Source organism: Aquarana catesbeiana, linkage group LG09 (genome assembly GCF_042186555.1).
Source record: "Aquarana catesbeiana isolate 2022-GZ linkage group LG09, ASM4218655v1, whole genome shotgun sequence".
Taxonomy (NCBI): Eukaryota; Metazoa; Chordata; class Amphibia; order Anura; family Ranidae; genus Aquarana; species Aquarana catesbeiana.
The window spans coordinates 46,777,538-46,899,433 of record NC_133332.1 but is presented as its reverse complement, the minus strand read 5'-3'; the positions used below and the strand labels follow the sequence as shown (position 1 = coordinate 46,899,433).

The 121,896-nt window shown below is 43.9% G+C and overlaps 1 protein-coding gene across 1 annotated transcript; it reads right to left on the bottom strand.

Annotated features, from left to right (window-relative positions):
• Window positions 1-11,408: 11,408 nt before the first annotated feature.
• LOC141107588 (complement factor B-like) lies at window positions 11,409-86,642 on the bottom strand. The gene is made up of 18 exons (XM_073598432.1): window positions 86,485-86,642; window positions 74,624-74,818; window positions 70,690-70,875; window positions 59,211-59,384; window positions 57,608-57,703; window positions 55,717-55,850; window positions 50,918-51,059; window positions 50,447-50,575; window positions 46,867-46,959; window positions 40,895-41,032; window positions 36,638-36,744; window positions 33,246-33,360; window positions 30,200-30,362; window positions 27,732-27,811; window positions 19,833-19,936; window positions 15,923-16,055; window positions 14,962-15,011; window positions 11,409-13,500 (listed from the first exon to the last, which is right to left on the bottom strand). The coding sequence occupies exons 1-18, from the start codon at window positions 86,567-86,569 to the stop codon at window positions 13,348-13,350; spliced, it is 2,277 nt and encodes a 758-aa protein (XP_073454533.1). The 5' UTR covers window positions 86,570-86,642; the 3' UTR covers window positions 11,409-13,347.
• Window positions 86,643-121,896: the final 35,254 nt, after the last annotated feature.

Here is a 121,896-nt window from a genome sequence, read left to right as displayed (position 1 = left end):
CGCTGCAGCGGTTCGCTCTCCCTCCTCACACGCTGTCTCTGTGTGAGGAGGGAGAGCTGGCGATGAGAGATAATCTCATATGTTTACATATGAGATCATCTCTCATTGGCACCGCCGATCGCACTGTAAACGGCCGCTGTCACTGGCCGTTTACGGCGATCTGTGACTGGCTGTGTCCAAGGGACATGGCCAGCACAGAACTTCCCCGATGCGCGCCCGCGGGAGCGCGTATTGCGGAAGTAAACAGCTGGACATCCAGGGACGGCCACCCGGCAGGTAGCGTCCGTGCTGCAGCCGTCTTTCAGGTATAGCGCGGGCGCAGAGTGGTTAAGGATAATCAGTGGAAACAAGATGCACCTGAGCTCAATTTTGAATGTCATGGCAAAGGCTGTTTATACTTATGTACATGGGATTTTTTTCATTTTTTATTTTTAATAAATTTGCAAAGATTTCAAACAAACTGCTTTCATGTTGTCATTATGGGGTATTGTTTGTAGAATTTTGAGGACAAAAATGAATTCAATCCATTTTGAAATAAGGCTGTAACATAACAAAATGTGGAAAAAGTGAAGCGCTGTGAATACCGGATGCACTGTATATGTTTTGGGAGGTGATGAGTGCGGGCTATGTGGATGTAAGCATGCCTTGTGTCTTTTCTCAAAACTGTCACTGTTTGATTGTCATTTGTAAAACAATAAGGCTACCTGTGTTTGCCCATACAGTTTTGGAGTGATTAAAACTAATTTATCATCACCCTTCTCAATGACAATAAACCTGACTAAGGTTTTCACCCTTCCCCAGTTTTGGTTATTTAAAGCGTATCTAAACCCAAGAAGAGAAATTAATAGTATTGCAGAGCGTAACTTCAGCTCCCCACCCCCTGCTTTCTGAAAGCTCAGACAAGCTTTATATATTCTGCACTTTGAACAACTGTAAAGAAGACAGCAGACAAACAAGTACAATGTATTTAGAAGGATTTGTTTAATCTCTGTGTACAGTGTTGCCAACCTACCAGATTAAAATTTACTGACACAACACCCAAAATTTACTGGCAGAGCCAAGTTTTTACTGGCATTTCCAAAAGTTACAAAATTACAATTTTAAGTGCAAATTACAGTATTTAGGCTACAAACAAATACAATATGCAATTAGCATCTGGTTTAAGGTAGATAATAAGGCAAAAAACATATTTCTTATTTTATTTTCGGTTTAGTAAGTAAGTAGCTCAGGCACATCACTCAGGAGGGCAAGAAATTAGAATGGGCGGCACACACATAAAATTGACTCTCACAGTAACACTGATAGCAGTGTACAGCAGCACAGGCGAAAATGATGATGAGACCTCACTGACACAACACGTCACCTCCTGATTCACAGTGAGAGTCTCTCTCCAAGCCAAGTGGTCCCTCCAGTCCACTCCAGTCTAAACAGCAATGACAGTCCCGGTCCCAGCCTGCCTTGCTCCCATACCGCAGACCCACACACGAGGCTCTGGCCGCTCTGCTTGGCTCCATTGCACCATAACATCACACGACATGCTCAGGCATCGCCCCCGCCAGAGCCACCAGATTGCACTGTAGCAGGCACTCAGATGGTCTCAGCCAACTTCGGACCAAGCCGAGCATCACAGCCATATTTTTTACTGGCAACCTTTTACTTTTACTGGCATTTACTGGCAAGAGAAAATTGCCTGTTTTTTACTGGCTGCCAGTAATAATACTGCCGGTTGGCAACACTGTCTGTGTATCGCCTGAGGCCAGTCACTTCACTGGGTATATGTAAGGGTTAGCAAGCACTTTAGCAATACAAAATACCACCATTTTGCAGTGCATACATGGGTTGGCTTCCAGAGGCTTGCGTTTATAAGTGGGATTCCTTGTGGCCATGCAACAGGACCCAGGAAAGGTACAGTTGTGCTCAAAATTTGCATACCCTGGCAGAAATTGTGAAATTTTGGCATTAATATTGAAAAAGATGACTGATAATGCCAAAAAAAATGGCTTTTATTTAAGGATAGTGATCATATGAAGTCATTTATTATCACATAGTTGTTTGGCTCCAATTTAAATCATAATGATAACAGAAATCACCCAAAGGACCCTGATCAAAAGTTTACATACCCTGGAATGTTTGGCCTTGGTACAGACATGCAAGGTGACACACACAGGTTAAAATGGCAATTAAAGGTTAATTCCCACATCTTAGGCTTTTTAACTTGCAATTAGTGTCTGTGTATAGTCAATGAGTTTGTTAGCTCTCACATGGATGAACTGAGCAGGCTAGATACTGAGCCATGGGGAGAAGAAAAGAACTGTCAAAACACCTGCGTAACAAGGTAATGAAACTTTATAAAGATGGAAAAGGATATAAAACGATATTCAAAGCCTTGATTTAGGTAGACCAAGAAAGATTACATAGTTACATAGTAGGTGAGGTGGAAAAAAGACACAAGTCCATCAAGTCCAACCTATGTGTGTGATTATGTGTCAGTATTACATTGTATATCCCTGTATGTTGCGGTCATTCAGGTGATTATCTAATAGTTTCTTGAAGCTATCAATGCTCCCCGCTGAGACCACTGCCTGTGGAAGGGAATTCCACATCCTTGCCGCTCTTACAGTAAAGAACCCTCTACGTAGTTTAAGGTTAAACCTCTTTTCTTCTAATTGTAATGAGTGGCCACGAGTCTTATTAAACTCTCTTCTGCGAAAAAGTTTTATCCCTATTGTGGGGTCACCAGTACAGTATTTGTAAATTGAAATCATATCCCCTCTCAAGCGTCTCTTCTCCAGAGAGAATAAGTTCAGTGCTTGCAACCTTTCCTCATAACTAAGATCCTCCAGACCCTTTATTAGCTTTGTTGCCCTTCTTTGTACTCGCTCCATTTCCAGTACATCCTTCCTGAGGACTGGTGCCCAGAACTGGACAGCATACTCCAATTGCGGCCGGACCAGAGCCTTGTAGAGCGGGAGAATTATCGTTTTATCTCTTGTGTTGATCCCCCTTTTAATGCATGCCAATATTCTGTTTGCTTTTTTAGCAGCAGCTTGGCATTGCATGCCATTGCTGAGCCTATCATCTACTAGGACCCCCAGGTCCTTTTCCATCCTAGATTCCCCCAGAGGTTCTCCCCCCAGTGTATAGATTGCATTCATATTTTTGCCACCCAAATGCATTATTTTACATTTTTCTACATTGAACCTCATTTGCCATGTGGTCGCCCACCCCATTCATTTGTTCAGGTCTTTTTGCAAGGTTTCCACATCCTGCGGAGAAGTTATTGCCCTGCTTAGCTTAGTATCGTCTGCAAATACAGAGATTGAACTGTTTATCAAATCCTCCAGGTCATTTAAAAACAAATTAAATAGGATTGGTCCCAGCACAGAACCCTGGGGAACCCCACTACCCACCCCTGACCATTCTGAGTATTCCCCATTTATCACCACTATCTGAACTCGCCCTTGTAGCCAGTTTTCAATCCATGTACTCACCCTATGGTCCATGCCAACGGACCTTATTTTGTACAGTAAACGTTTATGGGGAACTGTGTCAAATGCTTTTGCAAAATCCAGATACACCACGTCTACGGGCCTTCCTTTATCTAGATGGCAACTCACCTCCTCATAGAAGGTTAATAGATTGATTTGGCAAGAACGATTCTTCATGAATCCATGCTGATTACTGCTAATGATATCGTTCTTATTACTAAAATCTTGTATATAGTCCCTTATCATCCCCTCCAAGAGTTTACATACTATTGATGTTAGGCTAACTGGTCTGTAATTCCCAGGGATGTATTTTGGGCCCTTTTTAAATATTGGTGCTACATTGGCTTTTCTCCAATCAGCTGGTACCATTCAGGTCAATAGACTGTCTGTAAAAATTAGGAACAACGGTCTGGCAATCACTTGACTGAGTTCCCTAAGTACCCGCGGATGCAAGCCATCTGGTCCCGGTGATTTATTAATGTTACGTTTCTCAAGTCTAATTTTAATTCTGTCCTCTGTTAACCATGGAGGTGCTTCCTGTGTTGTGTCATGAGGATAAACACTGCAGTTTTGGTTACTGAAGCCCCCCGATTCACTCGTGAAGACTGAGGAGAAGAATAAATTCAATATCTCCCCATCCTTTGTAACCAGATGTCCTTCCTCATTCTTTATGGGGCCAATATGGTCTGTCCTCCCTTTTTTACTGTTTACATACTTAAAGAATTTCTTGGGATTTTTTTTGCTCTCCTCCGCTATGTGTCTTTCATGTTCTATCTTAGCCGTCCTAATTGCACCCTTACATTTCTTGTTGCATTCTTTATAAAGTCTGAATGCTGAGGATGATCCCTCAACCTAGTATTTTTTTAAGGCCTTCTCCTTTGCTTTTATATGCATTTTTACATTGGAGTTAAGCCATCCAGGATTTTTGTTCGCTCTTTTAAATTTATTACCCAATGGGATACATTGGCTAATGCCCTTATTTAATATGCTCTTAAAGCAAACCCATCTCTCCTCCGTATTCTTTGTTCCTAATATTTTATCCCAATTTATGCCTTTTAGCAAGGTTTGTAGTTTAGGGAAGTTGGCTCTTTTGAAATTCAGTGTCTTTGTGTTCCCTTTATGTTTCCTATTTGTGCGATTTATACTGAAACCAATTGACCTGTGATCGCTGTTACCTAAATTGCCCCGTATTTCCACATCCGTGATCAGGTCTGTATTGTTGGTAATCAGTAGATCCAGTAATGTTTTATTTCTAGTTGGTGCGTCTACCATCTGACCCATAAAATTGTCCTGCAAGACATTAAGGAACTGGCGAGCCTTAAATTAATGCGCGGTTCCCTCCGCCCAGTCTATGCCTGGATAATTAAAATCCCCCATTATGATAACACTTCCCATCCTTGCTGCTAATCCAGTTTGTGATAGGAGATCCGTCTGCACTTCCTCCCTCAGGTTAGGGGGCCTATAGCATACTCTCAGTATTATTTTCCCCTTAGCTTCATCCCTTTGGAGCTCTACCCATAAGGATTCCACCTCCTCTCTAGCTCCCTCAGTGATGTCATCTCTCACATTCGCTTGTACATTATTCTTGATATATAGGCATACCCCGCCCCCTTTTTTACCCTCTCTATCCTTGCGGTATAGGGTATACCCTTGAATGTTTGCCAGCCAATCATGAGAGCTGTTGAACCAGGTCTCTGAAATCCCCACAAAATCCAAATCCTCCTTGTACAACAGTATCTCTAGTTCACCCATCTTGTCCGCCATGCTCCTGGCATTAGTGAACATGCCACATAGTTTAGACTGGTCGCATATTGTCCTCGTATTGGGTGTTTCGAGATTGCAACTAGGACTTGCTACTATACTCACCTTGTGTTTTTGTGCTTTGGTTAACCTACCACTAATGCCCCCAATACTACCCTCTGGAATATCTTCCGCGCTGGCTATCTCTGTCTCTGGACCCTCCCCCCATCGCCTAGTTTAAAATCCCCTCTAACTTTTTGGCCATCTTCCTTCCCAGCAGATCTGCACCCTCCTCATTTAGGTGCAGTCTGTCCCTTCTATAGTACCGGTTACCGACTGAGAAGTCGGCCCAGTCCTCCAGGAACCCAAACCTTTCCTTACTACACCAGCTCTTCAGCCACTTGTTTACTTCCCTAATCTCCCTCTTCCTTTCTGGTGTGGCTTGATGTACTGGTAGTATCCCTGAGAATACTACCTTGGAGGTCCTTTTCCTCAATTTAGCTCCTAAGTCCCTAAAATCGTTCTTTAGGACACTCCATCTGCCTCTGACTTTGTCATTGGTGCCAACGTGCACCATGACAGCCGGGTCTTCCCCAGCCTCTCCCAGTAATCTGTCCACAAGATCCATGATGTGCCGAACCCGAGCGCCCGGTAGACTGTTCGGCGCTTCAGGTCTTGGTTACAGATTGCCCTCTCTGTCCTTCTAAAAAATGAGTCCCCTACCACCAGAATCTGTCTTTCCTTTCCCTTTGCTGCCCCCCCACTCGCACTGGAGGAGTTCTTCCCCTGGCAGCTAGGAGAGTCCCTCAGCTCCAGCAGTGCTGGTCCCTGACTGGTTTCACCAATATCACTCAATGGAGCGTACTTATTGGGATGCTCCAGTCCTGGATCGGCCTCTCTGGCACTTCCCCCTCTACCCCTCCTGACTGTCACCTATCTACTCTTTGCTAGTGCCTGCACCTCTTTGTCTCCACCCGCCTCTGTGCTGGCCCCTGCCGGCACCTGCTGTGTACGTTCCTGGCTCTCCTTTAGTATGGAGGGACTTCTCAGTGCTGACAGTTGCTTCCCCAGATTCAGAACCTGGGCTTCCAGGGAAACAATGTGCTTACATTTTGCACAGCAGTATTCGCCCTCGATCGGATGATCAAGGAACGCACACATGCGGCAAGATGTACAAAGAGTCGCCTCTCCACACCCGCCGGGCATTGTACCTATTAAATTTAGTGAGGATTGGGGATTTTACCCTGTCCAAATTACCTAACAGTTGGCTTCCTGGCACTAATACTCAAGACAATACCCAGGTACTCACAGTCCTACGTGCAATCGCAGAACAGTCGCAGACCTACGTGCACTCGCAATACTCAAGTATACAGTACACAATACACAAGTACTAATGATCCACACACACTACTCAGAAAACACTCAGGTACTCAGACTACACAGGTACTATGACCCCTGTTATAACCTCCTGTTTTAAACTCTGGTTTTTAACTCACCACTTATACCAGTTCCACTTACACAGAGTTCCACAGCCTCAGACTGAGCACGCTCAGAATGAGTTCTATACACAGTTATATAGGCACCTGTGAGCAATTAACCACCCCCCTTAACTGATAGCCTGAAGGAACCAGAGGAAAAAAAAAAAAAGCTATTTAAAAAGTGACAGAAAAAGGTGATTGAAAAACTAAAAGGAAAAGCTCCAAAAATCCAAACCAATAAACAAAAAGCTTGCAGCCACAACTGCCAGAAGAATTGTTCTGGACACCTACCTGACCTTGGCTTGATATCAAGAGATCCCCAAATTGTCCACTTCTTAATAAGTGATTGAACAGTACTGACTAGCATATTCAAGGCTTTGGATATTTTTTTATAGCCTTTCCCATCTTTATACAGTTCCATTACCTTGTTATGCAGGTCTTTTGACGGTTCTTTTCTGCTCTCCATGGATCAGCATCTAGCCTGCTCTGTGAATCCGGTTTAAAAAGGAGCCAAAACAACTATGTGATAATAAATGGCTTAATATAATCACTATCCTTAAACGCTTGCTGACCGTATACTGTACATATATGGCGGCAAAGTGGCTCCCCTGTGCAGGATCACATACCTGAATGTGATCCTGCACTTCAGGGTCTGGGGCATGCACGCGCGTCACCAGTGACCCACTCCCACTGTGATTGGACACAGCAGGAGCCAATCGGCGGGTCCGGCGGACGTGATGTCCACCGAGAACCGCTGATCGTTTGGGAGACAGGCAGAACGGCTGTTTACCAAAAATATATAGCAGAATACATATTGCCCTAAATTTATGAAGAAATTTGATTTTTTACCTTTTTTTATTGGATGTGTTTTATAGCAGAAAGTAAGAAATATTGTTTTTTTTTTTCAAAATTGTTGGTCTTTTTTTGTTTATAGCACAAAAAATAAACACTGCAGAGGTGATCAAATACCACCAAATCAAAACTCTATTTGTGGGCAACAAAGGAAATAATTGGGTACAGCGTCACACGACCGCGCAATTGTCAGTTAAAGTAATGCTGTGTCGTATAAATGGCCCTGTCATGAAGGGGGTAAATCTTCCGGAGGGCAAGTGGTTAAATAAAAGACAGTTTTTTGGCATACTTTCAATATTAATGCCAACATTTCACGATTTCTGCCAGGGGATGCAAACTTTGGAGCACAACTGTATACTAGCTTTTCATTTACTTCACTATAGTGACCTGTACCTGAACAGTGGAGCTGGGGGGATTTTCACCCAACAAGAAACATTCTGGGATCCAGAAAGTTAATTAAACTATCTCTATACAGCAGTAGCCCTTTCCTGTACTAAGCCTAACTGGCCCTGACAAGACAGATTCCTCTCCCTACCCACAGTACTTCCACACTGTGGGTTCACAGACTGGCCCAATAATGGCTTTATATAGCATTCCTGTGTCTAAGATGGTCACTCAAATCTCAGTAAAATGTTAACACTTCCTTGCTGTGTGCAAAATTAAAATAAAGTTTGGCTGGAGTTGTGCTTTAGGGCCAGAACTGACAGCCGTATGTTGACATACATTACAAGCCATATCATTTTATTTTTTGCTAGTTAAAGTAATCTGATAAACTGCTGCAAGCGACCCCCTATGGTCAGTTTGCAGAGGGGTAGTCTCTCAGCACAGGAACCAGAAGATTGCAGTGACTGCTGTAGTAGCACTACAATGATTATCAGATGAAACACCACTACCTAAATTCTGAAATTAGCATATGTACATTGGTCCCAGCTAGACCAATGTAAATATGCAATTAAGATCATACCTGGAGCTCAGCTTTAATCCTTCCCCATTGCTCTTCCATGCCTCTTAATAATTTAGTGCCGCAACAAAAAAGTAAAGCCGTCATGTAAAAAATCTCTTTTGTCGTTTTATGTTTTGTCAAATTGTTAATGACCCATTATTTATGTTTCGTCAGATTGTTATTGACTCATTATTTTTGTTTCGTCAGATTGTTATTGACCCATTATTTATGTTTCGTCAGATTGTTACTGACCCATTATTTATGTTTCGTCAGATTGTTATTGATCCAATATTTACGTTTCAGCGGATTGTTATTGACCCATTTAGGATTAGAAGAGATGTTCCAACATCAATAAGTAAATACCTGAGTTGGGTTCATGGATCATTTTACTCTTCCCAACAAAACTGAACTTCATAACCCAGAATACAAGTAAAGGATTTGTGTAGGCACTACCAACTAGAATTTACTTCCAACTCCCCCCTAGATGGTGTCCCAGCATTAAAATACAGTATACTTCTACCTTGTTTCTTTATTGAAAAATAAATCACTTGCCTACTGGGCACTTAAACCCCCTTCCTGCTTAGGCCAATTTTCAGCTTTCAGCGCTGTCACACTTTGAATGACAATTGCGCGGTCATACAACACTGTACCCAAATGACATTTTTATAATTTGTTTTTCACACAAATAGAGCTTTCTTTTGGTGGTATTTAATCACTGCTGGATTTTTTATTTTTGCTAAAAAAAACGAAAAAAGACCGAAAATTTTAAAAAAAAGTTTCATAGTTTGTTATAAAATTTTGAAAACAGGTAATTATTCTCCTTCATTGATGTGCGCTGATGAGGCTGCACTCGTGGACACTGATAGGCAGCACTGATGGGCACTGATGAGGCGGTACTGATGGGCACTGATGAGGCGGTACTGATGGGCGCTGATGGGTGGCACTGATAGGCGGCACTGATCGATGGCACTAATGATGAGGCACTTATGGGCATTGATTGGCAGTACTGGTGGGCATTGATAGGTGGCACTGGTGGGCAAAGGTAGGTGGCACTGTGGGCACTGGTAGGTGGCACTGATGGGTACTGATAGGTAGCACTGGTGGGCACTGGCAGGTGGCACTGGTGGGCAGAGATAAGGCAGCGGTGGCTCTCTGTGTGAGGGACCGATGTCCCTCTGACAGAAGTAAGTAATCTGCTTTTTTTTTCCTCACGCTATCAGCGTGAGGGGGAAAAAACAACGATTACCGATCTTCTGATTACATCATGTGATCAGCTGTGATTAGCTAATAGCTGATCACGTGGTTAGGGTCGGAGTCTCATAGACTCGGTGATCACAGAGTGCACCGTGTGTGCCCCCGCAGGGACGCGCATGCTCAGGAGGACATCTATTGATGGCCTCCTGGCAATTGAGGCCCGCGCTGTAGCTGTCATTCGGCTATAGCGCAGGCGGGAGGTTGTTAAAGTAGAATCATGAAACATACCTAACTAATCTTAAAAATGCTACTTCCCCCCTCCTAACACCTAAGATCTTTATACTTTCCTATTTTCAGCTAGCTCAGCTCCAATCACAGGCTCCAGCTCCCCTGTGTCAACCAGTGGTGGCTGCAGGGGAGCACAGACAACGGATGGGCCATTGTTAGTCTATGGTTGATGTCACAATCACAGGCATTGCCAGCCATTGTTGAGGAGCGCTCTCTCCTCTCCCCTGTAGTTGGTGCTGACTGACACAGTGGAGACCATGTGACCAGATTGGCCTGAAAATAGGTAAAGTTTAAGCATCTTTCTTACACAGGTTAGGCCGCTATACACGGAGCAAATTTCTTTGCTGCAAACACGGGGATAAGACAGTAATTATTGCTAGTGGCTACACCAGCCGCTAGCAATAATCCCATGTAAAATCCAGCAGGCTGGTTGTACCCAAGTTGATCGATCGACTTGGTACATTCAGCCCGCCCATACATAGTTTGAATCAAACTGTCTATGGCCGGCCTTAGTCAGAATAGGTGTTAGAAGGGGGTATTTATAAGATGAGTAAGGTATATCTCAGAATTAAACTTTAATATTACCCAGTGACATCTTCATCAGCTATGTAAAATTCCTGTAGGGGCAGCTTCTTGGAGGAAGAAATATCAGGGGGCCTTAGGTCAGTTTTTATTGTCCCCCAGCAACACATCTTCCAAGAACCCTTTCCCAAGAGGCAAGACAGCAGCATTGTATTGCTGGGAATAAATCAATGTATGCATGTGGAGGAGGATAGAAGAAGGCTGGGATAGGGGAGAGTCTGTAGTCCAGAAGAGGAGAACTCCGGTAGGGCTGACAACACTGTTTTGGGATTGGGAGCAGAGACACCATGTTTTCAGCTCATTAAAGGAAGTTAGGAGCTCACTGGATTTCTAGCAGATCAAGTCTGTTTTCGTATGCTTGCAAAATTTTTTAAATAAAAATAAAAGATTGGGCATGAATTTGATTAATGTACTGCATTTTTTTATTTTACCCAGACATACAATTTAATAAGTGTTCGATAATAGTCTCCCAAACAGCAAAAGCTCTTTACTCTGCATGTACAGCAAAGTATTGCACCTGTCGCAAATAGTAGTTATGTATTAGTAGTATGTTAATGTTTAATAATTATTGTGTCACTTACTGCTGCCAAAAATCATTTTATTATTGTGGCCTTTTTATATTGTTATGGTGACGTGTTCTAAAAATATTTTTGGGTAGAGTAGTAAGCCTGACCCGCAGGTTGGTATTAAAGTATTCTATTCTATTTATAACCATTGACTAGAACCCTTGTTTCGAATTCTATTTTAGAGCAATAAGACTTACCTATATATTGCATATGTTACAGGTAGGTTAGAATGAACAATAAGACTGCATTTAACAAGAGTAAACTTAAAGGCCATATATAACATAATTCATATTTTTTTATTGACTGGAGATATTTACAAAAGCTGATGCACTGACATTTTTCAGTGTTTTGCACTAATAAGCAAAGTGAATATTTGACTGTAATGATAAAAAGCTAGTATGCATTTTGACAAAATGTCGACAGGTTTTAAGAAGGAAACGTAGTTCCATTTTGAATGGAGTGTGATGAGGGCAGGCTGTATGCAGGCTATACTTCGTAGAGTGTTAGATACCTCTAGCTTACCCCTTCTTCACCTTTCCACAGAGTTCCCACATTTCTGGTACTGAGAGGATGCAGGTACTCACTGAAATAGTTGGAGCAGACACGTTATTTAAGTGTAAAATAGCATTGGACCCATGAGATTATCTTGTAGGCATTGCTATCCTATCTTAGGGCCCTTTCACACTAATCAGCCTTACCAAAAGCAGAAGAAAAATGCACGACCATTAAATCCTCGGGAACTCTTCACATCAGTCAGTTGTGGGTCAGTTGCACAAATGCATGCTGCATTTTTGATGCATGTTTGGTGCAGTAAAAAAAATGCACCAAAAATGCACCTCCCCATTGAAATGGAAAACGCTGCAATAACGTATCACAAGTGCACCCTTGGTTGCATTTTTGATGCATTTTGAGTCAAGTGTCCTTTTTCACAGGAGGAAAAAAACAGCAAAAAAGCATATGCATTTTTACCATGTTTTTTTTGCAACAGAGTAGTGTGAAAGCAGCTTTAATGTAACAATGTTGATGTAGGTGATATGGTTCCCTGGCCGGAAGCTTCTACACCCAATAGGATCTCCACATTCTCCTTGGCTTGTAGTGTAGTTTAGCAAAAATGTGAATTGAAGCACCACACCACTGCTAAAAGGTCCAGATACGACTTTATTCCAGTAAGGGTCAGAGGGACAATCAAAATCGTATCCAACACATTTCAGGGGTCCAAAAACACCATCTTCGTCATAGCTTGAGATGGAAAACAATGCATTTGGGAAAGACGTTAACTGTACCTTTTAACAGTAAATTTTCCAGCGTGATTATGTGCACAGATCATGTCTGCTGCTAGTTTGACATGTTATTTAAAGAAGTGGGGATGACTGGACCAGTAAAGGAGAGAAGATCTGAGAAGGAACCTTGGTGTTCTGGATCTCATTGGTGAGGCTGTTACACTCAGCCTACCCCTATCGCTCTATACTGAAAACTCTATGATGTTTTTGGTAGCCTTAACTCTTGAATGGAACCTATTGTAAGATATAAACCTATGTTATTGTTTATGTCTTGTTTAGATGGATAAATAATGAGTAATATAAGGGCTGAATTACTTACCACTCCAGTCTCAATTCAGTGCATGCCACATAACTGGTCACTTAGTTTTGTAATCTTCTGTTGACGAAATGGTAGCCACTGCCTGCCTTGCTCTAGATGAACTTTTAGATAGATCAACCTTAAGCAGAAACCGGGTGACCATGACCAGTGCCGCAGCATTGATCATGTGACCAGCTGGCTGCCAAAGTACAAGAACTTTAGGGAAAGATAAGTATTTCAGAGCTTGCTATACCTTTTTTAACCATCACTCAGAAAGATGTATTCAGGAATGTATAGGTATATTTTAGGGAAAGCCCATCCAAAACATTTATATCAATTATGACTGGATGCTAGTAATTTTACTAATTGGCTTCTTATTTTCTCCTCCCTCTAATGCTATTTTTGGGTTCTAGTTCCTCCTGATGCGCTGGATAATGTAGAGTGCTGCAAAGATGCAACAAAGAGAGTGAGAGCTCCTCATGAAAGAAGCTTAAGTACAGAGTAAATGCCAGAGTCCCCAAGAGCATTAAGAAGATGGTGGCCAATATCCAAAGTTGAAATATCAGTCTTTGCAGAAATATCAGTAAGTTGTCACACAATCGACATTCATTCTTCTATGCCCACAAAGTGTGGAACATTCACTTCAGGTATATAAGTTCATCTTTTATAATTTCTTCTATCCACGCTATCCCAGGGATAACGCCAGCATGGAAGTCCCGGGAAGCTGCAGGGACTTGTTCCCTTGTATACCCTTTACAGCTGTTCACTGTTCCCCAACTTATTACTCCGACCTGTAGAAGCAGAAAAGAGGAAAAGATTTCAAAAAGTTATTGCAAAATACCTTGAACTAGACATCCTTCTGCTCTGCCCTCTTGTATTATGTGATTATTTTATTAAAAATCAGTGCTCGGATGGTCTTGGAGGCAAAATGCTGTCTGCTTTGTATTCACAATTGTACAAACAAACAAAAATTAGTGATCATTTTGGGTTTCCTGAACTGCAGTGTTGTAAGTTATTTGACTCACATACCCCTATACCCAACTCTTTGTGGTGAATTTAGCCATAGGGTGGCCAGGAGAGTGAACAACATAAGGAAAATATATGCAAATATTGATTGCTTGGAGCTACCCTCCTAGGCACTGAACCACTAGTGCAATTCCGATAAATACAACTCCTCCCATTGTGAAATGTTTTGATGAATATGTCAAGTTTTAAAAGTAGTTCTTAGTTTCCAGGCACTGGCTTCAAAATTGTAAGTAAAAATTGTAGTTTGCAAAGTGCCAATGGCCAATACTGTCCACCTGCTTGGCCATGAGCGCCTTTATATACTGGTGAGTGGGTTGTCTCCTTGACAGCTTGTTATTACCAGGGATTATGCGGGAGGATATAAATGGCTCCTGCTGCTACAGAGGCAGCAATTCGTTCCTTGTCTGCACACAGATATTTTATTTTAAGTAACCTTTGCTGGCTAGAACAAGGGTTAGAGTTGTGATAGCTATTAGGAAACTACAACTGGCTTCCACTAATTTTTTTTTAGATCTCCAATAAACTAAGAAGGAAAAGTATTTCTGATAATTCTTTAAAAAAAAGGAAAAGGGAGAAGAGGGAAAAGGAAAGGGAAAGGAAAAGGAAGCAGTGGGAAAAGGAAGCAGAGGGAAAAGGAAAGGGGAAAGCACAGGGGAGCAGAGAGAAAAGGAAAAGAAAAGGGAGGAGAGGAAAAGGGAGCAGAGGGAAGGAGAAAGGGGAAAAGGAAAAGGGAAAGGAAAAGGAAAGAAAGGAAAAGATCTCATCTCTGACAGTGCTCCTCCAAAGCAAAGGGGAGGGCAAGAAAAAGGGAAATGGAAGAAAAAAGAAAAGGAGAACAGTAAAGTATAGAAAGGGAAAGAAAAAGGCAACAGAGGGAAAAGGAAAGGGGAAAGTAAAGGAAAAGGAAAAGAACGAGAAGGAAACGGAAAGGAAAGATCTCATCTCTGACAGTGCTCCCCCAAAGCAAAAGGAAGGGCAAGAAAAAGGGAAATGAAAGAGAAAAGAAAAGGAGAATGGTAAAGTATGAAGCTTGCACTACTTTGTAATGTGAACAAGTAAGGGAAAATCACGAGGGAAGAAAAGTTCTTTTGCAGGCATAAAAAATAAAAATACCAAAACATATAGGCATATCATAATGATTGCTGGAAAGTGAGGCAAGGTAAAGCAAAACATGTTACAAAACTATGCTGGAAATCCACCCATCATAATTAAAAGGTTTACTGTACCTGGATGTAACGCTTTTTATGTTGTATAATAAGAGGACCACCAGAATCTCCTGCAAGAGATAAAAATAAGCATTATTAAACCGATGAACTGTTGCTATTATATCGCCTGAAATGGGTACATTGCCTATTGTCTGCCATGTCAAAAATTGAATGCAAGAGTCAATGTGCTTTTGTATTGATACATTTTGGATGGGCTGAAAGCAATGAATCTGAATGAATCGTTATGATACAAGATGAATTGGAATGAGTTGCTGTACTTGGCACACTTTATCGAATAAGGCCAGTTGTGTATGACAGACAAGAAAAGCTAAACCAATAGAAGTCAAATGACTTTGAGGAATAGGGAACTGTGAAAGAGCAAGACGCATAAGCTCCCGATTTCTGGAAAGACCTGCACAGGCCATGTCCTAGCATGATGAAAGTTTCCCTTTTAACACTATTAAACCTCAGGTCCATCCAAAACTGACATTTTAGTATTGTAAGGTTGCTGGGAATTTGTAACTTTCTATCCCTTTTTTTTTCCCCTCCTGATGTCTCCAATGAAAAGGGGTGGTTAAAACCAGCCATGTCTTCCCAAAAATAAAACATTAGTTTTGGTTGGCGTTAGCAGTTAAAGGTAATCAGTCAGGATTGAAATAAGGAAACTTCCACTTTTTTACTTGTTTTTTTTTTAAAGGTGCAAGGTCCATGACTGTTATGCTAATGAATGCTTCACTGCTTTGTGGGTCCATTCCCTGGAACAGGCATGTGTATATGAGTTATCCCGACATCCTTGTTTTAGATCTATGACTTAACACATAGAGGGGTAAGGACTAAGGATTAGGATAAAAGCTCTGACCATTGCACCTTTAAAAACAAGTCAGCAATGGCAGCTCCCTTGTACTGTCTTGACAGATTCTTGGCTAGATATGCGAGCATGAAAAAAAATGAAATTAATTGGCTTAGCAAAGTTACAGATTACCTTTGCAGGTCTGGGGATCCACTTCAGGGTCTACTCCTCCGGTACACAGGAAATTGTCAGTTACAACGTCGTTGATATCTACCACATCTTTAAAGTCTTCCACTTTCTTTGCATCTTTGAGGCAACCTTGTCTCTGTAAATAAGAAATTAGTAGATTAGGACAGAATGAGAAAAAAAAATCAGACAGAGGAGAGGCTGACTGACTTTGTGAGTACTAGGAAAGAGCTGCCAGTTCAGACTGAATTTTGGCTGTTCAGAAGTTCAGCAATCGGACAAACTAAATGGTCAGTTGGCAGACTTAAACTTCAGTTGCACAGGGAATTAAGACTACTTTCACAATGGGGCGGGCGGGCAGGCGTCGGCGATAAAGCGGCACTATTTTTAGCAACGCTTTACCGTCGTTTTAGCGGCATTATTCGGCCGCTAGCAGGGCGGTTTTAGCCCCCGCTATCCGCCGAAGAAGGGTTAAAACCGCCCGCAGAGCGCCGTTGCAGCGGCGGTTTGGCAGCGCTGTCCCCATTGTTTGTAATGGGCAGGGGCGCTTTAGGAGCGGTGTATACACCGCTCCTACAGCGCTGCAAATATGTGGCTTGCAGGACTTTTTTACTGTCCTGCAAGCGCACCGCTCCAGTGTGAATGCACTTGGGCTTTCACACTGGAGAGACAGGAGAGGCCCTTTACAGGCGGCATGCAGGTGCTATTTTTAGCGCTGTACTTCCTGTAAAGCGCCTCAGTGTGAAAGTAGCCTAAGGGTCTGCAGACAGGGGGATTTATCCGAGTCTAGAAGCCTCCTTTAACCTTTTCACGCAGGCTGAACGCATATGTGCGGTCTGTCAGTGGGTGGGCCTTAACGTTGAGCAGCCGCATTATATGCGGCCCTGTGTAAACAACTTATCATGCTTTAGTGTTATAGTGTTAAACTAGGCCAGAAAGCATTTTTTTCCATTTTGGATAGAGGGGAGGGTTTTATCCAATGACAGTTTTTTTTCTTTGTCATCTAAGTGGAAAATTTTCCTTCACTTCCTGCCACATAGCCACAACAGGGAGTGAGAGGGAGTGGTCACAGGGTCACCAGAACTAGTGTCTCCATTGCAAGATTTACCCTCTATTCCTATTCTGGTTGAGAACCCAAAATTTGGGATTTTCTTTCATTGTGAATTTTGGGGATAGCAGTCACCAGGACAAACAGAGAGGATCAATCTAACAGGGACACCGACAGCAATAAAAATTTGACAGGTGTTCTAATCCCTCCCCATTCTATCTAAAACTAAAAAAAAAAGTTTTGCCTTCAGTTATACTTTAAGAAGTGTTGGGAAGTCTGGCATGAGTTTTGGGCTTCCATACTCCAGACTGTCAGATACTTTAAATGGAATGGTAAGAACCATTTTTTGTATTGCTCTGTTTCCTCCTTTCCGGGCGGCCACTCTTCCCTCATTTCTTGTCCCAATGCTGCAGAAGTGAAAATTAAAACCCTAATGCCCTGTACACATGATAGGATGTGTGATAGGACCTTGTTGTCAGAAATTCCGACCATGTGTGGGCTCCATCACACATTTTCCATAGGAAATGTGTACACAAATCTGACGCACAAAGTGCCACGCATGCTCAGAATAAATTAAGAGACGAAAGCTATTGGCTACTGCCCCGTTTATAGTCCCGACGTACGTGTTTTACGTCACCACGTTCAGAACGATCGGATTTTCGACAACTTTGTCCGACCGTGTGTATGCAAGACAAGTTTGAGCCAACATCAGTCAGAAAAAATCCATGCATTTTGTTGTCGGAATGTCCGATCAATGTCCGACCGTGTGTACAGGGCATTAGAGTATCTATCCTTTCCCCATCCCAAACTGCCAAAAACACTTTCGGATGGAGTTGGGATGTTCATTTCGTCCAAAACTGCTGATACTACAAGAAGAGTTTAAAGGGAAAATATCAGATTACATCTCTTTTCCTCTCTTTTGCCAACAGATCAAATGACCCGATACATGAGTGTTTGGTAAAGAGAATTGGATATTTGCGCTTTTGAATAGCTACACCATCTGCAAAATCTGCTGCATTTCACAAATTTCCCATGGCGCCCTGGACCTTGCTGTGTGCTGTGCTTTCATCCACTGGCTATAGTAGAGCTGGCCATAGATTAGTAGGATTTTATTTTAGATAAAAAATGTGCACATACTCCTCTATTACTATACAATTACAAAATATGATATCTCACCACCTATTTATATATGTGGAAACATATTGTTTGACAAGAAACCACCTTGAAAATAAATAAACTACACAGTGTGACCAAAAATTCATAAACAATAATACATAAAATAAAAGTGAAAGGTAAAAAATAAACAAACAAACATAAAAAGTCCACTCCCAGTGTCCAATTACAGTCCAAAAAGTGCTGAAATGCTTATAATATGAATGCTGTGGGCTCTGACCTATGCATGCAGTGCTCCCAGATCACTAAATAACCAGAAGTGCCACCTCCTTGCCAGATTACCAAGATCTCTAAGAAAAAGAGATCAAAAGCACTTGAACACATATGTAAGATCATTCCCAGGGTCCACCGACACTTTCCAAACATGTCCAATCAATCCAAAATTCGCAAGAATGCCTAGCTTGTCCATTTTGCAAATTTTTTAATTGTGTCATTTTTCACCTTCATTCATGTGCACTGATGAGTCTGCACTGATAGGCGGCACTGAAGGGCACCGAGAGGTGGCGCTGATAGGCACTGGTAGTTGACACTGATAGGCAGCACTGATGGGTACTGATAGGGGGCACTGGTGGGCACTGGTAGACACTGCTTAGCAGCAGTGGGTGTCAGTGTGCGGGACCGATGTCCCGTTTACACATGCTGGCAATCAACTTTCAGCATGAGGAAAAAAAAGTCGATTACCGGCTTCTGTTTACATCAGGTGATCAGTTGTCATTGGCTGTCAGCTGATCACTTGGTAAAGGGCAGGGATCGACCGTGTAGTCCGATCTGTAATCAGCCGAGTCTAATGGACTTGGTGATCAAAGAGCGCGCCACCCGCTCCTTGCAGAGGGGAGCGCAGGCAGCTCGAGCACGGGAGGACAAACATGGATGCCCTCGCAGCCATTTAAGCCCGTGCTGTAGCCATCTTTCGGCGATAGCGCAGGCGTGAAGAGGTTAAGAAAAATTTTAAATACATCTATAACTAGGAAAAATTTACTCAGCTAGGATTGCTAGATGGAAGGTACCTAAGGGCCTGTGTCAATGGGCTTTTTGTTCAATTAGGCCAGTTTCACACTTGTGCGGGTGGTTTCTGCTGTAGGTCCACACCTGTTTCCGCAACCATCCACACAGAAAAACACATTACCACTCAGGAAATGCAGGGGGGTAACATTAATCCTAATGGCATCCCCATGCGCTGAAATACGCTGTGTGGCTCCCCTGCACTGGGAACCACATTGCACTTGCAGGTTTCGTGCGGGACCTTTTCCCTGCATTTTCTGGAGGCACAACAGCCCATTTAATTGACTGGGCTGCTGAGCTTGTGCAAAACATGGCTCAAGTGTGAACCTAGCCTCAAACAGACTTTGCATTCCCATCCCAAGTATATGAAAACGCAAAATGCACCTGAAACACATCAGAAGGAGGTCAAATGCACCTGTTACTAAATCCTGGTTGATCTCAGATGCGTCTTAAACTGATATCAAACTGATACCAATGACAAAAGTCCATAGGCACTGACACAGGCCCAAACTTTGTTAGTCCTGAAAGTTAGTGTTTGCATGCGCTCAGACAATAATGCTCAAGTATGGTGATAGGTCATTGCATTGTGTGAAGGAGAAGGGTAGAGAAGAGAACACTGGCAAAAGCCTAAAATGCGAGCATATCAAAAACACTGATCTGGACAGCAGGATTACAGATTGCAGTCCTCCTTACCCAGTTTCCTTGCTTTATCTGGACATTCATCTGCTCCAAAGTATTTCTACTTTCCTCTGTAATAAATAACGCTTTCACCAGATCTCCAGACAGTAGAAAGTTTTCTGTGGGAGGAAAAAAAAAAAGACAGAATTTGTCCATATAACTGTATGTTTTTTAACAGGATAACACTTTAGTGCATCTAAATCCAAAACTTTGAGGTACAAATGTAATTCATAAATACAATTAACAAGTAGCCGTCTGCCTGACTTCCAAGGGCCTGATGGTGACTCCCAGAGCCAGGGAGAACTGACATTCCTCCTTAAGGTGCAGGTTATTAGGCACACCGATGCAAGGTGGAAAGATTGGGCGCCAGTCACTTTTTGTAAAAATGAACAAAAAGATGTTATTTCTCTTAACAGGAATGGTGGGAGAGAGGGTCAGGGCACAGGACACCCTTAGGCAAATGCAATAGCATTTAGACTAAACTCTGCAGACCAAAAGTAGAACTAGGCAGACAGCAATACAGATAAATGACCTTTAAGCTGAATGCAGCAATCTGTATCTTGTAGCAACTGCTGTCTAGATACGCTCCTGTGCAGGATCACGTATCTAGTACGTGATCCGCGCAACGGGCTAGGGAGCGTGCCAGTGCCGCTCCTGCTGTACAGCAATTGGCTGCAGCATGATCCAATCAGCGGGTGCTGGCCACTGATTGGTTTCCGGCACCCAAAGATCAGCTCTGGACATTACTGAAGAGAGCCCTGTGTAGGTAAACAAACACAGAGCTCTCTTCTGACAGCAGCAATGTGCTGTTTTTTTCTTCCTGCAAAGTACATTCCTTAGTAAAAACAGCACACACAGTAAAAGATGAGGCTCAAATTGGCTTCATAAAAGGGTTGGCTGTGGGCGAAAAGCACTGCGCTCTGAGCCCACCCAGTTGTGTGACAATAGTGAATTAATATAATAAGCTGCCCGCAATATAGATGGGGTAAGTGCTGGGCTGGTGGGCGGATGAGCGAGCGACGGGGGGGTGGGGGAATCGACCGACCGAGCGACGGGGGTATTGATTGACCGACCGAACAGTGTGTGTGTGGGGGGGGGGTGTTTTGCTTGCTGCCCATCTCCCCCAAAAAGTAGAGTCACCAGCACTGTCCTACACTCTGCACGCATATCCTGGAATAGTAAATATCACAGAAAGAATTGCTTAGACATGAAAGGAACTAAAGGAGTTAATCTTCCTGTGCAGTCAAATACAGAGTCAATATGACAGGGAGAAAATCCCAACACTAAAAAACCTACATCATCTATCCTTCATTGATTGGACTAGTTACATCCCACCACTTCAAAAAGATGCCAAATCATGCTTTTACTGGGTCCACAAGGTAGAAGAATAGCCTATAAGTGATCTTCAAAATGGTCCTTTTGCTTAAAGGATTAATTTAGCTCATTATGGGCACTCCTTGTTCTAGTAATAAGCAAAGTAAAAGCAATAGACGCAGTTGTAAAACTATTGTTGAGAGATGTGTGGACCAGAACGCACATTGTAGTTACGCTCCCAACTCTCAAAATGTTGGGAGCGTAACTACAATGTGCGTTCTGGTCCACACATCTCTCTGGATTCCTGCATTGCCTAGAGTGACAGAGTAACGCGTGGGTCCATCTACCAACATCGCCTTCAGGTGCCATTCCAAGCCACCCATCACCTAAGTGCATCCGACCCAGTCCGGCATATGCCCCATTGGGTCCACTCCATCCGGTAAGCCTCCTTACAATTGGTGGTGGTGTGTCTGTTTTATTTCAAGATTATATACAGCTTTGGTTGGAACATTTTTCTAAAGACTTTTTCCCTTCATACATATATTGATGGTCCCTCTGCAGTATTTATACTTGGAACTGTGATTCTGACGTTTTTCATATTGGACGTTTACTAATTTTTTACTAGCGCTACACTTATTGTGTGTTTTTTCCCTGTCGAAAAATTAGACGGACTTTAGAAAAAGAACATGTTTCAAATCTTTCCGACGGACTCGAGTCCAGTCGAAAAATCCGTTCGTCGGTATGCTAGTCTGACGGACAAACAACTACGCAAGGGCAGCTATTGGCTACTGGCTATGAACTAGTTCTAGTCCGGTCGTACATCATCACGTTCGAATCAGTTGGACTTTGGTGTGATCGTGTGTAGGCAAGTCCGTTGCGTCGGAACTCCATCGAAAGTCCGTCAAAAAGTCCTTCGGAGTTCAGTCCATCGAAAGTCCGCTTGTGTGTACACGGCATTAGAGAATCATCTTACAGCAGCATCAGTACGGTAACGTCTTAAACTACTACTGACAGCTGGGAGACTGGATTTTTGACAGATGACCAGGAAAATCCCAGCCAGAGTTTTAAATTTCTACATTCCCGAACAGAGTCTTGACCTAACCTGCATATCAGGCTACAGACACGATCATTAAGATCCAAACTGGTAAAGCTGACAGCTCAAACATCACGTCAGGAAAAATGCTAAAAGTGAAAGGCCTAAGAAATCCATCAGTCATTAATACCAGCCGTCATGCAAGAAAGTAGGTGGAAGCAGAGCCTCCTAAACATGGACTTGTCAAGAATCCATTCAACCACCTAGAGAGACTATCCTACATCCACCTTTAAAGGACCTTGCCAGCTTTGCCACCTATGGAGAAGTGACCTAATGTCTTCAAGCACTGTTCCAGGATATCATGTTCAGGACATCAAAGACTCATCAGAGACTTCATCTTTCTCTTTAGCACATGTACATACAGTATGTTACCGGTGATTATTCAACTGGTCTACTTTGATCTGTTCTGTTTAACCTTTGGGTTATAAATTAGACGAGGCTAGACTCATCAGAGAATAAATCTTTTATCTTGTTACCCGTGTTTACTCAACTGGTCTTTGTGGGCCTGTTCTTTTTATCCTTTTAATTATAACTGGAGTCCATTGAGATTTGACATACTATAGCCTATCTGACTTGGGTTGTTGTGTTACAAGAAGCCAGAAGAGTGGAACTGTTGAGGTCTACCTCTTCTGAAGATCATCATCTTCATCGGGACTGTTCACATGTTCTTCAAAACATTAAACAAGTATTCATGCTTTTTTTTTTTTTTTTTTTTACAGACTTATCAATATATTTAGCATGTTTGTCTTTCTTTCATATGTCTTTCAGGTTCAGAGGACAAGCCAACATTTATTGACTTGGACTGATGTTATGTTATAGTGATATCTATAGATAATGTTCTGGTGTATACTGACATTCTATGGTAGTATAGTGCTACTACAGCTTGCTTAGGGTAGTTCAGTCCTAAATAGACCCTCCCTGCTTCCTCTATGTTGCCTCAGACAGTTAGTTGTCAAAGGGACCAGATATAGAAAGTCATCGTCTTCTTACACTTCAGAAGTGCACTTACTGTATTTTAAGTAAAATTATGTTGGATTCAACTTCTGTGTCCTATTGAAGAAATAAGCTACCTGTGGATTTTGCCAAAATGGCCATACTGTCCATACATTGCTTAATTAACTAACTTTTGAAGCCCATATAAATCACCTATGCAAGACCTCTTTTTATCATCTTCGTAACATTTCTAAACTTTGTCCTATTCTTTCCCTCTCAGATGCCGGAAAGCTGGTTCATGCCTTTGTCTCCTCCAGACTGGGCTACTGTAATGCACTCCTTTTTGGGATTCCTAGAAAGAGTCTACAGAGGCTTCAGTACATCCAAAACTCTGCAGCAAGGATCCTGATGAGAGTGCGGAAACATGAGCACATTACCCCTATTCTCCACTCACTCCACTGGCTTCCGGTCTCCGCCAGGATTGAGTATAAGGTTTCCCTCCTCACACACCAATGTATCCATGGACATGCCCCTCCCTACCTTAAAGAGCTTCTAAAGCCACAAAACCCAACACGATCTCTGCGTTCCATTAATTCCAACTTTCTTCATATACGCAGAACTAGACTCAGAACAATGGGAGACAGGGCCTTTTCTGCAGCTGCTCCACGCCTGTGGAATGCCCTACCTGACACCTTGAGGGCTCCTCAATCCACTGACTGTTTTAAAAAAGGTCTTAAGACATTTCTTTTTAGTAAAGCCTTTTGTCATTTTTAGATGTTTCGTTTAATTGTATAAACTGCTAATTTTTCTGTTTTTTTTTAACTTGTAGCACTTTGAGATCTTTATGATGAAAAGGGCATTATAAATAAAATGTATTATTATTATTATTATTATTATTATTAATTTTTTTTTTTTTTGAATGGTCATGGGGGGAGGGGTGGAGATCCAGTGACGGCAAAATATTTGCAGATAATTAACCCATTCATATCAACCCCAAACTGCACTGATTCTTTAATGTTTTTGTAGCGAGGTGCTGGCAGGTTTGTTTCCACTAAATGTTTGGAGCCATTCAGCATCAGAGAGCTGCGGGTCTCAGTCACGCTTGCCCATTCTCTCCCTACACTTTCACTCCTCCCCTCTCCTATCTGGTTGTTGCTAAACTCAAAAGGGCAGACAAAGGAAAGGCACTGCTACACACGGCATTCTGTGTTATGTAGTCCTGAGGACGGGTGGCTGTGTTGTGCAGAGCAGGAGGAAAACTACATTTCCCAAGGAGCCATAGGACTCTGGTGGAGGGGAGGAGGAATTGATACCAGACTGCCTGGGAAAGTTCAGGGCAGTTGGCGCCGGTGTCTTGCCGAGGAAGTTCCCCCGGTGAATAAGGACCCCCCTGTACTGCGCATGCGCTGTGCTTGCGCAGTACAAACCACTACGGAGCCTGCCGAAAATTTCAGAAGAAGAACAGCTGATCATCAGCTTTATACGGCGCCTGCGCACTACATTCTAACCTAAGTCCACATTAAAGCTCCACCATCACAGTGGATATAGAGTTAGAATTTTAAAATGCAGAGCGCAGCGAGGCCGTGCCCGAAGCGTGGAGAGCGTAGCGAGCCCGCGAGGGGCCTGTTACAAAGTGTTTTTTTTTTTACTATACTTTTGGCACGCAGGCGCCATGTACAACTGACTCAGGTGTTCAGCTTTGGCTCTTTTCTACGGCTCCCTTGTTGTTCCTACTGCGCAAGCGCTGCGCCTGCGCACTACAGGGGGGTCATTATCCGCCGAGGGGAACTTTCTCGGCAGAACACCGGGACAAGGGGGAGTGTGAACCTCTTGGGCAGTGCATGCAGCCGTTCAGGGACCCCAGCTAAGGGGAGAGCCTGTATGCTGTGCCATCTCTACTGAAGAGCAGAGTACCACCGCAACATCTGTTTTGCTGCTGCAGAACAGTTCTTGAGAGAGAGATAAAGAGGTCGCTTATCACCAACCACAGTGCTGTTCACAGGACTGGTGAGAGGGTTGTCAACCCGCTATCAACACTGTTTGGCAGGAACAGAGTTATCCAGTGACCAGCTAATCGCTGCACCTTCCACAAATACACTTAGCCCAGGTGCGCACAGCAGGCAGTAGGCCTTCATACTGAACCCTTGTTCAACTATTTTCAATCATTCAACTATTTTCAATCATTGTTTGTCTTGCCTGTCTTACAACTAAGCTAACAACCAGTTCTCTGGAAGACCCTAACTGGATGCAGGAGTTCTGCCAATATGTGCCCGCTGTCAAAATGCACATGCGCATGCGCAGAACGAAAGAGCGCTCCAGCTGAGTTGCCCAACAGCTGGAGTGACGTCCCATAGTGCATGCACATATCGTAGGAGCCTTTTTTCGATGGGAGATACCATTTCTTCGGCACAATTTAATGCTATGCAAACAGCGGAGGGACATCGTATTTGTCATATTGTGCCTTGCTGTTGCGCCGTGGGTTTGCAGCGAGGCACAATTTGACATCTACGGTGTACCTCTGCTCTTTTCATAGCTTTCAATTGTGCCCGTGAAATGGTATCGCCCATCGAAAAAACCCTCCTAGGATGTGAGCATGCGCTATGGTGACATAACTCCAGCTGATCAGCAAATCAGCTGGAGTGCCCTTCCATTCTGCGCATGCGAGGGCACCTTTCGACAGGGGGCACAAATCAATAAAACCACAGGCTCGTTGCAAACTCTTAAAATGCACCAACACTTCAAAGGGTCATGACGTTAGCCGGCAGAAGAAACAACTTAAGGACTTCCCCTGTATTACTTCAGGCAATACCTTCAGGCTGCCTTAGACCTAGTATAGCCACCCTTGTGCCATTGAGCAGTGTAGCTCTGGGGGTTTAGACATACCTGATTTTTATTACTGCTCATTGTACACTCAGGGCGACAGTGTTACTGTTTAAGCTAACCTGTGTGGCTGGTAGAATTTTAGGCTACGTGGTATTGTTAACTGTTCTGTATGTTAAATGCACTACCATCTCTGTCATTTAATGCCTTTTTTTCTTATTACTCTCCTTTTTTATAGTTTAACCATTAATAGGCATCAATATACAAAGCTTGCTTTTATTGTTCTACTGTCTGTTATTTCCAAATAGCAGTATTGCTGATGTAGCACCCTTGAGTTTAGTCAGGGAGCTCCTCACAAATTTATTTGCCAGGAGTAGTCATCTTGGTAGATTGATAGGGATCTATTGATTTCTCCCTAAGTTTGGCCTTGTTGCACCTTTCTCTTCTACTACTAGGTGGCCCGGGTAGTTGGTGGTACTAGATATGAGAAGGACAACTCAAGGTCAGGTTATGAGTATATGGGGTATCTCAGCCAATGGGCAGGGGTTTTCTTGAATCCCTTGGCCTGCTGGGAGAGCCTATATATTTGGGTGGAGTCAAGTGATCTATGTTCTGTGCCACCTGGACAGCTGTCTGGGTGGATGTGTGTCGTATGCCCTGGGCTGCTAGGCTGTGTGAGGGCCTATCCAGAAGTCAGAGAGCAGCGCAGGGTTGGGATTGCGGATTGCAGTCCAACCAGAAGTGACGGTTCTGCCGGCCGGAGAACCTGTCAGTGGTCAGAGGTAGAATGGAAGCTGTCGCCACAAAGGGACCAATCGCCTTTACCAGGGACCACAGTGAGTAACTGAAGCAAGTGCCGTAACCATATTCTCACCGAAAGGGCACGGTGGAGAATCGGGAAACTTCAGGTGGTGATCAAGTCAGGGACCCAACCAGCGGAGGAGACGTTTGCACAGCAGCCTTGTGTGTCAAGCCAGGGACCCAGAGCCAGTTAGCAGGGGTGAAGCTTGAGAAGTATATGGAGTGCCAAGGTAGGGACCCAGAAGACAAGCGGGGGGGTGACGCTTGAGGGAGATACCACCGCAAACCTTGGAGGAGCTCAAGGGATTCAGTGTCAGTGAATCAGAGGGTATAGTAAGAGACCAGGAGCTCAGTGCTGAAGAACTGTTACGTTTGAGGTAGAAACTGGTAAAGGACTGTTACCATAGCATAGCACAGCATTCCTGCAAGTGCAGATGTGGCTTCTTGCTGGGGCCTTTGCCTGCACGGCTGTCTTCCTATTGAAGTCTCGGAGTCTGCCAATTGAGTTTGCAACTATCTAAGGGTGTCCTGGCCCTAACCCTCTTTCCCTTCAAAATATAAAAGGACTGTTAAAAGAAATAAAACCTTTTTTACATCCAAAAAGTGTCTGGCGCTCAATGACTTTCACCATCTTTCACCATCTTTGCACCCACTATGCCTCACAACCCACCACATATTGAAGGATGTCAGCTATCTTTTGCCTTGGAGGTTCTCATTAGACCAAAAGAGGTAAAAGACTTTTAGTACACTGAGTACTAGGTTTGGTGTTTGTGATTCCTATGTGAGACCTAGTGCTCGTGTACTCAGCTGGGTATGTCCAAGAGGTTGGGGGTTTTGAGAAGGTTGAGGCCAGCATCAGAAGACCTATCTCAATCAGTGGCACTCTCGGGGGTTGTGCTACATATTTTTTACGTCATACTTTGTTACATTTCCTGGAATATTTGCACACTTACCATGATCCTTGCAAGACACAGCCTTGTCTCGTTGTTTTAATGCCCAGGATGTTCCACTTGTACATGGAAGACAAATAGGCCTGTAAAAAGAAAATCATTTTGAAATGCTTTCATTGCTTATATTCTTTGGCAAAATATGCATATTTCCATAATTTTTTTACAGCGCATTGTAAAAAAATATTTTTCCTTGCTTTTTATTTTGCACTTTCAGTGAGTTCAAATTTTTAGTTACTATAAACGTTTTCCACTTGAAGACCAAGCTTTTTCTGGCACTTTTTTGTTTACAAGTTTAAATCAGTATTTTTTGCTAGAAAAATACTTATAACCCCCAACATTTTTTGCAGAGACCCTAGGAAATAAAATGGAGATCTTTGCGATTTTTTATGTCACACAGTATTTGCCGTTTTTCAAATGCAATTTTTTTTGGGAAAAAATTCACTTTAATTAATTTAAAAAAAAAACACAATATATACCCAAATATTTTTGTAAAATGTGAAAGATGATGTTACGCTTTAAAATGTTACGCTTTAAAACACTCATGGAATTACAACAAGCTACAATACTTAAAAATCTCCATGGGCGAAGCTTTAAAATCTTTTACATTTTACAGGTCACATGTTTAGTATTAGAGAGGGGGTCTAGAGCTAGAATTATTGCTCTCGCTTTAACGTTCACAGCGATATCTCACATTGTGCGAACATAATTTACATATGTGTGTACAACCTATGTATGCGTTCACTTCTGTGCGTGAGCACGGAGTGATGGGGGTGCTTTTACATTTTTGACACTGTCCCTTTCATTTCTTTTTTAAATCACTTTTATTCCTATTACAAGGAATATAAACCTTGTAATAGAAATAAGGATGACAGGTCCTCTTTATGGAGAGATCTGGGATCAAAAAGACCCCAAATCTCTCCTTTACCTTTAAAAGCAAAAGATTAAAAAAAAAAAGTTTGATTTTTCGCTCCAGTCCTTCGAGTCCATAAAGGTGATCAGAGAATATCTGTTCACCTTTGTGACCAGCTGGCCACACCTTCTTATTGTTTCTCAGGTGCGCCGGTAAAAACAGTAAGCCTGAGATACACCGGAGAGTGGCGGGAGGGGGGTTGTCCCCTCCTGCCACTTCTGAAAGCGATCCAGTGCCTAATTAGCCGGAAAGCCGACCGCTGGCTGAAAAAAAAAATACCAGGGTTATGAGTGATAGCTTTAGCTATAACCATACTACTTGCAAACCGCAATGTATATATACGTATTGCAGTCAGCAAGTAGTTAAAATAACTTTAATATGACACTCAGTCATAAATTTTAGTGTAAATACAAACAAGAGTAACTAAAAATTACCCTCAGGCTGGGTTCACACTTAGTGCAGATGCGGCTCACAGCAGGGGTCCGGTGCATCCCTGTTCTCCATTTCATGGACAAATCAGGCCCAAATTTTTGCCTGAATTCGGACCTGAAACTGAGCCAAAGATGCACAGGAATCCCGTGGAATCCGCTCCGCGGCCGCCAGGGAGATGTGTTAATTGGCTCCATTGAGAATTGGGCACGCTCTCCTGTCATGCAAATTGGATGTGGGGAAACCCACATCCAATTTGCAGTAGTGTGAACCCAGCCTTAGATGAAGTCAGAAGTGGCGAAACACGTTGGAATTTACGGCACCCTGATGTGACGTCAGACCAGATGTGACATGGGGAGACACATTCTTCATATCATATTCTGGGCTCTTCTGACAGTGATATCTTTTGATAAATATATTTTAAAGAAATTATTTTTTTAAGTGCATTTAGCATTTACTTTAATAAAATTATTTTAAATGGGATTATGCTATGTGGGCCACTTTTTCTTCTGAGTCTTAGAAATATATGGAAGAATACGACAAACTGATGGGATTAACTTAAAGGAACAGGGACCATAAAGGGGATAGTTTTAATGTTTTAGTTGCGGATCAGTAAAATGAGAGGCAATAACCTCTGGTGAGTGTGGTGTCTTATGGGGGAGTGGTGAGCACTTTTCACACAGTGGATTGGAAGATTTACCCAACGATTGTGGTGAATTTGAAGGAAGAATATTGACTGTTTAAATTTATGAATTTATGAAGATATCACTGATGAATATATAGAATAATTTATGAACATTTTAATATCAGACATTGGCACTTTATATTGGTTTGTTAGGAGCACCTATAAGATATTTAAGTGCATTATTGCGCTACCAGAGAGTGTATTTATAGTTAGTCTTGTTTGTATTTAAAAGTCTTTGGTTTTTTATGGTGGCAGAACATGTATTGTTAACAACACATTGATGTAAATATTCTCCAAGGTACAGCGTATTAAGAGTTTTTTTTATATATACATTTTAGTATGACAAGCATTTTCACACTTGCTATCCCATATTGTTGTTATTGTATCAGATTTAAAGACTTGCATGTTACACACTAGAGGGAATTCTCTACAAACAAAAAATGATACCTGACTGTTGAAGAGAACTCAATCTTTTGGCTCAATTCAACAAGAGCCAAATCATATTCAAAGGATTTTGGAATATTCTTATCTTTTTTGCCGTTGGGGTCATATTTTGGATGGCGGTGGATGTTTATGACTTTCCGTGTAACTTTTGCTCTGTCAGATGGACCTGAAACATCCAATAAGAATATGACTATTTTAAGCGGAATTAACAACCTCAGTATAGAAATGTAGGAGCTACCACTGCTGACTTGTTTGTAAATGTTCTGGTTTTGAAGGCCAATATGTTTTGCCTATAATCACTGCTTATTGAACATGCATGCAGCCAGTGAAGCTGAAAACCTGACATACAGATGGTTACTCTCTTTGCTTGTATTTTACTGAGTGTTGTAGCCTTGGAGCTTGTAACCTCAAAAATAAGTCAGCAATGGCAGTTCCTACATTATTGTGCTGACTGGTTTGTTTAAAGCCAAGTACATCATAAACACGGTAACATTCAAAAGTGCAGAAATAAATGGTTTCTTCCAGAACTCTAAGCAGAAAAGTACGGCCACTAACCACCAATGATAGGGCTATATTCCTCTCACTGACCACTAATGATTGGGCTACATTCCTCAACTGACCACAAATGATGGGACTACATTCCTACCACTGTCCAGCAATGATGGGGAAACATTTTTCCCACCGACCACCAATGAAAGGGCTTCATTCCTCTGGCCAACCTCCAATGATGTGGCAACATTCTTCACACTGACCACCAATGATGGGCCATTATATTCTGACCACTGTCCACCAATGATGGGGCTTTCTCCCACTAACCACCAATGAGGGTGCACCATTTCTCACACTAACTACTGATTCTGGAGCATTTATTAACCTTGCTGGGGCATTTATTACTCCTACTGACACCGAGGCATTTAGTACTCCAACTGACCACTGACACAAGAACATTTATTACTTCTACTGATGACTGACACTGAGGCATTTATTACTTCCACTGACCACTAATGCCAGGGCATTTACAGTTGTGCTCATACGTTTACATACCCTGGCAGAATTTATGATTTCTTGGCCATTATACTGAGAATATAAATGATAACACAAAAACTTTTCTTTCACTCATGGTTAGTGCTTGGCTGAAGCCATTTATTATCAATCAACTGTGTTTACTCTTCCTAAATCATAATGGCAACAGAAACTACCCAAATGACCCTGATCAAAAGTTTACATACCCCAGTTCTCAATACCGTGTATTGCCCCCTTTAACATCAATGACAGCTTGAAGTCTTTTGTGGTATTTGTGGATGAGGCTCTTTATCTTCTCAGATGTTAAAGCTGCCCATTCCTCTTGGCACAAAGCCTCCAGTTCCTGTAAATTCTTTCGCTGTCTTGTATGAACAGCACGTTAGAGATCTCCCCAGAGTGGCTCAATGATATTGAGGTCTGGAGACTGTAATGGCCACTCCAGAACCTTCACTTCATTCTGCTGTAGCCAATGACAGTTTGGCTTGGCCTTGTGTTTTGGATCATTGTCATGTTCGAATGTCCAAGTACGTCCCATGCGCAGCTTCCTGGCTGATGAAAGCAAATGTTTCTCCAGTATTTTTTGATAACATACTGCATGCATCTTGCCAAAAATTGACCAAATTGCCTGTGCCTTTGTAGCTCTCACATCCCCAAAACATCAGTGATCCACCTCCGTACCTTTCATCATAAATCTTGTTAACTCCTCTCCAAATGTAGAGTTTATGGTTGTGGCCAAAAAGCTCAATTTTGGTCTCATCACTCCAAATGACTTTGTGCCAGAAGGTTTGAGGCTTGTCTCTGTGCTGTTTGGCATATTGTAAGCGGGATACTTTGTGGCATTTGCTCAGTAATGGCTTTCTTCTGGCGACTCGACCATGCAGCCCATCTTTCTTCAAGTGCCTCCTTATTGTGCTTCTTGAAACAGCCACACCACATCTTTTTAGAGAGTCCTGTATTTCACCTGAAGTTATTTGTGGGTTTTTCTTTGCATCCCGAACAATTTTCCTGACAGTTGTGACTGACATTTTAGTTGGTCTACCTTACCATGGTTTGGTTTCAACAGAACCCCTCATTTTCCACTTCTTGATTAGAGTTTGAACACTGCTGATTGGAATTCTCAATTCCTTGGATATCTTTTTATATCCCTTTCCTGTTTTATACAGTTCAACTACCTTTTCCTGCAGATCCTTTGACAATTCTTTTGCTTTCCCCAGGACTCAGAATCCAGAAATGTCAGTGCAGCACTGGATGAAAGATGCAAGGGTATGTCAGGAGTCCAGAAACTCATTGACCTTTTAACAACACACACACTAATTACAAGCAAAAAGATCACAGGTGAGGATGGTTACCTTTAATAGCCATTCAAACCCCTTTGTGTCAACTTGTGTGCATGTTATCAGGCCAAAATCACCAGGGTATATAAACTTTTGATTAGGGTCATTTGGGTAGTTTCTGTTGTGATTATGATTTAAAAAGAGTAAACACAGTTGATTGATAATAAATGGCTTCAGCCAAAAACTAACCATGAATGAAATGTTTTTGTGTTATCATTCGTATTCTCTGAAAAATGAAATCATAAATTCTGCCAGGGTATGTAAACTTATGAGCACAACTGTATTACTTACACTGAATACTGATGACGGGGCATTTATTGCCTCTAGTGACTACTGATGACCAGGCATTTAATACTTCTTCTGTACTGAAGAATTCCCTCCAGCATGACTGTGCCATTGTGCAAAAATCTAGGTCCATAAAGACATGGTTTGGTGAGTTTGGTGTGGAGGACCTGGAGTGGTCTAAGCAGAGCCATGACCTCAATTTATTTTTTGGCCAATTTTATAGGAGCTAGTACATTCAGACTGTAAATGTGTGGCCAATCTTCATTTCCTTTTATAGGGCCCACATGTCATTGAAGATTATTCCTTTTGATCAAATGGAGCTTCCAAAAAGGTTGTTAACTGAAGTTCTCCTTTATTTACTTTGTACATAAAGTTACCACAATGGCAGCTTCTACAGCATCACTTACCTAATTCCACACTGACATAGTGTACTTGATCATCTAGGTGGAAGCAGTGAGCAGCAGTCAGAATGAAGTTTTTGGTAACGATGGATCCTTTACAGTTCTCCACTCCTCCCGGCCTCTGGAAGGATAAAATGGTCAGAGTGAGCAACCTCCTAAAATACCTGCTTATTGCTCTGTGTCTCATGTTTTTTTTTTTTTACAAATTATCAGGGTTTGTCCAACTATGCTTCTTTATTGCTCTATATTTGAATTTTCAGTGTCGAACAAGTAGGCACAATTGTTTTTGGCATGGGAGCTTTATCCGATGCAATTCAAAGTAGTATTAAACTTGCAGGTCTTTTTAGTTTAAAACACTGAGAACAATAAAATAAACATTCCCCAGTAGACGATTTGTTAAAAATTTTACCCCAGCACTTGCAGTTTACAGCTTTCAATGCTGTTGGCTCCTTCTTTCTCAGTGCTACTTCCCTGAACTTTTGGTTTGCACAGGAAAGAGTTAATAGTTGACAGTGCAGTCTCCAGACAGTCTGCTCGCTTTGAGAAGGAAGGGGCGAAGAGCATGGGAGGATAAGTCACTATCTCCACCTTGTCCGATCAGAAAATGCCTTGTATTCAATAATAAAAAATGTATGACATTCATATACATACTTACATTGTGACAAGCTGGACCAATGTAACTATACAATAAAGGCAGGGCAGACTGTGTTGGGGGGCAGGTAGGCAATTGCCCCCTGGGCCGTTCTGATGCCCTGTAAAAAAGCTGCACTGCTTCTACCAGAAAATGAAAACAAAACACTGCACAAGGATCACAGGGAGGAATTGGGAGGAGAGCCGGCCAGATCACGCAGAAAGGATCTCCCACTGACACTGCTTGGAGCTGAAACGCCAGCTGCTGTCAAGCAAAGCCCCCCTCCTGCACCGGCTCCTATGATAGACAGCACACTGGTAGAATGCTGGGAAATTGACCTAGTGTGAGGTCTATCATAGGAGCTGGTCCATGAGGCAGGACTTTGTTTGACAGCAGCCGATGATTCAGCTCCAAGTGGTGTCTCTATGTGTGATCCGGCTGGCTCTTCTCCCAATTCCTCCCTTTGATCCCGTGCAGTGTTTTCATCTTCCCTCATCTTCATTTCTGCGTATACAATTACAAGTAATCATTTTTTTTCTTCATTGATGGGCACTGATGAGGCTGCACTGATGGGACAACACTGATGAGGTTGCACTGATTGGACAGCACTGATGAGGCTGCACTGATGGACATTGATGAGGCTGCACTAATGGGACAGCACTGATGAGGCTGCACTGAAGGACACTAATGAGGCTGCACTAATGGGACAGCACAGATGAGGCTGCACTGATGGACACTGATGAGGCTGCCCTGATGGATACTGATGAGGCTGCACTGATGGGACAGTACTGATGGACACTGATGAGGCTGCCCTGATAGATACTGATGAGGCTGCACTGATGGGACAGTACTGATGGACACTGATGAGGCTGCACTGATGGGCACTGATAAGCTGCACTAATGGGTACTGATGAGGCTGCACTGATAAAGGTGGCACTGATATGCTGCACTGATGGGCACTGATGAGGCTGCACTGATAATCAGTGCCCTGATTATCAGTGTAAATGTCCCGTCACAGGAAAGGCTTTCCTTTTTTCAGACAGTGACAACACTGAGGAAAGGAAATAATAACTGATAACTCGCATTTGTTTACATGTAATCAGCTGTTATTGGATAAAGATGATCACACGGTAAAGAACCAATGTCATTGGCTCTTTACCCTGATCAGTGGTGCTCTGACTGACCACCAATCACCATGCTGCGCACCAAGATGGGAAGGACGTCATATAGGACGTCCACCTGGAGTGACAAAAAGCCAACACGGCCGTCAATCTGCTATAGGCTGGGTGGGAACTGGTTAATGGCTGATCGCTTGTCTATTTGTGAAAAATTCTTTGTTTTATGCTACAACTGGAGGCTCTTTTTGCACTGGGTTCTTTGTATATTTCTTTTATAAATTAAGGGCCCATTCACACTATGAATCACACAGAAATGTGCTATATGTTCCTGTGCGATTCACATGTGATCTGGGTGCAGTGCAGTGCAATTTCAGCCCATTTATTTCAAATGGGATGAAATCACACCGCACCACACCGAAAGTAGTGCATGCACTACTTTTAGAAATACACTGCAACTGGATTGCATGGTCCTTCTGTACCATGGGATCTGATGCAGGCAAATGCACTGCAATTGCGTCCTGCATTTGGGGTGTCCTGAGCTTTGCATTGACACCCGCTGCATATCAGAAGGGCAGTGCGGGAAACACTCAGGGAACGCTAGGTTTCCTGCACCATGTTCCAATGTGAACGGCCCTGAGACATTTCCCTGCTCCACCTTCCCGGGCTGCATAGGACGGCTTCCTAGTTTTAGAATCATTCACACTAGAATGTGGTTCGGGAATTCCAGCAGCATTCCAGTTGCACTGCCCTTGTAATCTGCTGTAAGGGTCAGTGCATAGTTAACGACACCCCAAATGCAGTTTGCAAATGCAATGGCGTTTGCCCGCAATGAATCTCATGGTAAAAAAGTTTTATTTGATTCGGTTGCCGTGCATTTCAAAAAGTAGTGCATGCGGTGAAATTGCACTGCACAGAACTGCATGTGTGAAAGGGCCCTTACTGTGGTTCTCTGCTGGGGCTACCTGTGTCCTAATCAATTGATTGATACTGTGATTTGCTGCTTTGGAAGATTGGTAATCTTTGGGCTTGTATATGTTATAGAGATTTAATTTATTCTGGTTTTATCCCTGTGGATCTGAGCACATGGAAATTTTTTGTGTATTTTTTGTGGTGCTGAAATTCAAATCCCCCAGCCACTTGCTGGGAATCCGAATTTTTAAAATACCTGTCTTCCATTTCCTAAAGCCAGGTACACATGGGCCAAACATTGCCTGAATATGGTCGGTTCAGCGGGAACCATCCAACTTTTGGCCCATGTGTACAGCTCCCCAGAAGCCAGTCTCAGGAGCATGCTGGAAAATCAGCATCCAATCAGTGCTCACAGCCAATGTGTGTCCTGGTGGTGGAGGTCCCCTGTCAGAACACAATAGCTCAGCAGGGAGATTGCCGTACAAACATCAGATGTGTTAGTACGGTGATCTGTAAGGTTTTTTTCATTCAGCCCACAACATATGCTTATTTTCTGCATAGAAAGCAGGTTCTCTCTGGCAGATCGACCAAAAAATCCTGCAAGTAAGTAAGTGCCTAAATTATTCACGTTTAGACATGTACAATTCTTCAATGACCTTACACATGTATGTATGCAAAACTGTTTTACATGGTTACCCCACATTGCTAGTCTGGGCATGAAATTAGTGTTCCCTACTTACAGTGACTGTAAGTTTGGCAATCCATGGATATTTTTCATTATTATCTTTTGTTTCTTCTTCTGAATGATCCTTTGAGAGCCCACACATCTCAAATGCACTTGTTTCATCTGAAAGTATAAGGGGAGAAATGAAGAATCGTCATATTAGGAGCATTGTGTCCTGACAGTGGCACAAAAAAAAAAAAAAAAAAAATCAGCACTAATCTGCCCTCAATGATACTATTATCTACCTTTTTGGAGCTTTACAGCTCCGATGGATGTCTTCTGCGGGAGGAGCCGTGATCTCCCTCTGACGTCAGCCGGGGAGATCACGTGGCTGCTTGTCTCCTCCGCAGAAGCTCTGTCTCATAGCTGTAAAGCGGCCGTGAGTCATGTGACCGGCCTGAAGACAGCTGAAATTCCGTATTTAGAACGCTCATTTTTTAAAACGAAGTACACAGTTTGCTATGCCAGCCTCTAATAGAGGGTCTGGCAGTGACCATTGTAGGCTTTTATTTTTAATAGTAGTAGCGGCGGAGGGGCGGAGGGTATGCTATGCATACTAGCTCATTATGCCTTTGTCTTGCAGGTTTGGGGTTTTTATTTTTTTTTACGTGGGTTAACAATAGGGTTTCCACCTTTTCTTTAAGTCAAACCTGAACACTTTAGCGGCGCACAGCAAATTTTTAAAATACACACAGTATATTTTTGCTAATAAATAACATTTCTAATTATATGAAGTTAAGAACAAGAGTCTCCCTTTACATCAGAGTCCAAAGAGTCCCCCTTTTACATCTGAACTCACAGAGTTCCTTTCACTGTAAGGGAGGACTCTGCAGACTCTGATGTAAGGGAGAACTCTGGGGACGCTAACATAAGGGATGCTCTGGGAACCCTGATCTAAGAGGGGAACACTGAGAACTCTGATGTACGGAGAAGACTCTGATGTAAGGGGCAACACTGTGGCCTCTGGTGTAAAGGGAAACTCTGATGTAAGGGGTGCTCTGAGAACCCTGATTTACCTTAGTGTACTCACTCAGAGGCAGGAGAGAGAAGGGGGAGACTTCAGTCACAGACAGGGATGGATGGTGAGCTCACTCACTGCTTGGCAGTCAGCACCTCTCATCCAGATGTATCTGAGGCTGCTGGACTTCAAAATTTCCGAACCCCACTTTCCTTTTCTGAGGCACAGCGCCGGGGATTGGAGTGTGGGCAAACACAGAGGGGTAGGGGTGGAAGGAAGAGGTGCAGATTGAGCCCGCTTTCCTCTCCCGTCTGTGTGTCTGTTTGGGGGGGGGATTGTTAGTGTTGGCTTTGGGCAGCATGAAAGAGAGTGTAACAGACACTCTCAGCTTAGACAACTGCAGCCAGCAACCCTGCTGGGAAGCCATAGTCCGGTCAGGCAGTCTGAAACCCGGACGCATGATTCCCAACCCGAACTGTCCGGGTGAATCCCGGACAGGTGGTAACTCTAGTTAACGACCACTTTAACCACTTGGCATCCGCGCTATGGCCGAATGACGGCCACAGCGCGGACCTGAATTCCCGGGAGGCCATCATATGATGGCCTCCCCTGTGCACGCGCGCTGTGATCACCGAGTCACTGAGACTCGGGTGATCACCGATCTAAGGAAGGGGCCAGTCCTGGCCCCTTACCATGTGATCAGCTGTCAGCCAATGACAGCTGATCACATGATGTAAACAAAAGATCGGTAATCGTTTTTTTTTTTCTACTCACGCTGATAGCGTGAGTAGAAAAAAAAAACGATCACCGGCTTAGATGTGAGGGACATCGGTCCCGAAGTGAAAGAGGCACATCCGCCTCATCAGTGCCACCTAATAGTGCCACCTAACAGTGCCCACAGTGCCACCTAACAGTGCCCACAAGTGCCACCTATCAATGCCCACAAGTGCCAGCTATCAACGCCCACCAGTAGTGCCAATCAGTGCCACCTAGCAGTGCTGCCTATCAGTGTAACTGATCAGTGCCCATCACTGCCGCCTATCAGTGCCCATCACTGCCGCCTCATCAGCGTACATCAATGAAGGAGAAAAATTACCTGTTTTAAATTTTTTATAACAAAATATAAAAAAATTATTAGAATTATTAGAAAAATTGAGGAGTGACAAGGAGATGCAGCCAGATTGGGAGAGGGATCAGTGGAGGCTGGTGACGGAGGTTCTGTAGGTATGGGTGGCTTGGTACTTGGCACACCCCACTGAGTGGCTAAGTCCCTATCTTAGGGCCCTCTGCGGAATGGAAGCTTCCTGAGGACTGGACCTGGAACCACATGTGTGTGAGGCATCGCAAAATAAGTGCGGTAGCTCCCCTCTTTGACTTTTGGACTGAACCCAAGTAATGAGTAAAGTGGGTTGTGAAGAGCTGGTGGATGATAATCAGTATTAACCACTACTGGACTGCCCATTGTATATATATACGTCATTACTTTGACATTATATACCGCGATTATATCAGCAGCTAGCTGCCATAACCCCAGAATTTTTTTTAAACTGGGCGATCCTCTTTCACATAAAAGTGGTCCCGGTGGCAGATTCCCCACGGAGCCGTCGATAAAGGGGAAAATGATCCCCTAGAGCGATGGGCAGGAAGTCGAGTGAGGCCCCCACTTGACTCTATGCCCTTGGAGGACCCGGAGCGACGTCTGACGTCACTTCCGCCTAACGGCCTTAAGAGTCCAATTTTTTTTTATTAGTGAAAATTTAAAATTACATTTTTTTATTTCTTTTAAGTGTAAATGTGAGATCTGAGGTCTTATTGACCCCAGATCTCACAATAAAGAGGACCTGTCATGCTTATTTCTATTAAAAGGGATGTTTACATTCCTTGTAACAAGAATAAAAGTGATAAAAAATTTTTTTAAGTGGTTGTAAACCCTCCTATACAACTTTACATCAATGGAATCTACATAGCACAGGCAGCTTGATCGCTGCCTGTGAAAGTGCACTCACATTTGTCTTTGCGATGTAAATCGTCTTTATTTGTCCTGTGACGTCGCTCGCGCTTGCGCACTAGATAGCCTCATTAACGGCACACAACGTGTGCCGTTTTAGCTTCCTCTGTCTGCTGTGTCATTATCTGGCACTCAGAACGGCACAGAGCAAGCCTCGCGATGATAGCCTTGATAGTCAGTTACTGTTGTCATTGAGAATGCTCTGTTACCGTAGTAACGGCAATCGAGATCGAGGCTTGGTTACGACGCTACGGCGCATGCGCAAAATTTCGGCAGGGATAGGAACTAAGGGCGGAAATGATGTCCGCATCGGCTTCAGCAAATAGGAGAAAGAATGGCGCGGACGATACCCGGAAGATACTGGAAAATCAGCACCCCTGCCCCTTTAGTTACAGATAGTTCTCTGCCTGCTCCTCATTAGACCCAATGCTGATAGTCGTCTACCAGGTTCAGATCGAAACCCAAGCTCATCCCTACTGAAGAACTTGCCTCTGCCAACTTCTCCACTCCTCCCCTCTTCATCCTTAAAGCGGTAGTAAACTGCCATGCTTTTTTTTTTTCAAACCTGCAAGGTAAAGTTATAATGTGCTAGTATGCATCGCGACGCACTGTCACCGCTGACAGGGTTCCATCTTCACCCGGTCTTCTGTCCGGGTTCGCGTCCTCTGACTGTCTGATTGGCTGCGCTGCGATGACATCACTCCCACACGTGCACGCGGGAGCCGCTATTCACAGTACAAGACTCTGAAGGCACGGGCATGCCGGTCCTTCAGAGGGCTTGCGCCGGTGATGTCACTGGCGCATTCACAAGTAAATATCTCCTAAACAGTGCAAGTGTAGGAGATATTTACTGTACCTACAGGTAAGCCTCATTATAGGCTGACCTATAGGTAAATGTCAACCATGGGAGTTTACTCCCACTTTAACATAAGCAGGAGATGTTCTGCAGTCCAGATTGGAGACCTGGACAGCGCTGACAACACTGCTTGGGATTTCAGTGCTGCAGAGGCAGAGTTGTCAGCTCACACCAGGAAATTAGATCATTTACTTTTTGGCAGGATCAATGGGTACTGTGATTTTCTGTGATTATATAATTTTTTAAGAGAAAAAACAAGGGGAAACGTCCATGTATTGTTGAGAATACGGAATATGTTTTTTTTTTTTACATAGATATGCCCTTTAACAACATAACGTGTACCCTACATACGGGTAGTTTTGTCAATTTTTTATTGTTTGATAACAACATGAGGTAAGATCATTTTCTGATGACATTTCCTTTTGTATAGACGATTAAGAAAATTACTCACCGATTATATCATCAAAGGCCTTCTTCAGTGCATCTACACTTTCCATCTGGAAGACGTGTTTCTCTCGATCCTTTTTAGAGGCAATATCATTGAGCTCATCTTGGCTGATGTCATCACCCAGACCGAACACATAGATATCTGTGCAGGAGAAAGGAACATTTACCTCATTATAAGGGTTGTCAAGGCATAAGCCATTTTTATTAAACCGTGTCAGTGTAGCGTTACCCCCAGAAGGGCCGCTGAGTGGTGCTTGTCCTCTGGAACTGCCCTGACCTTGCAAGCACCTTGACCCTTCTGACACTCTAGGTTCATACATGGACTAAGCAAACAATGTTCAGTAACCTGGTCACCAACAATACTCAGCACAAAGTAAAGTAAAGGCAATGCGCATGGATTTCAATAACACTGTTGTATTCAGTATTTCAAAATAATTCAAGTCAATTCACCCAATTTGTCCCCTCCGCTCCTCCCAGGACCTCCTGCTCTCTAGCTCCCTTGTTACCTCTTCCCATGCTCGCCTTCAGGACTTCTCCAGAGCCTCTCCCATCCTCTGGAACTCCCTTCCCCGGTATGTCCGATCAGCCCCTACCCTGTCCACCTTTAGGAGATCCCTGAAAACTCACTTATTCAGGAAAGCCTATCCCACACCCACCTAACAACTGTCCCTGAGCCACCCCCATCAAATCATTCTCCGCATCTATTACCTTTTGTACCACCACCCCCTCTCTTTAGAATGTAAGCTCTATGAGAAGGGCCCTCCCATCCCTTTTGTATTGAACTGTACTGTAATTGTGCTGTCCCCCCTCTACATTGTAAAGCGCTGTGAAAACTGTTGGCGCTATATAAATCGTGTATAATAATAATAATTATAGAATACAATCTGCTTGCAGCAATACCCAGCCAACGTTAATAAGTAGTAGATTAAACACAGATAATAATAAATAGGCAAGGTAAACAGATGATAATGAACCACTGGGTGAAGCAATATCAATTATAGCGGCGCTTCCTAGGGCTCCGGTCACATATATCTGAATTGGATGCATTATGAACCGCATCCAATTCGCATGACATATGAATCAAAATGGCTTTCTATGGAGCCAGGTTCACATATGTGTGTTGCAGTGCGAATAGTCTGCGAATTTAAAAAGAGTCCTGTGCGTTTTTTAAATACTGCAGTGCGATTCAGATGCAAATTCCAGGCTCATTGTCTTCTATAGGAATGCATCTGAATCAGATCAGTTTTGAACACGAATTTGATCCGAAAAAGAAAACATTGTGGGGGTCCCCCCCTCCCAATCCATACCAGGCCCTTTCGAGTCTGGTACGGATTTTAAGAGAAAACCCACACCAAAAGTTAAAAAAAAACAGCATTGGATCCCCCCAATCCATACCAGACCCTTAGGTCTAGTGTGGATTTTGAGGGGAACCCCCACACCAAATATTTTTTTAAATGGCGTGGGGTCCCCCCCCCCAAATTCCATGCCGCCCCCTTGTGACATCACCGACACAGCATGCACCAGTCGGTGACGTCACAGGGGGCGGTGCCACTAGGTGGCATCGCCAGGTGGCCCCGCCCCTAAGCTATTTAAGAACTGTCACACGGCGGAGCAGGCAGACAGCAAGAGCCTTTGGCGTGGGCAGAGGTTTTTTTTTGTTTGGTTTTTTTTTTTCAGGTCCGGTGGTGGCAGCGGCAGACGTTGTGATTGACAATGGATCTACACCAGGAGACATTGTTTTATTATTTTTAATAAAGGAATTGTCAAAAAATGTGTCTGTGTTTTATTTCTTTTTGACACTTTTTTGGTGAATGACTAGGGGTACAATGTACTTCATACTCATTTAAATAGGGAGGGGTGGGATCTGGGGGGCCCCCTTGTTAAAGAGGGCTTCCAGATTCCGATAAGCTCCCTGCCCGCAGACCCCTACAACCACCACCCAGGGTTGTGGGAAAGAGGCCCTTGTCTCCATCAACATAAGGACAAGGTGCCCTGTCCCCAAAAAAATCTCCATGTTAAGGGCATGTGGCCTGGTATGGTTCAGGAGTGGGGTGCGCACGCTTGTCACCCCCCCTTCCTGGGCTGACAGGCTGCATGGGGGCTCCACACCATTTTTTTTTTTTTTGGCGTGGGGATTCATTTCAAAATCTGTACCAGACCTGAAAGGGTCCAGTATGGATTGGGGGGACCCCCACGTCATTTATTTTCATGATTTTTTTATTGCTGGCAGGGAACAACGCTGACAGCTGATGAATCATCCATTAAGGACACGGCGGCTGGCTTCCCGCACCTGCTCTTTAAAAGAGAAGTATGGAGTTTGTTTTTTTTCAGAATCATACCTACCTAGGTGGATGCAGTTTTGGTCCGATGCTGCATCTGCCCCCTGCCGGTTCTAACACTGAGAACTGAGTGATCTAACGTCGCAGATTGCTCAGTTCTCACAGCTCCCCAAGCACAGAGTTGATGATTGTTAGTCACTGCTCTCTGATCACTGGAGTGCTGGACTGTGGAGAGGGCGGGAGTGGTTTACTGAAAGACTGAGCTGAGTGCCGGTCCAGGCATGTGGGCGGATCCCAACCCCAGTGTCATGATCTTGACCGAGCCTGGACGGGCTCTGTGACGTCAGCCGACAGCGGGCTTCAGCCCGCTGTCTGCTGAAAAAGGATCACAGGAGTGCAAAACGAACTGCACTCCTGTGATCCACAGGAGAAGCGCAGCCAAACGAGCTTTGGCTGTACTTCTCCTTTAACAACTAGCTAATGTTAAAGATGCCGATGGTCGCCGGCTCCAAAATTTGCATCTGAGCCACATCTAAAATGGCAGCTGAACAGCTGCTTAGGAAATTTGCAGTGAAAACGGAGGGGAAATCGCACCGGACATGTGTGAACCTAGCCTAAGGGTGCAGCACTGTAGAAAGAAAACCTGTCACAGAGCAATCAGACTTCCCACAGCCACTGGTGCAATCCTAGGAGAGAAGTGGAGAAAATACAGATCAATAGCAGAGAGGTTTGACTGCAGAGACTCCTATGAAAAACTTATCAGTGAGCAGCAACCACCCCCCTGGAAAAATTGGCTGCACAAAACCAGTCCTTGGTGCCAAGAAGGTTGGGCGCTGGCATAAAGCATTGTAAACCTTCCAACCTGCACCTTGTGTTTTTCACCAGCATAAGATGTACATTTACCATGTAGTTTCAAGTCACCTATTGTTGCCCTGTACACACAGCCTATAGTAGAGTAAATATTCATACTTAGGTCTCAGCAGTTTGTGCATACCCATAACGTGTGGGCAGTGACATTAATGTCAACTGGGACGCAGCGACTGCACGGACGCAGCCACTGCTCCTAGTTTGACAGGTGTGCAGGTATGAGTGTATGGCCCTGAACGCACACTGTCTGAGTTTGGGGCCACGCCCCCCACATTGCTATTCAATTGGAGCAACAGCTGTGTCTGTGCAGTCACTGCATCCAGAGGCGTAACTAGAACCCTCAGGGCCACAATGCAAGAAACCATGAAGGGCCCCCCTGCCCCGGTCCCGGGGTCCTTGTCACAGAACCAGGCCCTTTACTCCCATTGCAGGGCCCTTTATTGCGGTCCCACAGCAGGACCCTTTCACGTGTTCTGCAGCCGGACCCCTTCCTGCATGGTTGCCTACCTTGGTTTTTTTTTATGTGTTCAGCCAGCCATTGTAGGGGGAGAATGTATCCTAATTAGGGGAGGGACATATAAAATGTGCATGCTTCTACAAGAACCATCTAATGCCATACCCCTCAGCACAACTCTATACCCCCTGCACATCTCTGAACCCCTAACGCACCCCCAGCACACTTTTGTACCCCTTTGCACATCGCTGCACCTCCTAAAAATACCTCTGCAGCTCCCAGCATCCCCCCAGCACAGCTCTGCACCCCCACACACCTCTACACTTCCTAGAATCCTCTTTATCCCTCAGTATGCCTCCATAAGCCCAGCAAACCATTGTAACCCCCAGCACACCTCTGCGCCCCACCCCCCACACACACACATAAACCTCTGCATTCCCCAGCACACCTCAACACCCCCCGCACATTTATGCACTCTACTGCATATTTCTGCACCCCCACATCTCTGTACCCACCCCCCACACATACATCTGCACCTCTGTATCCCTCCAGCACACCATTGTACACCGCAGCAAGTGAACTTGGCACCCCACACACCGCTAAGGCCCCTTTCACATGGGGCAGACCTGTCAGCGGAATCTGCTTGCTCAGTGGGGGATTTCTCTTCTGATTACTGCTGAGCAAACGGATATGTCCATTCCGCTGATGCAGAGCAGACATGGAAACAGCCCGCTGCTCTCTATAAGGCTGTTGGATAGAAGCGGACCACCAGGCCATTTCAATCCAACTGTCATCCAATCCGATCCACCAGACAGATGAGGAATGGATCTTCCATCGGTCTATTTTTAGCAGATCGGATGGTGGCGGGTGTCAGTGGACATGGGTCTGCTGACATCCACTGCTCCATAGAGAGCAATAGATGGTCTGATCTGGGCTGCCTGAATAACAGACAGGCCAACCTGATCAGTCCGCCAGTGTGAAAGGGGCCTAACACATCTGTGCTCTGTACCCACTCCACCTCCAACCCCCAGCACATCTCTGTACCCCCCCCCCCACTTTCATCCCATGGCCACTCACTTGAATGTTGATGACAGTCTGTGGTGCCCGCAGCATCTCCCCCTGCACCTCTGGCTGTCAGTTTACTATGCAGTGGGGGGAGGTGGGAGGAGGCAATCAGCAGCTCTATGGTGTCCGCGGTATCTCCCTGGGGCTAGTAATTTACTTCACGAGTGTATTCAGTGGAGAGGGGAGGGGCCTCTGACCTGGGCATGTATCCTCAAGAATGTACAAGCAGAGCAACTCACTTGTACATTGAAGAGTGAAGGCGATACATGCCTGTGTCAGAGGTCCCTCCCCTCTCCACTGTATTCACTTGGGAAGTTAACTACTAGCCCCAGGTAGATCCTGCGGCCCACGGGCACCATAGAGACACTGATTTCCCCCTCCCACCTCCCCCCACTGCATAGTAAACTGACAGCCAGAGGTGGAGGGGGAGATGCCGGTCTTGCCCCCCCCCACAGTGGCAGAACGCGGTGCCCCCCCCCTGCGGCGCCTGGGTGTGGTGCACCCCGCGCACCCACCCAGGATCGGCCTTGGATACAGGAGGGGCGCACAGGCTTCCTGCAGCAATGGGCCGGGTCGCTGTCACGACTCCTGCGACTCCTATAGCTAAGCCCCTGACTATGTCCCAGTTGACATGAATGGGACTGCCCACACGGGAATGCATGGAACATCTTTGCATCCCCTTGCAGGTAAACACAGCCCTCACATGAGTATACACTTTAGTACGCCCTTGTGAATGAGGTCTAAAACCTAGTTAAAACAACAAAAACATTTTAAAGTGTACAATGCCTTAAAGTAGTTTAAAATACTGATTTATTGAAAATAAAAGAAAAATGGTATGGAAAAAGATATTAACAGACAAGCTACAACAGCAAAATAAAAAGTAAAGCATATTTAAGTGGAGTTTGCCTTTTGTTCAGTGCGGAGCTCAGATCACTTAGACAGTAGACATTTGATGCAACAGAGTCACTGGCCCTAAGTGAAGTGACAGAAAGGTGTACAGCCTTGATCAATCATGCTATCCCCCTGGTTTACTGCAGCAGCTTGAAGGTTGTAGCTGGGTCCCCTGGACATCCTCTACGCCGTAAGTTCCTGCAAACATTGCCTTGGGCATTATCCAGCTCTGATTTGGGCATTTATGTTTCAAAGGACATTGTGTCCTCAAAAGAGATAGCAATCTAATGAACCTGTAAAGTTAGATGGCAAGTTAACAGCCCTTTAGGACCAACCATCTACGTGTATTCAATTTACAGGATCTCATTATAAGCCTGAGTGGTGCTTGTCTGATTCCATTACAGATAGGATGCCACATACCCAGTTTATCTTCACGATGGTCCTTCCTGATATCCAAAAACTCTCTGATCTTGTTTACTTCCACAGACGGGTCTCCACCCATATTATGTTTTCCTGAGGTGTTAAGGAAAAATTGTTATTCTTTTGTGGAGGCAGAGGCACTGATAGTACTGTTATGGAGATGAAGTTTGCTGGCCAAACTGGTATTGTCATGAGCAAGATATGAACTAACTGTGATTATATAGAGTAGGACAAAGCCTGACTTTAATTCAGTGGCGTAGCGTGGGGGGTGCGGGGGGTGCCGTGGCCCCGGGCGCGACATTTAGGGGGGTGCCAGTATGTGTCACTACTGGCTGCCTCCACCTAATTTCAAGTTCCTATGTCCCCCACGTGTACTGTAGTATAGTGGTCAGTGTAGTGTAGTATAGTGGACAGTATAGTGTAGTATAGTGGTCAGTGTAGTGTAGTGTGGTGGTCAGTGTAGTATAGTGGACAGTGTAGTGTAGTATGGTGGACAGTGTAGTGTAGTATGGTGGACAGTGTAGTGTAGTATAGTGGTCAGTGTAGTGTAGTATGATGGTCAGTGCAGTATAGTGGACAGTGTAGTGTAGTATAGTGGTCACTGTAGTGTAGTATGGTGGACAGTGTAGTGTAGTATGGTGGTCGGTGTAGTATAGTGGACAGTGTAGTGTAGTATAGTGGTCAGTGTAGTGTAGTATGGTGGACAGTGTAGTGTAGTATAGTGGACAGTGTAGTGTAGTATGGTGGACAGTGTAGTGTAGTATAGTGGTCAGTGTAGTGTAGTATGATGATCAGTGCAGTATAGTGGACAGTGTAGTGTAGTATAGTGGTCACTGTAGTGTAGTATGGTGGACAGTGTAGTGTAGTATGGTGGTCGGTGTAGTATAGTGGACAGTGTAGTGTAGTATAGTGGTCAGTGTAGTGTAGTATGGTGGACAGTGTAGTGTAGTATAGTGGACAGTGTAGTGTAGTATTGTGGTCAGTGTAGTGTAGTGTAGTAGACAGTGTAGTGTAGTATGGTGGTCAGTGTAGTATAGTGGTCAGTGTAGTGTAGTATGGTGGTCAGTGTAGTGTAGTATGGTGGTCAGTGTACTGTAGTATAGTGGTCAGTGTACTGTAGTATAGTGGACAGTATAGTGTAGTATAGTGGTCAGTGTAGTGTAGTGTGGTGGTCAGTGTAGTATAGTGGACAGTGTAGTGTAGTATGGTGGACAGTGTAGTGTAGTATAGTGGTCAGTGTAGTGTAGTATAGTGGTCAGTGTAGTGTAGTATGGTGAAAATTCAAAAGTGTGGCGCTAAAATTTACGTGAAAGATAAGTATACAAATACAGTGACTACAAATCAGATATTTCAGTATGAGCCAAAAAATATACAAATTAATGAATAAAAAAATGACAATCAATATACATGTATTGAACAAAATATAAAAATTGTGAAATATAAAGTCCCAATAAGTGTGCAAACACAAGCAAAAAAAAGTCTGTGACAATGGTGAAAAAATAATGGTAAACAGGTATCTCCTGAGCATGCAGGGGGATGGTTCTGAGCCGGCAACTTGGTAAGTAAATAAACCGTAGAGAAACCGGGAGTGCACAGAGGATTGAAATCGGTGTCAGGACCATCACCAGAAACCAAGGAGGCTTACCAGAAAATGTGGCCTGAAATGGCGAATGAGGTCGGGAGGAATTAGAGTGGATTAGAGTGGAGACATTGCTGCAGCAGAGGAGTTTTTTCTCCCTTTTTGGCTATATTGTGTGAATGCATGAGAGGACCCAGCACATCACACTGGCCATTCCCAAAGATTGCTGTCTTGTGTTGATCCCTGGATGGATGGACCTTCTTTCACTCGGATCCTGACTACAGGCATAGACGTTCCGTGCATTGATGTTTCACACCAAGCTCTACTGACTCATTGTACATTAGCCCATTTGAGTCATCTTACTTCGAAATTCACAATAAAACATGTTTATCCTAAAAGGTTATCTACACCATTTACCTGGTTTACGGTGTACCCACTGCTGAGGAAGCCGTGCTGATCCCCTTCCCTCCTTGTGTGATGACATCTGGCCAGATTATTTGCCTAGACCTGTTGGTCATCAAGCCTTTTTGACCTGTATGGCATATGCCATTTCAGGCCACATTTTCTGGTAAGCCTCCTTGGTTTCTGGTGATGGTCCTGACACCGATTTCAATCCTCTGTGCACTCCCGGTTTCTCTACGGTTTATTTACTTACCAAGTTGCCGGCTCGGAACCATCCCCCTGCATGCTCAGGAGATACCTGTTTACCATTATTTTTTCACCATTGTCACAGACTTTTTTTTGCTTGTGTTTGCACACTTATTGGGACTTTATATTTCACAATTTTTATATTTTGTTCAATACATGTATATTGATTGTCATTTTTTTATTCATTAATTTGTATATTTTTTGGCTTACTGAAATATCTGATTTGTAGTCACTGTATTTGTATACTTATCTTTCACGTAAATTTTAGCGCCACACTTTTGAATTTTTACTGTTAGTTTTGATCCTGAGTCTACGGGTGTGTTGGCTGCTGTTTGTCACCTTTAGCGCAGCGCTGTACCTAACCTCTGTATATCCATTAGTGTAGTATGGTGGTCAGTGTAGTATAGTGGACAGTGTAGTGTAGTATAGTGGTCACTGTAGTGTAGTATGGTGGACAGTGTAGTGTAGTATGGTGGTCAGTGTAGTATAGTGGACAGTGTAGTGTAGTATAGTGGTCAGTGTAGTGTAGTATGGTGGACAGTGTAGTGTAGTATGGTGGTCAGTGTAGTATAGTGGACAGTGTAGTGTAGTATGGTGGACAGTGTAGTGTAGTATGGTGGACAGTGTAGTGGTCAGTGTAGTGGACAGTATAGTGTAGTGGTCAGTGTAGTTCTCAGTGTAGTGGACAGTATAGTATAGTGGTCAGTGTAGTGTGTAATGGTCAGTAAAGGAATCAGGTTGGTCAGTGCTGAAATCAAGTAGGTGAGTGTAGTGGTCAGTATAGGAATCAGGTAGGTCAGTACTATTGTATTTGAAGGGACTCGGGCAGTGCTAAAAGTCCGCAGGTTAGGGGGCACAAATTACTTGCCTTGCCCCGGGTGCTGACAACCCACGCTACGCCACTGCTTTTAATTATTAGGACATGGACTAACTCCTATTGAAAAGAGTAGCTAATTGAAGGGCAGAGGATGTCAGGTATAAGACATAAAAGATGGTTATAAGGAGCAAAACTTTGACTAATGGAGAATAGGCAAAGGGAGGAGGTGATCAGTGGTAAGCTGTAGAATAAAGGAGGTTGTCAAGAGTAAAACATGGTCTGGCTAAGGTTCTTAGGAATAGGCCATGGACTGACTAAGGTTACCAGGAGTAGACCATGGACTGACTAAGGTTACCAGGAGTAGACCATGGACTGACTAAGGTTGGCATGAGTAGACCATGGACTGACTAAGGTTGCCAGGAGTAGGCCATGGACTAACTATGGTTGTCAGTAGTAATCAATGAACTAAGGTTGCCCAAAGCAGGGCATGAACTTGATGAGATTTTCAGGAGTTGGATCAGACACTTAATACTTACCATCAGTCAAAAGTATAATAATATTAGAATGTTCGAGAAAATTCTTGTTTCTCTCATTATCCAGAGACAGTTGATTATAGACTTCCTGAAGGGCACCCCGTGTATTAGTTCCTTGTTTATCATCATGTGCTGTGGGAGTATAAATGGAAAAAAAACAACCGTGAACATTGACATCTTCTGAAAAGTGATATAGTGTATATAGTACATGGGCACATGTTGGTCTTCCAGCTATGGGAAGAGGCAATTTATGCATCTCTACCAGCTGTAAGGGAAGTACAAACCCCAGCATGAGACAACTGGAGATTCTTCAACCAGGGATAAACATACAGTTTCAGCAAGAATAACATAGGAAGAATTTTGGTAACATGCCAAAGTAGAATAAAGAGCTCACTCAGTTACCAGGCTCCACATACAGTATAAAATATCATTCTTTTGTGGATTGGTAATTGAATAATCCAGCTAATACTTTACCTGAATATTTAAATTTTTTAATTTCTTCTATAACTTTTTCGGCTTCTGTATTGATCTCAGACTCGGAGAGAGTCACAATTCTTTTTATCTGTGAAGCATAGGTGATGACCGAATACCGAGGTGTAAAGTCAAAGCTGGAAACCTTCAAACAAACATATGTATGCATGAATATAAGATATAGTGTCAAGTCAAAGATAGTCAGATTATATAGTTATCGTAATTCCATAGGCGTGCGCAGGGGGAGTGCCAGCTGTCCCTGGGCACACCCTAATCACTCTGTGTGGTGCCGATTTCACCCACTGCCTGGACTTACCCTGTGTTGTGCCCCCTGCAGTGCTCCTGGCTTCCCTCCTCTCCTCTCCTCTCCTCTGTCCTCTCCTCCTGGCTGCTGCAGGGGGATGCTTCAGGAAGGAGAGCAGGGGCAGGAGCTAGACAATATGTCATTTTCTTTTCTTAATGAACACAGTGAACTCACTCACTGTGTTCATTCATTGCTGAAGCATAGTAAAGTGTTTTACTTAATAAGTGTTAGCAAGTGTTTACTATGCTTATGTTTTTTTTGAATGAACAGGAAGCCGCTCAGCACAGAGCACTTACCATTTTCATTCACTGTCCAGTGCAGCTGAGGCTGCAGACAAAGTCATGTGTATTTGAGCTTTGGGGTGCACCTATGCATAATTCCTATTAATAACCACAAAGTAGAGCACAAAGGGGGATAGGGAAAGTGTAATAAGCCATAGCTGTTCAACTGGTGTGGCTATGACAATCTGAAAGGTTTAAAATATCTCCATGTCCCAGCCAGGTACCTACTGCACCACTCTGACCTCTCTAGGAAACACTATAAAAATTCTCTGTTGATCCACCTGTTGAATGATGCCTGGGCCTGCATGCCGTTACTCTGAAAACATACAGGATATCTCCCCATCGTTCATTTGGTTTAATAAAATTGCCAAAAATCGTTCAATGCAAAACATTATAGCCTCGCTTTAGGCCAGATGGAAGATTCAGCCATATGTGATTCTATTGGACTCTCTTTACCTGTTCAAAGGAACATGCATCGATCATGTATTTGGGGGAGTGAGATTTCCCTTTTCACTCTTCCAATCCTTCTATTTTTTTTCTATCTTTTGATGATTTGGTCTTCACTGTATGATGCTATGTTGAAAATTTGTCAATATGTTGGTGTTTTGGGTAAAATACAGATCTAATGTATACGCTCTTTAGCTTGCTATTCAGGCTTTGATCCTGATCGATTATACATTCTATAGACAGGGTGGCTTTCCGTTTAGTCTATTTTGTTATATTGCCTTTGAAATTTCTTATGTTGAGCCCTGTATATATTCTTCCAGTATTGGTATCTGTATGTAAAATTCTTAAAATAAAGAGTGTTTACAAAAAATAATACACTGTATCTACAAGCCAAGGTCTGCTTTTAAATGTTCCCCCTCTCCTCCTTGGTACATAGACTTAATACATCTGTAGGAGGAAAAGATGTAGATGATATACTTACTATGACCCCAGCTTCTCTCTCACCATACGGAAGTGACGTGTCCGGCCGCCCCTAAGCCGAATCTGAGAACCAGGAAGCGTTGGGAGCCACCAGCGCAGCCAGGAACATCAGCTGCCTCTCCACCTGCGAGCCGACCACCTTCCCCCAGAAATGGATGAACTTCCTATACCATTTCACATGCGCTGTAATCTCTACAATCTTGTGAGTTTAAAGCGGAGCTCTGCCGAAATTTTTTTTTTAAAAGTCAGCAGCTACAAATACTGCAGCTGTTGACTTTTAAAACATGGACACGTACCTGTCCAGGGCGCCCGCGATGTCGGCACCTGAGGCCGAACCGTCTCTCGGTCCTCGGGTGCTGCCGCCTGCATCTTCGGTAAGGGAGTCAGGAAGTGAAGGCTTGCAGCTTCACTTCCCGGTTCCCTACTGCGCATGCGCGAGTCGTGCAGCGCAATACGGATGGTCCCTGCTGTCTCTGGGACCCGTGTGTTTCCCATGCAGACAGCGGGGGGGGAGGGGAGTGGCGTAAATACCCGCAGATTCTGCGGATATCTATGCCGGAAGTGGGTGCAAATATTATACAGGTATCTGCACCCCCCTCCCCCCTGAAAGGTGCCAACTGTGACACCGGACGGGGGGGGAGGAATCCGATGAGCTGAAGTTCACTTTTGGGTGGAACTCCGCTTTAAAATCGTCTGTCCTAGATTAAAATGTTTTTATCACGCTGCACTTAGATGGCGCTTCTCTCTTCTTTGTTTTTTACTGTCTACAGAGCCCCTTCTAGCTTGTTTTGAGCCAGCAGCCATCCAGAGTCAGCCCATCTGTGACCATCTACACACCTCTTGCTGCATTTGAACACTCATGCATGGGCTCCCCACTACAGAGAGTAGATTAATCGCCCATTTCTCTCTATTTGAGCTGACATAACGCACATGAACATACAGTATATAACACAATGGTTTACAAAGGATGTTGTTGAGTTTGTTTGCACCGTCTATTTGATTATATACTGTATTTTATATTTCATCTTATTGCACTAAGGATTTATAGAGTACCATTTTTTCTACATATTTTCTTATATTTTTTGTAGTATTGAGAATTGTTTTATATTTGTGTTTGATATATTTACTGATGCATTTAAAATGTGACCTACTGCTCATTCTCTTTTTTCGTTGGCACCTGCTACTATGTCCTCAATCCACACCTAGGTAATGATGATCTCACCTTGGCCCCACCCCCCCCTGCCACCAGCAACTGCTGGGACACATCACATATCCCAGGAGGCTGCAGGACCAGTCTCCCTGTGCCGTGCAATCTCGTGCCAGACATTCGCGCAACAAATGTTTTACAAATAGACCCTAAAGTGTTAGTTCTCTGTCTTTATTTTGTTTTATGTTTTTTTATAGATCCTTTAGGTTATGTGTGTGAGACTCGTAGGCACAGCACAGTAATTAAGGGGTATTTTTTGCCTACATGGACCGCAAACTATGTACTATCGGTAGGCTTACAATTCTTTAACCATGCCCCTTTAAGACATTCCCATTGTTTAGTGCAATGTAGTCATTCTCATTTTCTTTGTGGCGTAATGCAGATGCCATATGTCTTCTGTGTCCCAAGGTGTTCCTCTTTCACAAGCTCCAAACTTGGGAAGTATGGTTACACGGGCAATACAGTTCCCACTTCTAACAAATAAGCTACACTGCCTAGTAATGGCGGTGATTTGCGATTTTTTTTTCATGACTGTGACATTATGGCGGATACATCGAACACTTTTGACACTATTTTGGGACCATTCACATTTATACAGCGATCAGTGCTATAAAATTGAACTGATTACTGTGTAAATGTGACAGGCAGGGAAGGGGTTAACACAAGGTGGTGATCGAGGGGTTAACTATGTTTGCTAGAGAGTGTTTCTAACTGTAGGGGGAGGGGACTCACAAGGGGAGGAGACCGATCGGTGTTCCCCTGTACTGGGAACACACCATCGGTCTTCTCTCCCCTGACAGGACGTGGATCTGTGTGTTTAGACACACAGATCCACAGTCCTGCTCGGTTACCGGGCAATCATGGGTGCCCGGCGGACATCGAGGCCGCCAGGCACACGCACCGGGTCCCGAGCAACGCGGCGGGCCCGCCCGCGCCCCCTAGTCGGCCGGGAAGCCCAGGACATCATATGACGCCCACCCAGGATGGAAGATCCCATCTGTGGGCATCATATTACTATGGGCGGGTATTGAAGTGGTTAATTTGACATCCATGTGGGTGAGGGTGTGTGTCCCTGAACTCACCCTGGGTGCATTCAGGGTCTTGCACCCGCACAGATATCACATTGGGAGCATGGCTATATTGGTGCAGCCACTGTGTCCCAATAGACAGCTATGAGACTGATGGCACAGGGATGCATAGAACATCTGTGCATCCCCATGCCAGTAGCACATGGTCCTACATGGGGCACGGATGTAATCTTGCCATGTGAACAAGGCCTACATTTTTGTGCACACAAAGTTGATGCTAAAAACAGTATAATTGCAAAAACAAGCAGTCTTAATAAGGCTCCTTTCACACGGGCTTGTCCACTTGCTCAGCAAAGGATCAATCCACTGATCCCCGCTGATCTGGCGGATGAGAGGTCCGTCTCCGCTCACTGTGCAGAGACAGACCTGTAAGACCCGGTTCACACAGGGGCGACTTGTCAGACGACTTAGCCGCCTGACAAGTCGCGTCCCATTCTGTACTATGGAACCGTTCTAATAGGAGCGACTCAAGTCGCTCCAACTTAGAAGAAGGTTCTAGTACTACTTTTGGGGCGACTTCAGGCGACTTGCATTGACTTCTAAACAGAAGTCGTTTTGCAAGTCGCAGCTGAAGTCGTGTGCAGGTCGCCTCACAGAGTCGGCCTGCAAGTCATGTTGCCCGTGTGTGAACTGGCGCTAAGAGTCCCGCTCTCCTGTATGGGGAGGTAGGATGAAAATGGACCACCTGTCTGTTTTCATCCAAACCGATCCGCCAATTGGATGGAAAATAGGACCTCCATCCGTCTGGATTTAGCAGACAGGATCGGATCGGATAGCAGCGGGTGTCAGCGGACATGTCACCGCTGACATCTGCCTCTCCATAGGGTTGAATGTAGGGTCTGATCAGGTCCACCTGAAAAACTGACAGGCGGATCTGTTAGGAAAGCCTGTAGAAAGGGGCCTAACTAGTGAATTATTCATTGTGATGGGATATTTATTCTGTGTTTACCCTCTCGATGTCACATTTCCTGCCGGCTAAACATAAGGCTCTGTACCTTCTCTATGAATGTTTCCGCAATGTCCTTTGCCGTATTGAAATTCTTCACTCCAACACTTTTTGACGCATCAATGATAATGAAGATATTCATGAGGCCACCTGTTTTGACTTGCAGTTTACGATCGCTTTTATCTGTAAACAATACAGACAAAAATTAAATCACTAGAAACATACAGATTTAGGTCTGTTTCAGACAGGCAGGCAGTAATGTTTATTCCCCTCTGAAAAGTGATCCCTGGTGGCAGGCATTCAAGAGGTGCTACTGCCGCCCGTTCTTTTTTTTTTTTTTGTACTTTTTTTTTTTTTGTACTTTTTTTTTTTTAATTGCCGAATGGAAATTTTATATTGCAGGATCACACTGCTACTGCAATCCAAGCATTGGATCGCAGTTGTAGTGCAGCCCCATTGGTCTCAATGGGCAAATTTGATGGGTGGTGCAGACTGTCAAACTCTGCAGCCTGAGTTAAAACTGCCATGGCCCTGTCAGGCTGTAATTTTAGAATACTGGTGGGCGGACGGGAGGGAGGGGTGCTAAAACCATGGCTCGGCTGCCTGTATTTAACACTCCCCAGCTACCAGTGTGCCCTTAGAGTAAAGACCATATATTTTGCAAGGTGGAATTACAGTAAATATAGGACCTCCACCAGACTTTCCTAACCAGTTACAGCATTATTTGCTTATTTTCAAGCTGTTCCTAGCCAGACTAAAGCTGGCCATACACTAGTAGATTTGTGTTTGAACATTCGAATGAAAATTTGTATGAAAGTTCTCAGCACATTTGATGACTTGACAAAATGTTGTCAATTATTTCTAAATGTAACATTCGATTTTGGAACCAATGGACTTTCCCAATCGAAAACCACAGTCATTGTTAGAAATGTGGTAGTTCGAGAACATTTTGCTATCCTTCTCACTGAGGTTGAAAACTAACGTTGATTGGACCCTACTAATGCTTAAAAAATCAAATGATTGTTTTTAAAGAAAATAATTTTAAATTAAATTCTATTAGTTTATGGGCAGCTATGGGTGGCTGTGGCAATTCAGACTGCCTCACATAATATTGCAACAAGTCCTGGAAATTCATTTGAGAACAGCCAGGAAGTGTGTTGCTCTATAACCCCCCCCGTACTCATGCAATTAAAGAGTTGTACACTGGAAACCCTAGTCTAGAGCCCCATAAACTTAAGACCCTAAATCCATCTCTATCTCTGTGAAACCAATCAAATGGGCTTCAAACAAGGCCCTGCATCCCCTGAAAAGCTACACTGTATGGCCAAAAGTGTATGGACATCGGACCATCAGAACCATATGAGTATGAGCCATTCCAAAATCATGTTGGATGGGAAGACCTGTCTCACAAATGGTGTTTTAAATCATACCAAGGGTGTTTGGGGGGGTTGAGGTCAGGGCTCTGTGCAGGCCACTCAAGTTCCAGCACACCAAACCCGGAAAACCATGTCTTTATGGCAATGGCTTTGTGCACAGGGCGACAGTCGTGCCTAAACACAAAAAGGCCTTCGCTATTCTGTTATCACAAGCACTAAAAAAAATGTTTAAAATGTTCTTCTGTACCAGCCATTCTCAACTAGGGTTCCTCAAGGGTTGGCTAGAGCTTCTGATGGTGCCTGCATAGTTCCAGGTCGAACGCCGCTTGGCAGCACCAGTGAAATGACTGCGAGTGACTCAATCTGGTTACACCTATAAGGGCGGAATTCTTACCATGTACCACATCCAACGTATGAGCATTTTCCCAATGACAACCAATGGACTAATCCTAGCAGGGGTTCCCTGAGATCTGAAAATCTCCTCAAGGGTTCCTCTGGGGCAAAAAAGTTTGAGAAAGGCTGTTTTATACTGTAAGACTGACTATATACTATGTATTTTCCAACCTTCAACTCTGTCTGGATCTGATGATTCAATGGTTTCAGCCAAGGAGGATCCAAAAACCTCTGCCACTTCTTCCGGGGAATCAAATGTGTAAGGATCTGTGGACAAAGTGGTTTATAGAGTAGTATATGAGATACATTATGTGATATCCAAATTTTTTCAATATATACAAGATAGCCCTAAATATTTATTTGCAAAAGGTAGAATTCCAGTTTTTTGTTTGTTTTTTTTAGATGAGGAATTACCTCCATTTTTTTTTAACCTTATGCTTTTCGAACTCTTTGAAAAAAATCTATATATATAAGACACTACAGTTACAAAGTGTGTTATGGTACAAGATAGAAAATGAGCTTTACAGGAGAATATGACAGATTTGTTATTTACATTATGGTCCTAGGTTCTCCATAGTTACATTTAATTGATTGATGTGAGATGTTGTGTTTGGAGAATATAAGGGGTATGGTAGAGAAGGGAAGGGAGGAAGGGGAAGGGTAGGTTAGGTGAGGTAGGGATTGGAGTGGGACCTTATTAGAAGGACCTTATTGGTAATTCTGGGTACTACTTATCACAAAATAAGTACATCTGAGATCAGGGTTGTATCATTATATGTGATTGAGCTAGATGGGAATAAATTAATAGGAACTGCACTCCAGTTTATGCTCTTCTGAAATACTTTATTGGATCATCCATAACAGATATACAGCCATAGTGTCTCCACCCAAAAAAAAATTTCCTTCTTAACGCATTTCACTACATTGTGGCTTGATCACAAGGATAACAAGCAAAAACTGGCTTTTTGATCCTACACTCAGGGCCCGGAACTAAATGAAAGAGCAAGGCTAGAGGTGAGTTGGGGCTGGCACACTGCAAATTATGTGATTGACCCAGTTAGGGGATGTTAATAACTAGAGTTGAATAGAATGTTATGCTTGAGGGTATAGTAAGTTCAAATTTACTATTAAGAACAATTGGAAAAAACATATGGTCATCATAATGGATGAAAGATCTGATCATTAAGTCAATACCGTGTATTTGTTGTATGCCAACAGGACCAGTTGTTCTAGAAAACGTATCCTTTAAAATGGGCTCTAGCACATAAGAACTCAAATTGAGCATGGGTATTAAAGATTTGTTTTACAGAATCCAAAGTGAGAATTTTTTTTTCCAAAGTCTGCCAATGGATAGTCTGGCTCCTATTAATATATTGGTGAGAAGGGTGCAGTGACAGCCCCCCTCGGCAAGAGCAGTCACCAGCGGAGCTGGGCGCGGGCCGCGGCTGGGGTGCACTGGGTGCAGTGCGCCCCGGTTGACAAAGGCTTACTTTCAGCTCTTAACTACTTTCTGTGCCCACAGCAGGAAGTTTTCCCCCTGATTTTCCGTGTCGATGACCACACAGGCAGTGAGTTGAGTCTCCACAATGGGGAAACAGAGAGCAATAAAAACGTCCCAGAAGTACAGAACACTCAATCATATTATCTAGATTTCATCATGGTGGGGAAGAGAAAGCCAGGACCTCTAGTGCTGGAGCCCCTGAGAACTATTTTATAGAAATTACCATTTACATAGGCGTTTTATCATTCAATAGTATTATTTTAGTTATCTTACTTCTGCAGGATGGCTCCGATCCTGACCACCTCTTGTTCTCTTTACATTCCCTCATCTTCGATCCAAACATCCTCAGTCCATTCTGACAATCATAGCTCACTTTGCCTTCAATTCTATAGGAAGTACCAACTTTACTGGCACCAATGGGGATCCCTGGGCTGGGGCAATGGCCCTCTGAAGAGAACATAGAGATACTGTAAATTATATAGAATAATGTTAACATGACCATAACAGAATAGTTTGACAATCCATTAATAGTAGTAAACGTTAGAGTGTATCCAGTGTACCTAAGCCCAAGAACAAACATTTTATATATTGCAACCTTCCAGGGACATGCAGTGAGGTCAGTGGCTGGTGAGGCACCGGCTAGTATCACACAGGTTACATACGCTGCCATCATTAGAGCATAATTCTAGCACTAGACCTCCTCTGTAACTATGTAACCTGTAAAATTTTTACAGCGTCGCCTATGGAGATTTTTAAATACTGAAGTTTGGCGCCATTCCACAAGTGTGCACAATTTTAAAGCGTGACATGTTAGGTATCTATTTACTCGGCATAACATCATCTTTCACATTATATAATAAATCAGGCTTACTTTAGTGTTTTTTTGGTTTTTTTTATTCATGAAACTGTTTCTTTCCAATAAAAAACGTGTTTGAAAAATTGCTGCGCAAATACCGTGTAACATGAAACGTTGCAATGACCACCATTTTTTTCTCTAGGGTGTTTGCTAAAACAATATATATATATATATATATATATATATATATATATATATATATATATATATATATATATATATATCTTATGGGGTTCTGAGTAATTTTCTAGCAAAAAAAGTATGATTTTTATACGCAGGAGAGAATTGTCAGAAATGGCCTGGGGGGCAAGTGGTTATTTACCAGTAAGTAATATACAAATAATTATTATATATTGTTTTTAAGGTCATTTACTATATTTTCAAAAACTGTATTAAAGCAGGTGGCTTAACAGGCAAATTACTGAAGTTATAACTTCAAACCAGTAATTTCACAGTAATTAGATAAATAATACATTTAGCATAATAATACTGTATATGATTTAGCTTGATTAAAACAATACCTTTTCAGCAGCTGCAGATTCTCCTTCTTAAGGCCCCTTTCACACGATCGGACCGTTCAGGTCCGCCTGTCAGTTTTGATGGCGGACCTGAACGGGCGCTCCATGTTAGTCTATGGAGCGTCGGATGTCAGCGGAAACATGTCCACTGACATCCGACCCGGTCCGATCTGCTGAAGAGCAGACGGATGGCCCTACGTCCAGGTCCGTCGCTGGCGGATCGGATCATGGGAGATCTGACGAAAACGGACACGCTGTCAGTTTTTGTCCGATCCCTCCATAGGCGGCAGCGGCACCTGACAAGCCCCTCCTAGCTCAGTGAGCAGAGAGGGACCTGTCATCCGCCGGCTCAGCGGAGATCAAGGGACAGATCTCCCGCTGAGCCAGCGGACCGAGGCGGGCTCCTTAGAAACGGAGCCCGCCTCGTGTGAAAGGGGCCTAACTGTGTGAGAAAAACATGGGATTATGGGTAAATCTAAACACTCATAAACCCATGTTTTTTCTTCTAGTTAAGAGGGCTGGGCTGGAAGTAGAGGTGAATGAGCTTGAAGACACATGCCTCCTTCTATGGCACTGCAGCGAGAGGACAGTGAGCTGGGGAAAATGGTACTTTACCATTGGTCCAAGGCTCCAAGCTGTCCATTGAGCTCAGTGCCTCTGACAAGAAGTGAGAGGCACTGTGAGCTCATCCTCTCAGTCTGCTGCAAACAGCGTGTGCCAGCTTGTATTTAAACTGGCCGCTCTGTATGTAACTTCTGACAGGCTGCACAAGTATCTCTGGATAATAGGTACTAGGAGCCCCAAATTTGGACCAGTAGTGGGGAAGGACTACCCACCCCCCCAAATTTGGGGTCTCTGTGACCCCAGGTCGCCGAGCTACGAGCCTCAAAGCTCGATCATTTTTTGTTTTTTTATGTTCATGGCTCTGCCTCACCTACCTTCCCTGACTGCTCGTCCCTGCAACTTACTAGTCGTTAGATGGGGTGTCTGCATTTGTTTTGTTTTTTTAAAGAATTGTTTCTTTATCTTTATCCTGACTGTAGTATAGTTCTTCTACTAAGGTGACAAAACACATTCGCTGTAATGTATTTATGAAGAAGCAGTGTTGTCACCCTAGAATAGGAGATTTGTTAAGACTACAGAACACCTTTCTCTAACATAAGGGCGTTTCTATAGCCCACATAGGTTTTACTGTATTTTCTTTAGGATTCTTTTTTAACATAGTTTACCTTTTTTTTCAGGGCACCCGCCGTTTATTACCGAATAAAGGTTTAGCCCCCTGATCGCCCGGCGGTGATATGCGTTGCCCCAGGCAGCGTCAGATTAGCGCCAGTACCGATAACACCCACGCACGCACCGTACACCTCCCTTAGTGGTATAGTATCTGATCGGATTAATATCTGATCCGATCAGATCTATACTAGTGTCCCCAGCAGTTTAGGGTTCCCAAAAATGCAGCGTTAGCGGGATCAGCCCAGATACCTGCTAGCACCTGCGTTTTGCCCCTCCGCCCGGCCCAGCCCAGCCCACCCAAGTGCAGTATCGATCGATCACTGTCACTTAGAAAACACTAAACGCATAACTGCAGCATTCGCAGAGTCAGGCCTGTTCCCTGCGATCGCTAACAGTTTTTTTTTGGTAGCGTTTTGGTGAACTGGCAAGCACCAGTGGCCTAGTACACCCCGGTCGTAGTCAAACCAGCACTGCAGTAACACTTGGTGATGTGGCGAGTCCCATAAGTGCAGTTCAAGCTGGTGAGGTGGCAAGCACAAGTAGTGTCCCGCTGCCACCAAGAAGAAGACAAACACAGGCCCGTCGTGCCCATAGTGCCCTTCCTGCTGCATTTGCAAATCCTAATTGGGAACCCACCACTTCTGCAGCGCCCGTACTTCCCCCATTCACATCCCCAACCAAATGCAGTCGGCTGCATGAGAGGCATTTTCTTTATGTCCTCCCGAGTACCCCTACCCAACGAACCCCCCCAAAAAAGATGTTGTGTCTGCAGCAAGCGCGGATATAGGCATGACACCTGCTATTATTGTCCCTCCTGTCCTGACAATCCTGGTCTTTGCATTGGTGAATGTTTTGAACGCTACCATTCACTAGTTAAGTATTAGCGTAGGGTACAGCATTGCACAGACTAGGCACACTTTCACAGGGTCTCCCAAGATGCCATGGCATTTTGAGAGACCCGAACCTGGAACCGGTTACAGTTATAAAAGTTAGTTACAAAAAAAGTGTAAAAAAAAAATATATATATATATATATATATGTTGTTTTATTGTTCTCTCTCTCTCTCTATTCTCTCTCTATTGTTCTGCTCTTTTTTACTGTATTCTATTCTGCAATGTTTTATTGTTATTATGTTTTATCACGTTTGTTTTTCAGTTATGCAATTTTTTATACTTTACCGTTTACTGTGTTTTATTGTTAACCATTTTTTTGTCTTCAGGTACGCCATTCAGGACTTTGAGTGGTTATACCAGAATGATGCCTGCAAGTTTAGGTATCATCTTGGTATCATTCTTTTCAGCCAGCGGTCGGCTTTCATGTAAAAGCAATCCTAGCGGCCAATTAGCCTCTAGACTGCTTTTACAAGCCGTGGGAGGGAATGACCCCCACCGTCTTCCGTGTTTTTCTCTGGCTCTCCTGTCTCAACAGGGAACCTGAGAATGCAGCCGGTGATTCAGCCAGCTGACCATAGAGCTGATCAGAGACCAGAGTGGCTCCAAACATCTCTATGGCCTAAGAAACCGGAAGCTACGAGCATTTCATGACTTAGATTTCGCCGGATGTAAACAGCGCCATTGGGAAATTGGGAAAGCATTTTATCACACCGATCTTGGTGTGGTCAGATCCTTTGAGGGCAGAGGAGAGATCTAGGGTCTAATAGACCCCAATTTTTTCAAAAAAGAGTACCTGTCACTACCTATTGCTATCATAGGGGATATTTACATTCCCTGAGATAACAATAAAAATGATTAAAAAAAAAATGAAAGGAACAGTTTAAAAATAAGATAAAAAAGCAAAAAAATAATAAAGGAAAAAAAAAAAAAAACACCCCTGTCGCCCCCTGCTCTCGCGCAAAGGCGAACGCAAGCGGCGGTCTGTCATCAAACGTAAACAGCAATTGCACCATGCATGTGAGGTATCACCGCGAAGGTCAGATCGAGGGCAGTAATTTTAGCAGTAGACCTCCTCTGTAAATCTAAAGTGGTAACCTGTAAGGCTTTTAAAGGCTTTTAAAAATGTATTTATTTTGTTGCCACTGCACGTTTGCGCAATTGTAAAGCATGTCATGTTTGGTATCCATGTACTCGACCTAAGATCATCTTTTTTATTTCATCAAACATTTGGGCAATATAGTGTGTTTTAGTGCATTAAAATTTTAAAAAGTGTGTTTTTTCCCCAAAAAATGCGTTATATATTATATATATATAATGTTTGGGGGTTCAAAGTAATTTTCTTGCAAAAAAAAATAATTTTTTCATGTAAACAAAAAGTGTCAGAAAGGGCTTTGTCTTCAAGTGGTTAGAAGAGTGGGTGATGTGTGACATAAGCTTCTAATTGTTGTGCATAAAATGCCAGGACAGTTCAAACCCCCCCCCAAATGACCCCATTTTGGAAAGTAGACACCCCAAGCTATTTGCTGAGAGTCATGTCGAGTCCATGGAATATTTTATATTTTGACACAAGTTGCGGGAAAGAGACAATTTTTTTTTTTTTTTTTTTGCACAAAGTTGTCACTAAATGGTATATTGCTCAAACATGCCATGGCAATATGTGAAATTACACCCCAAAATACATTCTGCTGCTTCTCCTGAGTACGGGGATACCACATGTGTGAGACTTTTTGGGAGCCTAGCCGCGTCCGGGACCCCGAAAACCAAGCACCGCCTTCAGGCTTTCTAAGGGCGTAAATTTTTGATTTCACTCTTCACTGCCTATCACAGTTTCGGAGGCCATGGAATGCCCAGGTGGCACAAAACCCCCCCAAATGACCCCATTTTGGAAAGTAGACACCCCAAGCTATTTGCTGAGAGGTATAGTGAGTATTTTGCAGACCTCACTTTTTGTCACAAAATTTTGAAAATTGAAAAAAGAAAAAAAAAAAAAGTTTTTTCTTGTCTTTCTTCATTTTCAAAAACAAATGAGAGCTGCAAAATACTCAACATGCCTCTCAGCAAATAGCTTGGGGTGTCTACTTTCCAAAATGGGGTCATTTGGGGGGGTTTGTGCCACCTGGGCATTCCATGGCCTCCGAAACTGTGATAGGCAGTGAAGAGTGAAATCAAATATTTACACCCTTAGAAATCCTGAAGGCGGTGATTGGTTTTCGGGGCCCCGTACGCGGCTAGGCTCCCAAAAAGTCCCACACATGTGGTATCCCCATACTCAGGAGAAGCAGCTAAATGTATTTTGGGGTGCAATTCCACATATGCCCATGGCCTGTGTGAGCAATATATCATTTAGTGACAACTTTGTGCAAAAAAAAAAAAAAAAATTGTCACTTTCCCGCAACTTGTGTCAAAATATAAAATATTCCATGGACTCAACATGCCTCTCAGCAAATAGCTTGGGGTGTCTACTTTCCAAAATGGGGTCATTTGGCTGGGGGTTGTGCCATCTGGGCATTTTATGGCCTTCAAAACTGTGATAGGTAGTGAGGAGTGAAATCAAAAATTTACGCCCTTAGAAATCCTGAAGGCGGTGATTGGTTTTCGGGGCCCCGTACGCGACTAGGCTCCTGAAAAGTCCCACACATGTGGTATCCCCGTACTCAGGAGAAGCAGCTGAATGTATTTTGGGGTGCAATTCCACATAGGCCCATGGCCTGTGTGAGCAATATACCATTTAGTGACAACTTTTTGTAAATTTTTTTTTTTTTTTGTCATTATTCAATCACTTGGGACAAAAAAAATAAATTTTCAATGGGTTCAACATGCCTCTCAGCAATTTCCTTGGGGTGTCTACTTTCCAAAATGGGGTCATTTGGGGGGGGTTTGTACTGCCCTGCCATTTTAGCACCTCAAGAAATGACATAGGCAGTCATAAACTAAAAGCTGTGTAAATTCCCGAAAATGTACCCTAGTTTGTAGACGCTATAACTTTTGCGCAAACCAATAAATATATGCTTATTGACATTTTTTTTACCAAAGACATGTGGCCGAATACATTTTGGCCTAAATGTATGACTAAAATTGAGTTTATTGGATTTTTTTTTATAACAAAAAGTAGAAAATATCATTTTTTTCAAAAATTTCGGTATTTTTCCGTTTATAGCGCAAAAAATAAAAACCGCAGAGGTGATCAAATACCATCAAAAGAAAGCTCTATTTGTGGGAAGAAAAGGACGCAAATTTCGTTTGGGTACAGCATTGCATGACCGCGTAATTAGCAGCTAAAGCGACGCAGTGCCAAATTGGAAAAAGACCTCTGGTCCTTAGGCAGCATAATGGTCCGGGGCTGAAGTGGTTAAAAGAATGTGTTTACAGATCTTAGATGCTGAAATACATACAAGAAGGTACCCATCTCACACCCTACAGAATAACCAGGCCTCCTTAAAGCTCATTCACCTCTACTGTTCTATATATTAATTTACTAGCTATAATGTAAAAAAACATATATGTTAACAAAAGAATGTAAAATGTATGCACCAACTGAAACAATATTGAAAGTCAAGACAGTAAAATCAGGGGCTAGAAGTGTTTAATTATGATGGATCCATTCACAGCTCAAAGTGTGCGTTGAGTACAGGTAAAGACATATGCATTGATGTACGTTGGCATGTTGCATTTTCACATGCACTTTTCTCCTCACTTCCTGAAGCATGGTCTAGGGCACAGCAGAAGAGTCAAACTCTTTGCTCTTTGATGTGCGTTGCGCTGCACTGACACACGTTACCATGCATACTTACAAACTGTCCCGAATTTCCCGGGACATTCCCCGGATTTAGACTCTTTTTCTTGTCCCAAGAAATCCACTTTTTCCCGATTTTTCGCTGCCGCCGCTAGGGATCCGCGGCCGTTTTTGAGAAGACCAGAAGTGGAGTGGAGCTGGGTGGCTACAATAAAAACCGAGCTGCTGAAGCGCCGCCCACCCCCCCACGCTCCGCCCACCCTTCGCCCCTCTGCGCCCATCCCGGCCATCCCCGCTCTGCCCCACTCCTCCCCGCTGCCAGTCTGTTATGGAAAGGGGCAGGGGTGGGCAGTGGTTCTTTTGTAACCACGCGGCCGGTGGAGACATTATTTTGTTCCCCCTTGGCCCTCTGTAATGGCGGCAGATTCACCGCTGGGGACTCCTGATGTGAAGGGGGGCTCCGCTGGGGACTCCTGGTGTGAGGGGGCTCCACTGGGGACTCCTGGTGTAGGGGGGCTCCGCTGGGGACTCCTGATGTGAGAAGGGGCTCCGCTGGGGACTCCTGATGTGAGAAGGGGCTCCGCTGGGGACTCCTGATGTGAGAAGGGGCTCCGCTGGGAACTCCTGGTGTGAGGGGGGGCTCCGCTGAGGATGCCTGATGTGAGGGGGGCTCCGCTGGGGACTCTTGGTGTGAGGGGGGGCTCCGCTGAGGACTCCTGATGTGAGGGGGGCTCCGCTGAGGACTCCTGATGTGAGGGGGGCTCCGCTGAGGACTCCTGATGTGAGGGGGGCTCTGCTGAGTTGAATGATTTAATTTTATATTACAATGTAATAATAGAAATAATACACTTCAATCATCCTGACACCATAACAACCATGATGCCGGGATGATTGAAGTGCTAACACCAGGTGTTTGGAGTATCTTTATCTGCTGATTGTTAAACTTTCTAGAATACACATATTTCCATTGTTGTGTAGGATCTGGGGCTGCTGTCCCTCCATCCCTCTCCCCCCCTTTCCCTCTCCATCCCTCATTCATCTCAGACTCTAACCACACCCCCTTTGAGCCACGCCCCTTTAAGACATGCCCACTATTTTGCGTAAACCACGCCCATTCCTTGCCGCGGCGCGCAAAGCGCGCCTCATTTTTACTTTTCCCCTGTGCCACGCCCACAGATGCATGCCGCCTCCCCTAATTATAACAAAACTCCGCCTACAGCCAAAAAAGTGTCCCTAAAATTTTTTTTACAATTTTGGCAACTATGTACCATGTGTTCCATTGAAAAGAGTAGGGCTTGTTTTCCCTTTTCTATTTCAAACCAGTGTAACACCCTCTACCTTAGGTAGGTGCTAGTATAGGTTTTGGTGTAAGCTGCCAGCGCAGGTAAATTTAGGCAGGCCTATGCTGTGAGCTAGGTCTGTTTGTTTTGATCTGGGACAGGGGAGTGGTTTAGTGTAGCAGTAGGTGATTGACATGTACTTCAGCTCTTGGGTGCCTCCTCTGTTTCCAGGGAGAAGGTTCTGGAAAAGGGACAGGGCAAGAGAGCTGGAGTGACATGGGGTGCATGTGAGGAGCTCTGACTAATTCTGAGGTAAAAGGCTGTAAAGTTTAGGGTCAGCCATCTTGTTCTGCTGAGAAGTGTGATACAGTTCCTTTTATTCTACAAAGTACAATTTATCCTATGGGCATCCCATGTCCCCTTTCCCCAACCAAGTTCAATCCCCTAATAAAAACAACAAAAACAAGCAAGAGACTATTCATTGACTGAGAAGTGTGTCTAATAGATGTCTGGCATCAGGATGAAATGTGTGGAAGCTGTAACACGTATCAACCCAGCGGGGCCATCACTACACCAGTGTATATCAGTTCAATGCACCAGTGTGAACTGCTCCCATTCACGTACCTTATTTTTTACAGTCCTTGTGCTGGCATACGTTGAAAATGTGCCAACCTATCTGGTGTCAATTGACCCTTTGTGCCGTTCCAGATTCAGAATCCATTTCTAGATGGAAATGCGGGCCCTTATCCCATGATTTTATACTCTGCATGTAGGCAGGTGCAGTTAACTGCTTTGCCACTAGGTGGTTCCGTATCGGAATAGTATCTGGCACAGAAGGTAGGGACATTAGGTGCTAGGCCCTCTTAGGTAAAGCCCTCCCACAAGTGATGTCAGGGGTATATAAGCTAGAAGGGGAGGGACACAGAGTCTCTTGGGGCATGGGAGCCATACACCTTACATATGTAGGAATGTAACCTACAAACGTGGGCCCTGGACAGGGCAAGAGGGGCGGGTGGATTGGACCTGTATGCAGGAGTAGCTGGCTGGAAACTTTCTGTTCCTTAAAGCGGAGTTCCACCCAAAAATTGAACTTCCGCTTTTTGGATTCCTCCCCCCTCTGGTGTCACATTTGGCACCTTTCAGGGGGGAGGAGGGAGCAGATACCTGTCTAACACAGGTATTTGCTTCCACAGAATCCACAACAATCTACGCCATGTCCGGCCCCTCCTCCGCAGTCCTCCCCTGCTGTCTTCTGGGAGACACACGGGTCCCAGAAGACAGCAGGGACCACTCAAAACACGCAGCGTGACTCAGCTTTAAGGAGGTGGGGGCTAGGGCAGATTACATAAGGCCTTGTAGGCCATGCTTGAAATCCATCCATGTGTGGGGAGGTGCAGCGTGGTGTGGTGGCTAGAAACACTCATGGTCCAGATGATAACAAAACTGCATTGTAATTTAAGTCCAAACAAACACAATTACCGGGCGGGAAGACCACCCGACCGGGTGCACCCACAGAATGTGTCAGAGAACAGTGGGGTAGATTTACTAAAACTGGAAAGTGCAAAATCTAAAGCAGCTGTGCATAGAAACCAATCAGCTTCCAGTTGTTGTTTTTTTTCGTCAGAGCTTAATTGAAGAAGCTAAAGTTAGAAGCTGATTGGCTATAACACACAGCTGCACCAGATTTTGCACTCCCCAGTTTTAGTAATCCAACCCCAGTGTGCAGCAGTTCTTGGATGCTCCAACAGCACCTGTCTTGGGGAATAGAATGCGGCCTGGCCGGTCTGTGCTCAAACAGGAAAGCATCCAGGAAGGTTAGCGTGTCCCTGCTCTTTCCTTACTCATCTGGAACCTCTTCCTACCTCTAAAGCCACGTACACACAGGCGGACTTTTTGACAGACTAGGTCTGGGGGACTTATCAACTGACTTTCCGAATGAACGGACTTACCTACACACGATCAACCAAAGTCCGACGGATTCGTACGTGATGATGTACGACCGGACTAAAACAAGGAAGTTGATAGCCAGTAGCCAATAGCTGCCCTAGCGTCGTTTTTTTGTCCGTCGGACTAGCATACAGACGAGCGGACTTTTCGACCGGACTTGAGTCCGTTGGAAAGATTTGAAACACGTTTCATTTCTAGATCCGTCAAACTTTTGGGAAAAAAAAGTCAGCTGGAGCCCACACACGATCGAATTATCCGACGGACTCCAGTCATCAGGACCAAGTCTGCCGTAAAGTCTGCTCGTGTGTACGCGGCATTATACTGTCCCTGTCAGACGAATAACCTGTCTCTACACTACCCACACGCAAAATGCGTACCAAACCGGGGAGCCAGGATCTTCAGTAGACACTGGTTGACGCAAAAAGGGGCCGCCAGAGTCCCATGGGGCAGCAGCATCCAAGCTCCCCCAGAGACTCAGGAAAACATAGAAGAATCAGGTTTCTCTTGACTTTTTCTCCCTCTGCAATGCTGCTGTGGTTGAGCACCACCTCCAGTAGAGAAAGTAGACTGCACCTGCCTACACCTGTATGGGGCTGCTTTACTGGAGGAATCCTGGGAGAGATGTACGCAGGTAGAAAGTGTCTACAGAGAACACAATCCCGTGAGTACTTCTGACCCAGGGCAGAAGAGAGACTGTAGAGAGATGGCCGTGAGGTGTGGCATGTGCTTTCACTTGTAATTAATGCGGACTGTCCACAATATGTGATTGACTGTGTATGTCAAGTGACTGGAATGTATGTCCCTGTGATGTGATTGTCTTTCCATTCCCTGAACAAGTGCAATGCAGCTAACTATCGTGTGGATATTTCTTCTTTTGCATTTAAAGGTCTATGGTGAGGAGTAGGGTACAAGATGGCAGAGGGGTCAGTCTCAGCAGGTGGGATTGTGCTCTAGCTGGACTGGAGAAGGGATGGGGACTTGTGCTTGGCACCAGAATCGGCCAACTATGAAGACCCTTTTACATGCAAACTCCTTTGCAACTTTGAGCTACAGCAGGCTTAGAAATAGAATGTTGCTCCAACCAGAGAGCACATGCCGATTATCAGTTTTACAGGCTGAGATGTAGGGCTATTCCAAAATATTATTCTTCTGTCTATGCTACATAATTCTACATACTTTTCATAACTTTACATAATTTTCATATTTGATATACCTGTAAATTTTTTAACCTTCTCAATGAACGCTCCCTCATTTTCCAATATAGAAAACCATCCCTAATCTGAAATTCTCACCTTGGTCATCACATATTGTTGTTTCTCCACTCCATTTTCCATTCTCCTGACAGGTGCGGTTTTCAGGTCCAGACCTTGTGAATCCACCCCAGCACTCGAAAAACAGTTCATCACCCACAAAATACTTTGCTTTTCGCGGTTCAAACTCTCCACCTTCGAACATGACTGGCTTGGGACATTCAACAGCTATAAAAGATCAGTAATATAGAAGAACATGTGAACTGTATTCAAAGGCACAGGTGAAAAGTGATAGTGTAAGGAAACTGCGCAAAGACAGGTAGTCACAGCAGAGAAGAAGGCAAGCAGTGAAACAGAACAGGAGGAAGATTCTTGGTTCCATATCCTAAATGCAAGGTTTCCTTCTGTATGGCCTTCCACATTTCGAACTGCAAGATTTTGGTGAGGTATCTGTCAAACCAAAAAGCCACTGGGCAACATTTCAGGCCTTATATGCAAAATATAGGACAATGGTAAGAAAATCAGTTTATTAACAGAGGGTCAAGCCAAAGCATTTTGGGGATTAGAGGGACCCCCTCCATCTGGGTTTCAAGCTTTCAGGTGATAGGAATACTCAAACTAAAGAGAACTCTGATACAATCTGGAAACTTTCTGAATAGGAATACTTGGATTGTAGATAATTCTCATTTAAAGGTAATCTTGATATTTGTGTGCCAAAATAACTGCTTGTTGGGTAGGTGCAGTGGGGTGTGTTAAACACTCAGAGTCTCTATTGTCAAAGAATGTTGTATTGAAACAGTTGGTCAACAACATAAACAGGCCCGGCGGGAAGCTCACCCTTCTGGTGCCACTTACAACTACGTAGCAAATTGACAGCAGACAGAGGACTCAGGGATGCAGACAGCATCTGCCACAAGGAGCGAAGTGCGGCCTAACCCAAATGGGAAGCTTGCTGAAGAGGTAAATGTAGTCCCTGCTCACCCCACCGGAACCTTGTGCTGCCACTGTCCTTGTCCAATGGAGAACTTGTCCCTAATCCTCTAGATTGTAAGCTCTAACGAGCAGGGCCCTCTGATTCCTCCTGTATTGATTTGTATTGTAAGTGTACTGTCTGCCCTCATGTTGTAAAGCGCTGCGCAAACTGTTGGGGCTATATAAATCCTGTTTAATAATAAATAATAATAATTTGTCCCTAACCTGTCCACTCACATAAAGCAACCCAGGGGTTTCGAATCTTAAAGGGTAGTTTCACCTTTACAGAAAAATCTGTATGTGCACTGGACCCCCCCCCCCCCCAGACCCGCTGACCTGGAGTCCGGCGATCACCCGTTCCTGACACATCGGATAAGTGGGAATTAGAAATCCCCTCAGCCTAATCTCCTAAACGTACCTCGTAAATGAAGGCATTCTAGGTGGTTGGCGCCATCACATGGGCAACGCTGACCAATCAGAACCGCATAGCCGTCCTGTCAGCACTAGAGAAGAGGAGAGAAAGCCGCAGGGATTTCAAAACCCCAGACCGGTAAAGTGTCTATACAATGTGTCAGAACGGGGTATCGCCTGACTCCAGGTCAGCAGTGACCGGGCGCGATGGGGAGGGGGTCCAATGTAAGTTCACCTTACTGATTTTCTGTAAAAATGAACTTAAACCGCCAGGGTCACATGGGGTATGTGCATTCAACCTGATCACTGCCCGAGCAAGGAAATCATAGAGGAACACAGCTTCTTTTAACTTCCTTTCCCATCTGCATTGCCACTGTGAATGAGCGTCACCTGCAGTGGAGACTATAGACTTCACCTGCCTACATGCTAAAGCAACCCCACCATCTTTTAAAGCCACTTTTACAAAATGAAAAACCCAACACCTGCAAAAGAAGACCTGTTATACATAGCTGTGTTTATGTCCGTTTCTCAGATCTTCACAGAGCTGTGGCCTCTTTACATCCAACACACCTCCAGGAATACCTGGTTCCCGGGCTCTAGTCACTAAACACATTAGTGATGTAGGGGTTGACAGATGGAACTACAGTGTGCAGTCAGGGATACAGGCATCCAATGCTCCTGGATGTTCCAGATGTTAACATTCTTCAGGTGGCTGTTACTCATAAAAAGAGTAAACCCCACGGGTACCTGTTTGGACCATACCGTATGTTCTGCTTATTAGCTCTACGTAAGTTTTGCAGGATTGGACACTCCTTTTCTTTGTTATTATACATATTTACATTATCTCTGAGGTTTCTTATTAGATTTATTGGTCTTTTTTAGACGTGCTGATGCATTCGCCCCTAAAGAGTGTTTTTTACGAAACGCGTCGGACCTATTTAGGATGCAGTCATGACTTTAATTTGCCATGTTCTTTTTATATTCCTACAGTTTTAATTATTATTATTTCTTACTCATCATATGGAACCTTATATACCGGCCACTGGTATGTGCTTTGACACCAACACATTGTGTGTGTGTGTGTGTGTGTGTGTGTGTGTGTGTGTATATATATATATATATATATATATATATATATATATATATATATATATATAATGTATTCATGTTTTGTACATATATGAATTTTGAATGTATATATTATGTGCTAGATATATTTCCTGACAATTTTTGTACATATTCTGCATGTACATGTTATGTGCTAGATATACCTTTTGACAATAAATATGCCTATTCATTTTATGGTCTGTCATATGCTTCATTCAAAGTCCCGAACTTTTCCTCTTAGTAACCAATATAGGGACGGAGACACGTCTTTTGTGCCTCATTCAAAGTCCCGCCAATTTTTTCTTTTTATGCATAAAAAGAGTAAAGATCATAAGAAAAGGCGGTGGGACAGGATAAAGTCTTCCTTTCCGTCACAGATGGGGTGTTTTTGCAAATAAAAAAGTCTCTTGAAAGCTGCCTTTAATTTAGAATGTTCTACAATCTGTGTACTCCTATCCATGGAAATTTAGAGATCTTACCAACATCATGATTCTCTATAGTTCAAGCATTCTTATCCCCTGAACCAGCCCTGATGAAAAAGGTTCCTCTGTAACCCTAAGGCCCCTTTCACACTGGGGCGGTAGGGGGCGTCGGCGGTAAAACAGCGCTACATTTAGCGCTGTTTTACCGCGGTATTCGGCCGCTAGCAGTGCGGTTTTAACCCCCGCGGTATAGCCAGGCTGTCCCATTGATTTCAATGGGCAGGAGCGGTTTAGGAGTGGTGAATACACCGCTCCTTCAACGCTCCAAAGAAGCGGCTGACAGGAGATTTTTTCTTCTCCTGCCAGCGCACCGCTTCAGTGTGAAAGCCCTCGGGCTTTCACACTGAACAAACAGCGGAGGCTGTTTAGGGGCAGTTTGCAGGCGCTATTTTTAGCGCAATAACGCCTGCAAACCGCCCCAGTGTGAAAGGGGTCTAAGAAAAAAATTGGCTTGTTGCTTGACCTTTTATCAGTAAACAGACCTCCTAATTTGGAGTTTACCATTGGTCTTGCGTCCCCCCCCTCCCTTTTTGTTCCATATTTCTTATAAAACAGGCAGAAGCAGGCAAATAAAAGTAGCAAACAACAGCAGACAGGGAGTCAGGCAATTAAAATGGCATAGGGTACATAGTGGCACAGCACAGAAGGAGACAGTGGCACATAGGAAGGGGAAGACATAGATACGGCACAGGGGTTGGGGTAGAGAATGGCACCGGATGAGGCAGGTACTTATACAGCACAGAAGGGAACAGAGGCAACACCCAGGAGGAGTCAGCTAATGACAAAGCACAAGAGGGGTCAATAGGTGACAAAGCTCAAGAATAGACAGTCACTGATATCGCATAGGAGGGGGCAATGAGTGACACTACCCAAGAGGAGTTGGGTGAGTATACGGCACAGGAGAGAGCAATGAGTGACACCGCCTAAGAAGAGTTAGGTAATGACACAGCATAGAAGGATAATAGGCCATAGTAAAAAAAAAAATAAATAAATAAAGTAGTTACCTCTACATATAGCTTTCTGCTTTTCATTTGTCCATTGCCCATTCCTCTCACACTCACGTGTAGCAGATGGGAATGGATACTTTCCTTTCGGACAGCTATACTCCACTTTTTCGCCATCTTCACTTACTTTGTAGGTGCCACCGACAATGGCCACTTTGTCAAGGTTACACTCATTAATAGGGGCAGCAATGGACACTGGAACAAGAAAGAGTGTGTCAATGTAACAGTGACTGAAAATGTGACTGAAAATATAAATCAATACAATATAAGCAATGGTTTAAATTAAAAACCATCTGCCTAGCCAGGATATTTCTAGTGCCTTAAAAAACCTAATGAGAGCGGTAAAATACTTCCTGTTATCTGTTAGGAGCTCCATCCAGCACGCTTATACCTTGCTTTCCCCCGAGCTGAGCAGCCAATCAAAGTCTCTATGTCATATAGAACCTGCTCATGGCATCCAATGTGACGGATCTAACACCATACAGTATATGAAGACTTAGTCTTGTTTAATAGTGTAGCGCACCCCCTCAACGAGCCATTGGTGAATTTGGCCCTATTCCCCCAGTTAGGGCACACACAGCATTTTCTCCTTTCTTTTGCTAGCTCAAAGAAATAGTCTAGGGTGTCTTTTTAGGATTTATAGGAACATAGAACTTGGATGGGGGTGAAGGGGCATGGGATACTGCAGAACTGAATGCTTTGAGGACTCTTCTCTAGCTTGCTGAGCTACAAAGAATGTCCCACAGAATCTATTGCTGGCAGAAGAGTAGGGCTTTTCCCAAATGGACCAGGATAGAGCTGCACACAGTCACTAACTTCCAGGACCAGGGTCAATTACTCACATGGCCACAGGATCATCGGTTGCCTCCTTCCGATATCCACCGGGCCCTCTCCAGTGCTGGAGACACCCTCACACCGCCAAGGGACAGCTGGTCACTTCTCTTCCAACTTCCTCCTGGTACTATCTCCAGTGAGCTTTTTCAGACCCAAACGAACTCCAGAAGTAAGCTTTTTCGAATAGGCCCCCCATCTGAAGCCTCAGCTGGAACCTTGATGTCTTCTTAGTGGCACCTTCAAAAATCTTGCCCCAAGGGCAGAGTCCCTGCACAGGGTCTCCTCCAGCAGGACTGGACCCAGGGACTCTGCTGCTCTGCCTCAGGCCCCAGTCTATTTTATTTTCACCACCTCCTGGGCACACCTCCCCAGGGATTGGCTGGAGACCACCCATAAATATTCAGGCTGCTTACTCTGTTCTTCCTCCCACTATAATTCTAGAGTCCTCTAGAACAGTGTTTTTTAACCTTTTTTTAGTCAAGGCACCCTTTAAAATTATGCACAATCTGATGGCACCCCAATGTAAACAGCTAAACTAATAGTTTTACATAATGCAGCCACATCCACACATGTAGGACACCCAATGTTAGAGGTGAGTTATTCTTCCAAAGCAAACACACCTTTGCACACTGGTATTCCAATGTTTTTCTTCTCCCTCAGTTTTTCTCTTTCACTCAGCTAGTGTAACCCCAGTGCTGATGGAGAGGGGCAAACAAAGATGTTGTGCAGGGGCCCAACGCCCCCCTTATCAACCAATGACATCATAGGTTGTTAGGACGCCAGCAGCTAGAAGGTTGTAATGGTGCACAATGAAAACATGTGGCTTTGTGTAACTTAAAGGCAGTCTTGATCCCTCCGCTGGCTTGCATACTATTTTTTGACAATAGGTATTTTGCCAAGGCACCCCTGAAGCAACCCGAAGGCACCCTGGTAGAAAAAGGCCGCTCTAGAATACAGGGGGAAGTAATTAGAGCAGCAGCCTGTGATACACTGAGCAGACCTAAACAATCAACCTCCGCTGCAGAGGAGCTAAACTAAATTTACCTAGCAGCCTACTCTTCACTGGGAGGGTGCTACAATAGTAAGGTATAGGATAATTCATACATTTATTCAAGCTACATTTATGTGTTCTTTTAACCAAGTTCAATAACACACAGTCACATTTCAGTTTATTGTTGTCAGATCAATGACAGGTGATTCCTCTTGGTTTTCCATTGTTCTTTGCGCATTTCTCTTTGCCTTAACAAATTAATAGTATGGCCAAGCCTCCTTTCACTGCTGGAGTTTGTGTGGTATGGGGGAAGTGGTACTTACCATGTGTTAAAAAAAACCCATAACGTTCATCATAGAAAAATGGTTTTACAAAATTACTTCCTAGATAAGCAATTGTTCAACTCTAAATCCTGGGACCATTATGTCTATGTGTTGACTGACCCTTCAACTCTACCCCTATCCATAAAACAGCCATAAACCTAAGAGGTACTGGTAGAGGGGTGCATTGCTGGGCACAGATTTTATTGTCATTACTTGAACCCAAAAAAAATTAAGGGGATCGTGTGCCCCTGAAATGCATTGGATGTCTTGTGCCCTGCTTGTTGTAACCAGTTAAACAAAAAAGACTTTGGACTCCTGGGGATTTTTCATTTGGGGCTCTTTTTGACCTACTACAGCCATAAACCTAGCCTAATACTTTCACACCAAAATCTTTGTGACAAAACTAACCTACGTTGTAATATAATGTTGTGTTAACAATGCAATTAAAAGTTGACATCCCTGAGACACAACACTCCATCTTACGACTTGCAGCCAGGTCTGGTCATGGTTTATCTCTCACTTCACCAGAGCCAGAGATAAAGCAGAACTTTGCAACATTGGTGTCTGATGCAATGCAGTGCAATCTGAAAGTTAACGGTTAACCCGAAACCAAGTGGTGCTGCAAAGAATGCTTGATCATCCAGTATGCACATCTATAGGATGGCACATTTGGTCAGATGTTCTATAGGAGAACGCACAATGGGGTTGATTTACTAAAGGCAAAAAGACAGTGCACTTTGCAAAGTGCAGTTTCTCCAAGGTTTAGTAAATGAGGTAAAGCTTTGCTTTGCAGAGAATACCCAATCATGTGCAAGGAAAATAAAAATAAAAAAACTGCATTTTTGCTTGCACATGATTGGATGATGGAAGTCAGCAGAGCTTCTGCTCATTTACTAAGCTCTAGAGCAACTGCATGTCTTTGGAGTGTGGGAGGAAACCGGAGTACCCGGAGGAAACCCACGCAGGCACAGGGGGAACATGCAAACTTCAGGCAGGTAGTGTCGTGGTTGGGATTCGAACCAGCGACCCTTTTTACTGCTAGGCGAGAGTGCTACCCACTACATCACTGTGCCGGCTGATTAGAGCCAAGGGCTCTAATAGGCTTCCAAAAGGGTGGACTCGGAGCGCAGAGCATTGTGCTCACCCAGGTATGTTAGAAATGCGAATGAATATTCGCTTTTCTAACACTGAACCGCCTCTCAGCCAATCAGGAGGCACAGGTCTAATACCCGTCACCTGATCGGCTGAAGATACAGTCGCTCTGATTGGATGCCTAGCAGGAAGGAAGAAGAGACAAATGGAAGACACAGGAGCCGCTGTCTGACCCGCTGCTCATCCCACCATCCCACAGCTTGCCGCCTGACCCCCTGCTCATCCCTCCTTCCCACAGCTCGCCGCCGTCACCCGCTGCCTGACAGCCCCACCAAGATGGGGTAAGTGGCGGGCAGTCAGCGAGTGGGCGGGCAGTCACAGTGGCTGTATTTGATGGGCACAGTGGCTGCAATTGATGACACAGTGGCTGCATTTGATGGGCACAGTGGCTGCATTTGATGGGCACAGTGGCTGCATTTGATGACACAGTGGCTGCATTTGATGGGCACAGTGGCTGCATTTGATGGGCACAGTGGCTGCATTTGATGGCACAGTGGCTGCATTTGATGGGCACAGTGGCTGCATTTGATGGGCACAATGGCTGCATTTGATGGCACAGTGGCTGCATTTGATGGGCACAGTGGCTGCATTTGATGGCACAGTGGCTGCATTTGATGGGCACAGTGGCTGAAATTGATGGCACAGTGTCTGCATTTGATGGCACAGTGTCTGCATTTGATGGGCACAGTGTCTGCATTTGATGGGCACAGTGTCTGCATTTGATGGGCACAGTGGGGCTGCAATTGATAGGTTTTTGAGCACCAGCCGCCATTGCCCCCAATTATTCGTTAAAATAAGACATTGATACAGTTTGCTATCCTATCCCCTTCCCTACTGATGCTGGAAAGCCTTTAGACATGCAGGCTTGAGCATTGCTGTAAACACTGAGGATACATTAATCCACAGTACCTGCACCTACAGAGGTCAGTGAGGAACTATTTTAAAGCTCATGAACTGCTTGATAAGACTAAGCAGTTTTATACATTTTCCTTGCAGGTGATTGGGTATTCTTTGCAAAGTGAAGCTTTACCTCATTTACTAAGCCCTGGAGCAACTTTACTTGCAGAGTGCAACTGCATCTATTTTCCTTTAGTAAATCAACCCCTATGTAAGTAATGTACTTGAATGTCCATTTGCTGGTCACAGATTCACGTTGGAGCTGCCATACACAAAAGTTGTCTATGAATAATAGTCAGGAAGACATCTGCCTGCCCTCTGTAAAATTTTACAATTGCTTTTGGTCTTGGTGACAATAGTCTCCAGGTCAAAGAGAGAGGATGAATTAACCTAGCCGAGACACAGACAGCAATAACAACTCCACAGGATGTATAATTCTAGTCTTTCTCTACTCCATTTTACAGTAAAGAGTAAAAGTTTGGGTTATACCCCGTAGTAACTTGTCACTTAGCCTACGAACAGAAGCAACACTTATTAGTTCTGTGCTTTTCATCAGTGGGGGTAAAGTATTGGGGTATTTTTTCACCTTAAAGGCCAACTCCACTTTTGTGGAAAAAAAATATAGCAAATTAAAAAAAAAAAAAAATTATAGCATATACAATTACTAAACAAGCCATGCTGTAATTTAATGTTAACAAAAATGACATTTCTTTTTCATTCTGCAATGCTGTAATTTTCTGTAAAATGTATTGCCATATTGCAAATTTAAAAGCGTTCTGTACACAGTTTGTGTTCTGGATGCCCCCAAAAATGTAATTTCCTCCTTGTGTAATTGGTTATTCATTTCCCAAGAGGTTTGCACTAAGATACAACTCAGATTTTAGGCATAGAAGTAGAATAGAAGTCTCATTTTTTTTTGGTGCGATACTCCCTAAAGGTTCATTACTTCTAAAGGGTTGCAGACCCTGCAGCTGTTCTCATCAGAATGGAGAATGCACCAGGTGATTACAATGAACCAGACCTTCTCATTCAGAATCAGTCTGCACAGGACATGGTCAAACAAACAGCTAAGCAAGGGATTAATAAAAGGGGGGCGTAGAACAATATTTTTCCATTATTTGTAATATTTTTAGAGTTTGTTTGATTAGATTGCTATTATTGTGTTTGCATATATATTTTATATACTGTATGTATATTTTACAAACTTGCTATTTTGAGTTCATAGGTGCCAAACAAATTTTCACTTGTATATATGAAAAGGCATAAAAGCCAGAAAAAGCCAAGCAACTAGCATTTTCTGAAGGAGCACCCTAACCTCCTTTTTTATGAGATATAGATCTCTAAAAGCTGCATGCTTAGAAAAAAAAAACAAGGAAGTATTATTGTGTTTGTTTTAAACATTTAGGGCCAGTTTATACCATAGAAACACAGATGCGCTCCAGATTTTTTTTGCATGCGTGTTTTTGATTCGTTCCAGTGCGTTTTTGATGCGTTTTTGGCGCGTTTTTGATGCAGTCCAGTGCATTCCCCCCCCCCCTTTTTTTTTCCTTAAATAAGAACATGAGTGTTTCAGAGCATTTTAGGTGCGTTCCGGTGCGTTCCCATGAGTTTTTCAACCCCAGAGTGTTGCTCAAGCTTTTAAAAATACTCTGTTCTTTGTCAGGAATGATGTCAAGCTTTATCTCAGTATGCAATCGTGATTGGACGTGAAAAGACAATCAGCTCTTTTTCAGGTGTCTGGACAGTTCCAAAAGAAGCCCACATATACAGTATATGAACACTTCCCCGTCTAAAAACCACCAGCTCTGTCATGTTATCTTATGTCTAGGGATGATCAGAATTAAAATATTTCCCCAAAATTTCAGGGGAAAGCAGAGGTTTTCTGCAGAATGTTGCTATTTTGGCAAAATGTATATTAGTAAAATGGAAAGGTAAAGAGGTTGATTTTCTAAGCAAAATAGGCAAGGGAATCCCCAGAGCTCAGTTAACGTGGTGAAATTTTACTTTGCAAAGAATACCCAATCATATACAAGGAAAATAAAAAACAGCACATTTGCTTACACATGATTGGATGATAGAAGTCAGCCTCACCTCATTCACTAAGCTCTGGGGTGAATACCCTTGCAAAATGCTACTTCCCTTGAAAAGTGAACAGTCTATTTCCCTTTAGTAAATCAATCCCAAAGCATACCTCCCAACATTCTGAGATGGGAATGAGGGACACCTACTAACAAACGCATGTAGGCATAAAACACGCCCCCTGTCACACCCCCTAAAGAAGAAATAACCAAAAAAAAAAGGTTAATTAAATCCACAAGGGCTTTTTTTTACCACTACTATTCCTTTATATTGGCTTTTAAAATGTACAAATGCAGCAATTTAGAATTTGGATGAAAGATTTAGCACTGGGAAACACTTTTTTGAAAGATAAAAAGGTGCATTTTATATACAACTATACAGAGCTTTTTTCAGCGGGAACGCGGGGGAACGCAGTTCCGGCACCTCCAGCACTGAATGTATGTAATAGCATGGGGTGTGGGGTGTGCTGGAGGGTCTATTGATGTTGGCTGCTGGGGGATCTATTGTCACCGGTGGGGATCTGATTTTATGTGAGCGTCTATTGTTGCTGATGGGGAATCTATTGTTGCTGGGGTGGGGGGGTCTTATATTACTGGAAGGGATCTACTGTTGAGGGAGAGGTCTATTTTTACTGGTTTCTGGAGGATCTATTGATGCTGGCTGCTGGGCGATCTGTTGTTTCTGATGGGGGGGTCTAATGTTGCTTGGGTGGATATTTTGTTACTGGGTGTGATATTTTGTTGTGGGTAGTTCACTGTTGCTGCAGGGAATCTATTGTTGTTGGGGTGGAGTCCATTGTTGCTGGGGGAGTCTATTGTTGTGTGGGGATCTATTGCTGGGATTCTATTGTTCCTGGCTGCAGGGGATCTATTTTACTGCTCTTCTTTTTATCATCAACATGTTCCATACAAATGATTTAGCACCACAAAATGATACTTGGTTCTGTATTCTCTAAAAGGGGCGGTACTGGTAGGTGGGTAGGGGGTGGAACTGTGGTCAGAGGTGGGTAGGGGCAGAGACAAGGGGTGATTCAGACGGGGGGGGGGTCCTGCACTTATTCTCAGAGAAAAAAAAGCCCTGCAACTATATAGATCAGACCAAAATGAGGGACAAATGAGGGAGAAAGAGGGACAGAGGGAAATTGCTCCAAATCAGGGACAGTCCCTCGAAATCAGGGACAGTTGGGACCTATGCCAAAGTGTTGTTTAGTTTTTCAAGGTACGTTTAGGGGGTGATTTACTACAACTGGAAAGTGCAAAATCTGGTGCAGCTGTGCATGGTAGCCAATCAGCTTGTTCTATTAAGCTTTGACAATAAAACCTGGAAGCTGATTGGTTTATATGTAGAGCTGCACTAAATTTTTCACAGTAAATCAACCCCATAGGGCCAGTGGCGTCTCCAGCTTTCAAATTTAGGGGGGGCACATGGGGGGACAGGGACAAAAGTAGGGGGGCAACTATAAAATGTATATATATATATATATATATATATATATATATATATATATATATATATATATATATATATCCTGGGGCCCTTTACTATGACCTCACAACGGGCCCTTTCACATGTTCTGCAGTGAGCTCCCTTCCTACTGTATTGGGGTCCCCCAGGGTGGCAGAAAACAAGAGATATATGTCACCAGCATATCAAGAAAATAAAAGGATCCAAAGCAGTGGGAGAACTATCAGGGTTGCAAAGGTTGTCTTGCCTCCGGGCCCTGGTGTTCTGCCACTGTGGGGTTCCTTAGCCTCCTCTTGCTGTCCTGCCCCTGCTATTGACAGCGCTGGTCTGGCATCTCTTGGAATTTACAGGCTGGTCCTCCTGTCCTAAGGACAGGAGAAATCAGTCTGTTTTTTCAGTAACTGAGAGTCCTGGTGGAGTCCTTCCTGCAACTCGCTCTTCTCTCTGCCAATGAGGATGCAGGTGAAGGAGCAGATCGGGCGGCCGTGGTTGTGTGAACGCTCGCATTATGCAGTGTCAGCGAGCAGGGGAGGGGGGAGGAATCACCCGCAGGAGCTGACGGGGGACTCTCTCCCTCTTAGACATTGATTTTTTGTAAAAAAAAAAATGTTTTGTTTTTTTTTGGGGGGGGGGCACATGGTGGGGCACAGCATAATGTTGGGGGGGTCAGGGCCCCCTCTGGCCCCCCCCTAGGGTCGCCATTGCATAGGGCTAAAGAACTCCTTCCTATTATCCTTGACTTGCAGTGGCGGCCTGTCCATTAGGGGCCCCCAGGCGCCGCCCCCTCTCTCCTCGCCACTCCCCTCCATGCAATGGATAGATTCATGCATAGCTTGAATCTATCCATTGCCGCCGCGGCCGCCCCCTATTAATGCGTCCGGCCACTTTCAGGTCACCTGTCGCATCAATTAGAGCGGCCAGGTTTTTTTGTGAAGCACTTGATTAAAGCCAGAGGCTCTAACAGGCTTCAAAATAGAGTGAGATTGGGTTGCAGAGAGTGTGCTCCGATCCCACCACAAATTAATATTTGCTGTTGCAACACTGATCCTCCTCCTGGCCAATCAGGTAGCAGGTCTGATACCCATCACCCTATTGACTGAATGGACAGACGCTCCTATTGGAGGCCTAGGAGGAGGGGAGGAGAAGGCAGAAGCGAGGAGTAGAAGAGCCCATGCATGGATGCCCGGTCACCACCGCTGCTCCTCAGATGCCCGATCCCCACTGCTGCTCCTCGGATGCCCGATCCCCACCGCTCCTCGGACGTCTAGATGGGATAAGTGTCGGTGGACCGGCTGACAGACAGCGGCGGGGGGGTTGAGTTGCCGTGGGGGGGGCTTAGTTATTTGCCACCCCCCCAAACAAAAACCTACCAGCCGCCACTGTTGACCTGTTCTGGTGCCAAAAAATGGCCCCTTGTTATGCCTAGTACACACAATGAGAATATCGGACAAATGATCGTCTGTTTATTTTTTTTGCATGCTAGTCTCATATCGAAAACCAATAAGTTACTAAAGTTACGAAAATTCTCATACAACAGAATACAACTTCAGAAGTGATGTAATGTGTTTTTATTGTATTGTAATGTATTCTTTCGTTTCATAGCATGCGTAGTCTTGGTCACACGATTATTTTCGTACAGATACTATACTAATTACACGAAAATTGTTCGCTCTGTTATCATACGAGAAAAATTTTGGTGCTTCTCCCTTTGGATAATTTCGCATGAACTGCCATGATCAACTCTTGAAAGCTGTGTACTAACGAACAGATTATCGTACGATCGCTCCGATGGCGGTTTTTTTCATCAAATTTTTTCATTGTATGCACTAGGCATTAGTCTTTTTATGCAATTTATTTGTTTATTTATGCAAAATTTTATTTGCAATTTTTCACACATGTAAAACAAAAAAAAAAACAGACAGTAAAAAAGAAAATTGGGAAAAAGGATTTAAACAAACCAGTAAGGCTAAGTTTAGACTTACGTCTAAACCAATGGGCCTCTTAAAAGTAATCCATATTTGTATCGCTTTTCAGAGGTATTTGACAGGCAGTGAGGAGATGATAAGGCGCCTCCTGGCCGCCTGTTTCAACCCTGTAATTTCCGCATCAATGTGCCACAACTGGGTTGGGAGAAATTTCCATTCGCATTCTCATCCGCTTAAATTTGCCATGCTTACTGCCCATTGTGGCTGCGTTCACATCTCTGAGTTTTGAATCGTGGGCAAATTTGCCATGATTCTGCCTGTGATTTGAAAGCGCCGAGGTTTGCATGACAAATTGCAGAAAAAACATCTGACATGCCATTCATCTGAATGGAACCTAAACTCGCGGTGCGATATATTGCGACGATTGTGGTGCACTGTAAAAATGAAAAGCCTTCACACTACGGTGATGTGTTCAAATTGTCTAATATAAGACCAAAGATATAAAAAATACTGCATGAAGAAAGCAACAACCATAAAATTGTAAAAAATAGTAAAAAATAATCAAAGTGCGTAATGTGCAATTGCGGTGCGCTGCAATCGCGCTAACCCGCAAAAGGATGCCACCCAAAAGTAGCTCCTGAACCTTTTTTTGGACGACAAGCTTCACGCGATATAGGTTGCCACGATTGAAGCGGGACAATCATGGCAGAGCCGCCCACAATTTTAGATGCAATTCAAATAAACGGCATCTCAAATGTGATTTGTGCGATTTGTCATTCACACCTCGGTGCTTTGAAATCGCGGGCAGAATCGCAGCAAATCTGCCCGCGATTCAAAACGCAGAGATGTGAATGCAGCCTAAATGAGACAGGAGAGATCATTTTTGCTGTGGGAATGAAACAAAGCATGTAAACACCCCGTCTGCTGTCTTTGCAGCTTACTGAGGTGGTTGGGGGTGCTAAAAACAGGACTCAACCGCAAGTCTAAATGAGCCCTTAAATACACAAAAGAAAAAAAGAGAAAAAAAACAACACAAATACAAAGCACACTAAATAGAGTAAACCAAACTACTCTAAATACAGCAAAAAAAAAAAATCATCATAATGAAATAAAAAAAGAGAAGATTGTTTTCATCTTTAAATCAAATTAGCCGACAGCAAAAAAATGTGTGAGTTCACAGTGAAATCAATTCAGCCAACACTTCTCTACATCTAAAGCCCCGTACACACGGTCGGATTTTCCGACGGAAAATGTGTGACAGGACCTTGTTGTCGGAAATCCCGACCGTGTGTAGGCTCCATCACACATTTTCCATCGGATTTTCCGACACACAAAGTTTGAGAGCAGGCTACAAAATTTTCCGACAACAAAATCCGTTGTCAGAATTTCCGATCGTGTGTACACAAATCCGACGCACAAAGTGCCACGCATGATCAGAATAAATAAAGAGATGAAAGCTATTAAGTACTGCCCCGTTTATAGTCCCGACGTACGTGTTTTACGTCACCGCGTTCAGAATGTTTGGATTTTCCGACAACTTTGTGCGACCGTGTGTATGCAAGACAAGTTTGAGCCAACATCCGTCTGAAAAAATCCTAGGATTTTGTTGTCGGAATGTCCGATCAATGTCTGACCGTGTGTACGGGGCATAACACTACCATTTGGCTGGCTCTTTTTGAAAAACAAAAGGGTTGATTTGCTAAAGGCAAGTAGGTTGTTTACTTTGGAAGGGAATTCCCCCCACTGCTTAGGGAATGCGGGGAAATTCCACTTTGCAAAGAACTCCCAATCACATGCTTGGAAAATAATAAAAACGGCATTTTTCCTTGGACGGGATTGGATGATGGAAGTCAGCAAAGCTTCATCTAATTCACTAAACTCTGTCGCAAATTCCCTTGCAAAGTGAACAGGCTATTTGCCTTTAGTAAATCACCCCTCAAAGTGTGAAATCGGCAGGGGTCACTGAAAAACAGCAGAGGGGCAGTCAGAGAAATATTTATAACTCTGTTGGGGAGAATTACTAAAACTGGAGAGTGCACAATCTGGTGCAGCTGTGCATGGCAGCCAATCAGCTTCCAGCTTCAGCTTGTTCTATTACGTTTTGACAATAAAACCTGGAACCTGATTGGTTTCTATGTAGAGGATGCACCAGATTTTGCACTCTCCAGTTTTAGTAAATCAACCCCAATTACTTACTTGCTAAGCTGCCCAGTAGAAGCAGCAGCATCATCTTGCCGGGAGTCTGGGGACTTCTCTTGCCTGTCCTCTTCTGCTGTCCCATCTATTAGTGAGGGGCCGGCTCCTGTGTAGATATAAGAGGGTGTTGTTGGGCACATGGACTTTGGGAGGAGAGGATGAGGTGAATTCCAGTAAATGGTCAAATAAACAGCAGGCTTTCACAACAGGTGTTTGCAGAAGGGAGGAGGGACAGAGAGGGGATTACACAATCCAACAAAGACATGAAAACAGGAAAAATCCTGAATTTGCAATGTAGTACTCTCGGGACATCGCTGCTGATTTTCAGGGAAAGTCCAACTTTTTGAAGTAATGTTCTGTAAAGTCCCCTTTCCTGCAGATCTCATTGGATTCCTGGAATTCATTTTTGTTTTCCTTTCTGTTTAAGTTAATAATATAGAGCATAATTAACCAATTGCCCATAGGGCACTTTTATCCATAGGTCCCAACTGTCCCTGATTTCGAGGGACTGTCCCTGATTTGGAGCAATTTCCCTCTGTCCCTCTTTCTCCCTCATTTGTCCCTCATTTTGGTCTGATCTATATAGTTGCAGGGCTTTTTTTTCTCTGAGAATAGGTGCAGGAACCCCCCCCCGTCTGAATCACCCCTTGTCTCTGCCCCTACCCACCTCTGACCACAGTTCCACCCCCTACCCACCTACCAGTACCGCCCCTTTTAGAGAATACAGAACCAAGTATCATTTTGTGGTGCTAAATCATTTGTATGGAACATGTTGATGATAAAAAGAAGAGCAGTAAAATAGATCCCCTGCAGCCAGGAACAATAGAATCCCAGCAATAGATCCCCACACAACAATAGACTCCCCCAGCAACAATGGACTCCACCCCAACAACAATAGATTCCCTGCAGCAACAGTGAACTACCCACAACAAAATATCACACCCAGTAACAAAATATCCACCCAAGCAACATTAGACCCCCCCATCAGAAACAACAGATCGCCCAGCAGCCAGCATCAATAGATCCTCCAGAAACCAGTAAAAATAGACCTCTCCCTCAACAGTAGATCCCTTCCAGTAATATAAGACCCCCCACCCCAGCAACAATAGATTCCCCATCAGCAACAATAGACCCTCACATAAAATCAGATCCCCACTGGTGACAATAGATCCCCCAGCAGCCAACATCAATAGACCCTCCAGCACACCCCACACCCCATGCTATTACATACATTCAGTGCTGGAGGTGCCGGAACTGCGTTCCCCCAGGTTCCCCCTGAAAAAAGCCCTGTATAGTTGTATATAAAATGCACCTTTTTATCTTTCAAAAAAGTGTTTCCCAGTGCTAAATCTTTCATCCAAATTCTAAATTGCTGCATTTGTACATTTTAAAAGCCAAGATAAAGGAATAGTAGTGGTAAAAAAAAAGTCCTTGTGGTTTTAATTAACCTTTTTTTTTTTTTTTTTTGGTTAATTCTCCTTTAGGGGGGTGTGACAGGGGGCGTGTTTTATGCCTACATGAGTTTGTTAGTAGGTGTCCCTCATTGCCATCTCAGAATGTTGGGAGGTATGGAGGTATGCTTTTACCCCTTTCCAGATCAAGCCAATTTTCAGTTTTCAGCGCTGTCGCACTTTGAATGACAATTGCGCAAATAGAGCTTTCTTTTGGTAGTATTTATTTTTGCTAAACAAAGGAAAAAAGACCAAAAATTATGAAAAAAAAAATTGTTTGTTATAACATTTTGCAAACAGGTAATTTTTCTCCTTCACTGATGGGCACTGATAGGCTGCACTGATGGGCACTGATAAGTGGTACTGATGGGCAGTGATAGGTGGCACTGATGGGTGTCACTGATGGGTGGCACTAATGCACTCTGATAGGTGGCACTGAAGGGCATTGATAGGTGGCACTGATAGGCAGCACTGATAGGTGGCACTGATGGGCTCTGATAGTTGGCATTGAAGGGCACTGATTGGCAGCACTGATAGGTGACACTAATGAGGAGGCACTGATTGGCAGAACTGATGGGCAGCGCTGGTGGACACTAATTGGCAGCACTAGTGGGCACTGTTGGGACTGCACTGATAAACAGGACACTGATAATCAGTGCCCTGATTATCAGTGTCGATGCCCCTTTAACACAAGTCGGTTATCGGCTCGTTTCTTCTCTCCTCACGCTGTCAGCGCGAAGAAAGAAAAAGCCGATAACCGGCTTGCGTTTACTTCTGTGATCAACTGTCTTTGGACACAGCTGATCACGTGGTAAACGGCTACTGTGATTGGCCCTTTACGCCAATCAATGATCATCTGAGTCTGAAGCCATTGCCTCCTGTTGCTGTCAGTCAAATGCTGTGCCAGGCGGGGGTGGGGCCGAGCTGCAGACACAGACAGGGCAGCTCGGTAGCGAGCCCGCAGAGGTGCATTTGCCGAAGAGGAGGAGCCTGAAGCGCCAACGGGGGACCCCAGAAGAGGAAGATCAGAGCTGCTCTGTGCAAAACCCTTACACAGAGCAGCTAAGTATAACATGTTTGTTATTTGCATTAAAACACTGGCAGAATAATCTCCTTTTTTGGGATATATATAAAAAGATGCAATGTGTAATGGAGTAAATATCTTGCCATGGGTGTAATATTAATTTCATTAACATCTAAAGGGCTAGTTTACACTATCGCTGGCCTTCTGAATAGCGACTTGTGGTGCATTGCTCCTCAGAGGGTGTTTGACAGGTGGTGGGGAGGTGTGGTGTCACCTCTTCACTGCCTGCTTTATCCCCTAAAAGCCCACCCATGTTAAACAGGCGGTACTGCCTACCGAACTTGGTATGGGATTTATTTCTTGCCACAGCGCAGAGCAACATGGCCTAGGGGAAGTGGGCAGTAACACACGACTCAACTGTTTGTTTTTAACCCCCCAACTGCAAATGTGATTGAGCCTGAACATTTTTTCTGTGTGGGTTTCTTTTAAAACCCTCCACACACAATCCCAACATTTAAACTTGTGCCTCACCCATACTGTGCTAAGCAACAGGTTCTCTTAAATGCCTGGTCTCCCCCTGCATATTTTCTCCTTACCTTGTCTTTTTTTTTTTGATTGGTTGGTGTGGGATGATGTCACTCCCACGCATGTGCAGGAATTCACTCATCTCGGCACAGAGGCACAGAGCCACCGCGGTGGAATGTAAACTGAGCTGCGCATACACAACTCAATGTACATTTTAAAGAAGACTGTGCTCAGGCAGACAGCTTTAGCTCAGGGATATTGGTACCATTTACAAATAGAGAAGAGAGTGAATCTCCCTAACAGGGACAGCAATAAGAAAAAACTGACAGGTGTTCTAATCCCTTTCTAATTTATCCAAAAATAAATAAAGTTTTGTCTTCAGTTATACAATACATTAACCCCCTTAAGCCGGTGTTTCGTCACATATGGCGACCCATCACATTTGGCTAACCGCTGGAGTGCGCATGCACGCCGCCGCCATATGCGTTCCAACAGTTTTAGGACAAAACAGGAGTGATGTTCCGTCGCCGTCATCTTGCTTCACCCAGCACTTCTCCATAGTAAGGATACACTGAGTAGAGGGAAAGCGGACATCTTCTTACACCCACCGGAGTCTTGCATTTTACACTTATTTTTAGCTGTAAAGTGAGTTTATCTAATGAAGTACAGTACTTACAATTCCGTCTGACTCATTAGATGTTGAATTTTAAAAGCAGCGTCAAGCCTGCTTATGTCACAGGTTTGCTAATCTGACAGAAGTTCGCTGCTTTCAAAATTCAACATCTAACCAGTCAGACGTAGTTCTAAGTACTGTATTTCACTATATAAACTCAGAAATTAGTTACCAATAAGTGTAAAATGCAAAACCCCGGTGGGAGTAACAAGATATCCGCTTTCCCCTTCTCAGTGTATCCTTACTATTGAGGAGTGCAGGATGTAGCAAGATGGCGGCGACGGAACGTCACTTCCATTACACATTCTGACGGGTCGCCTAATCTGACGAAACAACAGTGTTGGAACACATATGCGGCGTCGCGCATGCACACTCCAGCGGGTAGCCAAATGTGATGGGTCACCATATGTGATGAAACACCGGCACCTTCTGGCCCTTTAAAGGGTTTAGGATGCTGGGAGGCAGGGCGGGGTTGAGGATCATGTGACCATCGTGATTGGCTGTCACGGCGGTCACATGAACAGAAAGCTCCCGAACCCAAGTAGCGATCAGGACCTTTCCGTTAGCCGCTGGTAAGTGTGTCGGGAGCATGCAGGGCACACTCTCTCGGCACAACTGTATTTATACTAATGCACACAAATATGCAGCTGCTTCACATTTGCATGAGGCCGGCACCAAGGGGTTTATAATTTTTTGAATTCAGTTAATCTCATATATACATGGGCCACCATACATTGCACTATGGACTCATAAAGCCCTGACCACTGTGCTTGGTTCGGTGCCCTTTCTGTACCCCTCCTCCATTCATAGAATCTGTACTGTAGCTTCAATGAATGAAAAGCGCTCTATGAATGTAGGATGGATGGATGAATGAAAGGTTCTTCTCCTTCATTCATAGAATGCTTTTCATTGACTGAAGGTATAATACAGCTTCTATGAATGTAGGAGGAGAGCGAAAGGGGTTGGGATAGTCAGTCCTCCTAATGACCGCCTGCGACAGGTTTAGTGCTTGTATTAAATCCCTCAGCAAGATTACTGCTTCTGAGATATGGTGGGTGGAGGACTTTGCTATTCAACTAAAGTCAGCAGCAGCACAAGGGACACTATGCATTGAAAGTAAGTACTATCCCTCGTGCTGATTTAAAAAAAAAAAAAAAAAATTTAACTAAAATTAGGCTTGAAGCAGGAAAGGTGAAAGAACTGAGTTTGTATTCCATTGGATTCATACAGCTGCATATCTACCCAGTCTTTGTTAAAAATACACCAAAGAACAAACACTAAAGGTGCACAGATAGCTATGATTGTAAAAACAGTAGTCCATATCTACTCATCAAGGCTGATATGTTTGTGAACTTTAAATTCAAGAGCAAGAGAATGTAAATGGAGACACCATATCCACAGGCAGTAAAGCCTCGTACACACAGTACGATTGTTGGCAGGGGATTGTCTGTTACAGACTGTTGTCCTAAAATCTTTCCGTTAGTACGCTCCTTTTGACAACTGTTCAATTTTCAGCCAACATATGGATGACAGGCTAGTAAATTTTCAGCGGACAACAGCTTGACATCATATTTTCGTATGGTCAGTACACAAATCCATCACACAAAAGTCGAAAGTACAAACACACATTCTCGGAATCAATGCTCACCAAACACGAAATTAGCAGAAGGGGCCCAAAGGGTGGCGCTCTAGAGATGAAATTCCTTGTAGTTGGTCACTACATTCGTGTTTGTGTACCGTTAGTATGCAAGACAAGATCCTGGCACACGCCCTTTTGATAAAAATCAGACGCTCGGTTGGCCAACAATCATACCATGTGTACGAGGCTTTATGTGACGCTAAAGAACAAGACCTGGAACTGTAGGGGAAGCTAAGAGGAAAACTGACATGACTGGAGCTTGCAGAAGAGGTGGAGTAATTCAGGTTCATTTTGTTTCGTTTTAAATAAAGAAAAGAAAGGCACTTACCTGATTGGAGGGGTAGGAATCACAGAGGGGTGGAGCCGAGTGGCTGGGAGAGGGGGGGGGGGTTCCTGCTGAAGATCAATCAGAGCTAAGCCAGAGTTGGACAGGTCCTTCCTATGGGCCTCCTCTTTTTTGTCTCCTTCCCATTTTCTGGTTCTTTTGGGTTTAGTTTGTGATATTGCAATTGAAATGTTTGGCGAATGATGGGTTCAGCACATTTCAGGGATGGATATCCCTGCCCTAAATCAGGTTACATTGGTAACACAGAGGTGATAATTTAGCTGTATTTTGGGGTACCTTGGTGGTTAATTGTCCTTGATGTGGTGTAAGAGCAGCTGGGGGCCTTAAGAGGAGGTATGTAGCAGGTACAGCCAATTTTTCGAATGATAAGTGCCTACAAAAAACAGGTCTTTCAGGGAGTCAGTTTTTATTCAAATAAACTTGTTCTGTGTTTTTGTTCTTAGGTAGGTATTGCATGTTTTTGCATTGTATTTTCAATAAAATAAACGGCTGCTATGGCCAATTGATTCCAAAGAAAATATTGGTTGTCGTCTGGTCAGTTTGGGAAAGGGTGGAGGAAACCTTGGTAACTTTTGAGTTTGAGGGAAGGTTGTAAGCCTCCAAATCTGAATAACATGTGGAGGAACTAAAGCATAGCCATCCCCTATCCAAATAGTCCCATTGCACCTGTAAAGCTTGCCCTAGATGTGTTGAAATGTGGCTGGTTCAACAGGGACATTCTGATTTGAGAGGAGTCAATCTAATGATCGACTTCTCTTGAATGGGACTGTTGGTTGGAATTAAATCTTCAAGAGCCGCATTTGTTAATAGAGCTGCTGGACCTGTCATAGGCATGTGGGAGGGTGCAGCATGGTGCTGTGGAATATCATACAGTCCAAGAGCAATCAGTAGATGTTGTATTGTAGTAAAGGCAAAAGAGTTCATAACAAACCCAATGGGAGAGGACCCAACCGGGAGCCCTCTCGAATTCCAACAGTATGCAGTAGAGCAAATGTCAGCGGAACTGATAGTGTCTGTCTGGAAGGGCAGAATGCGGCCTGGCCATCTCGTACCCAGACAGGAAGATGTCCAGGAGATTGCAGGCCCTTAGCTTTCTTTCTTCATCTGGAACCTTTCCCTGCCACTAATACTGTCCCTTACAGACAGATAACCTGTACCTACACTATCCACATGCCAATGAGTGCCAAAACCTGGAGAGCAGTGACCTAAAAAGACTCTGCTGACCCAAGATGGCTGCCAAGGGTCACTGAGAGCAGCATTTCCTTTTTGGGGTTGTATATAAAAAGTGAAAATTAAATGTTTCTAGGAGCAGGACAAAATATTTTTTTGATAGAATAGGCTACAAATGTATGTTTTGCTAAAACACTCTACTTCCTTGTGTAGCACCCTCTAGCTAATGTGCTAGTGTATATAGTTAGCTGATAGAGTAGATAAATTGGTTTGGCTGAGAGCCAGGCCTGGACTGAATGCGGGTCAGGGTTGAGTGACTCAGGGAGGCTGAATGACTCACTAAGCAGCATCTCTGGTACCTCCCCCTGTTCTGGAACATTGGAGAAGCTTCCCAATGTAGTGGGAGGAGGCTAGGAGGAGCTGCTTGGCATATTTATGAGAGCCCCAGCCAATCCCTAGCAAATGGGCTGGCAGGGGGCAGGCCACTTCATAAATGGGCATGAGTCATGCCAGCAGGAGCAGTCAGGTGGACGATGGAGATGGAGTGCTGAGGAGGCTGTCGGTGGCCCTTGAGGGTGTCCCCTAGTCTGGGGGGGTGACCTCGGGCCTGGGGCTCGGGTACTGGAAGGATCCCCCACAACACACTGAAGAGCCCCTTCCTCGAAGCATGGGAGCAAGGAGAGGACAACAGAGCAGGTCAGCAAGTCTGGGAGATCTCCTAAGAAGTCAGCCTGGTGGACTGGTGAGTGTTCAGTCTGGGAGGACTTTGGAGAGAGTGTCAGTCTGGAGGACTGTGGGGAGAAGTAGCCAATAGGGCTAGTGAAAGGGGCTGCTGCAGCCAGGTGGGCTGGCAGTGCCCAAAGAGGTGGTGCTTGGATCAGTAGCCACAGGGATGCATGCTGGACACTGACTTTTTGCTACACAACTAAGGGGCCCCGGGTTCCTGCCTGTAACGGGCATTTGCTTAAGATCTGACTAAGTACTGTGTCAGATCCACTATCAGTGTGCCAGTGGAGTTTTGCAAGCAAGCGAGTGCTGGAAGAAGCAGAGGAGTGTATATAGACAAACTAGACAGCGCCTAGGGGGCGCAGCCACGGCAACTGACTTCCCCATTAGCCTGGCTGGGGAACATGACCTACCTGACTCTCCAGAGAAAGCAGCAGCCGGTGAGGACATCCGTCACAGCTGCTGCAGAGGAGGCCAGCAGCAGCTAAGCCTGTGAGGAGGGCATGAGGACAGCGGAGGAGGCAGGCGGGAGAACAGTGGAGGAGGTGGGCATGAGGACAGCTGGGGAGTCGGGCACCATGTCTCTGCACGTAGCTGCTGCCCCGGTGAGTCCACTCTCTGATCCTGTTGTAGTCACCTGCATGGCCCTAGGCAAGACTAACGACACCCACAGCCCAGGGCGTGAAATAGTCAAGCACCGGTCCTGTATATAGGAAAGTTGTCCCTGGAATTGTTCTGAAGTCAAGTGGGCATCTCATAATTCTCATAATTCCCAATCCCTATCCAAGTTCTAATCCCTCAAATAATTAACAAAAACAAAGTACTGGACTGTTTTTTGACTCTGAAGTGACTATAAAGATTCGGTGTGCCTGGCTGTGCAGGGTGGGGATACCCAGTTACTTGTGGCTCCTAAGGGGGTGGGCTACACTTGTGATTTTTTATTTAGCTCCATTTTGGCTAAGGAAAAGTATACTTTAAATGAGTGTCAGAAAAGTGTCAGATTCCCTTTATCTCTATACTTATTCTAGGTCAGTGACAGCATTGGGACAGGATTCCCTTTCATTCATTGTTTTTTTTGTACAACCAGCGGGTGAATGTAAAAACTACCCTGATTCCCCCATCCTCACATTTGAGGTGAACGAGAGAATCCTCCCGCTAATTAATGTGCTAATGCTAATTAAGTGCTAATTAAAACTAATGTGTTCTGACAGCAGGGTGACTTCCCCACCATCAGAATACACTGATGAGTGCTGCGGACTATAATCGGCAGTGTTGATAGAGCAGGGAAAATCTAGCAGGGTGGTTGTACATAAGTCAATAGGAAGATCGACTTCTTTTTTTTATTTTAAGTCCACGATGGTGTAAAAACCTAAATAAGAAAAACCTGTAAGTTTACAAAAAACGTGCATGTGCAAACACACACTATAAAGTGCACTTAAGGGTGTGCTTTTAGTCCACCCCCCCGAAGGGGTAGGACCTCTAGTATGATCCCCCGGGACACAAGGCTCCTGACAGGGACTGGGGTTTCCAATGGTCTGCCTAGCCAGAAGGCCTGGCAGACCCCGTTCTTCTAGGTCAGACAAAGCCGACGATCAAATACTTGGTCGAGGGGCTCTCCTTAAGAGAGACCCCCCAGGGGTAGGGGAAGAAGGAACCTGAGGGGCATACATCCTCCCGCTAGATGTCAGGGCAAGCCCAAGGACTCACACCCTTCATCCAGTGAGAAAAACACACACAAAAGTGAAAGAGTGACAAACGTGGGAGAAAAATGAATAGAAAAATTGCCCTGGACTTAGGCCAAAAGGCCCAGTCCTAAAAGGCGCAGTGCAAAAGGAAAGCATAATTTGGTGCTGTGACCATGTGTTTCGTTCACACAGTGGGGTCCCACACCCAAGTGTTACTAAGAACACCCAGTCCATTGCCAGACAAGGTAGAACATTCAAATCAGGAGGTAATGGGCTTTTCTAGCTTTCCTGGGGGAATTACTTTCGTGCCCCCCAACTGCCTGTGGTCTCCCCGGTTTCTGTTCCAGCCGATACTAACCTTGCAAGCCCCCATCACTCTAGCAAAGATTCCTAGCAACCACTCCAACCTTGGTCAGGTCAGAATGACAGCACAGAACCTCCACTAGATCACTGATAAGAACAGATACTACACTTGATCAAGTCCCTCCTACTTCTGTACAGTTATCCTTTTAGCTAGGGTCTGGGCATAATAGAAAGGGGAGAATTCCTTCTCAATTGGATTGCTGAAAGCGTTACAAACAAAGACTTGTATTTCTTATTTGCATGTTATCACCAAGGTTTCACTGGAATCTCTATATAGCCCTGTGTATTGTTTCTCCCATGATTTATTGCACATAGCTAACCTTTGTGTGCTAATCCTTCTGGCTGGTGTAGTAATCCTATTGTAATTGCAGAACTGCAATATTTCACCAGAGGTATTGCGTATTTGAAGAAGAACTCCATACTTGATTTGATTGTAGCCGTACCCAGAAAGTTACAACAAAGACAGCCTTACCTTGAATTGAGATGGGCGAAGCTTGCACATCCAATGATACATTGCAGAAATAAGAGCTACTGGCCCTAAGGTCACCAGTTAAAGCTGACTATACACTAGAAATTCAATAACAAAAAATAGTAGCTGGCCTGGAACAAAATTAGTTGACTCAATAATGTTCCGATGAACGATTTTTTAATGAATGTTTGAATTAAAATCTAACTGAGCATGGCCAGCTTTACTGGTGCAATGGGACTCTTTGGATAGGGGATGGCTATCCTTTAGGGAAGATGTCCATAGGAATAAATGGGTGGGACTGGCCAGGAGCATATTGATAAGTAGTTTGCAAAAAAGTGAGTGATATATGACAGGATCAGAGAAGGGTGAGTATACAGTATCTCACAAAGTGAGTACACCCCTCACATTTTTGTAAACATTTTATTATATCTTTTCATGTGACAACACTGAAGAAATGACACTTTGCTACAATGTAAAGTATTGAGTGTACAGCTTGTATAACGGTGTAATTTGCTGTCCATTCAAAATAACATACAGCCATTAATGTCTAAATCGCTGGCAACAAAAGTGTGTACACCTCTAAGTGAAAATGACCAAATTGGGCCCAAAGTGTCAATATTTTGTGTGGCCACCATTATTTCCAAGCACTGCCTTAACCCTCTTGGGCACGCAGTTCACCAGAGCTTCACAGGTTGCCACTGGAGTCCTCTTCCACTCCTCCACGACGAAATCACGGAGCTGGTGGATGTTGACCTTGCGCTCCTCCACTTTCCATTTGAGGATGCCCCAGAGATGCTCAATAGGGTTTAGGTCTGGAGACATGCTTGGCCAGTCCATCACCTTTACCCTCAGCTTCTTTAGCAAGGCAGTGGTCATCTTGGAGGTGTGTTTGGGGTCATTATCATGTTGGAATACTGCCCTGCCGCCCAGTCTCCGAAGGGAGGGGATCATGCTCGGCTTCAGTATGTCACAGTACATGTTGACATTCATGGTTCCCTCAGTGAACTGTAGCTCCCCAGTGCCAGCAGCACTCATGCAGCCTCAGACCATGACACTCCCACCCCCATGCCTGACTGTAGACAAGACACACTTGTCTTTGTACTCCTCACCTGGTTGTCGCCACACACGCTTGAAACCATCTGAACCAAATAAGTTTATCATTGTCTCATCAGACAACAGGACATGGTTCCAGTAATCCATGTCATTAGTCTGCTTGTCCTCAGCAAACTGTTTGCGGGCTTTCTTGTGTATCATCTTTAGAAGAGGCTTCCTTCTGGGATGACAACCATGCAGAAATATTTGATGCAGTGTGCAGCATATGGTCTGAACACTGACAGGCCGACCCCCCCAACCCTTCAACCTCTGCAGTAATGCTGGCAGCACTCATACGTCTATTCCCCAAAGACAACCTCTGGATATGATGCTGAGCACGTGCACTCAACTTCTTTTGTCGACCATGGTGAGGCCTGTTCCGAGTGGAACCTGTCCTATTAAACTGCTGTACAGTCTTGGCCACCGTGCTGCAGCTCAGTTTCAGGGTCTTGGCAATCTTCTTATAGCCTAGGCCAGCCCTCAAAAATTCCACTTGCCTGCTCGCATTTTCCGAGTGGATTTTGAGGGCTGGCGAGCGTGGACTGCCTAAGAAATGGGGGGGGAGCACCGTTGCCAGGCGGGTTGTATGGGAGTCCTTCTCCCAGCTCGCGTAGGGAAAGAGAGGAGAACAGACAGCCGGATCAACAGAGCACAAGGAACATCACTAGCGGCTTTCATTTCAATAACAGAGTGTTCCCCACACTCGCTGTCACATACAGCCCCGCCCCATGGTCCCTGGACTTTGATAGACAGATCACCCTTCTGGGACAAGTGAGGTGTATCAAAGTTCCTCGGCCAGGAGGCGGGGCTGTATATGACGCCGAGCGGCAGGAACACACTGCTATTGAAATGAAAGCTGTTCCAGTGATGTTCCTCTGCGCTCTGATCATCCGGCTGGCAATCCTCTTCCTCTCCTCTCTTCCCCTGCATGATGGACACAGGGCAGGCTGTGTGATGGACACAGGGTGGCTGCATGATAGACACAGAGCAGGTTGCGTGATGGACACAGGTAAGCTGCATGGTGGACACAGGTAGGCTGCATGGTGGACACAGGTAGGCTGCATGGTGGACACAGGTAGGCTGCATGGTGGACACAGGTAGGCTGCATGGTGGACACAGGTAGGCTGCATGGTGGACACAGGTAGGCTGCATGGTGGACACAGGTAGGCTGCATGGTGGACACTGGTAGGCTGAATGGTGGACACAGGTAGGCTGCATGGTGGACACATGTAGGCTGCATTGTGGACACAGGTCAGCTGCATTGGTGGACACAGAGCAGGCTGCATTGGTGGACACAGGGCAGGCTGCATTGGTGGACACAGGGCAGGCTGCATTGGTGGACACAGGGCAGGCTGCATTGGTGGACACAGGGCAGGCTGCATTGGTGGACACAGGTGAGGCTGCACTGATGGGCACGAATAAACTTGTTGTTAATATTTATTTTTAGAACTTAACTCTGCATAAAACATTTAAGTGTCATTTCATGAGATGATTTAGGAGTGTGTGTTTAGCGGCAGGATTGGGGGGGGGGGGTTAGGGGTTGGGTGGGGCAACTGGTGGCGAGTAACCCTTGAGGCCTGGCTAGTAGCTCAGGACTTGGAATTTTGAGCCCTGGCCTAGGCCATCTTTATGTAGAGCAACAATTCTTTTTTTTCAGATCCTCAGAGAGTTCTTTGCCATGAGGTGCCATGTTGAACTTCCAGTGACCAGTATGAGAGAGTGAGTGTGATAACACCAAATTTAACACACCTGCTCCCCATTCAAACCTGAGACTTTGTAACACTAATGAGTCACATGACACCGGGGAGGGAAAATAGATAATTGGGTCCAATTTGGACATTTTCACCTAGGGGTGTACTCACTTTTGTTGCCAGAGGTTTAGACATTAATGGCTGTGTGTTGAGTTATTTTGAGGGGACAGCAAATTGAGGGGAGGAGGGGGGAGGAGGGAGGGGAGAAGGGGGAGGGGAGAAAGGGGAGGGGGGAGGGAATTGTGGGGGGGAGAGGGGGAGGGGTAAGATCTGTTTGTCCCAATTTGTTTATTGAAGTAAGAAAGGTGAATAAGGGAAGAAAAAACAAAAAATGACTGACGTTAAGTTTATTACATACAATGTAAGAGGGCTGAACTCCCCTGAAAAAAGACACACAGTGCTAAAAGAGCTGGAAAGGTACTCCGCTGAGATAATCTTCCTACAGGAGACGCATATAGCACTGGACTCAAATATTAAATTATACTCATAGGCGATCCCAACATGGTTCTATGGGGACTCCCCAAACAAAAGGGCAAAAGGAGTCGCCATAGGAATAGCAAAAAACATTTGTTTTATTCTAGAAGAAAGGAAAGTGGACCCTGACGATCGCTTCTTGTTCCTGAGAGGGTAATGGGAAAATGTATACACTAGCAAATGTATATTGCCCCAATAGATGTCCCAAAAAATATCTAAAGGGGATTCTCAATGTTTTACGGAGTTTAAACAAGGCCATTTAATTTTGGCAGGAGATTTTAATTTCTCAATAGACCATGATCTTGATAGTGCGTCTGGTGCACCGATTCGAGAAAATAAACAACTAAAATCGATTAAAAAAAAATGTATAGTCAACAATTTGTTGATGTATGGGGAATATCATATCCAAGAAAAAAAGACTACACATTTCACTCAACGGTGCACGAAACTCGAGATTAGATTACATTCTGGTGGATCATGAAACACTGAAATATGTAGCAGAGGCATCGATCAGAATAATCTCAATCTCTGATCATGCTCCGTTAACAGTAAAGATAAGATCTAACCTCCCTGGCGGTATGATTATTTCATATTTTAGATGCTGCAAGCGGTACAATTATTTTGCATGGAAATTTGGCGTTTTATATTGTAGGCCTGTAATTCTTAGGAATAAATTTGTCCAAACAAGAGTCTAGCAGACATCTCGGGTATGATAAAGTTTGAAACACGAAATCATAAATTATAATATAATAAATTACTATAAATAATTATACCAAATAATAATATAATAATAATGAAAATTATTCAATAATGTAATCAAATCAAAAACACTGAAATTTGCTTAGTTGCAGAATTGTCGCTGTCATTACTTTTCAGTGTTTGATGACAGATCTCCCCACAAATCACTATCGCTCAATTCTGCGAGTGATTCTAATTTATTAACGCTGTTTTCTAGCTGGTCTAAACGACATTTGATGTAAAGGGACAGTTTTGGTTGCTATGGACAATCTCCAGTTTCCAGGCAGAAAGAACAGTTTTTATAATATAAAACTGCATGCAGGACACTGGAGAAACCAGTAGGGACAAAAGGGATGTGAAATTATTTCATACAGTAATGTAATCTGTAAGATTACAGTGTACTGTATGTATTGTGTGTGTTTCACTTTTTGAATTTGGCGCCGTTCTCCGTCCCCGTGCGTCGCAACGCTCGCAGGGAACGGAGCTTGGCTCCGTGATGAATCGAGCGGAGGACGAGTCGCTCACACTGCGGGGAGACATCGAAGGATTCAGGGGACAAGGTAAGAAAGCTCTTCCTGGATCCTGTGATGCGATCCAGAGTCTGGCTCGGGGTTACCACTTTTGGTTCTTAAATTCTACCCCAAGCCAGACTCGGGAATACCGCCAGGGAGGTTAATGACAGGGAGCAGAGAAAAGGGACTTGGGGATTGAACGAAGATCTTATAGACGATGTAGAAGTAGGAAAAATAATAAAGACTGAGATTGAATATTTCGGTGTAAATGACACACCAGATGTGACAAATGCGACAATTTGGGAGGCCCATAAGGCCTATATTAGAGGATAATTGATCTCCATAGGAGCTGGGAAAAAGAAAGAAAGAGATAAAAATGAAAAATGTAATAAAAGAACTACATGAGTTGGAACAAAAACACAAAACACAATTAGATATAGAAACATATCAGAAGATTGTTATAAAAAGGGGCCAGTTAAAGGACATGATGGAACAAGAAACTAGAAAAGTATTTAAAAATGTTGCGAAAGAAAGATACATGTGGGGGAAAAAGCCCGGGAAATATTTAGCAAAAATATCAAAGGAAAAAAAAACTCAAATTATATAGAAAAGATAAAAAATGAGAAAGGCGAAATGAAATATAAAACAACTGATATCGCAATTGCTTTTAAAACATATTATAGTGCACTATATGCAATTAGAAACAACGAAACACGACAGGAGGAAGAGAGTGGAAAATCTAAAACACAGGAATATCTAGCGGAAGTTAACCTATCAAAAATAACAACAGAAAGTGCAGAATTATTAGATGAACCATTTACCCAAGATGAAATTTATAAAGCCCTAAAGGAAACACCAGGGGGGAAAAGCCCAGGCCCAGATGGGTTCTCGATCAAATATTACAAAAGATTTAAAGAACAACTAGTCCCAGTATTATGTAACTACTTGAACAGAATAGGGGAAAATGAGGAAATAAAAGGAATCTCTCCTTGCCAATATTTCAGTAATACCAAAAGTAAGAAAAGATAGTACCATTTGCTTTAATTACCGGCCCATAGCATTGTTAAATGCAGACACAAAGCTATATGCAAAAGTTCTGGCATTGAGACTAAAAACTTTATGTCAGATCTGATAAATGTAGACCAAGAAGGCTTCGTTCCAGGAAGGGAGGGTAGGGATAATAGTATAAGAACCATGCTATTAATGAATAAGGAAAAAGAGTGTAAATCCCCAATGCTCCTTATTTCGATCAATGCCAAAAAAGCATTTGATCGAGTTGATTGGGGATTTGATGATGGATGCACTTCGGAGTATAGGTTTGGGACCAAGAATTATGAGATGGATTGGCAACCTATATAAACATCCTATGTTGTCTGCTTTTGAGAAGTTCAATGGGACAAGGCAAATATGCCCGCTCTCGCCACTTCTATATGTAATTGCATTAGAACCATTACTAACAAAAATACGAAAAAAACGTGGATATAGGAGGGGTTGAGGTGGGAGAGGAAGAGCATAAGGTGGCAGCGTATGCAAACGACATACTCCTATATATGACCAAACCAAGGCTGTCGCTACCCAGCCTAATAAAAGAATTTAAAGAATATGTTGAATTTACGAATTTTAAGATTAATCCCATAAAAACTGTAATATTAAGTCTTGGTGTAAATAAAAAAGAGGAAAAAATATTACAACAGGAATTCCCCTTTACTTGGGAAAGAGAAGAATTAACATATCTAGGAATTAAAATAACACCTACCCTAGAGAAGTTATATTATGCCAATTATATTCCATTACTTAACGAAATTAAAACAGAGATAAAAAATATATCGAGGAGACCAATCTCATGGACAGTGAGGATAAATATATTAAAAATGGTGATTTTACCAAAAATAATATACAAATTTCAAATGCTCCCGATAGAAATACCACCAAGTTTTTTTTAAAGTAATAAAAACAATAATCTTGAAATACATATGTCAAAATAAAAAAGCCAGGGTAAATAATATTTTGCTAACTAGGAAAAAAAAAAAAAGGAGGGATGGCACTCCCGGATGTAAAAAGATATTATAAGGCGATTATATTGGCAAGATTAGTTGAATGGGCAAACATAAACACTAAAAAGAGATGGGTGAGAATGGAAGACACACTCAACACGACACAACTTCAAAAAATTATTTGGATTCCACCGAAATTGAGAACACATAGCAAAAACACACATGGGTTAAATAAAAATGTATTTAAAGTATGGGACACATTATATCGAAAAGAAAAATGCAAATATAATTCTCCTCTAATTTCATTAACAGGCACAAATTTTTTTACCCCAGGAAATGGGATACGGTTGGGAAAACAAATGGGAAATGCACAATTAAAGGATATCACTATGCACGGTAAAATTAGGACAAAGCAGGATTTAATAACGACTCACGGTAGAGCTGCACAATCGTTAAAAAATCGTGATCTCGATTCACTCCCTCTGACGATCTCTCCTGCTGAGTGTGCCGATTCTTTCATATAAACAAGTACAGAGATTATCTACTCACTCAGCTGTCAAAAGAAAGCATCCGGGCAGTCTGCCAAGTTTAAGTGGTGTTCCGGCCGAAATTATACTTTTTAAATAAAAATACCCCTATAATACACAAGCTTAATGTATTCTAGTAAAGTTAGTCTGTAAACTAAGGTCTGTTTTGTTAGTTTATAGCAGTAGTTTGTTATTTTATAAACTTACAGCAGGCTGTGGCCATCTTAAGTGTGGGCATCTGAAGCCAGACTGTATTTCTTCCTGGATCTCATCCTTGCAGATCTCGCACATGCTCAGTGCAGCACAAGCAGTGTAATAGGTTTCAGGTCAAGTTTCCATAGCAACGGCAGTGTCAGAGGAAGTTGCTGGCCCTCCCCAGAAGGCATTGCAAACAGGAAATGATGCGATGGGCCGCGGCCAGGGAGGAGGAAGTGAAAAATGAATACAGCAGATGTACAGTAGGTGCTGAGAAAAAAAATTTTAAAATATCCAATTCGTTTACAGTGCACAGTTTAGTGAGGGATGCTAAAGAGTTGTAAAAGTGGGTGGAACTCCACTTTTATAACTTGAAACATTGTAACTAAACTTCCTTCTTAGATCAAAGGGATAGAACTTCTGTGTAAATAAATAATCCAGGCAGTCTGCCAAGTTTTCAACAACGTTTAAATGCAGGAAGTTTAACCACTTAAAGTCTAAATCTTTTTCTGACACATTTCTTGGGTTCTACTCAAATTTTTAACTTAATCTTACCCCCTTCAATTAATTGCATAGATGTTCAAATGCCGCACGAAAAAATTTTTTATCGCTGTAATTACCTTTATATTGTACTTTATTGTGGCACTTCCTGTCTCTCCTCCCATGGGAGTAGGTGTGTTTATTGCCTTTCCCCGGCGCCGCACGGTCTCCTGGGAGCTTAGTGTCAGGCTTCCCAAGATTCAGTGTGGGAACAATGAACAGCATTCACCGCATCCCAGAAATCAATGCTTGTGGGCTTCACATGCCCACAAGCAAGATGGAAACAGCCAGCGTCACATTTTTGAAGTTATTCTTCAGTACGAAAACAGACAGAGGCGGAATTATTACACCCAAACTGTGAGTATTATTTTGGGATTAACAAAGTGTCTCAATGACCTAAAAAAAAAAAGATTGGTCGCCGGACTCCCACTTTAAAATCAATATTTTTTGCTAGAAAATTACTTGGAACCCCCAAACATTATATATATATTTTAGCAGAGACCCTAGGGAATAAAATGGCAATTGCTGCAATATTTTATGTCACACTGTATTTGCCCAGTGGTCTTTCAAATGCAATTTTGTGGGGAAAAAATACACTTCAATGAATAAAAAAAAAAAAATGAAACAGTAAAGTTAGCCCAATTTTTTTGGTTTTAATGTGAAAGATGATGTTATGCCACGAGAATCGTGAGAGAATCGTGATCTATCTTCTAAGCGAAAAAATCGTGATTCTCATTTTAGCCAGAATCGTGCAGCTCTAACTCATGGATGGCATCAGGTAAACGACTGGGAACATTTGCAAATGAAACACTTAGTAAGCACAATCCCCCAACCAATCAGAGATGAGAAAGCGTTAACCCCAATTGAAAAGCTCTGTAACACAAAAATGCCTGTAAAACATGGAATATCCCAAATATATGAAATATTAACAGAATTAGAAGGGCACGGGACCCTACCCTTCATAGAAAAATGGGAACAAGACTTGGGCATAAAATTGGATGAAACACAAATGGTAGGTGCAGTGCACAACTACGCATCTAATATAACTACGGTAGAGGCAAATTATAAGTGGATGGTGCGTTGGCACCTGACACCAGAGAGAATCAATAAATTTAGGCCAAACAAGCCCTCTCAACGTTGGAGGAATTGCAAACAAATAGGAACAATAATACACATATGGTGGGAGTACCCAAAGATAAGAGATTATTGGCAAGGAATTTTAGAATATATTGAGGTGATAACAGGGGAAAAGATCCCACAAAACCCCTGGAATTGTTTGTTCCATGAGACAAGTAAAACAAGAAAACAATATAAGAAAACTTGGTTCCGTTTCTGCTCAACGCAGCAAAAGGACTCAACCCAAAAAAATGGCTGTGTACACGGAAACCAAGTATAAAAGAGTGGCTACAAAAAGTAGACCATATTTGTAACATGGAGTACCTATTGCAGTGGAGAGCAGGGACGGACCGAAAGCTATAGAGCAACCTGGGAGAAATGGAGCGTTTTCAAAACGTCAGAGAAATACGAGCAGGGAATGACTGAAATGGGCTAAAGTAGAAAGGTAACGAGGATAACCGATCGGGAAGGGTGGGAGTGGGGGGTAAGGGGATTAGAAATAAGAAGACGTATTGTAAGGAGATTCCATAATACATTGCATTATGATTGATTATTGATTTTACCCTGAGGATATATGTTCAGGTTTTGCTTATTTGCTTACTGATTAGAGAAATATCTTGATATATTTTAGTGAATGTGACAGACTGAATCTTATGACAAGTATTACTTAATGACTGAATTATCTCATTGCAATATCACCCTGTCTGTCTATTCCTGTCTGATGCCTTCATCTTAGGAAACATCTGTCTGTGGTTTTTATCTCTGTACACTGTTGCTGGGTATGAGAAGGCCAACAGCGGCTAAAATTAGTTTTTTTTAGGAAGTTGTGGTTGGCCATCTCATGGTCAGAAGACGATGACAGAAAGTAAGGAATCAATGACCTATTAACTTGAACTAAAGGGGTCAACATTTTAATATTTAAGATCACAAGATGAAGACATTATTAAAGTATGGAAAATCACAAGATTAAGAAATTACCGAATAATATGCTAATGAACATTTATGTGTATCATTTTGATTGGCCCCCAAATGGGGCAGAGTCTTGTAGAGGCACAGCATAAAACAGCAAAGCATTCAATAAACCATTGTAATCATTTCAGCATACCTAGTGTGTGTATGTGTAATTGATTAACCGCCGGCGAGGACCTCCACTGAGCCATCTCCAAGAGCCTAGGCCACAAGGAGAAGACGGGCGCCTAACAGTTTTGGTACCAGAAAGTGTGGGGTGTTTGAACAGGTAAGTCATTTTTAACTCCTTTTTACCTATTTTTGGTAACTGGTGTTGATATGCTTGCCTTGTTCAAATAACCTTGTATACCCACCTACTTACATAACTGTGCCTTCGCAACGGGCTAGGCTGGCCCCTTGGAGGGTTAAAGAAGGGCTCGCAGGTTTTTTGGTTTTTTATAGTCTGACTAGGTTGGTCTGACTGTGTTGAGTAGATATATGTGTGTTTAAAACTCGGGAAGTATAGAATACGCCCGTAGTATAAGGAGTGGCTGAGTGGACGCCCAATTTTTGGGGAAAATATTGAAAAGTGCACTTATTATAACATGTTCATATAATGTAACTTTATTTTGCCGCTGTATATATAAGATTTTGCTTGTTTTTCTTTTAGGTACCACCGTAAGTATTTAGAGTGTATAGAGAATTAGAGAATTAGAGATAAGTGTATGATATATATGTGTATGACAACTGAATGTAAAGTACTGTATTGATTTAGAGGATTTTTTTTGTTAAAGTATTACACATATATGCACTAAATGAACCACATAGGGCAAGAACCTGACTGTAGTGAGATAGCGCCCGCCTGCCCACATTGCACCTTTGGTTTACTGTTCCTTAGTGTTGACAGGACGTGGATCCTGCTCACCACTAGACCGACCGGGTTTTCATACCGACTTGGTGCAAGGGGAGTATATCCTACCACAAGGAGGGGTTTCCTATACCGAGTACTGAGGGTTAACCTTCATAGCTATATCAGCCCCACAGCGATAACAGACGAGGGGACTTATTCCCAAGTCAGGGAACAGATTATAGCACAAACAGGTTGCTTTCATCTCTGTCCCTGTACTAGACACACACTACCAAGGTTATTAGATGGGGAATTCTGCGGCAACCCAGACCATGGCCAATCCATCTCCCTATGAGTATGTTAAAAACACACTACCGGGGCCACAGGTAGAACCGTTTTGGACACAGGTCAGAGAGAGGTGCCAACAGCTGGGGATACATGACCCAGGGCCAGTGGGACCCTGTTCTGAGGACGAGTGGAAGGAAGTGAGCAAGGTGTGTCAGGTGCACAAGCACTCTTACCCACCTGGGAAATGGGAAGACACCCAATACATGAAAGATTGTTACAAAACATGGAACAAATGCTTAGCCAAGTATAAAACAAAGTATGTAACTAAAGCCCCCACACCAAAACCTGTAAACTCACCCGCCCTATCACAGCAACCCGAAGCACCCCCCCCTTATGTGATGGTTAAACAGGAGGATGGAACATTGGGTCCATGTCTTCAGTTGTATCCATCTCTGGATCCAGCAGTATTGGCTACCATGGTATATGGGGCAGCTGATCAGGCACAAGTTACACGATGGGAAAACGAAAGTAGGAACAGGGAAGAGGAAGTCCGGGCAGAAGGTATACGTAGGAGGGAAGAAGAGAGGATTAGGAGGTTGGATCCGAAGGAAAGGGAATTAGAAGAGAAGTTAAAAGAGTTTAAGAAGAGAAAGGAGGAATTAGAGGAGAAAATGTCTAGGAGGGAGGAAGAGCTAGAACATTACAAAAGAGAGCTAGATAAGAGGGAAGGTGAGATGAGAGAGTATTCTGCGATAACTAAGGAAGAAAGGGATGGAATGTCCCTGGAAAAGGGAGAAGAGGAAGGAGTCAGGAAGTTAAGCCCCAAGGAAAAGGAATGGGAGGAGAAACAGAAAGAATTTAATAAAAGACAGCAGGAAGAGGAAGAAAGGATACAAAGGAAAAGGGAAGATTTAGAGGCGTACGAGAGGAAACTAGAGAAAGAGGCAAGAAGGATTAAGGAGGCCAAGGAAAAGATAATTTCACAGCCATCCACCACACTCAGAAGCCAAACTAAACCAGCCATAAGCCAGAAACCCCCACAGGAGGAAAGGGAGCAGGGTGAATCCTCTACTGAGGAAAGAGAAATAGACATGGAACAGGAAAGTCTAGGTGCCGCCTTTAAAGCACCACTTATGCATATAGGGGAGACGGTAGTCCATATTCCCCTACCCCTAGGCACACTGTCAAAAATAAAGGAGTTATGCCCCAGCCCAAAGAAAAGCCCTAGGGAGGCTGGAGCTTTCCTTGCAAAATACAGTGCAGGGACAAGCCTGGATAAAGAAGATATAGCAGGGATCCTTAGTATAGTTGACCCTGACAGCCCAAAAGGGCATCCCGTAGATGCCTTATGGACAGCCCACATAGAAGAAAATAAAGATTGGGTATCTTTTTGGAAAGGTATGGGGAATCATTGGTCTACTATATACAAGGGTTCATCTGCACTTCAGGAACTTGTCCTAGCAAAACAGGGACCGAAGGAAAAGTTCTATGAATTTTGTACCCGGGTATATGGTCTGTGGAAAGCAGTAGATAACGCCAACCCCCAGTTGTTCACCACCACCATTATGGCTGGTGGCGATACGAAGGTGACACAGTTGCTTAAATTCACTAATCCAAAGTGGGCAGAACAACCCCCCGATGAATTTATGAAGGATGCTAGGTCACGAGAAACATCAGGGGTATTTGAGCAGAAGGGTGGCATTTTTCCCTCCCTGACACCAACCCAGACTCTGCCAACTGGTGGGACTCCGCCCACCCACATAATGACAATGCAACCTTATCCACCAATGCAATCTTATCCCCCAGATCAGGGTTACCCACCAGACCAGGGGTGCTTTAACTGTGGGGAACTGGGGCACTGGAAGTCCCAATGTCCCTACAGAATTAGAACAAACGCCCAAAGAGGAAGGGGTAGGAATCTTAACACCACCCCCCGTCGCCTTCAGGATATCAGGTATCCTCACCCACCACAACCCCAACCACCCCAACCACAACCCCAATACCAGCCTCAGCCTAACAGGCCACCCCCACGCATTCCGATGCAGTGGCCATCCGCTCGGCGGACGCCACAATAGGGATGCCAAGAGTACGTCCCGTCCCTCAGCCTTGTGTGTTACAATCCATCATGGAAAAGTCTTCCGCAGGTACTATTGCGGGTAGACAATCACCTGATATGTCTATTGTTGGATTCAGGGGCTACATTCAGTAGTTTGAATGATGCCATATATGACACACCGCACTGCACTGAGGGAAACTCTATTGGTATAAATGGGACATCAATTACCCACCCCATCACTCCACCATTGCCTGTGGCCACTCCAGAAGGGCAGGAACTGTGTACCCAGAGTTTTGCTGTCCTTGTGGATTGTCCAGTATCTTTAATGGGGAGGGACCTACTCTCAAAACTGAATATCACCATTAAATTTGACAGAGGGGGCTCCCTCACTGCCAGCTCACCGTTCTGTGATTTACATGCTCCAAAGAGACACACTTTCAGGGGACTCTTTGCATCATTGCCACCCACTCTAGAAACACATGCCATATGGGCAGACAACTAAGGGAGTGTGGGTTTTATTAACTGTACACCTTACACACCACAAATGCGTCCAGACGCTGAAGTACAATATCACAAGCAATACCCCCTGCCACTTGAAAAAATTGAAGGCATCACACCATTAATCAATGATTACATAGCAAAAGGGATTCTGAAACACATTATAAGCCCCTGGAATACACCAATCTACCCTGTGAAAAAGGCAAATGGGGAGTGGAGGCTTGTACAGGACCTAAGGGCCGTTAACAAGCAGGTTATACCTCTGCCACCTTTGGTAGCAGATATTTCTTTCATCTTTTTGAAAATACCTGCTGATTCCCTTTGCTACACAGTAGTAGACCTGGCGAATGCATTTTTTAGCATCCCGATCGATGAAGGGGTATTGCCCATGTTTTCATTCTCATGGGGGAGGGGAAAACAGTTGACCTGGTCAAGATTACCGCAGGGGTATGTGGACAGTCCAGCAGCCTTCTCTATGGTCCTTAATGAGACAATTAAGTCATGGACTGCTGAGCGCGGGTCGGTACTAATACAGTATGTGGACGACTTGCTCCTGTGCAGTCGATCTGCTGAAGATTGTGCGGTCGATTCCACATCTCTGTTACATCACCTGGCCAGGTCTGGCCACCTAGCATCGCGGAAGAAGATACAATGGTGTCAAAGTCAGGTAGAATACCTGGGATGCATTCTGAAGGAGGGAACCAGGCTGGTATCCCCCAAACGTGCCGCAGCCCTGCAGGCTCTCAGTCCTCCGAGAGACAAAGCAACTTTGCTCTCATTCTTGGGCGCAATCGTATATTGCCGCCAATGGATCCCAGATTGTTCATATTATGATGGCATTCTGAGGGAGGCTACCTTGTCCACCGCCCCAAAGACAGTAGATTGGACAACAGAAAGGCTCTGTGCTTTTCAGGCCTTGTTAAAAAGTCTGACTCAGGCCCCCGCCCTGGGATTGGTAGAATATGGCAAACCCTTTCAATTATACTGTGTGGTATCGGGAAATTCTTTTGCTGCGGTTTTGACACAGCAACATGGAACCGGGTACCGACCAGTCTCCTATCTCTCAAAAAAGTTGCCTACCCAAGTACAAGGGATGCCATCTTGTCTACAAAACCTTGCTGCTTGTGCTATGGCAGTTCAAGAGGCTAACAAATCAGTATTAGGCCATGAACTGACTCTCTACACTACTCATTCAGTAACTCACCTCCTGCAAAACATGAACACGCAGCATATGACAGCACAAAGGCTTAGTGGGTATGAGATCACACTTCTGAATACTGATAACCTCACTCTCAAACACGCACCACCAAGTAATCCCACTGTCCGTCTTTTGCACTCTTTGCTCAGGTTACCGCGAGACCCTGATCAGAAGCACAATTGTGTTGAACAGGTTGCAGCAATAACCAGCCCTCGCCCAGATCTCACTGACATTCCCCTACCAGGAGTACAGGACGTCTTCATAGACGGCAGCTGTTCTCGCCCCTCCGATGCAACATTCCTGACAGGGTACGCCATTGTCCAACTCCCTGATGTGGTGTTGGAAGCAAAAGCCTTACCACCCTCCTCGGCACAGGTAGCAGAACTGGAGGCGCTCACAAGAGCTTGCATACTTTTCTCTGATGAGGAGGTAAACATCTACACAGATAGTAGGTACGCTTTTGGTGTCACGCGCGACTATGGCGTAATCTGGGCGAATAGAGGATTTAAAACTGCTGACAACAAGCCAATCGCTAACTCTACGCAAATTAAAGCACTCCTGCAAGCGATTCTTCTCCCAAAGAGGATAGCGGTCATCAAAGTAAAGGCACATTCATCAGATAACAACAGAGTTTCCAAAGGAAACGCTCTGGCAGACAGAGAAGCAAAAAAAGCCGCTGCCCTATACATTGGTCAGCCAGCCCCCACAACAATGTTCTTCAAAGAACATTTTACATCACCCAACTTCAAAACCATTGTGGCACAAATACAGGGATTAGCTACAGAAGAGGATGTTTCTTTTTGGGTCAAGGATGGCTTGACCAAGGACCAAGAAGGTCTTTGGTCAAAAGAGGGGAAGATATTGGGCATACCAGAATCAAGCAGTGTTCTCATACTTTCCTATCTCCATGGTCCAGGACATATAGGTACCACCGCCCTAACAAACATATACACAAAGTCTTTCTGTACGAACAACTTAAGTAAACAGGCAAAACTCCTCACCAGCAGTTGTCTGACCTGTGCACAAAACAATGTCCAAGGGAAAAATCATGGATTACATGGCCACCTGCCCCCACCCCTGGGTCCCCTAACAGATTTGCAAATAGACTTCACACACATGCCCAAAAAAAAAGGCAATTTGAAATGCCTTTGCGTGATCGTATGCAAATGGTCAGGTTGGGTTGAGGGTATTCCATGTACAGGTGAGACTGCTAAAATTGCTGCCAAATGCATACTGAACCATTGGGTTTGTAGGTTCGGAATACCAACGGCCATATGGTCAGACAGAGGGCCTGCCTTCAGCTCCTCTGTTACACAGACTTTAGCTAAGCTACTAGGCTTACAGTGGAAACTGCACATCCCTTACCACCCACAAAGTGCAGGGGTAGTGGAAAGAATGAACAGGAACATTAAAGACAAGTTAAAAAAGGCCACGGGGGGCACCATGAAAGGATGGTTGGATTACCTTCCTTCTGTCCTATTTCAGATCAGAACAACACCACATGCTAGAACAAAACTCTCGCCCTTTGAGATTTTGATGGGAGTTCCTGCAAACATAGAGCTGCCCCTCTTAGATCAAAACACTGACATTAACATCTATTCTCAACAGGAAATGTACGTGAAAAATCTGGTAAGTATGCTACAGGATTAGAGGTCGACCGATATGGGTTTTTCTCTGGCCGATGCCGATGCCGATATTTAGAAATTGCGGTGGCCGATTCTGATATGTGATGCCGATTTTTTTTGGGCCGATATATTTGGCCGATTTTTTTTTTTTTTTCCCTTCATCTCATAAAATCTAACAGTTAGACCCCTTTCACATTGGGGCGTTTTTCAGGCGCTTTTGGGCTAAAAAGAGCGCCTGTAAAATGGCTCCCCAGCAGTCTCAGTGTGATATCCCGAGTGCTTTCACACCGAGGCGATGCGCTGGCAGGATGTAAAAAAAAGTCCTGCAAACGGCATCTTTGGAGCGGTGTATACCACCACTCCTGCCCATTGAAATGAATGCGCACCGCTGCCGAAGCGCCTGCAAAGCGTTTTGGCAGCGGCGCTTCAGGGGCGCATTTAACCCCTTCCTCGGCCGCTAGCTGGGTTATAAGCGCCCCGCTAGCAGCCGAATAGTGCCTCTAAAATGACGGTAAAGCGCCGCTAAAACTAGCAGCGTTTTACCATCAACGCATGCCCGCTCCAGTGTGAAAGCAACCTTAAGTGATAAGTGATACAGAAATTTTTTTACATTTAAACATTAAACAAAACAAACCTCCAATCAGTTCACTTGTATGTATAATTTAGAAAAAAAAAAAAAAAACTATCTTAAATATTAAATACACAAAAACAGGTAATCAAAACTTTTGGACGAAAAAAAAATGGGCTAACTTTACTGCTTAGGTTTTTTTTTAATTCATTACTGTATTTTTTTTTTTAAAAATTGCGTTTGAAAGACCGCTGCACAAATACCGCGTGACATAAAATATTGCAACAACCGCTATTTTATTCCCTAGGGTCTCTGCTAAAAAAAATATATATAATGTTTGGGGGTTCTAAGTGATTTTCTAGCAGAAAATACAGGATTTTTACCTGTAAGCAACAAGTGTCAGAAAAGATTTAGTCTTTAAATGGTTAAACTGAGAATTCCTACACGGAGTTCAGTCTATTGATAAAAAAGAACTTGAAGAGATACAAATGTATCTTCTTATCAGACTTGGCAGGCTGCCCAGAGGAGGAGAGAAGATAACTTTCCGGCAACGTGCATTGACTTCTATTACAGAAGTCATTTGCAAGTCATGGCTGAAGTTATAATCGGCCTTTTTTATCAGCACAATCGGCCGATGCCGATTAAGTAAAAAACGCCAAATATCGGCCGATATATCGGCCGGCCGATATATCGGTCGACCTCTATACAGGATATGAACGAACAAGTCTCTGTCACCTTTTCTCCTCTTTCAACAGAACCTACTCATCCCTTCATCCCAGGAGACAAAGTACTGGTGAAACAACTGGCACACAAAAAGAAGGTTGGACCCATTTTCTCTGGACCTTGGAAGATAGAGAAGGTTTCCAGAACTGCTGTACTGACCGATCTAGGAAACACCTGGATCCACGCCAGCCGGTTAAAGAAGTGTCCACAGCAACCCCAGACCCCTGACCCTCCTCCAGCACCCCAAGACTCCTCTGACCAGGAACAGCGACCAGATTTGAAGGACATTCAAGAAGGCATAACACAAATCTCTCGGACCGACGAGACGAATCCCCCACCAACAGGAAGAAACAAGAAACAGAACTTTGTACACAGTACCTGACAAAATGATTTCTACCTTTGTGTCAGGAAAAACATTATGCTTCTGGACATGTCTGATTCTGATAGTATTCATACCTACTTGGTAGAATGACCATTTCGATGATATCGAATGGTCAAAGGGAGGATTGTAAGGAGATTCCATAATACATTGCATTATGATTGATTATTGATTTTACCCTGAGGATATATGTTCAGGTTTTGCTTATTTGCTTACTGATTAGAGAAATATCTTGATATATTTTAGTGAATGTGACAGACTGAATCTTATGACAAGTATTACTTAATGACTGAATTATCTCATTGCAATATCACCCTGTCTGTCTATTCCTGTCTGATGCCTTCATCTTAGGAAACATCTGTCTGTGGTTTTTATCTCTGTACACTGTTGCTGGGTATGAGAAGGCCAACAGCGGCTAAAATTAGTTTTTTTTAGGAAGTTGTGGTTGGCCATCTCATGGTCAGAAGACGATGACAGAAAGTAAGGAATCAATGACCTATTAACTTGAACTAAAGGGGTCAACATTTTAATATTTAAGATCACAAGATGAAGACATTATTAAAGTATGGAAAATCACAAGATTAAGAAATTACCGAATAATATGCTAATGAACATTTATGTGTATCATTTTGATTGGCCCCCAAATGGGGCAGAGTCTTGTAGAGGCACAGCATAAAACAGCAAAGCATTCAATAAACCATTGTAATCATTTCAGCATACCTAGTGTGTGTATGTGTAATTGATTAACCGCCGGCAAGGACCTCCACTGAGCCATCTCCAAGAGCCTAGGCCACAAGGAGAAGACGGGCGCCTAACACGTATAAATGAAAATGTTAAGATGTAATTGAATGCTGTGTATTTTTGTATGAATAATTTTCTTAATAAAGAAAGATTAAATAAAAAAAAAAATGAATGGGCTGCCAATGTACCCTAATGGATAAAAATAAGCACATGACCCTTTTTTAGGAATGCATTGCACCACAATGCACACTTTACTGTATACTGTGTACATAGCTCTCAACTGTCCCTGATTTCGAGGGACTGTCCCTGATTTCGAGGGACTGTCCCTGATTTCGAGGGACTGTCCCTGATTTGGAGCAATGTCCCGCTGTCCCTCATTCCTCCTCATTTGTCCCTCATTTTGCTCTGATCTATATAGTTGTATATAAAATGCACTTTTTATCTATCAAAACGTGTTTTCCAGCACTAAACCTTTCATCTGATTTCTAAATCAGAAATAAAAAAAAACAATCTTGTTATTTTGTACAATTCTCCTTTAAGAGGGCGTGGCAAGGGGTGTGTCCTATGCCTGCATACTTTTGCTGAGAGGTGTCCCTCATTCCCATCTCATAAAGTTGGGAGGTATGTGTGTATGGGTGCCATTCACAACAAATAGCTTTCTCATGTAACTTAAAGAGGAGCTTCAGCCAGGTTCCAAAGAAGTCAACAGCTACAAAAACTATATTTGCTGGCTTTTTATAAACAGACATTTACCTGTCCAGGGATCCAGCGCCGTCCTTACCCGGGCGGGTTCTTCACCGGTCTTCAGGTCCCCGCCACTAGCATGTTACATAGTTAGATAGTTACATAGTAGGTAAGGTTGAAAAAATACCATCAAGTCCAACCTATGTGTGTGATTATGTCAGTATTACATTGTATATCCCTGTATGTTGCAGTCATTCAGGTGTTTATCTAATAGTTTTTTTAAACTATCGATGCCCCTCGATGTTAAAGCGGTTGTAAACCACTGCATGTTTTTTTTTTCTTACCTGCAAGGCAAAGGCATAATGTGCTAGTATGCATCGCATACTAGCACATGATGTGAAACTTACCAGAAAACAAAGCCTTCCAGCAATGCGATGTTATGGCTGGGGACAGCTTCCATCTTCACCAGTCTTTCTTCCGGGTTTGGGGACTCCAGCTCCGTGACTGTGGCATGTGCACGGGAGCCGCTGGTCATGGCACAGGGCTCTGGAGAAACGGCATGAGCGGCCGTTGCTTCAGAGCACATGCGCCAGTGATTTTGCTGGCTGCATGTACAGTAAATATATCCTAAATGGTGCACGTTTAGGAGATATCTACACTACACTACCGATAGGTAAGCCTTATTATAGGCTTACCTATAGGTAAAAATTAAAGATGGAAGTTTACTTCCTCTTTAACTGTGGGAAACCGGCTGTGACTCTTTGTGGCTTCACAGTCTGCCTCCCAGTGCACATGCAAAAGCCGCACTGCACCCTGTGAATGGTCCTGCAGCCTCCTGGGACCTGTAAAGTGTCCCAGAAAGTTGTAGTCGGGGCAACCTCCAATCTGATCATTTAAGCGATCTGAGTGGAAGTGGGTATCCACCAAAACTAGGTACGCTCTCCCCCCCAAAAAATAAAGATTCTAAATATGGTAGATGAGAGGGGGGAAAAGGAGGACAACCGGAACTTCCCCTTTTGGTTGAAGTTCTGCTTTAACCACTTCAATACCGGGCACTTTCGCCCCTTCCCGTCCAGGACAATTTTCAGCTTTCAGCGCTGTCGCACTTTGAATGACAATTGCGTGGTCATGCTACACTGTACCCAAACAAAATTTTTATCATTTTGTTCCCACAATAAAGCTTTCTTTTGGTGGTGTTTGATCACCTCTGCGGTTTTTATTTTTTGCTAAACAAACTAAAAAAGACAGATTTAAAAAAAAAAAAAAGTTTTTCTTTGTTTCGGTTATAAAATTTTGTTTTCTCCTTCACTGACAGGCACTGATGGGTTGGCACTGATGGCAACTGATGAGGAGGCACTGATATGTAGAATTGATGGGCACTGAAGGGCGGCACTGATATGCAAAACTGACGGGAACCAATATGCGGCACTGACTGGCGGCTGTGATTGCCACCGATTAGCGGTACTGATTGGCACTGACAGGTGGCACTGATGGGAAGCACTGATGATGAGGTACTGACAGGGTTTACTGCTGAGCACTGATTTGCACTGTGATGGGCACTGACTGGCACTGATCTGGGCACTGTCATCTGTTTTTTATGGGGCACCGACTGGCAGCTTATAGGCACTGACTGGCAGCTGTGGTAGCACATCTGATGGGGCTGTGCTGATAATCAATGTGCTGATTATCAGCACAGACCCCCCCTCCTCTGACAGAGGAGGGTCGGCTCTCCCTGTCAGCGCGAACCGAGGAATGCTGTTTACCAGCACTTCCTGGTCCATGCGATGATTAGCTGTGATTGGTCACAGCTGATCACGCGGTAAGAAGCCTCTGCCAGAAGCTTCTTACCACAATCGGAGATGCAGCGTGTCAGACTGACACGCCGCACTTGTGATTGCTGCGCTGCGCACCCCCGCGGGCCCGCGCCGCCATGTTATCCTACTGGATGTCATATGACTCCCAGTCTGGATAACTGAACCACTTCCCGGCTGTCATTCTGCTATAGGCCGGGTGGGAAGTGGTTAAAGATATAACACGATGAAAAATAATTTATTTATTTTTCTACCTTGATAGGTTATCATTTAAAACAACTGTACTATTGATAAAAGGGAAAACAACACAAAAAAGACAGACAAATGTTTACATATGGTAAGAAAAAAAATCAACAAACAATAAACATAGTGGGGGAATTTACTAAAACTGGAGTGTGCAAAATCTGGTGCAGCTCTGCATAGAAATCAATCAACTTCCAGGTTTTAGGCCTCATGCACACAGGGCGTTTTTACAGCTGCTTTTAGCAGCATCAGATTTTTTTTGTGCAGCCTAAAAATGCCTCTCCATGTTATTTTATGTATCCATGCACACACAGGCTTTTAGGAGCTGTAAGTAGCATAGGTGTTTTCAAGCTGTAAAAAAATCCAGGGCCAGCGCTTTCTGAGGACCGGCGTTAGAGCTGTAAAAATGTCTGACACTGGTAAAAGCTGTGTTAAGCCTCGTCAAGCGTTTTTTTTTTTTTTTTTTTAATGACAAAATCAATGGTTCCCTATGAGAGCCCATTGATTTGAATAGAAGTCGCACCACAAGTCGGATCATGGTAATCCGACTTGCGATGCGGCTTGTGCGCTGAGGATCTTGAAGGGGGACGTGGGGTTCCCCGGGTGGTGATGCCTCTGGATGTCATCACTAGGTGGCCCCGCCCATTGGCTATATTAATAATGGCACACGGCGGACCTAGCATTACAGCAGGAGAGAGCGTCAAGGGAAAATCAGAGAAAGAGCAGAGGGTGAATACAGTGGAGAGAGGAGAATTGGCATCGGGAGAAGACAGCAGAGAGGAGAACCGGAGGATGAAGACATTGCCGGAGGGAAAAGAACCAGAGGATGAAGACATTACCAGAGGGAGAAGAAATTGTAAGGAGAAGAGGCGCCTGAGCTGCTTTAATAAATTACTTTATCAAAAAATCTGTGTACTGTTTTTATATTTTGACACTTTTTTGGGTGAATGAGTAGGAGTACAATGTACCCCATACTCATTCCCCTAGGGTGGGGGGCCGGGATCTGGAGGCCCTCTTGTTAAAGGCCCTCGCCCGCAGACCCTGAAACCACCGGCCAGGGTTGTCGGGAAGAGGCCCTTGTCCCCATCAACATGGGGACAGGGTGCTTTGGAGTGGGGGGGTGCAGGGCCCCCCTGCCCCAAAGCACCCCCCCATGTTGAGGGCATGTGGCCTGGTATTGTCCAGGGGGTGCTCGCTCTCCCCCCCTTTCCTGGTCTGCCGGGCTGCATGCTCGGATAAGGGTCTGGTATTATTTTGGGGGCAAGCCCCATGCCAATTTTTTGGGCGTGGGGGTTCCCCTTAAAACCCATACCAGATTGAAGGGTCTGGTATGCTCTTGGGGGAGAACTCCACGCTAGGTTTTTTTTTCCATTTTGGCGAGGGTTCCCCTTCAGGATCCTCAGCACACAAGCAGAACCGCAAGTCAGATCATCATGATCTCACTTGTGGTGCGACTTCTATTCAAATCAATGGGCTCTCATAGGGAACCATTGATTTTGAATAGAGGCAGAGAAATGCTACTGACAGCTAGAGCAGTTAAACGTGCATTAACGCCAATGCAAGAAGCTACTAAAAACATGTTTTTACAGCCGATTTTTTCTGGCGTGGTTGTGGCTTTGCAGCTAATTTTTTCTAACGCCCCATGTGCATGAGGCCTTATTGTCACAACTTAATTGAATAAGCTGAAGGTAGAAGCTGATTGGCTGCCATGCAGAACTGCACCAGATTCTGCGTGTTCCAGTTTAAGTAAATCTCCCCCACTAGTGTATCTTACTGGAATATACTGCTCAATTTGAACCGGGAAAGACGGACACCTTTCAGCACAATATGTTAGGTCAAGGGCCGCATGTCTTTCACATCCCCAACAATGCAGACTTTTTTTCTAGTTGTGGAAGAGGGGAGGGTCCAGACCTCCTGCCAATTTTGTTTTTGCTGGTTTTGACCCTGCTGAGGACATTCACCCTAGTTGTCCTTGTGACCATTGTCATCGAGACAGAAAGAGATGAGATATCCAAAATTTTAGACTTGCCACAGAAATAAGAAGTGAGAGTAAAGCTGGGGATACACTTGTAGGATTTTGTTGAAATTTTTGGTTGTAAGAACATTGTAGGATCGTTTGTTCATTTTTCTATTTATTAGTGGGATTAAAAAACTACCTTCATTTCGACCGCAATGAGGAGAAAATTTGAAGAGTAGGATGGAAATGTTTTCTCGAATGTATACATTTCTAACAGTCTATTCATTCCAAAATCGAATATTAAAAGCTAACAAAATTGTTTTGAAATACTTTTGAGCAACGTGCAAATGTTGTTGGAATATTTTCATACAAATTTTCCTAAAAATATTTGTACAAATTTTGGTTTGAAATTCTACTAGTCTTTACCCAGCTTAAATCATTCAATAAGAACAAATGTTTTGGTGACAACCATCTAAGATAGGAATTCTCTTCACCTTGGCTTGGGGGGGGGGGGGGAGAATAACAGTATCTATCATTTCCTGCTGTAACTGCAGGACAAGAAATCTTTCCAAGACACTTTGAGCAAAAAAAAAACCCCTACCCCTACTCTGTCCAAAATAAAAAAATAAAAAAAACGGTTTGTCTACATACTGTTTACACTTTAACCGCTTCAATACTGGGCACTTTTACCCCCTTCCTGCCCAGGCCAATTTTCAACTTTCAGCGCTGTCGCACTTTGAATGACAATTGCGCAGTCATGCAACATGGTACACAAATTACAATTTTATTTAAAAAAATTTCACACAAATAGAGCTTTCTTTTGGTGGTATTTAATCACTACTGGGTTTTTAATTTTTTTCTAAAATAATAAACAAAGCCCGGAAATTTATGAAAAAAAACCCAAAAACATTTCTTAGTTTCTGTCAGAAAATGTTGCACATAAGTAACGTTTCTCCTTCACTGATGTGCGCTGATGAGACTGCACTGATGGACACTGATAGGTGGCACTGTTGAGCACTGATAGGATGCACTGATGGGCACTAATGAGGTGCCACTGATGAGGAGACACTAATATCCCACACTGATGGACACTGATATGCGGCACTGATAGGCACTGATAGGTGGCACTGATGGGCACTGATAGGCAGCACGGATAGGTGGCACTGATGAGCACGCACTGATGGGCAATGAAAGGCAGCACTGAGTTGAATTACTTCTGGGCATAGATTGGCATCACTTTTGGACATTCACTGGCATCACTGCTGGGCACTCACTGGCATCACTGCTGGACACTGTTGGGGCCGCACTGATAATCAGGGCACTGATTATCTGTACAGTCTCCCCTGTGAGGAGATGCTGCTGATCGGCTCTCCTCTCCTCACACTGTGTCAGTGTGAGGTGAGGAAAGCCGATTACCGGCACTTCTTTGTTTACATGTGATCAGCTGTGATTGGACACAGCTGATCACATAAGTATAGAGCCGTGTCAGATTGAGGTTGTGCCGTGTCCCAGGGACACAGAGCACCCTTGATCGCCATGCTGCGGGCCCACGCCGGCGTGTAAACGTGGTGAGACTGGGGCGACGTCATATGACATTGTCCCAGAACGAGAGAGGTCAAATGATATTGGGCAGGAAGTTATTAAAGAGCAAATATGATCAATTAAAACCCCTAATGTCGCGTACACACGACCGGACTTTTCGGCATCAAAGGTCGGACAGAACGAATCCGTCGGACAATTCGATCATGTGTGGGCTTCATCAGACCTTCATCGGACCTTTTCTGACGAAAATTCCAACGGACCTAGAAATAGAACATATTTCAAATCTTTCCGATG

Bases quoted from the DNA above. Each gene is read 5' to 3' on its own strand.
- LOC141107588 (XM_073598432.1), bottom strand. From the start codon at position 86,569: ATGGGACAGCAGAAGAGGACAGGCAAGAGAAGTCCCCAGACTCCCGGC. The intron at 55,851-57,607 runs GTTGGAAAATAC...TATTGTTTACAG, and splicing joins AGATCCAGACAGAGTTGAAG to ATAAAAGCGATCGTAAACTG. The intron at 46,960-50,446 runs GTAAGTATTAAG...TTAACACCTCAG, and splicing joins TATTATACTTTTGACTGATG to GAAAACATAATATGGGTGGA.